The following is a 144,179-nucleotide window of genomic DNA, read 5'->3' on the forward strand; positions in this document are numbered from 1 at the left end:
AAATATTTTGGTGTGTATGTAACATGACAGAATGTGACTTTGCACTGAAAAGCCAAAAAGACACAAAGAGGAAGAAACATCTCATGTCCCCTTCTTCCTCCTCGTCTCCCCCCTCCTCTAATCCTGTCAAGTTTTATTATGCTCAGAAGGCAACCAGGTGAGTCGTAATATTTAACCAATATTGGGGGGAAGGGAGAGGTTTTAATTAATTTCATTACACATTAACAAAGTCCAGCTCATGACTCAGTGGAAGTCTATACAGTCTTTTGCGGACAGATGGGAGCTTACCCTCTCTGTCCTCTGAGCTTCCTGGATGCGGTGGAGATGCATTAACACAGTTTATTAGTGGTTCTGCAGTGCTGCTTAAAGTATAACGCCATTGTAAAACAGCCAGGCAACCCTAGCTTGAAGTTGGCTTGGGCTTGGCCAACTTGTATTGAAGGCACTGGTTTTTTCACTTCTATCCACAGGAGAAAAAAAATTAAAAAAAAAAAAAAAATTGTAAGTATATCCAGAAGCGTATCATCAGAGAAACAGGACAGTGGTGTCCTCTACAATCGGATGTCATCTGATATCATTCAGCAGTGGTCAGAGATGGCATGAACTATGGTTCTGGTACAGAAAAGTAATCAAGCCTAGGTGCTAAAAGGGCTCAGGGCAACTGATATACTTCATAGGTTCACTTCAGGAAAGGAAGAGATCACAGTCAGAGCAGAGGACTGGAGAAGAGATTCTGCCCTCTGAATACACTCTAATTTGCGTCATATTGGACATTCTTACCTAAAGGTGATCTCAGCCCACTGATTCCAGCCTTTGTTCTAACACTGGGTTTTGTTTGGGGTTTTTATCATTTTTTTGGTTGGTTGGTTTGTTCGTTGGTTGGTTGGTTGGTTGGTTGGGGGTTTTCTTCTTTTTTCTTTTCTTTCTAAACTTGTGCAAAAAGAAGAGAAAAATAGCAAAAGATGTATTTCCAGCAAGGTCAACTTGTAATAAGCAGGCCTTACACCTGTACTCCAAGTTTCTCAGAGGTGCCAGGTGAGGGCTAGCTCAGTTTTCCTTTCTCATGATAAGAAATTTTTATACAGAGCATTTGCAGCTGAATCCTAGTTTGCAAGAAGGAATTGCACTGACATTGCAGTGGGATGTAAACAGAAGCAAGGACAGCTCAGAATTCCTTGTGACTAGGCAGAGGGGCTGACATACAAGAAAAGAGTTTTAAGGTGTATGGTCTTTTATTTCAGAAAATATTTGTAGGTAAATGAGCACTAAACTGAAATTCCTGTTACTGTTTCCATATTTTGCCTAATATTCCTCTGTGCTTCGATGTCTTCTGTTGCATGAACACATGAACAAGTCCAAGGCCAGGCTAAGCAATTCTGGAGCTCTGCACTACCTTAGTCAAACTCACTGCACAAAAGACTTCAGGGTCAAGCAATGGAGTCCAGTTTCACAGTCCAATCTCATGTCAGGAGTCATATTAAAATAAATAATGCAAATGAAATGAAATAATGAAATGGAATGGAATGGAAGGGAATGGAATGGAATGGAATGAAATGAATGAAAATAAAATAAAATAAAATATAAAATAAAGTAAAATAAAATAAAATAAAATAAAATAAAATAAAATAAAATAAAATAAAATAATTAAATCCTGCTTAGAGTTTCCTCTCTTACTGTCTTGGTTCTGGACTGGCAGAGAGAGGAGAAAGTGGCACAGCTTCAGACTTGTCCAACCCTTTGACCCCAAACTGCTGCAAAAGCTCTGCTGTTCCTCTCTGAAACACCCACAGGCAGCAGGCAAACTCAGGCAGAAGAGAGAAATGGCAGTATTCATCCACACTGCCAGTTTGGGACTGAACTAGATGGGTGGTGGGCTTCACTTTTCCAGACAGGAAGTTTCTTCTCAACCATTTGGCAGATCAAGCAAGAAGCACTGGAGAGACAGTGCTCAGGGAAATATCTCTGAGGATCAGTGCCTCCTTGGTTAGGAAAACTTGTGCACATAGCATTTTCCAGGGCAGTGTCCTCAGGAGTTACCTAGTCAGCAGTCAAATCCCCTCCCCTGTAGTTCTCCAGGACTGCAATCTGCTCCCTAACCTGTTATTTGGGAAACCTGGAGGCTCTCCTTAAGGAAAAAGGGGATAATGAGGATGAACAAATAAATCCAAAAGCACATTCAAAGAGCAAAATAAAGAGTAGTATTTGTGAAAAATACAGTGACCTCAGCAGTGACCATCTTTATTTATTTTTGTTTTAAACCAGCATTGGGTACCTTCAGTATATCACAGAGCACTAAGGGCAATTGAGTACTTCCCCACTTCACCACCCTGTCGCACAGCCTGCTCCCTCTGTCCTTTGTGCGTATCAGCCAGCTCCTCTGTTTGATTTTCTTACACATCACAGCCCTGTGTGATGCTGCACACAGAACAAACAGCAGCAGTGCACTAAGCCAAACATATCTTGTCAAGTGAGTGCCATTACAATGTAAGGATTGATCTGCTGGCAGAGGTCTTGCATATAAGCAGACATAGAAGCAACAGCCAGGGTTAACAAGTTTCCACATGGATAATTTATTAAGAGCACAATAACAAAAGGACAATCCTGTTGTTGCCTTTTAGATCACAGCTACTGCAGATTTTGGTTGGCCTCAAAACTTCCTGGGATGAGACAAGGAGAGGGTTATATTTATAAAGGCATTCCCCTCAGTCCCTGCTTCTCTTCCAGGCAAGCGCTTCCAGCAGGTAGCTGTCTCTTTGGATATTAATGTTCACATACCCTCATTTTTGTTGTCAGCTGGGGCCTCTAGCAACCTGCCTCTGGTGATAACCTTGTCAGTTCTCCCTGGATAATCTGGGAGGGTCATTTTTTGAATAAGAGCTACAGTGACATCCCCCAACTTTGTGGGAAATGCTTCTGGTGACGCACAAGTGGCATCCTCTTCTCCCCTGACAAATATGTGTGGCACCAACACCAGAATCTTGAGCTTTGAAAAGACACCATCTTCCAGATAAGACATTGAATAATTATTTGTGTTAGCAACAGGTTTCCAAACATGGCAAAAGCAGAGTGGAGTTAGGCACTCGACCAGCCTCTTGTAATTTCATCAGGATGCAAAGCTGGCTTGAGATCTTTGCCACAGATTCGATATCTCTCATGGAGGCTGCCTTTGTTTCTCCCTTTCCAGAGGCAAATGAAATTCACATGATTATTTGACTGAGTTTGCATCAGATGTTGTGTAATGGGCTCATATTGGATATTGACTGTACATTTGAGGAGAGATGGATTGGATTGACATGACGGATCATTTGCAGCCTTATTATCTATGATTCTAGAAGACCCCTCATAGTTAAGTGGAAGACGAATTGACTCAACACTGGGACAACCCAAAAATAGATCATTTTTTAATTATTATGTTTTGGAAATAAAATTAAGATCTTGATTTTTATTTATTTTTTTCTTTTTCTTTTTGAAAAATGCACATCACCTTTGAATTCCACAGTGCCCCACAGCCTTGGGGAAACATTTCCAAATGGATATATTCAGTTTTAAACAAAAACCACAAAATAAAAATGTTGATTGACATTGTCAGAAATGCTACTTCTTAGTAAAGTACAGGATTAATAAACTTTTTCTTTTCCATTTTGCTCCCTTCAGATAGGAAGCCTTCATCTTATTGACATTGTGGTAAAGAACGCAGCATTTATGTGGCACTGAAATTGATGCCGTAAAAAAGGGTGGGAGTAAAGTATTGTACTGCAAGACTTGAACTGGAGAAACAGGCACATTTTGCCATTGGTGGCCAAATCTGTCTGCAATCTTCTTCATCTACCTCTGCACAAACATTCTACGTAGCCAGGCCCTGGGGTCTGTGGGTCAGCATTTGTCATCAGAGCAGGCTTCAAATTAAGGCCAGGTTAAACAGTATTATTCATTGTCATCTAGTTCTGTAAAATACTCAAGACAGAATAAACATCCTTCCCTGTACAACAAAGTGTTTAAACCTGGTTTACAATTTTATAGGTGCTCAAGACTCTTGAAACTGAAAGCACCCCGGAATTTTTTTTTTTTTTTTTTGAGCATAAGTATAAGCTTAGGTACTTCATTGAATAGTCAGTGCAGAAGAATTACCATCATAGCGTAAGGCTTTGTGGAAACATTAAGCAATTGACAGTCATTACTTTGCGAACAAATTGTAGGTCAGTCATGAGGATTAAAGGCTATTTCAGAGATTATTATTTTTCCCCGTATTTATTTATTTTTGTCATTTTTCTGAAAGCTCAAACTAACTAGAGATCATTTAGTCTTCCAGGCCTGGGGGGAAATATTCATAGGACATCCTTTTCAAAATATTAAAAGTAAGATTGCATGAAACCATTTTAATGCAAGGGGAAAATAATCATTTTTGAGAGGAAGTAATGTTGAATGTTGAAAATTATAACAACATTCATTATTCTGTTGGGTTTCAGAATGAGTACCCCCTTTGCACATATTTGCCATTAAGAATGATATAACCATGTTGTTTGTTCTTTAATTAGTTTTCTAAACACATAACAAACTAAACCAAATAAATCAAAATGACCTTTAAATTCCCAGAATTACAGCCTATTTAAATAGCCATAATAAGGTAATAATAACCCAAGCTAATAGTAGTTCTACTTCCCATACTCTAGGACTCATCATGTGATGGGCTACATATTACTAATTTCAGTGTGATTACAAATTATTCCCACAGTTCAGGTTTAATACAGTATTGATATTGTTATTAATATAGATTTATCACTAAAGATACAAAGAAAAGCCAGTCCCACTTAATGTTGGTTGACAAAGTCAAAACAACTAAAATAAAAAATAATAAATAAATTCAAAAAAACCCAACAAAACCAACACCAAAAAAAAAAAAAAAACCCCAAACAAAGGAAGAAAACAACAACCACCACCTTGCAGCTTAATCCACATGGGGAGAAGGAGGTACAAGTGCAAAATAATGATTTAATTTCATTAAAGATGTACTTAATCTGAATTAGAGAACATAAAGGGCAAGAAGAAATACACACAGCAAGGATCTGCTGTTACTGAATTTCTGGAATGAAAACAAGTATTTACTATTCCTGCTAAGCACTTGTGGTTGATGTTACACAATCAACAATTTTTATGGTGTGAATCGAGTAAAATTTAGTGTACTTTTCTAGATTCATATCATCTACTCAAGAGCGGAACTTGATTAATTTGATGCAGAGGTATCTGAAATTATATGGTAACTTATTCTACTAATTATCTGGAAAACCATGGCAGTTCTGCATGCTTTGTGTTTGTTCTGGGTTTGCCTGGCCATTTGTCCAACTAGTTTTGTTACATGCTATATCTACAGCACACACATCTCTGCACTGAAATACAGCAGGCACCACAATCTCTGGAAAATGATGGTTTCGGTTGCTAGATCTCAGCTGAGCACTGTAGCTAGATGTAAAAGCTCGTCTCTCTTCTCCCATTCTAATTTGAAGACAAACAAGTTAATGCAAAGCACAGATGGTTTGAGATAACCTGCTTGACTTTGCTCTGGATCAGAAGATAAATGAACACACATCCATTTACCAAGTGCAGAAAAAATAGTCATTGCACTGATTGTCAGCTCTTACTTCCCCAAATTTCTGCCTATTCCATCAACATTTAATTGATCAGAGAGCAAAGGCTCCTCTGGAGGAAGTGAGTTTCCTGCAATTTCCTTATCCCTGAAGCATCCCAGGGGCAATAACAGATATTGCCTAAGCAAGGGTGAGGAGCTTTAACTACCCTCCAAAGTCAAGTCTAGTGCAACTAACACTGTAAATATCCCTTACTTTACTAAGAGCATTATAGTCAGGTGTGTAAAGGCTGAAACATGTGAACAAGGAGTAACAAATGATCCTGTGTCAGCTCATCTGGGACAACTCACATGTATTTAGCTTGTAGTAAATAGGAGGTAATATGCACTAAGCTTTTAAAAGAAAGAGAATTTACCCTACTTGCCGTATATTCATCCTGGACTAAGTGTCTACATGGATTTGTTATCACAGTTTAGCTCACGTTTTAACTAATTACATAAATAAATGATTTGTGCACCTGGCACACTAGGCCAGATGTTGTTCATATGCATAATAAAGAATCCTGTCTTGCCTCTAGAACTTGCTGTTTAAGCAAACAAGGCAAAGGGTAGTTGTTGTACCCTACTTTGCAACAAGGGGAACAGACATGCCATATGACTCGGAAACTGACTTGTCCCAAGTAACATAACTAATCTGTGGAAAGATGCAAGGCTGAACTCAGATATCAAATGACCTAGCTGTGAAATCATCTTTCTGATCAATGGGTAGCTTTTCCCACCAGAGTAACTGCCTGTAGTATTTTTCTCACACATGTATCCCTGAGCCCATAGAAAGATTTCACTCCTGATACCTCACAAGAGCCCTCTCTGAGATACAGCATTCAAACTCAATTTAGGGATACAGCATTCAATGGGGTTTATGGACCCTCTCTTGCAAATCGTGGCACTTGTGTCAAAGGGGAAGGAAGTTCATTGCTAGCAGTGATCGCAGCACAGCCCTCCTTACAGGTGTGCTCAGCACCTGCCAGGAAAGTGCTTTAGGGACAGCACTCTGAAGTGGTTCTACTCACATTCAGGCCTCTGCTCAAACGTAGAATTCAGAAGAAATCATGGAAAAGGGATCTTGTTTTTATTGTATGTATTAAAAATATCAGCTTTAACATCCTCTGCAAGGATCACCAATGAAGCCTTGTCCATTGAGGAGAATCCAAGAAGCTTGATTCGCAGCCCTTTGTGCTCACTATTTATAAAACAACATGTCCATCAATGTGATTTTTATTTACACTTGTGTAGATCATTAAATAAGAAGAAAAGGCATGGGAGTTATGAGGAATGCCCGGTAATGAACCATGTACCATGTGACCCACAAATTTTACTTAAGGCTGTTTGAATCTTCATCTTATTTTGGAAATAATAATAATAATAATAATAATAATAATAATAATAATAAACAAAAACAAACAAAAACAAACCAAACCAAACAAAAAAAACCCCCAAACACAACAAAAGTGTGGTACTTTTGGCAGAGTTTAAGAGCTATACCAGGAGATGTCTGGGGATACCATGCCAATTAGCTTTGAACTTAAGGGAAACTCTTTGAATTGATGTTGGGCATGCACTGGATTTAAAAGAAATAATGAGAAATATTGAAAGACATTTATTTTTTCTGCTCCTCTCACCACAATGCCACTCTTTTCCTTTATCCCACAGATGACAAGGTCCTAGCAAATACGCATACAATACAGGCCAAGCTGCATGTCATCTTAAACTTTCCACTCCAAAACTACAAATAAAAATACATTCAGATTTCCTATACAAATATCCCATAGGCAAAGTCACGAATGTTGCTGTTACCCTATTCAAAGAGCACTGTAACAAATCTTTAGAAGGGGTGTTTTCCCAGAGGCTTGTTTTTTAGGTTTCCCCTGCCTTAACTGAATGTCTATTTGCATATAGGAAAATGCGCTGATGAATTTTATTCAGTAGAATAAAGAAAAGGAGAAGGGAATTAAATGGAGGGAGACAACATGGCCTAGTGAATAAAGCATCAGACTTGAGGGGTTCAGAAGACCTAGATACTATTCCCAGCTCTTCCCTGCAGTGTGACTTTAGGCAAGTCTCTGAGCAAGCTTTCCCTCGCCACTCTGTTGTCTATTTATATTGTAGACTCTTCAGAGTACGTACCATCCCTTACTGCATGTTTATACTGCCCCAAGTGCAAAGGCGATCTGTTCGCTGTTGGAACATCCTACAGATAATAATTGAAACTAACCTTCAAGTTCCACATGTTGGAGATAATGTTAATCTACCTTTCTGCAGCCAGTGTGACTGCAGAGGGTTCTGGGTTATATGTGGTACCTAGATCATAGAAATAAACAAAACTATCCCCTGGCAGCACAGGATTTAAGTGACATAAGTAATTCCAGTGCAATGCAGGACTGCAAAAACCTAGGTCATAGAGAAAATATCAATATAGGTTTTAATAAGAGTACAAGCACATGGGATTTTATCTAGAGGTAAAATACATATGAGTTCAAAAAAAAAAAAAAAGTTAAATGGAGCAGCCTGGTGTTCAAAAAGCACAGTATGCCTGAAAAACAGGAATGGATTTCTTCTCAGGAAAAGAGTTGGAGGGAAGGAGGGGACCAAGATCCCTTCTGTTAGCACCTCCCTATGTGCTGTGCATGCTTTTGCCTCAGATAAAGCAGTGACAGCTATGTTCACCCTAGTACTTCATCCTTCCCTAAAGCAAATTACCATAGCCAGAGAGTGTGAAATTGTGTATTTTGTCCTCACAGAAAAGGGTGAAAATGAAAGAAGATGGAGCCTGGAAAGAGAGAGCTATCTACATAACTCTAACATCCAGCACTACAAGGACAGGAGGTTAGACTTTTCTGGCACAGCACTTTAAGTTGAAATGTGGGACCTTTCCTACATAGGACACAGTTGCAGATGTTCTCTGCTGAACTCTCAGAGAAGCACAGGGCTTGAACTTCACGCTGCAGCACAGATAGAAAGTTAAGTAATCCTGAAATACTGTCTTAAGGATTTTTCTTTAATGCAGTCACTTCTGACATCTACCTGTGTAGACATTTCTAGTTTTAAATTAAAGGTTAAGACTACATTGTAATTTAAGAACAGATCTAAGCTAATTCTTAATTCAGAGTTCAATCACCATTGACATAGTAATTTTTCTCACCTCAGTAACAGTGGGACACTTCAGTATAAGTTTTGGAAACTGGTGGAATAAATCCTTTTATCTCAAACCCTAAAATCAGACCCAGGCATGTACCATGAACTCTCATCAGAGCAGGCAGGCAGGCATGGAGCTCAACATATGACAGCTTAGCCCTACATCAAGCATCACCATCTTTGCTCTTCCTAGGAGCAATGTGGATTTATCAAGCCCAGGCTGCATATTGGTAACAGCCAGCATGTGTCAGAAAACAAAAGGGTCTTGAGAACCGATATATATAACGCAATGCTAATGCTGTAGGTAGACACAGCCCAGTGGCCTCAGGTACTTATAGTACTTTTACAATAGCATTGTGCTCAGCTCTGGCTAATCATCAAGCATTGACTCTCTTCCCAGATGGATTTTGCAGCCCTTGCTGCAAACGATAAGCATCTGTGGTGGGTGGTCCATGGCCAACAACTAAGCACCCACCCAGATTCTCACTCAGTTCTGTCCCCAGCAGGATGGGGGAGAAAACAGGAGTAGCAAAAGCAAGAAAATTCATGGCTCAAGAGAAGGAAAGAGGGGAAAACCCAAGTGATACAAAGGCAATTACCACCTCCAACGATCAGGCTGATGCCCTGCCAGTCTCCAAGCAACAGCTCACTTGGAAGACAACCCCAACACACAGTCCAGATTTTACTGCTGAGCATGATGTTATAAGGTATGGAATATCCCTTTGGCTAGTTTGGGTCCCTCCCAACTTCTTGCCCACCCCCAGCCTATTCACTACAAAGGGGCACAGTGAGAAACTGAGAAAACCTTGACACAGCAAACGCTGTTCAGCAACAGCTAAAACATTGGTGTGTTACCAACACTGTTTTAGTCACAAATCCAAAACACAGCACTATACAGTCTGGTGTGAAGAAAGTTATTTCCATCCCAGCCAGATCCAGTAAAAAAGCTGAAGTTAAATTTCAGTTTGATGCATTTGCCCTCCTCACCCATTTTCGGCCTGATCCTTCAAATACCTTGCGTTTGAGAGAGAGTCTAATACAATCTTGTGACTAACTCACAGTGAGTTTATTATAATTGTTGAATTTCTTTGAGTTGCCTTTAACACAAGTGTAATTCAGGAAAATACATAAAACAGTGACTTTCACTCTAGGATCTAAGAATGGATTTCAGAGGAGTCAGCAAAGTCTGAGGAAAATAAACTTACATAAACTATACTAAAATCTACCCGTGCATCAAAATAATTTTGGAGTCTGAAAACAGGGAGTGGGAGGGGGAGAAACACTGACTTTAGGAATATTTCAGGATCCTGCTTATAATGAAAACTACTTTGAATTAGGATAAGACTTTCAGTTTAATGTCAGAAAGAAAACAATGAAGAACATTACCAATGCAGGTGCACAAAAACTCCTTACACTCCCAGAGAAATATCTTGTCATAGAATTGTAGAATCACCAAATGGTTTGGGTTGGAAGGGGCCTCAAAGATCATCTAGTTCCAACACCCCTGCCATGGGCAGGGACATCCTCCACTAGACCACGTTGCCCAAAGCCCCATCCAGCCTGGCCTTGAACACTGCCAGGGATGGGGCCTCCACAGCTTCTCTGGGCAACCTGTTCCAGTGCCTCACCACCCTCACAGGGAAGAATTTCTTTCTAACATCTAATCTAAATCTACCTTCCTTCAGCTTAAACCCATTCCCCCTTGTCCTGTCACTACACTCCCTGATAAACAGTCCCTCTCCAGCTTTCCTGTAGGCCCCTTCAGGTACTGGAAGGCCGCAATTAGATCTCCCCAGAGCCTTCTCTTCTCCAGGCTGAACAAGCCCAACTCTCTCAGCCTGTCCTCATAGGAGAGGCGCTCCAGCCCTACAGTCAGCCTTGTGGCCTCCTCTGGACTTGCTCCAACAGCTCAATGTCTCTCCTGTACTGGGGCCCCCAGAGCTGGATGCAGTACTCCAGGTGGGGTCTCACAAGAGCGGAGTAGAGGGGCAGAATCACCTCCCTCGACCTGCTGGTCACACCTCTTTTGATGCAGCCCAGGACACGGTTGGCTTTCTGGGCTGCAAGTGCACACTGCTGGCTCATGTTGAGCTTCTCATCAACCAACATCCCCAAGTCCTTCTCCTTAGGGCTGTTCTCAATTGTCGGCTTCATTTAAAATTATTTCTTTCCATGCTTTGACATATTTGTTTGTCTTTGCAATTTTATTTTTTTTTTAATTTACTTGTTTAAAAGTTTTCTGCCTTCAATAGCAGCTGGAATTCCAAAATGAAATTAAAACCATGTAGGTGCCAATATATATATTCAATAGATATGAGACTAAATTAAACTAATTGACATTTTATTAATATTCTGCTGTTTGTTCCCGCAGAGTTAAAACCATACTTGAGATCCTATTACATGAAGATATACTCTGGACCATCTGGTAGCCAAACATTTCTGATTATAAATAAGTCATTTTTTGTTAATTATTTATTTGGGAGTTTTTGTTTATTATACAAAAATCTGGAAATGGAGAAGAAAAAGGAAAATGTGCTGGGTTTTATATTACATCTTTCATAAACAAAAATATTTTTGAAGAAAAATCTGGTTGATAGGGAGAGACCCTGAATACTCTTTTGAATTACAAAGCAATTTCTGAAGTGATTCTTGTTTGCAGCCCTTTAGGCTTCATTTTGTGTGAACATACAAGCACTTATTCTGAGCACAGAAGACACTCATCAGTAGTAAAAGTTTAGCTGTAATTTTAAACTCTAAAAAGGAAGTAAATTATCTCTTCATCACAGAGAGAACACAACAGGACAGAGACACTGTATGAAAAAGAAAAGGAAGAAGAGAAATCCATGAGATAACAATAGCAAAGTTCTAGGACTATTAGGGAAGGAAAGCTGTAGGCTTTTCATCACCGGAGGTCTTCAAGAAATTATTAACACCTACCAGGAATGATGTGGATAGAATTGATTGTTTCTTAAGGAAGTAGACTTGAGTCCCTAAGGATGGACTACTTGGTTTCTCAACATAGCTTCCAACTGTGTTTTCTGTATCAGAAATTACTCTCCAAACATTATTGATACCTGGTAAAAATTTTAAGTTTAGCCTTCAAGCAAAATTCTTAACACTGTGAGACATAAAAAATCATGAGATTTGACTAGTGATTGGTTTCAAAAGAAATTAGAAAGTAAATATCACATAAATGAAGACCAAAGTTCCTTGGGTTCATTTAAAACCCTAAATTATTTTCTTTGTCTGGTATGCTATATTCCCATCAACTTCAAAAATATCCATGCTGGAGGAATAAAAAAGACTATAATGTACAAGAAACCTTAATAAATTGGTCTTTGAAGCAAAGGGAATCCCCATTTCTGAGCATTTGACAAAAGCTAGACCAACCATAACCATCCAGGTATGGATACTTTGGTTCTAGAGCCTTTTGTTCTAGCTAAATTCCCAACTGACTGAAAAGGGGCCAACATGTTACAGGTTTAAAAAATTGCCTAGTCATTGAAGATACTTTTGAAGGAAAAGCACGAGTTACAATGATAAAACCGAAGAGAACCTTTGTAGGCAGAGACAGAAAAGCTTAGCAGGAGTGCTGTAAGAGCACTAAAGTTTGAAAGATAATATTCCTCTTAGTGAGTAGGAATGGCAAGCAAATACAGAGAAGTAAAACTTCTTTAACAAAGATTTCTATTCACTATTTGGTAAAACAGTGTCAGAGATAATCCATGCTACCACTGACAATCCTCAACCACGTAGACTAGAGGAAAAGAGTATGTGCTAAGTTGCTCCCAGTCCCTTGTCAAGGTGGAATTCTTCCCCAAGGCTGTTGTTCTGGGCTTGTTCCATCTCAGTTTTGAGCTCCCTAGACAAGGGGGATTTCATTGTCTGACTATTTTTAATCCTAATGGAGTTTACTATCAGGAAATTACCCTTTTTACTCCAGATGAAAGGATTTTCTTCCACTTATTTCTCACATTGCTCATAGTTATGAATACAGGTGGCTTCTCTTGCTTCAGCAGGGGTAGCATACAAAATGTGCTGATGGACTGAACAGTGTACAGTAATCTAGATGTACAGACATCTTATTCTGATGTATGACTGAGGTTCCCAAGCAATATTGAAATATAATGCTAATTAGCATTAATAAAACATTTTTTAAAAGTGAATAGAAGTTTTGATTACAGTGGGATATCTTAGAAAACAAGATACCATGATCAGTAAAAAAGCAGAAGAAAAAGAAGTCTGCTTTTCTTTTTTTTTTCTTTTTTTTTTCTTTTTTTTTCTTTTTTTCCCCCCTTTTTTTTCTTTTTTTTTCTTTTTTTGTTACTGTTCAAGTAGTAGCCACTGGATATTGTCAGTCCTGTGTTTGTTAAAAGGAAGAATCATCTTTTTCCATTTTCCTGTGTACACTTACAGACTCAGTTTTATTTCTCTTCCTAGTGTTGTCTAAAATGGTTTATTATTTCCTATGGAGTTTGCAAGTAAATAAAAATTGTGGTGGGGACTGGAATAAAAATGGGACTGCAAACATGGAGCAGTTGAAGGGCAATATGGATTGGTAATGTGAGGATTGGGAAACTTGGCAGAGAGAAATATCTGCCCTCTCCAGGGAGGTGAAAAGGGAATGAGTATTTTCCCTGGGAAGAAGTAAAGGACAAGGGAGGAAAGCAGAAGGGAGAGAACAGAGATTTGAAGTCATCTGAGTGGCAGGCACAGAGCATCCCTGCTTGAAAGGGAAAACAGAAGAAAATGAGATGTGAGAGTAGCAAATAAGGGGCACACGGTGACCCCGATGCAAGGGAGTAAGAAAAGAGTTCCATGTACTAAAAGAGAAAGAGGAGCTGGTGCAGTGCAATGGACTAAGCCAACAGGAGACACACCAGATGCAATGCTGGCTCCAGTGGCAGAAACATCCTGGTGGGCAAAAGTGAGTAGTTATATGAACCATGAAAAGAAAAAAACCCCACAACTAAACAAAGGAAAGCCTGTGGAAATGCTCATTGGTTTGCACCATTGCATGTTCCAAAATTTTTTTAGAGCAGTCTGACAACCCAGCTAACCCATTTCAAGGGGGGGGATGTGTGTGTGTGCGTGTCTGTGTGTGTGTGTAAAATAAGCTGCTAGCTCTTCATTACAGGGGTGCTAGTTTTCATAGCAAAATGTACTAAGCACAGAACTGCAGACAGCCAATATTACACATCTCCCCCAAACAGCATGGGATAAAGTGACCTGCTCTTATTATCCACCAGCCAAGAACACTTTTTAAATAACATTTCCATCTATTACCTCCCACATTTTTTTTCAAATTCTGAACTAGATCTACCAGTCCAGCCAATATCACAGAGAGTTATTGTTTAGGATTTAGGAGTATTATTCTTCTCCCACAGATTGCAGGGCTGGTTCTGCTTCCTCCCTACAGAGCTAAGAAACTAATTTGCATGATGTTGAAAAAGAGAAACCTTTTCTGATGGCTTTTCTCTTGAATGCTTTATGTGTAGAGCTGTGTTCATTCCCTCCATGGAGGTGATTATTCAGGAAATCTGAGCAACTAACTGTGCCTAAGTATTTACATTTCAGTATTTTATCAAATGAACACTTAGTATTATCCACTCACTATAATAGGAGACAACTAAGACTAAGAGAGGCAAATCCACAGAAGACTGAATTTCTTTCTTTAGGACAAAGTCTAACCACTAAAGTGCATAACCAGACATGGGCCAGTTATGTTACACCAGCCTTGGAATAAAAACAAAGCTTACCTTCCTGCTTCCGCACAGCTGAAGGATAATGCTGCTGGCTTTTGGGTCTGGCACAATTGTGAGTGATTCTGCTGCTAACCCAGAGAAAGGAGAAATAGCAGATAGAAATTTGGAACCATTTTTGTTTCACTACATTCATTTTTTGCTGATATGTTAACATTGTGAGCAGCTCACTGCATTACTGGTGTATTTTGGTGTGATCGTGGTTACAGCCAGCCAGGAGGGACTATGTGTCTCTGTTTCTCAAGCACTCTGTGAGGCCAAACACATTTCCATTGCCTGCCTTCGGACATCCAATAGTTCAGCTCACGGATTTCCTTTTATTTGAGTGTCTATTTCCTTCTGTTTGAATGCCAAATATACTGCAGGGCTAGTCTTTGGCTGCAATATGTATTTTAGAATCCCTAATGCTCATTTCTCCTAATCTCATCCTGGTCAACAGGAAGAACTGTGCCTGTCCTTAACAGGTCTGGACTGGTTCAGTGAGTTATTTCATGCTTTCAAAGAGCTGTGTGCATAGTGGATGTCATTACAAAGACTGTATGCTTGATCATACAGAATAGGAAATAGTGACCAGAGCTAGACTGAAAACCTGGCCCTATCACTTCAAAGGAAAGAAGAAGAAAAGAAAAATAAAGTTACCTTCAGAGCAGCTTTTGTACCTGCACACACGAAGGTTAATCAAATCTTATGCTTCAGAGTATATGGTTGATTAGCTTGTGTGTCTGGAAGCACTTCCCCTTATTTGCCATTCTACTCTTACCTGCAGAAAGAACAGAGTTCATGTTGGTTCTAGGATATTTTTGTTATTTTTTCCATTATTCACTCGCCACAGAAACTTTGAAAACTAGTGGTAGTACTGAGAAGTGCTCTGTGCAGAACAGCACTGTTTCTACAGAGAGATTGGGAACCTGCAGAAGTTTTGGTATTTATTAGAAAAAATAAAATTATTTTCTCCTTATTACTGTTAAGTGCCTGCCTTCTTATGAAGCTTTATAACTGAAAATGGATTATCCTTCTATGAACCCTTGAGGTAGAGAAGTTCTCTCCTTCCTTCAGTCTATGGAATGTGAATATTAAGGTATCTTTGCATTGTGATTTATCTCATGGAGAAACTAAACTGAGGCAAGTGTTGTGTGTTTTGTTTTGGTTTGGTTTTTAACCCTCATAGTTAAGCAAGAACAGCCAGAAGGAAGTCTGGGTTCTCAGAACTCCCAGTCCTGGGTCTTCTTCCCTCCCTCCTTCCCCCTCTCTTGTTTCCATGTGAGACCCTCTTCTTTCTGTTAATCTTCAAAGGTAGGTTAACCTACCTATTCTTTTTGATATTAATTTCTTTTCTTTTTAGTTATTTTGACTTGCAGATTCCGTGAGGTACTAACTCTGTCCGTTCAGTATAGCTCTATCAAGTTCATTATCGTTCTGGCAATTTACTCGTGGTGAAGACTTGGCCATGGGGCCTGTAAGATTTTATGATGGCAAGGTCATGGAATTACAGACATTTATAATTTCTTGAAGAGTTTAAGGCACAGGTAATTTGCAATGTAATTATTAGGGATATAAGCACCTGTGTGCATGTCTGGCCTTACTGACTCTCACAGTGGTGAAGCACGTACTCGAGCTGCCCATCACGTCGAACAACACATCATTCAGCACCATGGCTGAGGCGCAATTTGTTGAGAGCACTTCTTCACTCTCCTTCTCATGCCGTGACCTGGCTCCAGCCTATTTCAGGTGGTTCGGGTTTTGAAGGATTTTGGAAAGTGGATTTTTCACTAAAAAATAATATCAAACAGGAGACTGGGTTGTAACATAACCTTAAAAATGAAATGGGTGAAACTCTAACCTTGAATTAAGAGTATGGTGAAAGTGAGGCTTGTACGTCAGAAAATATTAGGCTGTGTGTATTTTGTAGCTGTAGATATCAAACAATCTTGAACTGTACCATGTGTTAATTATTTTGCCCCAATAGTCTTGGAAAGGGAGATGTATTCTGGCTTTCTGAAAACCACTGCGGGAAATACAGGGAGAAGCTTTAGGTAAGATATTTTTTTCCTCAGTCAGATAAACTTCCTTATTAGAGCATCCTGAGGAAAGCAAGTTTTAGGCAATGCCTGGCCCTTGTCATTTGCATCCTATCTGCTTAATAAGAAGTAGCAATCAAATGTCACTTTGTAAAGGCCAAATTTGAATTTACAGGGAATTTTGGCAAAGTATTACTGGATTTGTGCCTTAAACTACTCACCTGAAAGGATCTAAAAAACCCATAGCCTGAAGTGACTTTGCATAAAAATTATACAGGTCTGGTACCTGCTTGATGTGTTGCCATCACACACACACAAAAATAACATTCATTAGCTGAATTGATGAAGTACCTAGCAAAAAACCCCCAAGAAGACAAACAAACAGACAAACAAACAAACAAAACAACCACAAAAACAAATGGGAGGGGGGAACACAAAAAAATTCCCCCAAACCTAACCCAAAAAGCCAATCCTGAAATTGTGAAGATAAGTAGTTAATGAAAAGTAACTACTCAGACTGCAATACATCTGATCTTCCTGGGCTGACCTTACTGCTTTGATAAAAAATATATATGGATCATAGGGCTTTTTCTGGTCATAGATTGTCATGATTTTATGGGTTTACTCTTATACCTGGTGGAAAAGAAAAAACCTAATTCATCTAATTTTTACAGAGAAGCGCAGAGATCCGTTTTAGTTCATTTTCCTTAGTAAAAATGTCAATTGTAATTCTCTCCATTATGAACTATAGGTTTATTTGGAATGAAAAATTGTCCTTAATTAAATTACATTTCCAGGTTTTAATTTGTTTATATTTTTATTGCAGTGAAGAGAGCAGCAGTTCACTCTCAACTTATGTGTCTGCTTGCAACATTTTCTCAGTTACCAGAAAGAAGATGAAATTTGGTGGAGCACAGGCATTTATTTTATGTTATGCCGGATTTTCAGAATAGCTTTTTGTATTTATTTATAATGTTTATCAGCTCTCTAATGCTAATTTAATCTCTTTGAAAAAAAAATGTGTCATCAGGCTTGTAATGAACGATACATTGGGAAATAGGGAATTGATAATTTTTTGCCATTTCAATATGGTCTGAAATTCTAGTTTAGATCTACACTTAGGAATTATTTATATCCTCTTATGTCATATCGATTTAAATAATATTCCACTCATCGAGGCATAAAGAATAATGTTAATATTAAAGTTTCTATTTAAAATTTGCTAATTGCACATGAAGGGGTTATATCTGCTGCATTCAGGGTTTTTTAAATTTAATTTTATTGTATTAGAAAATCTATGAGGTTAAATCTGCAGAAATTATTGCTTTTAAATGTTGTATAATAAGAATCTTGCTGCTGTTATGAGCACTGAAAAATGTGCCTTCATCTAAAATAAGCCTTGTTAAAGCTACAGTTCTGGAACTGCCAGGATTTAATACTAAATTTGGGCCCGATCCAGCTTTACTCATGTAAGTAGCTCCATCTCCTCTGAAGAAATCTGTGCCTGAGCAGGGGTAACTGTAGATCTCTCTGCACAGTTATTGATCCAGGGAAAGGCTGGGAATGGGGAAGAGAAAGCGCTGAATGTACAATCTCCACCTGTTAAGGCACTGGTCCCCAAAAGTATTAGGTCTCCAAGATGCCCCTCTTAGAGGTGATCCTGATCAGGGATGGAATAACAAACTGAAGTCTCTGCCAAGTTATTGAAGGAGGATGAAGGCATATTTTGTCACCTCTCCACACACCTGGATCAAGCGGACAGTACCACAGGCTTGCAAGAGAGGTGAGAATTCAGCAGCTCCACAGAGGAGAGAGGAAACTCTCTGCCCTCTGGCCACTCGCACCTCCTGCTCCGTGCTGCCAAGGGCCAAACTCCGGAAAGCACATTGTCAATAACAACAGTTTGCTTGATTAGACCCCTTAGGGGAAGTCACCAGAAGTGGTTTGCTCCCCTGGGAAAAAAAAAAAAAAAGAAAAAATTAAAGCAAATATGAGCCTATTGACTACTGAAGTCATGTGGAAAACACTCATTGACTTCAGCCTCAGCAGGAAGTGGCCCAATATTACTGTAAAACTTACGGACTTAAGTGAGAGACACTTTGCTTGCTGTAATGCCAAACAACAAATCAAATTATCTTGCTTTTTGCTTTAAGCACAGATACTGAGCCTGATTCTCTTCCCACTTTCATTCAGTGAAATAAATCTGCAGGAAAGCTCTTGATGACAGCAGGATTACATCATCAGTGAACTGATGAGAGCAGAATCAGTCACATTTTTTTTGTGACTAATATTTTAAAAATGCAGAAGTTGAACTATTTCAAATTCACAGTGGACAGGTCTGACTTCTGCCAATGCGTGCTTTTAATTTTTTAGCCCTAGATGAATCTGAACAAGTTTAATCATTTTAGATAGGCAACAGAAAGTTAGGATTCTTATCCTAGTTTGAAGTGCCTGAGTTTGAGCCATCTGGCTGGGAATCTTCCCAGGACAACCTACCACCTTAGATCAGTTTTGTGTCCTAATTGGTGCCACAAAAAGAAGCAAAAATCAATGAAGTTGTCAGTTAATTAACAAACAATTCCTCAGTTTCCAGAGAGGTTTTCTTAAAACATGAATATAATTTCCATACAATATGTACATTTTTGTGTATACATGTGTATGTGCATGTGTACAAACACATATAATTTAAGGTTCTCCTTAATGTTATTGCAATTATTTCCCTCCAATTTTTGGTACTCCTTTGGAAGGAATGCTACTGAGCTCCAACGATGACACTGATAGCTGAGAGGCATTCGTTTCGCACTGGCTAATTAAGCGTGTGAAGGCCACGTAAAGGATTGGTTCTATCAGCACACACTCACCATCAACAGCCTGTCCCCTGCAGGGATAGGAAGAAGACGTTAAATGATCACCTGTCCCAAACACCAAATGACAGTTTCAAGGTAGTAAATGAAGCCTGAGGTTACTGAGAGATAAACTTCATTTTTAGCTTTGCAATCCAAGGAAGAAAGCAGTTGAGGAAAATCACCTTCTAAAAGCTAGGAGAGGTCTAAACAGAGTTTTGCATTGTCCCTTTTTATGTGTTTGCCAGAGATGCTCCTTGGGAGAAATTCTCATTTCGATGAATGTTCAGGCTATGCAAATCTTGAGCTCACAGCTGACACCCCTTGCAAGCCCCGCCTGCCCTCCTCTAGGGATGAATTACCCCTCCGGTACAAATTACACATGCACACCAGATGGGGTGAACTGAATGCTCTAACTAGAAACAGAGGGAGGATGATCTTGTGTTTAATATGAAGGTCAGGGACTCAAGAGACTTTGATTCTATTCCTGGCTCTGCCCCAGACCTTGTATAACTTTGGGTGACTTGTTTAATCGTTCTGCCTTGGTTCTTCTCATCTATAAAATGGGAATGGTAATATTGTACTACGTTGTCAGGGTGTTACAAAACTAAATGACTGCTTATAAGATGTACTGAAATCTATAGCTGAAAGGGAATGCAGACAGGCCATTTGTTACTGCTAATAATCATTTGGTGAAGGAACTTCAACTTTCTTTATGTCTTTTAAATATATATATGTATTCAGGCTTATGAGGTGGTTTTAGGGGTGCTTTGGGGTAATGTCTCTCTAAGAATCTGAAAATGACACAGAAAGTAAAGCCATGAGAATATTTATGTGTATAGGTGCATGGGTGTGCATATAAACATACACAAAGAAATAATAGTGGATTAACTTTAAAAGTGTAGGTGGGGTAGTAAGGAAGGGAGAATTGCTTTGTGGTACTTTGTGAAAGTTATTTGCTGCTTCAAACATTACCAAAAAAAACCCCCAACACAACAAGGAAGAAAAGACTTTATCTTTTGGAATGCTTTATTTGCAATGGTAGTATGCTTTTTGCCTTTTGAAATCTTTATTATGTGTAGCTCAATTCCAGAAAGAAATATCCTACTGATCAAGCAAGGATACACACACACACACACTCTCTCTCTCTCTCTCTTTTTAAGACAGTGTGTCAGCAAAGTATTTGACTGTTTCAGCATATTTATGTCACATTTTATTTCTAGACAGACCCATCGACCAAATTTTTTACTGGTTTCATTCCTTCCCCTGTGTCCAGAATACTGCTTCTGTTGTTGATTTGGGAATTTAAACCCTAAAAATATCTCTCTGCCCTAACGGAAGGAAATGAACAGATTTACTAAATCATAATGATCGTATTCTGGTATCAATGAATGACAGCTCTCTAAACATCTCTCTGGATTACAATGCCACTTTGCCATTATACAGAATCTCTACATCAGAGGATGTCAAAGTGTTTTCTGAAAAGTAATTAATTAGTTAACCCTAACTATCCTGTCTTGTCTCTGCTGGACTCAAAGGAAATTTTTTTCACTGATTTCAATGGCAGCTGGAGGTCGGGCAGTATGATTAGTACTCTTGTAATTTGTCCACTGCCAACTCTCCCTAGAACAAAGAAGCGACACAGCTCGCTCTCTCATAGACTCCACTGTCTAACAGCCTCATCCAGGTAACTTTCTGCATACTGATCTGCTCCTGAATTCAGAAAGACACCTCTGAGGGAGGCTTAGCAGGATCTGGCCCTGCATAATCAAATGCCCTCTCTGATTTGCTCTTGTTGGTAAAGTTTCGATTATCAAATATTCTGATACAAATTCTCGCCTGGATTGAGAAGTGATTTATTTTAATGGAACAGTATCAAGGCCCCCTTTGTTCCTCCCCCCGTACACCTAGGAAAGAAAGGACATCCTTTTTCTCCCTCAATGAGCCTGCAAATCACTATTCCCCCTGGAGTCTGAATATCTATTCAAAAAAAGTAGCTAACTCAGAATCTGTTCTCATCTTCTCGTTCCTATAATTAAAGTTTTAAATCCTCAACTGTAGAGGTCAAATAGCACATGTAGAACATTTGCACTCCAGCTTACTGACTGTCAGCACAGGGCCAAATCCTTAAGTTTTTATGCAGCCAATGGGGTTGACAGAATTTTTCGCAGAGTTAGGGCCAGATTCAGCCTATTCCCATTTTGCAGATCAGTAAACTAAGGCACAGAATGATTAGGTACCTGCCCATGGCATAAGAATTAACTGTCTGGACAGGCCCTTTGAAAGGTTTGGGTGTCAAATCTGGGGTTTCAAATATTAAAATTGCTGTCATTGTTACCAAACTAATGTGTGCAAAGGTAAAACAAGTTGCTTTGTGGTAGCAAAAATCTGTGACTGAAGAGGCCTGGGTTTACTTTGTTGATTCTGCCAAAGATTTTTGATCCTGATGAACCCAGTTATTTGTCTCATGCTTTAGTCTCCCAGTATTCAGCACGGTAAAAAAATAGATCTCCATAACTATTTGCTGAAGACAGGCTCTTCAAGACAAAATGAACTTGCCATGAAGAATGCCATTTATATGTGTGTGCACATATATATATATACACACACACATATATATTTGTATGGCCTCAGAGAGAAATGGAACATACGAGAATTTAAACTCTTGAGCTAGTTCAGCAAGTTGTGCTCATGCCTACCCAGGTATGTAGCCTGCAGATCGTGAGTCCTCCATATGACTGGGAGATGGTAGGGGCTTGTGTGTAAAACTGCTCCTGTACCCACCCACCGCCTACAGCGTAGAGCCAGTCAGTCCTTTGCATCCTCCGCCTGTTGTGTCTGTAGACCATAAAATGTGAAAAAGTTTTTATTCTGTATATTTACAGCACAATGAGAGACAGAGGAGTTCTGAACATTGGGAGCTATTGCATATTGTAAACTGCAGACAAAAAAAGTAGATGGAAATAGAGTGAAGTTTGAACCTGGGTATCAGTATAATGGGATATAACACAGTTGGGCCGTTGTTTAAAACCTCTCTTTTAAACCTAGAAGTTAAAAAATGGAGAATCATAAATAAACCAGATTAAAACTTTTAGGTTAAAGCCCCTACACCACCTCGATCTCATCTCTACTGGCAGTGAGCACAATGTATTTAATTATCGTTGACATATATTAACTTGCTATTAAATGAAATTGGCTTTGAAGTATGTTAGATGATTTGTTTTGTTTTCTTTTCCTCATGGTCTACACTGAGTTTCCAGACTAAACTAAGTGTTCTAAAACCTGACTTTCTACTTGCAGATCCTTGTGGTGAACCAGATGTTGTACCTGTTGCACTATTATCATTAATGTTAGACCCACTCAGCATAATCTGCTAGTTGATGTTGAACCTCACATAATCTTCCCAATGTTTCTTTTGCTGCGCCTCTCTCTCTCTCCCTCTCTCGACTAGGGATATGTTTTCTGGGCTGACAGCCTCTCCCTGATTATTTGCTGGGAACGCTGGTCCAAATTCATTCCACTTGTCTTCATTTGACTACCTAAGGATCTGATTTAGGAATAGCTACTCTGTAGAATCAACTGAAAGGAAGACCGGTAGTCTTGCAGGTGCTCAGGATTTTAAGTGGCCATCACTGTCTTATTATGATTATGCTTGTAACGAAGCTCTCCTGTGAGGAGATATATAACCTTGTATGTGATGAAGACAGGTGATTGCAGCAAGAGACAAAAAATAAACAATATGCCATCACCTCAGCTGAGTAGTATGAGAGTAATTTAACTTTACTCACATGAGAATGCAGACTAATGCATTTTGGGGTTTAGTTTCTTTTGCACTTCATTTTGTGCTTCCATATCATTATTAACAAATACTGATGTGCTTGATCAGCGTAAGACAATCATTATTTAGCAAAATTCTTAAAACAAAACATACCTAGCTTAGGTATGGATGAAATCAGAAATACAATTTCTACAGACTTCTGAGAAATAGGAACAGTCTTCAACAATTGTTCTACCTTTCTTATTGCAGTTTTTTTGAGTGCAGAGATGCAGGCAGGATTGTAGAGACAATCCACAAAAAAACAGCCCAGGATTATACTAAGTCTTACTATTTAAAAAAAAAAAAAAAAAAGGAAGAAAAGACAAATAATCCCCACCACCACCACCACCTTATTGGGAATCAGAACACAAATCTGTAAAGAATAAAAGCTTTTCAGTTCACTGTTAAGTAAAATATGCAATGCCGAAATTCATTATACACATCTTTTTTCAGCCAAGTGATAACACTCGTGTTATACAAACAAGGGAATTTGTAAGGAGGAGGTTTCAGTCAATACAATCAATATCCATAAGTAAAATTTACTTTAGCCATATATTTTATTTTGAATTCATATGGAATAATCTATTTATTTTCACACAGATGCACAACAAACATCATAAATAGGACAATCCTGTCACTTTTCTGCTTTGTAGAGCCCCTGAAAAGGAAAGGAAATTTTGACTCATCACACACCAAAAAAAGCACATCAGGTCATTTTCCATTTCTTCCTCCTGCAGAGCTCAAATGTTGGCACTACTTACAAATGGCCAAAATAAATCTCAAAGGTTTCCCCATAAACAAAAGTCTCAGTTTCTACTACCTGCTTGAGTTCATTGATTAAGCTGTTTTATAAGATAATAAAATAAAACAAAATAAAAATCCACACAGAAAACAACGCCTGCCCTAAGGCATTCCAGTGCTTCACTCTCTCACAGAAGTCCATAAGTCATAATAGAGGTGTGTAAAAGGTGCTGGGCTCAAGCTGCACGAGGATGAGCAAAGACTGGCTGGGGTGACAGAAGGAGAGTGTATGTGGCTCCATCCCAGACAGATCTGCATTGCATTAGGCAGATGCAGGAGTTCCTTGCAGACCATGAGATACACTAACTGGACCACAACCTAGGTTATCATAACTCCCATTGCAGCTGCGTTCAAGTCTGAGCTGCAAGAAAATGTATCTCCATGCCTCCTGTAGAGAGTAATAGCAGAAACACAGATTACATCACCAGAGCAGGCAGCCTATCTACCCTTTGATCTTCTGGTGGCTTCATCATCTGGCAGGTGAATACAACCCGTTGAGGGCAAACAAGTTAAATTCATAAGCCTTTTGGGAAAGTGCCTGCACCTGTAGCAACAGCTGAGTTGGATGAAAATAACAAAATTCCCTCATCAGTTATGTCTAGAGCAAGAAGAGATCTCCACTGAGACAGACTGGATGGACAGTGGCAGTGTCTACATCATGATCTACCTAACCATCCTGCTCAAGGCTGTGTACTGATAGGTATCTCAGGATGGATGCTAACACTCAGGATCTCAACTAAGGCTGCTGGCAACATTTGTGGTTAAATTTCCCATATCAGGGGCCCAATATGATCAGTGTCTAGGATTGCTTAATTTCTCATGCAAATAACTTTTTTCTTCCTTTTTTTTTTTTTATATATATATATATATCTCATTTCATTATCTTTACCCATTGGTCTTTAAATAGCATATAATATCCCATGAATATATGTCAAATGCCACACTGATCTCCAAATTTGACAGAAGATCTCCTTACAAGTCAAAAAAGAAATACATACCTACTTCTCTAAGTATCAAAGCTCAGATGGAGAAACTACAAAAAAGAACATACAGCTAAAATTAAACCCATTTATAGGTAAAGAGTACATCAGAACCTCTTCTAAAAATAATTTCCCAACTGATCACCAAAAAACACTCAGATATTGAAAACGTTCTGACATAAGAGTCTGCTTATATTAATTTTTCATTCAAAAATTATATACCTATATGTAGTATATCTTTCTTAGTTTTAACTTTCATAAATATGCTAGAATTAAAAATAACAAGTAATTCACTTTTTAACTGGGCAAAACATTGTGTCTTAAATTTATTCTTTTTAGATAAAAATGTATGCTCACAATAATATATCTATTTAACCACTTTGTAATAGTTAAAACTGAAAAAAAATTAACATAGTCTTTTCTCTTTCATCCCACCAAGAACTGTAGGATCTCACAACTGTTTACAGCAGGAGAATGTTTTCTACCCAATGTTAGAACTGCAGTACACAGAAATCTGGCAAATTTTCCAAGGTCATTCATGAAATGCAAACACTTTGTTTTCCCATTATCTGTTATGACTTTTGAATTGCTGCAAAAGCACAAAGAAGGAGATAGCACAAGACAAATGATTTTTCTTATTTGCAAAAGGTGTGTGCATATGTTTGTACTTTTATTATCACATAAACCAGTGTAATCAATAAGCTTAAGTATGTATTAGAGCCTGAGACTTCTGCTTACTGAAAAATTTGGTATTACATATTTTATTATCATAACCAATGGCCTGAAATAAGAATAGCACAGCAGTAATATTCTGCCTTTGTATCAGTTAAACTCTGCTATTGCATTAAGTATATTGTAATATTTGACTAAAAAGGAATGCTGGGGGTGGGGATGTGAGAAAAGGAAAGGGAGAGGTTTTTTTCTTGTTTTTTAATCTCCTTGGCAAGGTTTTCACTGGTACTATACTTTACATTTTTAACATTATTACACTTCCAACTGACGAGAGGACTGCTAAGTATTTCTGATCAAATCTTGTTCTCTGATGCTGCTTCTTTTTTATTTGCATACCAACTTTGCCTGGATGGATACATTTGCTATTCTCAGGGTATAAACACAGTCAAGTCCCTGCAGCTCATCAGATAACCGAGCATCAGCTGAGATTCAGTTGTGTTGGATGTGCACATTATAAGCCTCTAACAGATGAGTCATAATGAAAGTTATCTTAAAGCCCTTCATTATCTCACCTTTGCTAGGGACTTACATAAGCAGAGATGCAATGTGTGTTAACTTGTTAAACTTTGGCAACTTGATTATTGGTCTCAGCCTACAAATATATCCATCCCTCTTATACACACCATGCTTGCAGGCAAAACTGCTTCAAGTATGGAAAAGCATATAAATAATTGACAGATATAGGCTTACAAAGTCTCTATACATAAGATTAGACTCAGGTAATAAGCAGGTTGTGGACTTACCCTGTCTGAAATAGAGATTGACTGTGGTGGTGCAGGTCTACCAAAGAACTAAGTCTCAATGCTGTTGTTTTTCTTCCACTGCTCTGGGAAGCTTCTGAAAGGCTCTTAAGCCTCTTAGCTATCCAAATATAAAAAGAAGACAGTCCAAGCAGAAGACATTAAAAGTAATTTTGACAATTAAAGAAGTGAAGGTTACACAGCAATGTGATAGATAATTTCATAGAATCATAGAATGGTTTGGATTGGAAGGGACCTCAAAGATCATCTAGTTCCACCCCCCCGCCATGGGCAGGGACACCCTCCACTAGACCACATTGCCCAAAGCCCCATCCAACCTGGCCTTCAACACTTCCAGGGATGGGGCCTCCACAGCTTCTCTGGGCAACCTGTGCCAGTGCCTCACCACCCTCACAGGGAAGAATTTCTTTCTAACATCTAATCTAAATCTACTCTCTTTTAGCTTAAACCCATTACCCCATGTCCTACTACTCCATGCCCTTGTAAACAGTCCCTCTCCAGCTTTCCTGTAGGCCCCTTTAGGTGCTGGAAGGCTGCTATAAGGCGTTCTCAGAGCCTTCTCTTCTCCAGGCTGAACAAGCCCAACTGTCTCAGCCTGTCTTCATAGGAGAGGTGCTCTAGCCCTCTGATCATCTTTGTGGCCCTCCTCTAGACTCACTTCAACAGCTCAATGTTCTTCTTATGTTAGGGATCCCAGAGCTGGACACAGTACTTCAGGTGGGGTCTCTCAAGAGCAGAGTAGAGGGGCAGAATCACCTCCCTCGACCTGCTGGTCATGCTGGTTTTGATGCAGCCCAGGACACGGTTGGCTTTCTGGGCTGCAAGCACACTCTGCCGGCTCATGTTGAGCTTCTCATCAATCAATACCCCCAAGTCCTTCTCCTCAGGGCTGCTCTCAATCCATTCTCCGCCCAGCCTGTAGCTGTGCTTGGGATTGTGCTGACCCATGTGCATTGTACTTGGCCTTGTTGAACTTCATGCTGTTCGCACGGGCCCACCTCTCCAGCCTGTCAAGGTCCCTCTGGATCGCATCCCTTTCCTCTAGTGTGTCAACTAGCTGTGCACCACACAGCTTGGTGTCATCAGCAGACTTGCTGAGGGTGCACTCGATCCCACTATCCGTGTTGCTGACAAAGATGTTAAACAGTGCCGGTCCCAGTACCAACCCCTGAGGAACGCCACTCGTCACCGTTCTCCACTTGGACATTGAGCCATTGACCACAACTCTTTGAGTGCGACCATCCAGCCAATTCCTTATCCACTGAGTGGTCCATCCATCGAATCCATGTCTCCAATTTAGAGACAAGGATGTTGTATTGTACAGTATCAAATGCCTTGCACAACTCCAGGTGGATGACATCAGTTGCTCTTCCCTTATCCACCAATGCTGTAACCCCATCCTAGAAGGCCACCTGATTTGTCAGGCACAATTTGCCCTTAGCGAAGACACGTGGGCTGTCACCAATCACCTCCTTATTTTCTATGTGCCTTGGCATAGTTTCCAAGAGGATCTGCTCCATGATCTTGTTGGGCATAGTAAGACTGACCAGCCTGTAGTTCCCTTGGTCTTCGTTTTTAACTTTCTTAAAAATGGGGGTTATATTTCCCCTTTTCCAGTCAGTGGGAACTTCATCAGACTGTCAGGACTTCTCAAATATGATGGAGAGTGACTTAGCAACTTCATCCGCCAGTTCCCTCAGGACACACAGATGCATCTCATCAGGTCCCATGGACTTGTGCACCTTCAGGTTCTTAGATGATCTCAAACCTGATCTTCTCCTACAGTGGGTGGTTCTGCATTCTCCCAGTCCCTGCCTTTGCCTTCTGAGACTTGGATGGTGTGGCTAGAGTACTTGCTGGTGAAGACTGAGGCAAAAAAGTTATTGAGTACCTCAGCCTTCTCCTTATCCCAGGTAACCAGGTCTCCCGTTTCCTTCCAGGGAGGGCCCGCATTTTCCCTAGTCTTCCTTTTATCACTGACATGCCTATAGAAGCTTTTCTGATTGCCCTTGACATCCCTGGCCAGATTTATTTCTATCAGGGCTTTAGCTTTCCTAACCTGATCTGTGGATGCTTGGACAGTTTCTCTGTATTCCTCCCAGGCTACCTGCCCTTGCTTCCACCCTCTGTAGGCTTTCTTCTTGTGTTTCAGTTTGCCCAGGAGCTCCTTATTCATCCATGGGGGCCTCCGGGTGTTTTTGCCTCACTTCCTCTTTGTTGGGATCCATCACTCCTGAGCTTGGAGGAGGTGACCCTCGAATATTAGCCAGCTGTCTTGGGCCCCTCTTCCTTCCAGGGCTTTGTCCCATGGCATTCTACCAAGAAGATCCCTGAAGAGGGCAAAGTCTGCTCTGCTGAAGCCCAGGGTAGTGAGCTTGCTGCACGCCCTCCTCGCTGCCCTGAGGATCTTGAACTCCACCATTTCATGGTCAATGCAGCCAAGGCTGCCCTTGAGCTTCAGATTCCCCACTATCTCTTCTCCCAGATGAGAACAAAGTCTAGCATGGCACCTCTCTTCGTGGGCTCCTCTGTCACTTGGAGAAGGAAGTTATCATCAACACAGTCCAGGAACCTCCTGCGTTGCTTATGTCCTATTGTCCAAGTTGTCTATGTGCCTTTTGAAACTTGCATTTAAACTCCTATATTTTCAGATTTTTCTTTGATGTGATTTTATTATAGGAGTTTTGCAGACTTGAAACAGGTGTAAGCTGCAGTGTTTCTGTTAATATGATTTAATGGTAATCTAATTATTGACTGACCAGACTGGCTCATCATCTTCCCCAATTGCAATCACATTTTTTGGGGGATCTTCAGAAATTTTCCCTGCTTTGAGGAGTCATACCAGGGCACCTAGAGCAGGACACAGAACAAACAGCAGGTTTTCAGTGGACATGGGAAATCACATGGCTGTTGTTAATATCATTCTGCAAATACAGACATAGACGTCCTCTTTTTAAGTGACTGACACACAGAAGAATATTTGATCCTTTCATTCAAGCACCTTTCTCTATAATTCAGAAGACTGCAGTATTGGTGGCAAAACATCACAAGGAAAGGTAGGGGGAGCCTTTTCTCTGAAATCTTAGTGGGTGTTTCTGCAACCTAGAGAGAAGAAAGAAAGAGGATGTGTCAAGCACAAGAAAAGAAAAACCAACCAACCAACCAACCAAACAAACGCTTTTTAGGCAAGATAGGAAGGGAAGAGAAGGCAAAGAGGTTTTGAAGAGACACAGAAAAAAGGGAGGAAAGCTGAAGACCAGCTTTTGGGACCAGAATTTTCAGCAGTATGACTCAGCGGCTATACAGGTGTTTCTGTCTCCCTGTTGACTTTAAAAGGAGCTGAAAGGGTCTAATTCAGACTTAGACATTGAACTTACAGCTGCCTAAGTTCAGGCGGATATCTTATGATAAAAGATAGCTTACCACTGTTTTACTGTCAGCGATGCCCTTTTTCTGACGCTGTAAAATAATGTTCTTCGGATTTGAAGGCCCATTATTCCCTGTTGCTTCTGGGACATTCATGTGTGCATCAGAACAATATTCAAATAGGTGTATGTGGAAAGGAATAGGTTCTAAGCATGGGCCATCAGAGTTCAAGGACTAGCATGGAGGCCTTGTCCACTTCGTCCTAGCCAGCCACATCCTTTCTGTCTTCTGTCAGAATTTTGTCCAATGACTTTCAACTCCCAAGTAAGTTTGACCTCATGTACACTTATGAATAAAAATAAAATACTGGGCAAATATTATCTGCTTAGCAAAGTTGACATAATTGGAGCTATGTTGATTTACACCAGAAACTGGGCCATTAAATCTGTGAGAAATGTTAGGGAGGCAAAGGAATGACAAAATCACCAAAAGAAGTTATCTGGCTTTTAAAAGTGAAAGGTATCTCTCTATTATTAATCTTCGTAAGTTATTAAATTAAAATTGATATTTCATGTAGAAAGATCTTAACAAGTCAAAAAGATTAGTATTTGCCTTTAGCTTAACTCTGTACCAACATTTCATAAGGGAAACAACCTTGCTTTATTTCATGGCATTTGCTCTTCTTGAGATCTATGTTATCCAGCAATATTCAGTGAGGAGGAAAGATACTGCAGACCTGGTGTGTCTTTTTTTTTTTTTTTTTTTCTTTTTTTTTTTAATTTAGTTAGCTACCTTCACCTTTTCAACAAATTAGTGCTTTGGAATTTAACCTTTGTCTCTAATCCATCTGAGGCTTCTTCTCATAACTCACTTCTGGAGGAACATTAGTGGATGCAAGTTTTCTCCCAGGGAGGGATAAGCCATCCTTCTATTTTAAATCAAAAACTGTTTTTGCAAATTAGCCAAAGGAGACTGGCTGTAAGTGTCCTGCAAAAATCCTTCAGTACACTCTCTGGATCTTTTGCTCTGCCTCCTTTAAAGTAGGTAGGGTAGAACTGGACCTAAAGGGAAAGGAAATAAAAAAAGAAACAGAATACATATACATTTCAGTCCTTTCAATTGCAACTGAGTTGGACAACTGTCATAGCCCACTCTTTGCTGAAATAATTATTTTTACCTTACAATAAATTGAGCTCGATATAGATAGGAGCAAAATGAATTGACCAATCCAAAATCCAGAGGTGTCCAACTAACTTTTGGCAATAACAAGCAGTTACTCTACTACACGTGGAAATATTTATTGTCATCTATCAGACCCAATGGAACAGAAATTTGTAATTTCTGATTGTACATCCAGAGTAAGCCTATACCGATTGAGTTTAGGGCTTGTTTTCAAAGTCTCAAGCTTCTTCCTGAAAAAAAACAACCCATAGTCTAGCTATGTGTAGGGGGAAAAAAGAATTACAGATAGGACTTGCCCATAATTGGAAGACCAGAGTGTGACAAACTAGGATGTGAGCACCATGCTTGGAACATTTTCAAGTCCTTGTCTGCAAGTCACCATTACTCAACCATCGTTGCCAAGTAAGGATATCTTTCACTGCTACCACCAAGAAAATCTATCAGTTATAAGTCACTTTTAGAAGAGCTGGAGAATCTACAAAAATGAGAGATAAGGATGATAGGATGCCTGGTAGGACTTTTCAGATGAGGAGATGTGAAACCACGTGGGAATCTTCAGGCTAAAGAGTGGACAGATGGAAGGACATATGTTTGTTCTTTATCATTAATGTGCATTCATGAATGTTAACGAAATAGAAATCAGGAAGATCATTCCCCACATGAAAAATAATAAAGGGCACCCAGTAAAATAACCAGGCATCACAAACAACTTTCTCATACAAGATATTTTATTGTGAAACTCATTGTGAAAATGTCATAGTACATCCAAAATTGTAAATTATAAATCAGAAGTAGAAGGGACAAGCTTATGGATGCTAGGTCCCATCATTGACTATGGTCTCATGCAATGTGAGGTTCATGAGGTTTCTACACATTGACAGTGGGAAGCTACAAGAGCATATCAAACGGCAGACCAGTCTGTATGTCTTTGGTTCTTGTATTCTTGCCTGAAGCATCTTATTTCTGTAGGGAAATATGAGCCAATTGTTTGGAAGTGGCACACACAGTACAGCCACTTTCTTTTTACTACTTGCACTGTTAATTAAATAGAGATCTTTAGTATGAAAGACAATCAGATAAGTCCACAGGCGGATCAATATGACACTTTAAGCCAAGCCAAAAATATCTGAACGAAAATGTAATACAGATAAGAAATAAAACGAGTCTAATAAAGTCAGAACTACCAGGAGATATATGGAAATGGAGTGAAACAAATGGCATGAAATTTCTTGATTATTTAGTTCTGTTAATTACAATTTAGACAATGTCCACTATATGCTATTGTGCATAAATTATTTCTTCCATTTGTACATAAAAATGAGAAGTTTGTTACTTTTAGTAACTATATGACACATACAACAACAACAAAAAAAAAAACCCACAAAAAAACAAACCACCAACCAAACCCAACTCCCTTTATTTTTCCTATTTAAATACCATCCTGAATGTGAAACGAAGCCCTTGAAAGTAGGTGAATGTATTTCTGGAGGACAAAGGCTGCTGAAGGATGCCTTTGACAACATCCAAACTCTTTTGTTGATATTTTACAATGGAAATAAATCTTATTCAACCTAACTGCGTATTTGCATAAGTGGAAAATCTGGGGTTTTTTTAATCTGAAGTTAGTGACTGGACTTTCAATTTTGATGGGATATATTCTTTCATACTTTTTTCATTTATTCTAGAGTGAAAGTTAAAACAGATATAGTCTGCCGGATAGGCTGATGACTAGATGAATATTTTAGATAGATGAATTAAAGTATTGGAAGATAGTTACTGGAGATTTTTTTTTTTTTATTTGTTTTAACTCTTTCTCTTTTCTACCCTTCATCAAATATTTTGATCATGATGATGAGAAGTGGAGTTCTGCTAAATTTTAAAAGTGGAAATATATGAAGCCGATACAGAAAAGCAGAAAGCCAACTCCTTAATCATTCTGCAGAACTCTACAAAATATTGTAATTGGAAAGGAAGAGCTAAACACAGTCCCAACTGAAAGGTGCTGGATTTGATTAAATATTTAACAAAAAACCCCTCGTCATTAGAAACCACTGGCAGAGAAATGAGAAGTTGTTTTGCCTTCTGACTTTCAGCTGGTAGTGACCAACTCTGTGAAAAGTGCTTTTCTAACAGCATTAGTTATCAAAATTCTGATTATCACAGTGTCCTAAAAGAAAACTGAATCAGCGCTTCATAGGGAGTAAACGTGAAATTTAATAGTGGTGCTAAAGGTAAAAAGAATATTTGCTTGTAGAGGATACAAAATAGAGAAATCCAGGTAAGGAAATGTAGTGGAAAAACAACCATGTCTAGAAGATAACTTCTTTTCTTATCACTTTCACAGGAGAAGCATAACCAGGGACTTTCTTCCACACTGAAAATTTGTGTGTCTCTATTCCCATTAAGTAACTCTCAGTTTTGAATGAAGATATGATTTGAATCACAGTATGAAATGGGTTCATTTTCTCCAGAAACAGAGACTAAGGAAATTCTTTATTTTATCTACCACATTTACACTTTGAACTGTTTGAAATCCCAGGATTCCCTTCTGTTTCTAACTCACGAGAAATGCAACTTGGTCTTTCTGACCCCTGTTAATTATAAAGGATCTCCTCAAGACCAGATCTAGTCTCTGCAGTACACCATGCATCATGATGCTCCCAAACTTGATCAGCAGCTGTCACAGCCCCATGGAAAATGGAGTACAGTCATTTCTATTTTAAAATGTATGCATATATAAATGATAGTTTAAAGCTCAAATATAATTAGCTGTAACTTCTAAACACTATTCAGTTGCAACTTATAAAAGTTGTTATAACAAGCAAGGGTAGACTTCATCTACAGTTTATTTTTGGTGACTTGGAACTAGCTGTTCTTCAGTTTCAAGTGTCCCTCAACCCTTTTATTTTGTCCTCCTCCTAACAGGTAGTTAAGAAATTGAGGAAGGAAGGAAAGACGGAAATAGGGGAGAAAATTAGATTTAATTTCTTTAACTAACACTCTTCCGCTTTGCATCAACCACTGATGGCCATCCTATGCAGAGTCTTGTAGCAGCTCTAATGGACAGTAGGTTAATATTCAGAATTCTGCTCATTTATTGTGTACTGCTGTTTATCATTTGTCTAATAATAATAAAAATGGAAAGGATGCTTATCATGATGACTGTCAGGAAAAAAAAAGAGAAATTAAGGAGGTGATTAATTTCAAGAGGTTAAACCTGTTCTTACTTTTCTGTGCCTGGGTAAATTTTTCACTTCCATCTTTGCATTGTGCTGGTTAAGCAGAAACTTGATCAGTAAAAAAAAAAAAAAAAAAAAAAAAATAATCATTTCATCATTAAAAAGTATATATAGGTAACTTGAGAATATAGGCATATATTTCAGCTGGCTCAATTTATAGTTGGTGGGAGTATACATGCATTCAGTCCACATTTGCTCCAGTTCCAAGGTACCAATAAAGATAAGTAGTAAATTTTTAATCTGCTGTAATAAACTGTGTTTGAGTATGTATCCATATCCTACTTAGATTTGAGCCCAGGTGTTGGTGTTAGATTACTCAAATACTCAGATGCTCAAAAGAGAACACAGAGATACAAGATGTTCTACAAAGCCCAGAGACTCTTCAGCATATTTCTGAGCATCTTGTCTATGAATCAGCTCTTTATAAACATATATTAATTCCAAGCACACTTGCAATATTATTTTTTCTCCAACACAGTAGAAACCATAGAGGCAGGAATGAGCAGAATCAGACTGATATACTCAGTTTGTTCAGCTGAAAAATAAAAACATAGTTCTTAGCTCTGACACAATGGGATACAAACAGAAGAAAAAGTAGCACAGATGTTAAATTGAAGGCTTGATTATTAAATATGTTTGTCTTCCATTCAGTTACAGATTTTAGGGCCTTAGCAAAGCCACTTTATTTTTCCCCTAATTCATCGGTCCCCAAACTGTGGCCCACAACCTTTGATGGCCCAGGAGCTATGGTCAGGAATCTCTGGTCACAGCACAAAAGTGTCCTGAAGAGCATTCTAAATTGAATGCTAACTTGAATGAAGATAAGCACCCATACTGCTGTATAATAAAACTTACAGTGTCCAAAGTCCTTGTTAACCTATGTTGGAGGTACACAGCAAAGACACTAATGTCCTGCTACTTCAAGGAGGAGTTGACAGTGTAAGTGTATATTTTTGTGCTTACATTCCAGGGCAGATTAGTCTTAATTGCCTCATGCAGTCCTGGTTCCTGGATTCAATCCTGATCAAGTCCTATTTCTATTAAAGGATGTTATATCTTTCCTCTTTGGAAAGAAACTTGGATGACAAGAGAAAAAAAAAAAAATGTAGCAGTTTTTCTGGCCAGGAGCTTTCACAGACCAGGACTAAAGTTCACCCTATGGGAAGAACCCATCTCAAAGACAGACAAAGCCAATAGTATCACATTATGTTGACCTAATTTTCAGAGAAGCTTAGCTTTCATATACATCACCCAAAACAGGATAAGATGTTGGTACATTTCATCTTTAGAATATAAAGATGCATGCAGGGCACAAAACTCCAAATCCTTCCCTTACCACTACATTTTTTTGAGTGTCATTCAAACTCATCCCTGAAGTAAATGTTTGTATGGTGGTTTTGTTCCGTGCAAGCATATTGTACATTAATTTTACTTCATTATCGCACTACAACCTGTACTGACTGTAAAGTCACAGATGCTTGTCTAATCATATCAAAACTTTTTACTGTTCAGATTATGAGTACTTTGCTAGCTTTTAAAATTTCTCCCCACTATCTAAGCCTCCTTTTTTATATAAACTCTGCCATTTTATTGTGTATCGCAGAAATCTTTCTCTAATTTGATGTCTTTTTTTTTTTTTTTTTTCCCCCCCCAGTTTAACTATTGTGGCTAATTATACAGAAGATCCAAATCTGCATGAATTTTGCAGGCTGCTTCTTGCCTCTCCAGTTCTTTAATTTTCTATTATCAGGCAAATTACTCTAGTGTTGATTGTTAGTCCCTTCCCCCCCTGCTTTGGCCTCATATGCAGATTACAATCAGCCAAGGTCCATCCACTGGGTCATTCTATAAATCCTTTCTCAAAGATATTTCTTTATGCTAACTCCTCCTTCAATATGTCCACTGTGCTCCATGCTGCATAAATCATTAACAGTCCTACTTCTTGCACAAGCTAGCATGCAACTTTCTACATATTCTGCAGCTTTAGAGTTGCTCAACGGCCTAAACTGGGGAGACTGGATCTGCTCAGCACAATTTCAATATTTCCATGCATCTGAATTACTCAGCATCTGAATCATAACCATATGATCTTCTATCTTTATAGTTCTATATATTTACATAGGGAGAGATAGATTAGTTTGGTGGAGTGGAAATTTGCTGATCCACAAGACAACAGGAAAGCACTTTATCTTTTGGAGAAGTGATTCAGCCTCTCTAGAAACTCAAGAAAATATTACCACAAATTATTTTACATTTCTTTTTTTTTTTTTTTTTGGGGGGGGGGAAGTAAAATCTTAACAATTCTGCAGTATTAGTATGCCTCAAAAGCCATATGATCTCTCTCCTACACTCTCCCTTTCTCATTACCACTTGGATCATAACTTTGAGTTCTTAAAAGTCATACATAGCAGGAAAGAAGCAACAGTGCCATGAACAACTGAAACAACTTATTCTGGGGGTTATCAATAAGCAAGTGGAGGAGAAGAAGGTTATTGGGAGTGGTCAACAATCTGATAGCCTTCTATGATGGCATGATCAGCTGGGTGGATGAAGGGAGAGCAGTAGATGTTGTATACCTTGACTCCGTCTCCCATAACATCCTTGTTAGCAAGCTTAGGAAGTGTGGGTTGGATGAGTGGACAGTGAGGTGGGCTGAGAACTGACTGACTGGCAGTGCTGAGAGGGTTGTGATAAGCACCACGGAGTCTAGTTGGAGGCCTGTAGCTAGTGGTGTGCCCCAGGGGTCAGTGCTTGGTCTGGTCTTATTCAACATATTCATCAATGACCTGAACGAGGAGACAGCAAATTTGCTGACTATACTAAGCTGGGAGGAGTGGCGGACACACCAGAAGGCTGCGCTGCCATTCAGCGAGATCTGGACAGGCCAGAGAGTTGTGCGGAGAGGAACCATATGAAATTCAATAAGAGCAAGTGTAGGGTCCTGCACGTAGGAAAGAACAACCCCAGGCACCAGTACAGTTTAGGGGTTGACCTGCTGGGAAGCAGCACTTTGGAGAAGAACGTGGGAGTCCTGGTGGACAACAAGCTCTCCGTGAGCCAGCAATGTGCCCTCATGGCCAAGAAGGCCAATGGTCTCCTGGAGTGCATTAAGAAGGCCAGCAGGTCGAGGGAGGTTAACTCTCCCCTCCTACTCTACCCTGGTGAGGCCACATCTGGAGTGCTGTGTCCAGTTCTGGGCTCCCCAGTTCAAGAAAGACAGGGAACTACTGGATAGAGTCCAGGGGAGGGTTACAAAGATGATTAGGGGGCTGGAGCATCTCTCGTATGAAGAAAGGCTGAGAGAGCTGGGTCTGCTTAGTCTGGAGAAGAGAAGACTGAGAGGAGATCTCATCAATGTTACAAGTATCTAAAGGGTGGATGTCTAGAAGAAGGGGCTAGACTCTTCTCAATGGTGTCCAGTGACAGGACAAGGGGCAATGGTCGCAAAATGGAACACAGGAAGTTCCATCTCAATATGAGGAGAAACTTCTTCACTCTGAGGGTGACGGAGCACTGGGACAGGCTGCTCAGAGAGGTTGTGGAGTCTCCTTCTCTGGAGAGATTCAAAACCTGCCTGGACACGATCCTGTGCAACCTGCTCTAGGTGATCCTGCTTTAGCAGGGGAGTTGGACTAGATGATCTCCAGAGGTCCTTTCCAACCCCTACCATTCTGTGAATCTGTGAACAATGTGAGCACTACATAAAGTTTTCCATAAAGTCTCTTCCTTTTGCTGTTACTGAGGTTTCCTACTTATGTCCTGTGGGGTATATTCTTTATAATCAAGGGTTCTCAGTGGAGATCCAGCAAAGGATAAAGCACATCCTAACAGCTATTCCACTCGCTGTTCAGACTGCCCTGGCTTTGATATTAGATTAAAGTTAAAGTAGGTATGCTGTTTTACATGCTTTTGGAAACCTGACTGTCAGCTCCAGTGACGTGCCGAGAGCTGTGTGTGCGTTCATTGTGGGTTTCTTGTCTCCCTGTTTACAACTGATAAAAACAATGGCTGATTCTTTGACAGATGCACCTATCCAGCAGCAATAGGACTGAGGCCTGCAATTAATACTTGCTTAAAAAACCTGAATAGTCATTTTTTCTCATTCCAGTGAGGAAAATTCTCAAACAAATTGTAGCTTCTGGATGAATGCAAGGATCCTTGAAGGCAGACCAGTTGCCTTCAGCCAGTAAATTTTGGACCCACTCATAGCTCAAGTTACTATAAATGATGGGAAAAAAATATATTATGCTGGCATTTTACAGCTAATTCTGGGCTTGGCTATATAAAGTTTTCAAAGGCTGAAACAAACCCACTGTAAAAAGTTAAAATGAGTCTTGCAGTGGTTCATTTTTCTTCCAATGCAAAATATATTATTGTCAAGGAAGCCAAATGTGTTTTGAAGTGCACATGCTATACAAAGCCCTACAGGATGTAACTGCATCACACTGAGAATAATAAGAAGCATGTTATTCCCCCCATAAAGTCCTCACTGAAAGAAAATTGTCCAAAGTGCAGATAATCAATGTGAAGGCATAGTTTACATTGGCTGTTAAACATGTCAAGCTCTATTAAAACTGATGCTTGTTTCCCAAAGTTAATGGAAAAAGCAACTCACAGCGCCATTCTTGAAAGAAGGAAAAAAAAAATAAACAAAGGAAAACATGTATTTAGGCAGGGTCTTTCCAGATCCATCTTGTCTCAGGGAAGTATCAGATTTGCAGGACTCTGTGGGCAGTACTCTCCAGCATGAGGGGATATAGTGGAGGTGCTTTGCCAAGCTGCATTGTTCCAGCAGTGTGCCTGCTTAGTTAAACTTTACTATGTTTCAGTTTTGTATTGCTGAAAGAAAGACAAAAACATCTACTGCTGAGCAAATCTTGTTTGCTGGCGAGCTCATCACTCGAGACTCCTTTGTATTCAATGGAAGGAAATGGGCTCCCCTGGGAGGTGATTTGCTAACTTTGCATTAGGTGTCTGAAATTGCTCGAATGAGTTATGCCATAAAAAATACTATTTATTTCCATTGCTGTCTTTGGATATGAACTGTGATGTCCATGAACAGGCTGGTGCCTGTATTATGCACTTTGAGTCTAGCATCTACACTGGGCTAAAATAAAGAGGCATCGCTGGGCCAAATCTCCGTCTGGGGCAAGCTGGATTTTTCACAAACTGCAGTGAATACCACTGCTTTTTAGCAGAGGAGAATCTGTCCCATTTTTGTCAAAGTCAATGGCTTTACTTCTCCACTTCTCTTATTTTTAACAGTGGAGATGGTTTGAAATGTAAAGATACTGTTTGGCCTATGTTTGTTTAAAGAGCACTCCAAACTGTTTTCAAAGGAGAGTTGCCAGTTTATGGATGGAATATTAACTCCTGTTTCTGCACTCAGTGTAACATACAAGCGTGTGTCTTCCTCTTTGCTAGATATGTGGAAGTTTGGCTTCCCAGATCCGCAGCCAGATATTGGAGAGACTTAACATGTAGCTCTGCTTTTGAACATTCGAGGTTCTTGCTCTTCCAGATGTGCCTGTTTCATTCTCTATGGCACTGACAATGATGCTGACCGCCTGAGCAACACAAAGGCACGTCATTCCTTGCCACAGCTTTTTGAGTGCTAAATGCCAACAAGGTACACATTTTCAAGGGAGACTGGGAAAGTTCCTGGCAGAGAAATCCTTCTCTGACCACTGAATACTGAGACGCTGCCCCAGTTCAGGAATCTCTTGAGCTCAAAGTGGTAAGGATCTCAGAAAGGACTTAAAGACACTTTACTTCATCTACCTGTCCTGATCTTTTAGCCTCCACGAGACATTTGCTTTACACCTCTGTCAGAGACAGGAGACTGAGCTGGGCAGACCTCTAGTCTGATTTATTTTAGCTACCCTGATGTTCATAAGTATTCAGGTCACAGGTTGTGTTTGTGTGTAAGCACCGACAAACATGACTATTGTCTTTGCAGTCTGGAGAGAACATCTCTAGACTTTTTGAGCTGCTTTGTCTTTTTAAAAAAGGTTATAATTCTGGGAACATACAGAGTGTCTATATCTACTGAATTCTGACACTGCAGAAATAATAATAAAAAAAAATTTGGTTGATAGTACAAGAGTCATCTGTATGCTATCAGCTTCAAATCTTAATCAGAAGATTAAACTTAGCTATCCTGATATAAAAGTGGTGTAATTCCATTTAACCAGTTTCTCCTCTCAATTACACTGATTCAAAGCTGGTGAGTTGGACTATTTTATCACCGCAGTTTTATACTACAGAATTAAACTAACTGTGAAAAAAATACAGACAATATCTCAGTTAATATTCAGTCAGGAAGGATGGATTTTTGAAGAAATTTAAAGCAGTATTTCTGCATGGCAAAAATATGTTCAAGGGTGGTTACATGCATAGGGATTCACAAACATAGACAGAATGGAGGACGGGAAAGAAAAAAAGAAAAATTCAGGTTCAGGAGTTATCACCAATTACATGTATTTGATGGAAAAATAATACCTGAACATTGCTTTAAGATTGCATTTTCACTATCAGTATCACTAGTGGATCTTCAAGGCCACTGGATTAAAGGGTATAAATTTGCATTTCTACACAATCTGGATAGAAAAATGATCCTCTCTGACACTGAGGGTTCAAGAATCAGAACTCTGGATGACGTGAGTCCATGAAGATCCACTGAAATCAAAGAGGCTTCTCTGACTACCTCTGAATGAGATTTCTTTCAGCAGTGTTAAAAATTGGATTAATCTATACATTGATCTTAAATAGCAAATTTCAAATAATTCTATGGGAATATATTTCACCAGAGTGGTGTGAAATTTGGCTTATGAAGGGGATTTTAGTGTGTTCAGAGCACCAGGAAACTAGAATTACTGGATCCTCAGGGGTCTATTCAATGTCATGTTTCTGCAGAAATGAAACGTAAGAATGTATGTAAAGCAATTCATCTAAGGTACCTATCCATATATCTATGACTATCCCCTTTTCTCTCTGAAAAAAAAAAAAAAAAAAAAATCAAATCAATAGCAATGTTTCAACAACAAAACAGACTGTATGTTTATATGAGCAATACAAAGGAAGATTTACCTCAGATTCTTTCTCCCATCATCATTTCCGTGTCTCTGATTCCCCCCACCTTCTCAGCCTTATTTCAGTTTCCAAAAAGCCCAGCTTCTCCTGACTTCCATCTCCCTGCCTCACTGTTGCTGATGTTATTTTAAAACTTATGTACAAAAAGTCCTCTATACAGCTTTTCTTTTGTTGTCGGCGTTTTGTTTGTTTGTTTTTAATAATAAAGCAGAAGTTATATATTTGTAAATATGGTACTTTTGCTGAGAAACATTGAGTATTTTCTTACTAACTCAAAGCAGTTCTTTGAACTGAAAATAATACCTTGGCACCAGAAATCATAGGATTAAAGTTCATTGTGGAACATGCCGAAGTATTCAGACTGTTCCAATAGCTGTTATTGGGAAAGAAACCCTTCTTTGGACATATAAAAGAAGATAATATCCTGGTACCTCTACCCACACTGTCTCCTTTTCTCCTGTCATTATGTTCATTCAGATATGGATCTGTCTTTGACTGCAGGATTTTTGCAATAGCCTCTATCAAGCAGAAGTGCATCAAATACCATGTTTATTTATTTATTTATTCAGGGTTTCCAAATGCCTTGGGTTTTTATGGGGCTTTGATTCAATCCATACCATCTTAAGTTTGCTTTTTATTTGCTCTAGTCTTTCTGTATCTGACTGCACTGGTGAGGGAGGGAAGTTGTGGTGTGCAAAGCATGCAATATAGTTAGTGGTAAATTACAGAATAGTAGACTTCACCTATATGCAACAGGATTGAGGTCATTGTGGTGACTTCACTGCTTCCCAGTGTTTGTTTGTTTGCTTTTTTTCTGCCTCCTGAAGTACTCCAGGTGACTTGACTTTCACTACCACTGGCTAACAGCCAATTCTGGAGAAATAAACCCCAGATGGGGAGATGTTCAATATTGATTATACTCGAACCGAGACCTGAATCAGATTCTTGCATATAGTTACTATGAAATGTAGTAACTATTCCCTGTTTTAGCAACATTTCTTTGATAAGTGAGGAATCACTTAATCAAAAATGAGTCTGAACTATCCATAACTCTCCTTCTAATTCATAGAGAAAATAACGTATTTTTACTTTGAGATTTTAAGAAGGGTAAAAAGGAAGACCCAGGGAACTACAGGCCGGTCAGTGTCACCTCTGTGCCTGACAAGATTATGGAGCAGACCCTCCTGGAGACTATGCTCAGGCACATGGAAAACAAGGAGGTGATTGGTGACAGGCAACATGGCTTCACTACGGGCAAATCATATCTGACAGATTTGGTGGCCTTCTATGATGGGGTTATAGCACTGGTGGATAAGGGAAGGGCCACTGACGTCATCTATCTGGACTTGTGCAAGGCATCTGACACTGTCCTGCATGATATCCTTGTCTCTAAATTGGAGAGACATGGATTCGATGGATGGACCACTCAGTGGATAAGGAATTGGCTGGATGGTCACACTCAAAGAGTTGTTGTCAATGGCTCAATGTCCAAGTGGATATGAGTGACGAGTGGTGTTCCTCAGGGGTCGGTACTGGGACCAGCACTGTTTAACATCTTTGTTGGTGACATGGACAATGGGATCGAGTGCACCCTCAGCAGGTTTGCCAACGACACCAAGCTGTGTGGTGTGGTCGACATGCTGGAGGGAAGGGATGCCATCCAGAGGGACCTTGACAGGCTGGAGAGGTGGGCCCACGTGAACCACATGAAGTTCAACAAGGCCAAGTGCAAGGTCCTGCATGTGGGTTGGCGCAATCCCAAGCACGACTATAGGCTGGGTGAGGAATGGATTGAAAGCAGCCCTGAGGAGAAGGACTTGGGGGTGTTGGTTGATGAAAAGCTCAACGTGAGCCAGCAGTGTGCGCTTGCAGCCCAGAAAGCCAACCGTGTCCTGGGCTGCATCAAAAGAGGTGTGACCAGCAGGTCGAGGGATGTGATCCTGCCTCTCTACTCTGCTCTTGTGAGACCCCACCTGGAGTACTGCATCCAGCTCTGGGGTCCCCAGTACAGGAGAGACATGGAGCTGTTGGAGCGAGTCCAGAGGAGGGCCACGAAGCTGATCAGAGGGCTGGAGCACCTCTCCTGTGAGGACAGGCTGAGAGAGTTGGGCTTGTTCAGCCTGGAGAAAAGGCAGCTCCGGGGAGATCTAATTGCGGCCTTCCAGTACCTGAAGGGGCCTACAGGAAAGCTGGAGAGGGACTGTTTATCAGGGAGTGTAGTGACAGGACAAGGGGTAATGGGTTTAAGCAGAAGGAGGGTCGATTTAGATTAGATGTTAGAAAGAAATTCTTTACTGTGAGGGTGGTGAGGTACTGGAACAGGTTGCCCAGAGAAGCTGTGGATGCCCCATCCCTGGAAGTGTTCAAGGCCAGGTTGGATGGGGCTTTGGGGAACATGGTCTGGTGGAGGGTGTCCCTGCCCATGGCGGGGAGGGGTTGGAACTAGATGATCTTCAAGGATCCTTCCAACCCAACCCATTCTATGATTCTATGATTCTATGATTCTATGATTATGTAGACCTATATAAATTGCCTGTTATTGGATGACACTTAGGCACATGATAACTGAGGGAAATATACCTTCTAAGAACTAATTTTCATTTTCTCCAGAATCCTCCATCCAACACAATCCATAAACTGACAACTAGGGTCTTCGTGATGGTCCACTTGACTTCTATGGCAGTGAGCATGACATTTTCTTTCAGTATTTCTCTTGCCTCCAAACACTTTAAGCTCAGGGATTTCCTGAGCAAGAAGCAGTTTTCAGGTACTTATTAAACCATGTGCTTTTTATTTTTTTTTTCATTTTCCTTTTTCTTCTTTTTTTCTATTTTTATTTTTTCTTTTTTTTCTTTTTTTTATTTCTCTTGTCTCTTTTTCTTGTTCTCCTTTTCTTTTCTTTTCTTTTCTTTTCTTTTCTTTTCTTTTCTTTTCTTTTCTTTTCTTTTCTTTTCTTTTCTTTTCTTTTCTTTTCTTTTCTTTTCTTTTCTTTTCTTTTTTTCTTTTCTTTTCTTTTCTTCTTTTCTTTTCTTTTCTTTTTTCTTTTCTTTTCTTTTCTTTTCTTTTCTTTTCTTTTCTTTTCTTTTCTTTTCTTTTCTTTTCTTTTTTCTTTTCTTTTCTTTTCTTTTCTTTTCTTTTCTTTTCTTTTCTTTTTTTTTTTTCTTTTCTTTTCTTTTCTTTTCTTTTCTTTTCTTTTCTTTTCTTTTCTTTTCTTTTCTTTTCTTTTCTTTTCTTTTCTTTTCTTTTCTTTTCTTTTCTTTTCTTTCCCTTCTTTTCCTTCCCTTTCCTTTTCCTTCCCCTCCGTTGCCTTGCCTTGCCTTGCCTTGCCTTTCCCTTGCCTTTCCCTTGCCTTGCCTTGCCTTGCCTTGCCTTTCCCTTGCCTTTCCCTTGCCTTGCCTTCCCTTGCCTTCCTTTCCCTTCCCTTTCCCTTCCTTTTTGCTTTTGCTTTTTTGCTTTTTTCTTTTTTCTTTTTCTGTAAACCTGTCCAATTTTCCACGTAAACTCACATCAGGTTTTGTCATCCAAAGAGGAGAGAAATGTGTTGTAAATCAAATGATGCGTCCCTTAACTCTGACAGTAAGACCATCATGTAAAGCCCTGATTCTTTGCCTCAGTGGCATGAATTACAACTGCTCTGGTTTGGTTAGAGGATATTTCAGACCAAATGCAATGCACCTCTCCAGACACATCTCACCACCTACATTAGATGAAGTCCTCTAACACCTGCCTCTTTGTCTCTAATGTCCCTTATTCTTCTCAGAAGTATGAAAGGAGATTATTCATTGTGCCAAATATTCATTTAGCAAGAAAACACCTATTAGCTAATGCTTTTACAGCAATTTTGTATTGTGTCATTCCACCAAACCCAGTACAGTTATTTCATTTTATACTTGCTGAGTGTTCATCTGTATTCTAATCAGGAGACAGTTAAATCTACTCACTTATATCCATGCTGGTGTCTCAGGACCCAGAAGGTGAAAATCTACCTGGGTCCTCAACAGTGTGAAGCAGCCACGCACTGCTGAGGAAGCCAAACACAAAGAGTGTTGTATCATCTTATGTCCATTACACCAGTGGTTTAACACTACAAAATAAACCTTCAAAGGTAATGAAAAGCATTAGTCTGATTATAGAAATTCATTCTGGTGTCTATATTCAGTAGGAAGCATCCAGTAGCCAAGAATACTGGAGACAGGGACAAATTCAGCCCACTTGAAACATCTTTATCTAAAATTTTAGGTTGTTTGACTTTCCCACCCTGAGTAGAGGTTGCTTTTATGAACCACAGCCAGTGAACTGAATTTAGTTTCAGGTTCTGTTGACTCAATGTGAACTACATACAAAAATACTTTTGGAAAAAATGGATATACATAGTAAATGGGCCATGTCTTTAATTACTTTTTTTTTTTTTCGCAAACCAAAGGAAATATTGTTTTTACAAACAAAATTTAAGTCTAAGTGGTCTCACTGCAAAATTACTTGTGCTACTCTGAGATGCATCAATCCATGTATGATCACTGTGATTAGATTCCATACAGCCAAATAAATCTGTAAAATTAAAAATGGGAACAGCCTTTGAAAAAAGATTTTTTTAAAAAAAGTTTGTAAACAAGCATCCCCTTGAACTGAAAACAAATAAGTAAAAGTTACATCTGATATTATGATTTTAATCTTGTTTGAGCCTATCATTGAAACTTCACTGCTTCTTCCTTCTAGTATACCATTAAACTCTTTCCAGCTCAGTTCACATTTCTGTTGTCCACAATCAATTCTTTGTCTCCTTAAATCTTCCTTTAAAATTTGCATGCAGCTGTTGTTCAGTCTTCATTTTATTAAGCTGATACATATTGACTTGTTATCACAGAGACAATAGCAATAAGATCTTATGCAGAGTTCTTGGACATTTCATGATAACATCTATTAGAAAAAATGAAAGTTTTAGTCTTAAAGTAGGAAGAGATTTTTTTCTCTCCGGTATTGCAGCATCTCTAATTTGTCCATGTGGTTACTTAATTTCTTCTAAGGAAATCTGAAAAAAAAACAAACCCAAAACTCTCCAACCAAAAAAACCCCACAACTTTCAGTGTGGTCTATTTTTGTTTATAAATGCAAATAATTAGATTGTCTATTATTTCTTTTGTTCTGCTTTGCCTTGCTCTCTTGACCTGGATTGCTGTGGCACAGGCTGCAGGAACAAGGCCCTGGCTTCCATTTGTCTGCAACTATGATTGACTTTGAACACCATGGGTTTAAAATAGAAAGAAATTATGGTCAGTTTGAGGCAGTAGAAGTCTTTCTTGCACAAGACATGGGTCCACTCAAGACAAATGAACATTTTGGAAAATCAGCTTCAGCAATCTCCCCCCCCTCACCCCCAGTTGTGTTGAAAGGTGCATTTAAATTTTCAGACTGTTCTAAAATAACTCATACTATGTCTGCCTAATTTACTTCCTTCCACACACAAACAGACACACAGACACAAACATATAACTTTTTCTTTTCTTTTTTTTTTTTTTTTTTTTTTGTGCTCAGAGAAAACAAACCAGTGTAAGCTGTAATAGAACTGCTAATGAGCTGATGTTATCTACCAACCTATTTAAAATTCTGGTATCTTTCTGTTTTGCATTTGGCGGGGTTGTAATTTTAATTTTCAAGTGCAGCCTCATTTCTTCTCCCTAGTCTTCAGCTTTCCCATACCACCGTATGCAGTCCACACACCCACATATGGACACAAATCGCAGTGCCCTGACTGGAAAGAATAATTTATGCTTCAGTGCTCTGTCTTGAGTAGCTTCCATTTGATGGTACCTGGTGTATATGTTTCAAGGGACAGAGACTATAATATCCTCTAGAATCCTAGATATGACGGGGGTGTCAAAAACCAAGAGATTTGCTGAGGTGGATGTTGTAAGGATATGTTATGTGGAGGAAGACATTGTGAAGGGGATGGAGAAATAATTCCTCTATTGCACTTTGTGAAAATATATACATTTTTATAAAACATTTGGTATAAAGGTTATTGACACAGGTGACCTATGTCATAATCTGGACAATGAACTCATCATAGTATTGATTTAATAATTCTTAGTTAAATATCTAAAAGGTATCATACACTGATAGATTGGAATAAAATTCACAGTCCTACTGGTTATTCCATTGTTAATGTCTTAAGAACATAGAAATAAGTAAGCTACAAAGAACTACAGGGTATGTCAGGATCATAGCAATCAAATATTTAATATTTAAGGCACATTGAATCAGTTCATCTGTTCCAATGGCAATCTCATCCATTTTTTGAATGATTATTCAGTGCATTTGCTTTCATATTGCTTTTCCTAATCTAGTTTTAAATGTCTGAACAATGAAACATCTGCTGGAGAATATCCCAACATTCCCTGGGAGAATCATGCAAGCCAACCAAATATTTCCACAGTATATGTTTCAGCTGATCACTTCCTCTATGTAATGCTCTGTGTCTTCCACCATGACTACACTCCTTTACCTACCTTAATCTTTTTTACTTTTTTGACATTGCCCTTGTTTGGCCAAAACCTGTGTTCTTTAGCAGTATGGGTAAGCATTTTCTGTAAAGGTTTCCTTCTGGTTTTGGATTTGTGGAAAATATTTAGAATTTTCTACAATTTCTAATGCTTATAGTTCTCAAAAAAAAAAAAAAAAAGAAAAAAGGGAAACATTTCCTCTAAACAAAACACTATTAGAAAGACTTTATCCTGTTAAAGGTCTTAGAACAATAGGAACAGAGTAAACTTCTTTCCACCTAACCAAGGGATAAAGAAAAGAGAATTCTCCTTGTGAAGAACATGGGGTAAGGTTGTTGTCTGCTTTTATTTCCTTTCCTGTTCTTATATTATTTTAGCAGAAATGCATGTTCTTATGAGAGAAATGTTGCTCCTACACACACTCATTCCATCATATCCTGAGTGAGATTTAATTCACAGACTGGTGGGATTCAAATCACAGACTGAAAAATCTAAATCTAGATATTTAGATGTAAAGGTATACCTCTGAACTAGGTTTCTCAACCCCTATTACAGTCAAAAGAATCAGAGATTTGACTGAGCAGTTTAGAAGAGGTGTCTAATGCCATTCCATATGCTCTAGATAATTGCTTCTGGCTTCCAAATTCCAGTCCAGAGGGGTACAGGCATTGTGTAGTCCTGCCAGACCCATGTGGATGTTTCATGCTGTCTCATTATCTCAAATGATAGTAGGTGTTTCATTTTAGACAGCTGAATCAAACTTCTAGTTTACAAACATAATAAACCCTACAGAGCTATTTAGCTTACAAAATTTAGATATGTGTTTTAGGACTAAGTACATAGCTTTCTGGACAATCTGTATTTAGATCAACACCTGTTGACTACTATGGCAACTGAGACATGTACATGTGGACAGCTTAACACCGATGTCTTCATCATTTCTGTGGCCCTTTGCTCGACTTGATCCAGTATGCCCATACTTCTCGTACTGCAGAGCCCAGAAATGGACACAATACTTCAGACGTCTCACCAGAGGGGAAGGATCACCTCCCTCGATCTGCTGGCAATGTTCTTCCTAATATAGCCAAGGATGTTGTTGGCCACCTTTGCTGCAAGGGCACATTGCTGGCTCATAATCAATTTCTTGACCACCGAGACCTCTAGGTCCTTCTCTATCGGAGTTGCTTTCCAGCCAATTGGCCCCCGGCGCATACTGGTACCTGGTGTTATTTTCCCCCAAGTGCAAGACTTTACGTTTTCCTTTGATGAACTATTAATGTTGTCTCATGATGCGTTCTTCATATTCTGGAAATACTTACTTGTCTGGACTTCAAGGTGACTATCTTCCTAACTTGAATACCTTTGTGAACAGCCTACTTTTCATCAAGCTCGTTTAAGAGACCACAGTTCTCTCACTGCATGTGCCCAGGCATGTACCAGTCTGGCAGACTCTTTATCTTTTTCCTACTTCACAGAAGGAATATCCCTTTCATAAGTCCTTTGAAAAGTTTGATGTGTTAAAAGTACTCCTGTAGAGTCTATTGAATGCTAAAAGAATCAAATTTCTCAAAGTGTTCAATTACAGTTAGAGAATGCCAGTTTTATAGCAGCGTAATGACCCAGAGAAATCATTCAAGATATAGGAGACTGTGATAAAGTTTCTTCTTCACCTAGAAGCTCCCTCTTTCCAGGAAAGTGCTCCAGATGCTCTCACTTCAGGGCTCTGCATTCCACAGGGTGGCCTGATGGGGAAAAGCTGGTTGATCTTGCACCAAGTTACAGAGATTTTTCACCCTTTATAAGCTCTAGTCTGTTCATTCTCTGCCTTGGGAACAGCAAAAACTATTGAATAATGATGCATGCATTTTCTGTGTTCTGAACTCTGCATGTCCTCATCAATTGTTTTCTTATGACAATCCACAGGTGTAGTAGGTAGCCTGTTAATGTCTTGTCTTTTCTCCCTTTATTTTCCCCTCATTCACTCTCATCTGCTGCTGCTGCCTCTGCACATGCTTGTCTCCTTCTCCTTGTCTCCTCTCAAGGCATTAGAGACAAGAAAGTCTCAGATTTATAACTGTGTGATACCTACTCTACCACCATGTCAATTTAATTTGAACCAATTTGACAACCCTGATACCAACGCAGGATTGGAGACCACAATGATAGTACAACATCCGTCTCTTGTTAAGCTTCCTGCACCTGCTATTGCTTCTCTCTGTAATTGCCCTAGATCAAGAGACCGATTGTAAACGCGTTAAGTTTTGCTGACAACACAAAGCTGGGGAGACGCAAGAACTCAGGCTTAAGAGGCAAGGAAAATTCAACAAGATTTGCTGGGCTTTGAGCTGTTATGCAGCAAATGAAATTCAGTATTGACAAACACACATTAATGTAATTGGCCAGGGGTAGTGTGGGACTAAAAGAGAAAAACTGCTGACTAGGAAAAGGAACGGTTTTAAAGGGATGTTTATATAACGTTCATCTCAAGAGCCTGCACCAAAACCGCTGCGCAAGTGCAGAGAAAGTCTTTGAATGTGGAATATCTCTTTTCCTGCCTGAGAGTTCTACATATTCCCCATTTCTGAAGTATTTCACAGCATTTCAGTCAGTGAAGTTGTTGCCTGAATGGGAAACTGGGACCGCATCACCCAAATCTTATAAAAACTCAAAGAATGTTTGCAACAGGTAACTTTGGTCACTTGCAACCTAAGCAGCAATGCTTTCTTTGAGATTTATGTTTATCAAATCAACATCCATAATGGCAAGGAATTATTAGATACTCTGTCAAGCAGCAAAACCACTAAATATTTTTCTTTTTGATAGAGTAACCCCCATACCCTTGACTGTGCTATTACCTGAGTGGGTGGTTTGTGTGTATCTTTGAGCTGGGTTATTTGAGGACTACTCTATCACAAATAAATAAGGATGTGATTCATCTTCCCTAACTTCAGTTGTCTAAAATTTAGACGCCTAAGTCTGATCTCATCACATAAGGCTTCCTTCATGAGAGTCTAGAATAGAGAGAGATATACATTTCCAGAGATTGATTCATATTAAGGTATCTTTAATATATATCTTAAAGTGAGCCAATCCCTCCTAGAAGCATTTATTGATCAGTTCATCTACATTCGGACAAACGAGTCCCACCTAGGAATCCAAACTGTTCCATGAGAAACACAGCTTTTTAATTATTTCTTTTTACAACCCTTCTCTTCTTTCCCAGCCTTCATTCACAGCAAATTGCCATTCTTCTAACATGTATGTGTCAGGCGAATTTCAGTGCCATGAATCCCTTGGACTGAAAACATGAAGCCATGCATATCACCTAAAATTTAAAAGGACCTCTTTTCAGTTGTAGACTGCAGCTCATAAGGATCAATGGCTCTCACTCTCTTTTTGAACTGGATCATTTTTCTTGCCATTTTGAAAACTTCAGATTTTTGACAGTACTTTGCTACAGTATCACAATCCCTGTCCTGCAGCTGTTTTTAATTTCTTTTCTAGTCCAGTGGTCTCTGCATAAATCTTCTCCTGCTTGCTCACATGGGTGTGTTGAGTTCACTCTATATTTCGCGAAGGGCTTGTCTGTTTACTGCAATATTTCATACTTGCTTGCAATGATGGTCATGCTCTCCTTTTTATGTGTGTTTGCAGCATTGGTCCTGAGGTTCACACGTTATTTCATTTCCCTCAGAGGCCTTGAACCAGGGCATGAATATGAAATGAAAAAGACGTGATTATTTTAGCATGAGTGCAGCACAGGAATACGAGAAAATGTTGCAAAGTGCAAAAATAAGGTGCAATCCTGCGGGCTATGAATGAAATTTCTCCAAACAGGGAAGGTTTTTGTTCTTTAAAATCAAATCTCAGTGACTGAATTTGGGCCATCATTGAAAGTCAGCTGTTACTTCATCATGTTCACATGCTCAGAGTATAGCTCTGTTTTACACTTTCTTGGTACTCAGGCTCGCACCCTGGACCATACTCATCAATTATTCACACTGATGATGATTTCATTCACATCTAGAATGAGCTAGGAAGTCAGCCAGATAGGAAAATTCAGGCACAAGAACGAACCCAGATGCTGAGTACCTGGATGCAAACTCTTCTCCCTGTTGGAAGTATGGACATGACTGATGAGAACCAAGTTAGTCTGCAGATCAGGCTCAAGCCTAGAACTAGCACTGCAGTAGGATAAGCATAATGGAACCTGGTGCATCTGTCCACTAACATTAACATCATGGCCTTAATACTCTTGCACTTCAAACCTTTTCTATGAAGTGGGGACAAAGTATGGACAAGAGGGCTTGAAATGGCCTGGAATTTCTATCATATGAATAAGGGAGCACATAAGGATGATGTTAATGAAGGGAAAGTAGAGAAAAGTTTTATCCCTCTCGTCACTGCTCAAAATTGCTCCATCATGGTAATACTTGTTTCAGACCTTGATGTTTTGTAAGGCCATGTTTAAGTGTGTGCAGAATAAGTTTCTGCTTACTTCAGGGAAAAGTTAAAGGTGAAAAAAGAGTAATTTTAATAAGCATGAAACAGTCATTATTCACTAATGGTCATTTTTTACTGAAAACACTAGTAACTTTTCAAGGCTGCAGATATTGTCATTTTCCTGGCGGTTTAGATGGGAACGATGAAGTTATCAGGGGAGGTAACAAAATATACTACTATGTGACTCTAGCAATTAGACTCAAGACTGATGGGTTGGTATAATTTGATGGTAAATTCTTATATCATAATCTTTTTGAGGACTCTAATCCTAACTCTGGTAGGTTTTTTTAACGCAATCATGATACATTGGGAGAATAACTGAAATGCAAACATAAAATAGAGTATTACAAGGATTCTGCATGCTTGCATGGTATCTTCTGTTTGATATTCTCAAATTCTTTTGCAAAAACAAACTTCAAAATCTCCACTCACTCCTAATCTATTAATCAGTGCTTTTGCTCCACTTATTTATTAATTTGATCAGTTTTGGTTTCAGAATAAATAGCAACAGCACAGGCAAGAGTTTAGTACAGGAAATGCACTCCTTGGAAGACATTAGCAAGCTGTGAAAATCAACTTTTTGGCCTGGAGTAAGAGTTTACTTTTCTAATTCTCATTTTATATCACGGAAGGAGGTGAGGCAACATTTCCCCCAGAACAGAAGAAGATAATTTATCAGCTGGATTCCTACCGACTCCTCAAACAGCCTATTGTGACCTTTGGTTATTAAACCTTTTGACTGTTAGTTAATTTCAGCAGTGGGGAGGCTATTAGCTGACCGGCTAGATTCCCTGCCCAGCATCTGCTAACCAATGACCTGTGATCTTGGCAATAAAACTGAAATTACATCTGGACAATAAATATATTTTGGCTTCTAACACAATGAGAGGTCCCATCCTACCTCGATTTCTTGATTTTTTTAAAGGTATGCCAGAAGACATTTTGCTGTGTCCTAATGAAATAACCTGATCTTGGCCTTTATCCATCCATGAAATCTCTTTTTAGAAAGGCAAATGATGCCAGGGATTTGTGGCAGTCTTGGGGATAGAAAGGAAGGAGATGGGTAGAGATAAATAGCAGCAGCAACACAATGTGCAAGTCAAAAGAATAAAAAATATAATTTCAATCTTGTTACCAAAAGAAGAAAACTTAGTTTTGGAAACAGCATGTGTTTATCAACAATCATTTTAATGATTATGCCCTGAATGTGCAATTGTGTATAAAAAAGTGGGTGTAGCTTGGTCATCAGAAGGGACTTATACCATCTGTTCTATACTGAAAGAATAGTCCTTTAGCAGTAGAACTAGAAATTATTCCAGTAAAATGTAAGAAACTCATAAACTGTGATATCGCTTCTAGCAATGCTGGTGGCTATCAGGAAGGAGAATAGGGGGTGAGATACAGCTACTTCCTAGGTCTGGTGCAGGAGCATTCTTGTAGGAAGAACAATTCAAGTGGTTGCTCAGATGGTTTTGGTTTTAAGATGAAAATGCTTATTCAGCAGTCTGACATGTTCATAGATCTGTAGTGAGAGCTCAAAAGTTTAAAGAAATCTACAGAAGTGTAGTGATCCAAATCCTTTTGAAATCCAATGTGATTTAGCAGCACATTTTCTTTAAACCTCTTCTCACATGCTTAACTACTATAAAATGTGTACACAATTATCTCTAATTATTCAAAACCGAGAAGCAACATTATTTGGTATTCTTGGGATGACCAAAACACTTCAAAGAAGCTTTTTATATATTTATTTTTTTTTTAGAAAACTATTTTTTCAAATAATTTCTCTATGTAACTCTACTGTTGCTGCTATGCTTGACTTTATTATATTTTTATGGGTGATCCTCTTCCTCATCACAAATGCTCCTCTGGAGGATTGAAAGCAAATTATATGTAGATTTCAAAGATTACTACCAAAACAGCTCAATTTCATAGAAAATGGAAGGTTGGGGGTTATTTTAACAAAAAAAAAATATTTTTAAGTGAAAAGGCTTACTTCAATTATATTTTTTTTCAAAAGTTACACCCTCAAACAACCAACATAATCAGAAAGACCTAAAAGAGAATAAATATAGACTCAACTGAAATAGTCTTTCTTTCTCTTTTTGCTTTGTAAGAAAAATGAGATATGCACACAAAAGATATTTAAGCCAACTAAACTAAGTATTCAGTTCTTCCTGTAATTAGATAGTAATTTTTTTCCTATCTCTTAATTTTGTATGGTTAATTTGTATTACTAGTTCAAAATCAAAACTCAAAACTTGAATTTTGAGACAGCTAAGAACCCTACATTAAAAACAAACAAAAAGCTTTAAAATTTCAAGGATCTCATGTATCTATGTATTTGTTCAACCATCTCAGGTAAACCAAACTCTTCTAATACTCGTTCACAAAGCAAATGCCACAGAGCAATTGAGCAGCTCAAGACATTAAGTCAGGGCCCTGCAAAATAAGTCTGACTTTAGAAAACGAAAAAATAAAAGTGATTGCAGGTTGCCATGCTACATTTAATAATCAGTTCTTAAAGCTCTGCGGTCTGGTTCCTCCTGTCTAATCTGTCAAAGTTCTCCTGGCATTTAGAGAGCACAGATGGAGATAGCCTTCAGTCTAACGACTTTGTGGTTAAATTTAGAGGTAATGTATTTTCTTTTCATTATACGAAGCAAGATTGGATTCAAACACTGTAAATATAATAGCGACAGGCATGGGCACTGTAGTCCAAAGTTTTTATAATCTTTCACTCTTAAAAACTTAATGAGCTGGGGAAAGAAACAACAACAAACCAAACCAAACCAACCAACCAACCAACCAACCAAAAAAAAAAACCAAAAAACCCACAAAGAAAAAAGAGGGGAAAAATATTTTACAATGCTTTCTGTATGTACTTTATGATTCATATATGCCAATACTGTGGTTTAAAATCGAGAGCTCAGTTATAAGTAGCAGGCTCTGAAAGAGGAGTAAGCCTTCACTGAGTCTCAACATATCAGAGAAATGCATGAGGCCATGCTATATAGTTCTTTGTCCGTGGTATGTGCACAGCTATACATCTTTCACTGAGACCTTCTTGTGGTATGTTTAAACTGTGATTATTCAGCTGGCTTCATTAGAGTTGACTCCTGTGTGTGACAGCAGGATGAAGCTGTAACCTAAATTCAGCCCATGTAAGTTTAAGCTTTTAGAGACATGTTCTAAGATAAAAGCCCGATCAACTGAAATTCTTTCAATCCACACTGGAGGAAGGCTGGCTGCTCAACCAGTTCAGCCAACCTAAGATCTCTGTGATGCAGCAAGAGTGCAGATTTGTCTCTCTATAAAGAGAGCCAAGATTGCTGGCACTTTTGATTACAGTGTTTCAGGTAGGCAGACGGATATCTCAAGTTAGGGGAGATGATTTTGGGCCCCAGTATAAAGCAAAGCAAAGCAAAACAAAGCAAAACAAAATCTCCAAAACTAGGAGTTGGATTCCATCTATTTTATTTCCCATGGAGAACTTTTCCCCTCCCATTCTTCCTCTGGTTTGTACTTTGTAGACTTTCCCCTAAGTTCAAGGTTGGTGATGTAATTGTGACTGAAGGAAAATGCAGCATTTAGCTTCTCTTTAGGGGCTTTTTTGGTAACACACTGCATTACATTTCTTGTTTGTCATTACATCCTGCCAGATTTTTGGCACCATTTTTTTTTCTTCAAATTTACTAGTATGCATTATTCATGGGGGGGGGGGGGGGGAAGGGAGGGAAGATAAGAAATAAAAAAAAAATGAGAGAGAAAAAAAAGAGAGAGAAAAAAAAAAAGGAAGAATAATTTGCATTTCCTGATTGGAAGCCAGGGATTATTCATCATTGCCCTGTACATCTCTTATAAAGATGATAAATGAATGTATATTAACTGAACCCTAAAACAAAATAATGTGTTTTTCTAAAAGTTTTGCAGAGCTGCATTTCCATTGTAATTAGTTTACTTTTTTTAATCAAGTGCTGTTAAACCACCATCAAAATGAAAGCTGAATTTTGAACTGCTTAGCACAGGTGGGGAAAGTAACGGACTATTCAGTGGGTTTTTTTCTTCCACTTTTAGTACTACAGAAAATAAACAAATTTAGCCTCTACCTTTCAAATTAAAATTAAAAAAACCCCAAAAACCAAAAAAACACAAAGTAAAAAACCCCACAAACACACAAACCCCAAAAACCACCCAAACCCAACACAGATAAAACAATACAAACCAAAGACAAGAACAACAACAACAGCTTATTCAACGAAATAAAAAGCTTTGCTGATGAAGTGTTGTGACAAAATTGCTTATTGTGGGACAAGTGGATGACTGCAGTGGCTAGAAACTTGCTACACAGATTTCCCTCACAGAGGACTTAATGACCATTTATAGTCCTCAGAACAGAAATGACAAAGAGATTGGTCTTTTCATCTTTTTTTTCTTTTTTTTCTTTTTTTTTTCTTTTTCTTTTTTTTTTCTGCCTTGATTTACTGAACCTGGTCAAGGTTTAAACAAGATACTGGCCTCCAGCATAGGTAGGAACCCACAATGCTCTTTTTCCCTCCCTCAGCTGTGCCTCTCCTGCCATGCTGCATAGCTGTTTTGCTCTAGCTAAACAGGAAACTACCCCATATAGGATGTGATCTTTCAGTAAAGCCAAGCCCCTTTGTGGCGGTGAAATTGTAATGAGACAGTTGGACCAAGTGAGAGCCCTGGGGCAAAAAAAAAAAAAAAAAAGATTTTGTGTGTAAACGGTTTTAAGAAATGTGGCCAATTTAAAAAAAAAATAAAAATTCCCATGTAAAATTTAGTGTTCCCTAAATAAACCCATTTTCAGCAAACCACAACTAAAGACATCAAAGAAACTAATCAAAACAGACCCACTGAAATTTCTTCAGTTTATATTTTCTGGAAGTACTCTCTCATCTGTCTTCATACTCCCTTTTCCCGCCCCCCCCCCCAAATCTTCCCTCTTCTTACCTTCTTTTTTCTGTAACATTTCTTTTTAAAAAATGGGGAAAGTAAAGGAGAATATCTAGTTTTAAAATGTCTTAATAACTGATTTTTCTTCCAAAATGAAAAATATTTTTACTCTAAAAACCAAGAGCCAGAATTTTCATTAATAATATTTGTCAGTCAGGACAGAGCCTGAATTACTTCTTTTCAGATCATTATGTCAAACTGCTGTCATTTATTTTTCTCACCATGATACAGCAATTGTTGAGAAATTTCAGTGTCATTGAAAGAATTTTCCTGTTTTCATGGTTTTGCAAAGAATAAAAAAAGAGACTCAAAGACTGGGTTCCCAACACCCAGAGGGAGAAATCTCAGTTGCTGTAAATGGTTCCCTGGAGAAGCTCAACTCAGTGCTCTCACAAAGCAAGACATTTGCAGACTATTATTTCCATTAAACACCAAAGTAACTGCCTGCAAACTTGTTCAGTTATTTGTTTTTACTGGCCTGTAAAAGCATAAAATATAAATACATAAATAAATATTTATAATGCATGGATAACAGTGCTAACACATGCCATAAGCCATGCCAGGAAAAAGGAAATAAATCAAGCTTCATGGGTGAGAGATGTCACTTGGCTTGATTTGTAATAAACAACTTCACTTATCGTTATGCAGATTATTACTACATATTGTTTTGTATCACAATTTTACTCAGCCCTTTTCATTCTGCTAGCCACTCTACAAGGGACAATCATAACCTTTAAGGACTAGATTCATGCCATCCTAATTCAGGCACTTAACTGAAGCACCTAAATTAGGCTTTCTCTGTGGTCATCGCAAGTCATTTAAAAAAGCCAAAGGCAACTATGTTCCCAGACCTCAGCCAAATTTGAACCTCAGTCAAATCTGCAGTTAAAGCCTTACTGTTTAGATGGACAAGATGGCCAAAGTAAGGCAAATACAGACTTGGTCAGCATGAAGGTAAGACAGGAACTATCCCCTTGTCATGATAATGCCAGAACTAACACCTCTGCAATTATTCAGAAATCCAACTAGTGTGGATAGTTCATATAGACCAGAAGACCAACGCAAACAGTTGAGTTTATTGAGATGGGAATGAGCATGTTCTCCTATCTTGTTTGTGACAACTAGACAACATGTCCCCATGACCAAAGTAACTTTAACAAAATGAAACTTTTCTAAGTATACAAATGGAATTTTCTAATTATAACCCCTCATTTGAATCTATTTGGACCCTCCTGAAGCAAAGACTTCTGTATTGCTTGAATTTTTCATTTCTCCAGCAACTCAATTTAAGATTATTTCCTCTTTTCTAGATTCTCCTTCAAATGTGAAGTCTTCTGTGTAAGAAACTGCAGTCACAATCCTGCTAAGGAAATACCTAGCCAAGAGAAACCCAGAATAACATCCCATGCTGCTTTTAAGGGGTAACAGGCTGGGCTGCAATAAGAAGGGAATAGCAGCTCAAGAAATGTGATATTGAGCTTGCCATTTTGAAAGGACTCTCTCTGGAGAACACCTAAGGACACTCTGTGGACTAACATTTGCAAAGTCATGGTTCAGAGGAATGCTCAGAGGAAAGCGACTACTAAACCATTGAGCTCTGATGCCAACTTATTGTGTGATCTCCAGTATTCTCCTCCCCTGTTGGGTTTATTTCATGTCTTTTCTCTTCTCTTCCTAATTCCCTAGGGCTCAGTTTGCAGAATACATCTTCTCCTATATCTGTAGTCAAGGAGAGGGCAAGGACCGGAAGTCATTTCTTCTTTCTCTCAACCTTTCAGCCAGGAAAACCTGAGTCCAGCCCTGGATTGTGATCAGTATGCCTGACACTCACTGCAGTTTAGCCTTTGCATAGAGTCATGTTTGCAAGAGGTGGATGCGCTATTTTCCTGCAGGGGCGTTTCCAATGATTGATTCCTTCATGTGTGTCACATTAGGTAATATAGCCTGAGTACTTTTATTATTACTTCCATGGGAAAACATCAGCTGATTTATCTGACTAAAATTTGAGGTGACAGCCATAAATAAAACAAAATATTCAGTAAAGTCTCATTAATTTGGACACTTGTTTCTTGTGTTCATTTTAAAGCATTTCTTGACATTGTGTAATGTCATTGCAAGTAACACGTGAGCTTTGAAACAATTTTTTTAGTACTGCTTAGTTCAGAATAATTTACTTTGTCCCATAGCTAGCAAGTTTCTTCCAGTATTATTCCACACAACTTGCAGAGGTCTCTAAGCATCATCTGTGGTCATTAGGTCATTTCTTCCACAGCTTTTCTGGTAGTTACTCACAAACTGATAATTGCTACCAAATAGATGCACTGCAGTGCCGGGCTGTCATTCGTTTGTACTTCCCTTCGGCTTATAGCCCTGTGGTCCTCTCTCGGGCTCTGTCTACATGCCAGTATGCTGTAATGATAAATAACAGTATCGACCTATAGGTATGCATAAAACATTAGATGGATCGTATGTTTTCCGGACTGCTCAACTTTCATGAACTGCATTTCAAGTTGCTCTGACCAGGTGCCTTAGCTCTGACACCATAGGTTTGGACTGGTTAGAGAACTACCATGCACAGACGTAGCTCAGCAAAACCAAATACATATATATTCTCTCTCATTTCAGCACATCATAAACTGGGCAGTTTTTTCAATTAATTTCTTGGACAGCAGTTAGAAAACTGAATTACAAACTTTAAAAACCAATGTATTTTGACGTGGTAGGTTTTGTGGGGTGTTGGTTTTGGTTTTTGTCTTGCCTTTTTTTTTCTTTCTGATGTCATTAAACAGGTATAGTGAGAACATTTAAGTTTATAATGGAAGAGCTTAATTTTAAATCTTTTAAACTTGTATAAACATATATATGTTTTAAAGGATCAAAGAGTTTGGTTTAGTTTTACTTTTCAAAATGCATACATGATTTAGTAGTCTAAATTTAATTTTCAGTGGTAGCCTTATAATCAGAAGTCTAAATCTCTTGTATTTCAATTAAAATGAGACTTTTAAGCATGAAAGACACAAATTAAAATTAAATTGGCCCCTAAATCCTTTAAGTATTTGACTTTTTAAACATATAACTTCTTTGCCTTTAAAAAGTGTTTGTTTTATCTCAGGCATGTATGGATTTGTGTGTGTGCATGTGTGTGTGTGTGTATGTATGACATATATATATACGTAAGATTGTGTGTGTGTGTGTATAAATTTATTATAGGGAAAAATATTTTTCATTTATTTGTTTTTGAGGGAAACAGCATGTTAAGTTATGCTTTAGTTTTGCAAATGGTGGTAAATGTAATATAGAAAAAATGTCAATTTATTTTTGTCTAGTTGCAACTCAAATTAATTCCTCTCATGTACGATGCAAAAATCATTCAAAATTTAATGATTCAGTATCAAGCCCTTATTTCTTCCCAGAACGTTGCTACTGATGCTAATGAAATGAAAGGAAAAGAAATAATAAAATGAAATTAAATAGGTGACAAGTCTTTAGATGAAATAACTGCCAAACAAGCAGAATAATTTATGTTAGAGGGGTGGGAGGTCATCTGGCCCAACCCTTCACTCACAGCAGGACCTTAACATAATAAGAGTTCAATATAACATGAGGTCAGTAACATAATTTTGTATTAATTCCTTTTGAAAAATAAATTAGATGGGTCTAGGAAAGAGATCTGGACAGAACAAATCTTGCATTTGCAACCACAGATAGCTAAACTTAGTCCTAAATTGACATAATAAACATTCAAAAATTAACCAAAAATCTTATTTGTACAGTTTTCTATCTTAAACAAATCATTAGATTAAAAACTTATAGTCAATTCCCATGGCAAAAACATTGTTAAGAGATAATTAAGGTGGAGAACAGACACACAATTTCTTATTTAAAATTTCAAGACCAACCCCAGCGATATCTTCCTTGGGTATGGATTGAAAAGGCTTTGTTCATTACAAATTCATTAAGGAACTCTCATTCAGCTATTCATTCTTTGGAGATGTATTCCCTGCCCCTCATGCAGTAAAGGAATTAAACCTTCGTACATTTTTACAACTCTGGAAGTATTTTGTGGGTAATCTGAGCCCTTCTCCTCTAATCAAAGGAAATTTTTTCAGTTTTTGTTTCCCTGAAACCAGGAAAATTGTGTAGCTCATGTTGAATTTGGAATTCATTCAAATACCACCTTATTCCCCTCTGTAGCCTCCTTGCTAATCAGAAATAATACATGACTTCTTTTCAGCTGAAGAATCCATCATTATATATATATATCTTCAAGCCTAAATGAATGAAGAGACTTATGCCTCATATTAGTATATTAGGTAAATAGGAACAAATGTTGTTTTTTAGCTTTGTTGTTTTCCTTCTCTTCCTCTCTCTCTTTTACTGCCAAAGCCCCAGTAGAGTATGAATGCAAAATATCAGCCCATCTTCTAATATATGCAGCATAATCTTCTTAAAATGAGTTTTCACTTCAAGGAACAGAAGGGCTTAGAGATGAGCAGCATGGCTTTTTTGTATTTGGCATCTCATTATACTTAGTACCATTTTTTTTTCTTCTTAGAACAATTGAATATCCTTAGTGAAGGAAAATTCTCCCTATATATTAATAGTGGTTTGGTTTGGTTTGGTTTGGTTTGGTTTGGTTTGGTTTGGTTTGTTGGAAATGGGGAAGGAAGTGAGAGGCAGAGTAAGGCTTTTTGTTCATTCATGGGGAAGGGGAAGATGGTTTCAGATTTCACATTCCTTCCTTCCAGCATAATATTTGCCTATTAGTGGGCATCCCACCCCAAATAATTCTATTTACACATTAACAAATGGACATTTCCATGAATTCAGGGTGTGAAAATAGGGAAGTAAAAATATTTTGCAGTAATTTATTTTTTTAAGGGAAGAGGCCTGAAAAGGACAGATATATAAAGAACTGAGAAAATCACAGTATGTTTGAGTATAGATTTAATTCATCATGGCTTCCTGGCCAAAATCAAACACAGCATCAGTTTAGAATCCAACAACTTCCCTTGGGAATCCTCAGCTGAGTTCTTTACTGATTAAAGCCAATGAAGCTGGACCAGCAGACAATTTGCCCAAATACCTATTTGCATGGATAGTTTGTACTACATTAGTGCCTAGTGGAAATTCAGCAATTTAACATGTTTCTTACATGTTTAATTATTTCTTTTAAATAGGCTGGTTGGAGAAGGTAGGAAGTGTACTCATGTCCAGCATGATATTGTTTGATTGCAGCCACAGAAGTTGTCTCATTTTCTGTTCTGTTTCTGATAAAGGTGGCATGAAGACAGAATGCTGAAAAACTTTAACACCAAAATCTTTTAAAAATAAGATGGCATTGCAAAGAATGGGAGCACTGACATACTTGTAGAGATCAGCACAGAAAGATCTCCTTAGCAACGGAGATTTAACTGGTGGAACACTCTATTTTTGTGCTTAATCCCTTCAACCCAATGCATAGCCTTCCTGTACTTTGGAGAACTGCAAGCTGTGTGAGACCTACTGCCATAAACCACCACCAGATGCTAGGTTATGCTAGGTTCCAGTTCAGCTCGGCCTGATTCAAACAGGCAGCTAGCCAAAAATGGCCTCAGCTTCATTTCAAAGCCTGAACTGCTGGACTCACTGGTCTTGGCACACACTTTACAGTAGTCAGCTAGCGCATGCTCAGATGGTAATGGAAACCATCTCTGAACTAACTAGTTTCTGTTTAGTTGTTGTTTCTTCCCATCCACAACTGCCTGTGTTCATGTTTCCAAAATACAGACATCTATCAAGTTTGTTAAACTAAACCCCATTTACCGAGGCAGCTTCCAAAAGAACATCACCTCCCGTGAATGATTCTTTAGTCTTAGTTTTGATTCACCACTGAAGGACGCATAAATTCGCCAGTGATTATAAACATGGCATGCTTCTTTTATAGGGGTTGAGATTCAATTCACAGCTTAAAACAAATTAAGACACCTCATAAGTGCCTACATGTGAGCAAGAGTTTTCAGCAGATCTCTAAACAGTACATTCAGTGGAGTTTCCTTCAGCTTTTAAAACACAGGACATCATAGAAACAACTATGCTGTCCTAAGGCACCCTTATCTGGTCTCCACCTAATGGTCTGGAAAGCCCAGGGTATGCCATAGTCCCACATCATATCTACCAGTCCCATGCGGATAGCTCTGATACCCTAACACATCTCAAATACTACTGGATACACAGCTGTAGTTAAATGTAATCGATGTTTCTATTGACTAGACTTTCCAGGGACTGTAACAAAAGCTGAGACAACTACCTTCCATGAAGACAACTGAGCTTGAATGTCTTAGTCCAGAAGCCCAATCTCACTCTAAAGAACAATTGGGTTTTTTCCCCAATGGAAGATAAACCTTATTTGAGAAAGAAATTTTAATTTTTCCTTCCAATTGTTGCACTATTTACAAAGCCAGACCAACAATGCACCAGTTTCGCATTTCTCCATCTTGTGTGCTAAATAAAGACCATCAGAAACAAACTGCAGTGCTGCAGTAAGAGATTGTTGTATCTGATTTAATCCAGTCCGCTGCGGGAGCCCATTTCCATCACGTGCCATTCAGTGGGACATGGCCCATTATATGTTGCATGGGGCAGAAAGGGAGAGCTCAACTTCTCCTTCACTGGGGAGTGGAAGAAGGCTGCAGAGGTGGATTTCTGTAGTACACGGTAAAGAAGATAATGTTTTAAAAATATCCCTCTATCTCCAAGAATTCTCTGCATGCAGCAGAAAGGAGGAAATTACACCCAGGAGCTGACAGTTGGATTGCAGTAAAAACTCCAGTAATGATGCCCTGTCCATGGAGGCTTTACCAGCCTTTGCTGTAATTGAATGTTCTGACCTTCTCAAGCCCCATTCTATAAAATAAATAAAAACCAAAATAAATAAATAATCATTCCATTTTGACTTTAAGAACATACTGAAAAAATATATCAGTTAAAATAAAAAAGGCATCATTTAAAGAACACAGTAATTGGAGAATGTTTCTCTCTTGCCAGTCAAAATAAGCTGCATGAAAATAAGAGATAGAAACACTTTTCCTGCAATTAGTTTCAAAAATATTTAGTCTCCAGCCAAACTGAATGCTCTGTTTTGATTAAGGCAAAGTGGTTCCTTTTGTGTTTAACTTTTCTCTTTCAGTGAATAACACACACACACACACACACACAACCATTAAAAGAACACAAAAACTTTAATGTCATTTTTTGAGCTTATTGAAACACTTCAGCATCACATCCTTCTGTAAGTTTTGATAGCAACAGAAATTTTGTGCAAGAAAAATGCCCAGTATTAATTTTTAGAGTATATGTGCATAGATATAAAAACATTCTCTTTTTAATGAAAGACAGAATTCAACCTATGTTGATATCAGCGGAGATGTACCACTGTTTGCAAAGATACCAAGTTACTCCAGGGTAGAGCTACTCAAGCTGTTGATAGACTTAGCTGTAGTGAGCCTGTTTGCACCTTAGTCTCTAGATGCACCATGCAGTTTTAGAGGCCAGAAATGGCATTTAATCTGACAAATGGGACCTTCTAGAGAGTTTAATTGCCATCCAGTGATGCCTCTCTCTCCATTTGTTGAACAGGTAGTCTAGAACAACTTTCTCCTAACATAGGCGCTGCAGTTACAGGTGTAAAAAGCTTTGGTGGATCAAATCGTCTCTAGAGTGGGTTTAGGCAATCAACTCAGTTCATTCCTGCATTACCAGGGTCCTCATCCTATGTGTATGCCAGCTTGCTCTTTAGTTTCTCTTCAGAGTTAAATTTGCTTATAGGACTAGCAAAGGTGAGTGGCAGAGTCAACAGCATGTGCTCAACATCACCCACCCCACTTGGCCTGGGAAGTCAGCCACTCTGTCTCTAGTTTAAAAACAAAGAGAATGTTAATGAAGTCTATTTTCTTAATTTATCCTTAAGTAATGAGCTGTGGTCTTGGGCCTGAAGACTGTACTGAGGAAAGTGAACTGCCGTTTTGGTTCCAAAACCTCCTTAATGGTTCCAAAGATCTGTGCAGCTGTGAGAATATCAATTCACTTTTTGTACATTTTTTAATTTTTCCTACCTTTTTCTCTCTTTTTTTTTTCTTTTTTTTCTTCCCCCCCCCCCCCCCCGCCCTATGCAGACTGTAAAGTTTTCGGGATGAGTACTATATTTTTATGTGTCCTAGACAATGTAACATAATGGAGCCTCTGGGGCTTACAGTAGAATGAACAATAATTGCTTTAATTCATTGTGCAAATAGAAAAGAGCTTCTCAAAATGGCTGTCAGAATAGGATGAAGTCTATTATGCATATTTATTTCTGCTAAGATTTGTAAATATTTTAATAGGCTTGGGTTTTATCTGGGCAATATTTAGTTATCAATTACTATAGTTCATGTGCAAAATAATGTCCACGATATATGTGTAGGGCAGTATTAGACCCTCTTATGAACAATGCAAGCAAAGCAGTTAGAAAAAAGGATAAACAGGAGTAAGGGCTATTTTGTTTTTATTTTTATGTACTATATGTGATATCATTTCTCCATTTATATAGTTTACAAATAGGACTGCGTCCTAAAATTAACCTTATTTTAGAAACACTGCTATTGGAAGATGAACAAATTGGTTTGGCTAATAACAAAAATAATTCCTACTGCCTCTGTTCAGACAAATATGTTTAAAAACATTTGTTTTCTTTTTGATTTGTTATTTTCAAAGTGTGTTTATTTTGTTGTTCTTGCCTGAAACTGCTCTTAAAAAAAGTTAATTAAAAACTGGAAAATAAAAATGAAAACATGTCTAAAGAAAAAAAAAAGGTAACAAAAATATCTGTTCCATCTCTCTAAAAAAACCAGTCCAAATTGTAACTAGAACTGGAGGGGATTTTTAAAAGTATTAATCGTAATGTCATTCAAACTTCAACAGGTATATATGTAATATTAATACTAAAATTTAGAGCCTCTTTGCTTCTAATTCAACCTCAGCATTTACTTTTTCTGGTTTATAAGTTATATAAGTAATTCACCTCATTATAAGAATTATATTTATTTTAAAATTTACATATTTTACAAAGAATTTAAAGGATTTTTTCACAATATTTTAAGATCATGTAGGCATCCAAAAGCTATTTCATCATAATATGTACACCATGTGTTAAAACTGTCCAATTTATTCAGTGTTCATCAAAGGAAAATTAAATATTACTTTAGGAAGTGATGTAGTTATATTAAGGTGGTTTTTGAACATTGCAAATTTCTCTTCAGAATTTTATAGCAATTTCATCTATTTAATTTTAAGAATAAATTATATGCATTAAATAGCATTTATGTGTATTTAAAAATTTTATTACAATTATTTTTGATAAATACACCAGATTGAAATGGTAAAAAACTAAGTTCCAGAAAGCAATGGATACAGAAGGGTGAAGTAGCTTTTTTGCCTTTTTTTTTTTTTTTCCCAATTAAAACAAAATGTTTTGACAGGTTAAAATGAAACATTGAATCACAACTTTGATTTCAAATGAAATGTTTCATTGTGAAAAGTTGATGTGAAGCATAATTTTTGTATCAAATTGGCATTGTAAATTGGAATGCCAATCAAATTCTACTTTAATTCAAATGACAATTCAAAAGGAAAGGGTTAGGTGTGAACTGAGATTTTAAATGAAATATTTTACTCTGTTCCAAACTATTGTTTTCCAAAATCAGAAAGATCATCAAAATGGACAGTGCCTATATACAAGTTTGAATATAATGAAAACTCATTTTTCAAAGGAAAAACATACAAGCAAACAAACATTTTTCATCAGAACATTTTATCTCTAGCTTGATTCCTTACATATCCATCTTGGATGTGTCTGTACAAGGCTCTCTGGAGCAGAGATGCATTTTTACCAGAGTTTGTATGATAATAACACTCCAGAGCACTCCGTTTCATAAACAGCTGCCTCATTAAGGTGATTGTTCTTAGAATGTCACAAACAGACTCAGACACCTTAATACCAGGAGGAAGAAGAAAGAAAAGAAAAGAAAAGAAAAGAAAAGAAAAGAAAAGAAAAGAAAAGAAAAGAAAAGAAAAGAAAAGAAAAGAAAAGAAAAGAAAAGAAAAGAAAAGAAAAGAAAAGAAAAGAAAAGAAAAGAAAAGAAAAGAAAAGAAAAGAAAAGAAAAGAAAAGAAAAGAAAAGAAAAGAAAAGAAAAGAAAAGAAAAGAAAAGAAAAGAAAAGAAAAGAAAAGAAAAGAAAAGAAAAGAAAAGAAAAGAAAAGAAAAGAAAAGAAAAGAAAAGAAAAGAAAAGAAAGAAAGAAAAAAGTGTAAAATAAGCAATTAACAAAAAATGCTAGAAATTGTTCAGGTATTGAAAAAAAAAGGAGGCTATTGTAATAAAAATTTGCAATTATACAAACAAAAAATTATTAGACTGATCTTAAGTGACTATAAAGTGCTCATACAGAGGAAGGAATATTTGAGCTGCATTTCAGTTCTCATTATTTAGGTAGAATGGTTTGGGAAATTCCGGAAACATCATTGCCTATTAAACAAAAACTTGAACGGCATTTGTAAATGGACTCTTCCTCTTCTGATTAGAATGTATCAAGAAGGAAAAGGAAATAGTGGCAGACTAGATCATATTTGGGAGCTACTGTGTGCTGCTATTCTAGGGTGTTTTCATCTGTTCTACACCTTCGAACATGTAAGAGCTGTTTCCTGTGGGAATGCTCACAGTCAGCCATACTGCTGCTTTTTTTAAAGAAGTTACATATATCGTCAGAAATATTTGTACTTTCCTAAATCTCTCTCTGGTTGAATATCATTCTAAATTCCAGAGATGTTGTGAATGAAGCTTAAAAAATAAAAAGTAAAATATAAAATAAAATACCAGCTCTCTCTGCTATAACATTACAGATAGTATTTAGTCAATCTTTTCTTTCTCTAAGTGCTACGATGGTATGATAATTAGGAAATCTAGTATAATGAAGAAGAAAATGTGATCAGTAAAGGCTGATATTTTTGTCTATAGCACACATGGACATTTTTCTAATGTGCAGTGCTCTATTTATATACCATCCAGTTACGTCTAAGACTATTAGACCCAATTAAAGAGAATATTTCTTCGCCTAAGAGGAACATAGTTTCAAAGAGTACTCTCTTCACATCAACTTAAATTTGTACTGCTTTCAAATAATATTATGGGGGGAAATGCAGGGGAAATGACTTGCCCATAACTAGCTCTGTTACAAAATGAGTCAGGTATGTGGTGGTGAAGATTAATGCCTAAATGGAGGAATAAGGCAGACAACCTCTTTCATTGACAGCTGAGAATTTAATAACTATAAGTCCATTTTCCCAGGCAACCAATAAAAGCAGTGTTAGACGTAAAAGATTCCTTGCTGTGTAGGGATCCACCTGGAAATCAGCATAGAACTTGCAGCTTTTGAATTTATTTTTAAAGCTGTTTTTCCTTTTTCCTAGGGCCATTTCTGGACATGATTACCAATGTGTAAATCAAGAATTAGTTCTGGGTTTTTTTCCCCTCCACTTTCTTCTTTGCTTTGTTGTTGTTGTTGTTGTTGTTTGAATTGATAGATAAGGATTTCCTCTCCAAGCATGTCTATACTGTATTCTAATGGGGCAACCCACTCATAGACCATACTCACTATACAGGAGAAAGCTAACCACATCAAGGGCGTGTGTGGCTATGGTGTACCCTCTTGCACCCCTGCAGGGAAACCTCTGCACTTGATTACCTCTCTGAAATGTTCATAGAATCATAGAATGGTTTGGGTTGGAAGGGACCTTAAAGATCATCTAGTTCCAACCCCCCTGCTGCGGGCAGGGACACCCTCCACTAGACCACATTGCCCAAAGCCCCATCCAACCTGGCCTTGAACACTTCCAGGGATGGGGCATCCACAACCTCTCTGGGCAACCTGTTCCAGTACCTCACCACTCCAACAGTAAAGAATTTCTTGGTGTTTGTACACCAATGCACGCAGCATGAGGAGTAAACAGGAATAAACAGGAAGAACTAGAGGTCTGTGTGCAGTTGCAAGGCCATGATCTCATTGCAATTACAGCGACATGGTGGGATAGTTCACATGACTGGAATGTTGTTGTGGATGGCTACCTATTTTTTAGGAAAGATAAGCCAGCAAGGCAAGGTGGTGGAGTTGCTCTTTCTGTGAGAGAGCAACTGGAATGTATCGAGATCCATCTAGGTATGGATAAAGAATGAGTTGAGAGCTTATGGGTTAGAAATAAGGCACATGCTAATATGGGTGACACTACAGGCCACGTGATCACGAAGAGGAAGTCAATGAGGCCACCTGATCAGGAAGAGGAAGTCAGTAAGGGTTTCTACACATAGGTGGAAGTACCCAGCCAGATCAGAGGCCCAGGTCCTCATGGGGGACTTCAAACACCCTGATATTTGCTGGAAAGGCAACACAGACAGGCACGCGCACTCCAGGATGTTTCTGCAGAGCATTGATGATAACTTTCTGACACAGCTGGTGGAGGAGCCCACGAGGAGAGGGATGCTGCTGGACCTTGTACTGACAAAGAGGGATTGGTTGGGGATGTGAAGGTTGGGGGCATCCTTGGCTGCAGGGACCATGAGATAGTGAAGTTCAGGATGCTGTGTGGAAGGAGCAGGGCAGTAAGTGGGATTGCAACCCTGGACTTCAGGAGAGCCAACTTTGGCCTCTTCAAAGACCTGCTTGAGAGAATCCCATGGGTTAGGGCTCTGGAAGGTAAGGGGGCCCAAGAAAGCTGGTCAGTATTGACGCACCACTTCCTCCAAGCTCAAGATCAGTGCATCCCTGGGGGTAAGAAATCAAGCAAAGGAGGCAGGAGACCTGCATGGATGATCAAGGAGCTCCTGGAAAAACTCAAATGGCAGAATGGAGTTTACCAAATGTGGAAAAAGGCAGTGGCCACTTGGGAGGAATATAGGAATGTAGTCAGAGAATGTAGGGATGCAAGGAGGAAAGCTAAAGCCCACTTGGAAGTAAAACTGGCAAGGGATGTCCAGGACAACAAGAAGGGCTTTTTCAAATACATCAGCAGCAAAAGGAAGACTAGGAAAAACATGCACTGCTGCTGAATGAGGTGGGTACTCTGGTGATGGAGGATACAGAGAAGGAGGAGTTACTGAATGCCTTCTTTGCTTTGGTCTTTACTGCTAAGGCCCGCCCTCAGGAATCCCAGACCCTGGAGGTAGGAGAGAAAGTCTTGCGAAAGAAAGACCTTCCCTTGGTCAAACAGGATTGGGTTAGAGAACATCTACATATTCAACATCCACAAATCTATGGGCCCTGATGGGATGTGCCCAGAAGTGCTCAGGGAGCTGGCACGTGTTATTGCTAAGCCGCTCTCAATCATCTTTGAAAGGTCATGGAGAACAGGAGGGGTGCCTGAGGAAAGCCAATGTCACTCTGGTCATCAAGAAGGGCAATAAGCAGGACCCAGGAAGCTACAGGCTAGTTAGCTTCACCTCCATGCCTGGAAAGGTGATGGAACAACTCATTCTGGGGGTCATTAATAAGCATGTGGAGGAAAAGAAGGTTATCGGGGGTGGTCAACATGGATTCACCAGAGGGAAATCATGCCTGACCAGTCTGATAGTCTTCTGTGATGACAGGACTGGCTGGGAGGTTGAGGGGGGACCAGCGGATGTTGTCTGCCTTGACTTCAGCAAGGCTTTTGACACCATTTCCCATAACATCCTCACAAGCAAGCTTAGGAAGTGTGGGTTAGATGAGTGGACGGTGACATGGATTGAGACCTGGCTGAATGGCAGAGCTCAGAGGGTTGTGATAAGTGGCAGAGAGTCTAGTTGGAGGCCTGTAGCTAGTGGTGTGCCCCAGGTGGCAGTATGGGGTTCAGCCTGGTTCCACGTATTCATCAACGACCTGGATGAAGGGACAGAGTGTACCCTCAGCAAGTTTGCTGACAATACAGAACTGGGAGGAGTGGCTGACACACCAGAAGGCTGCGCTGCCATTCAGCGAGATCTGGACAGGCCAGAGAGCTGTGCGGAGAGGAACCATATGAAATTCAATAAGAGCAAGTGTAGGGTCCTAACCCTACAGGTAAGGGATTGCCCTGCTGGGAAGCAGCTCTGCAGAGAAGGGCCTGGACAACAAGCTCTCCATGAGTCAGCAATGTGCCCTCATGACAAGGAAGGCCAATGGTCTCCTGGGGTGCATTAAGAAGATCATGGCCAGCAGGTCAAGGGAGGATCTTCTCCCCCTCTAGTCTGCTCTGGTGAGGCCACATCTGGAGTGCTGTGTCCAGTTCTGGGCTCCCCAGTTCAAGAAAGACAGGGAACTACTGGAGAGAGTCCAGTGGAGGGCTACAAAGATGATGAGGGGACTGGAGCATCTCTCGTATGAGGGAAGGCTGAGAGAGCTGGGTCTGTTTAGCCTGGAGAAGAAGAGAAGACCGAGAAAGGATCTTATTAATATTTATAAATATCTAAAGGGTGGGTGTCAAGAGGATGGGGCCAGACTCTTTTCAGTGGTGCTCAGTGACAGGACAAAGGGCAATGGTCACAAACTGGAACACAGGAAGTTCCATCTGAATATAAGGAGAAACTTCTTCACTTTGAGGGTGATAAAGCACTGGGACAGGCTGCCCAGGTTGTGGAGACTCCTTCTCTGGAGATATTCAAAACCTGCCTGGGCACGATCCTGTGCAACCTGCTCTAGGTGATCCTGCTTTAGCAGGGAGGTTGGACTAGATGATCTCCAGAGGTCCCTTCCATTCTGTGATTCTGTAATTCTGTGCTTCTGAGATAGATGGGTTTAAACTACATAATTCAGGCAGTAATGATAATACAGTCACATAGCCATGGAGGTGCTTGGCCTAAATACATTTATCTTCACTTGAGTCCTGGCTGCATTTTTACAGTCTGCACTGAAACCTTGGCTCCTATGGGTTACTCTTTCAAAGTAATTAATTGAGAAGTGACTATGTCTATGTAATCTTCCACTGCAACTTAACTGGGCTGTTGTTGAAGATGAGTGTTTTCAGTGCACTGAATTTGGCCTCCATTTATTTCCAAAAACCCTCTATTCTCAGCTGTGAGAGGACTAGAGAAGAAATACCACACCATGAAAGAGAGGAATCCATTAATCACCTTGTACTGATAGTTACCAAGAAGAAAATGCATCTAAGGCAGTCTCTTACACATGTTGGAAACAATGAAAGCGAGAAGGCAAAGAGAAATAGAACAACTTAGAGTGTTAGTAAAAAGAGACACAAGCAACTTTTAAAGTATTATTGGAGAGACACTACTTTTAAATACTAAAATATTAAAATTGATTGAGGTTGTGAAATAAGTGTATTACTTAGTCCTCCGTGCATTAAAATTAATTTTTCATCTTCTTATCTAAGCAGCTTCCCTATTGGCTTTTGCTGAGCATTCTTAATATTTTATATGCTTAAGGGAAAAAAGCTGCACTTTGACATCTGAACATTCCTGAGAATGTTTAACTTTATTTTTTCTCCTCTCCCTTGCAAAGGACTTTCAAATCATGCATGAACAAAGGGAAAGAGGAAAAAATAAGCATAGTTTTTCTGCACTATTCTGGGCTTTATTTTCCATATGATTGTGTATGCAGGTGCTAAGAGCTCTGCTCTTTTCTACGTTATTATTTTTCTCTTCTTTGTTTCCCACTATTTGACTCATGTGGCTTGCATCATGCAGTAGCCCCAGCAATGTTGAGAACATCAATAATTTGATTGTAACTGAACAATAATAAACGATGAAGCAACTTCATCTGAGCTGGAAGATCTGGCCTTAACCTCTCTCTATTTACAGCTCTGGAAGGCTTGTATTCAGGAGAATTTAAATCAGCAGAGACATGCCAGTCCTCATGTACTGCAGTGCTGACATAAACGTAGCAAAACTGCAGCTATTAGGAGATAAGTTCTTATTTTGTACCCCCACAAACAAAAGGTTTTAATATATCATCATTGGTGCTAAAAGCAGCATAGGCAAATGGCCCTGGATAAGGCAAACAAGTGCTTAAATCACTGCAGCTTGGTCTCTGCCAGGAAATTAAATATGTAAAACCTTCAATATTATGGTCCTTATATTCACATGCTGAGGCTGTATCATTTGATACAGCAGGGTTTTATGCCCTAAGGGCCACTCAAGGCATTGCAGTTCTTCCAAAGAAGCTATAATTTTGTACCTTTCAGCATAAAGTTATATGCAGATCTGTGTATTCTCCTGAAATTCTGTGTATTCTCCTGTACCAGTGCCAGTGCCTTGATCCTTGCCTTTGGACTGTTGTGGGTGAATCCTCATGTGGATACAGATAACTAGAACTAGACTCAGAGACATATGTGCATACTCCTTCCTACAAGTGTTAGAGGTCTTGACTTGGCTGTCACAGCATTGCTGAAGAAAAGGTTTGAAATTACATTGTCTGCTCCCTTCCCAGGGAAATAATAAAAAAAAATAAGAAAAGAAAAAATGAAGATTCACCTTACCCATTGGTTCCTTCATCGGCAGTAATTCTCCCTTGTAAGCACTCAATACTGTGTGCAAAATCCAAAGTGGCTTGGAAGCTGTGGCAGGGTGAACTGAGGTTAGGAAAGCTAAGTTAGTTTTAATAGACCAAAGTTTATATGAATAAAGGCTTGAATTCTTCTCACCTGATTTTAAGTGTATAACTGAGTCTTTTAGGTAGGAAAATGGACATCCTAAGCTCGCTCTGTAACTGATGGAGAGAGATGGACATACCCATATCTTTGGAGCCATAGGCCACTGCTTAAAGGGAGGTGAAGTCAGCTTGCTATCCTATGTGTCTTCTTTGTTCTCTAATTACTGCACAAGACTTGCACAGGTACCCTTGTCCCACTTGCTTCCTTGCCCCACTGTCCCCGTGTCAAAATGTAACTGTGCCTCAGGCTGTTGCAGGAACTGACATACAGATGAGTCCTTGACCATTTTGTCAGTTTTTTCTCCTTGGCCAACAGTCAACAGTGGAGATCTTTTTGTGTGGGGGTTTTGGTTTACCTGCAGTAATGGGTGTCAGTAGGTGGAGTAATTTATACAACAGTTACAGGATTGCAGGATTTCTTGGAGGGATGGGACTCCTCTAGTTCATTTTTAGATACGCCCAGATGATGTCTGAGCAAATTTTATTCCCATTATTGACTGTTCAGACTTAGATTGCTTGTATATTCTTCTTTATCTGGCAGCAGTCAAAGTTGAGATTTTGCTAAAAAAAAGGACACTATACTATATTCAATCCCTGTTTAAGATTAAATGGTACCTGAATTTGGTTTTGAAAACCACAGCTGATGTATAGAAAAGGAGTATCATTACAACTCAGAGCAAAGCTGTGCATATAATGTGAAATCTACTGAAGTACTGTAAAATCTACTGAAATCATGTTGCACATAAGGTCTCTAAATCTACCCTCATGAGCTCAAACAACTCACAAAAATTAAAAAAATGTACTTTTTTATCCTAGCCAGTAACAGATTCCTACTGTTCTATATTGCCTATGCACACATGAAGAGGAGGAATGGTTTAACTATGCTCCTAAAATGTGTCTCTCAGACCTTGGCTCAAGTGCAGTACTTATATATAGCTCTAATCTCTTGATTTGTCCAGCTAAGTTACCAAGCTAGATTCCTTGTGATCCCTTTATAGTGAATTAAAAATTTTCAATTTAGAGAGACCAGAGATCCAGAAAGGATCTAGTTTAAATTCTGACTGTAAACTTGTCTCCAAACAAATGTGTCTCTCACCAATGGCCACAGAATAGACTAAGAAGATTAATTTTCCTCATTTGTGGATAAAGGATAAAAACTCAAGGCTGGTGGAAAATGAAGGTTTTCCTTCCTTCTTCTAGTTCTCTGAGCTCTGTGAAGTCAGTAGCCTGCCTTACTCCAGCTTCTGTTTATATTTTGTCTTCCTTTTCTTTCAGTGGCTTTTAAGTTACACATTTTGACTCAATTCACAGAATCACAGAATGGTGGGGGTTGGAAGGGACCTCTGGAGATCATCTAGACCACCCCCCCTGCTGAAGGAGGATCACCTACAGCAGGTTGCACAGGATCACATCCAGGCAGGTTTTGAATCTCTCCAGAGAAGGAGACTCCACAACCTCTCTGGGCAGCCTGTCCCAGTGCTTGGTCACCCTCAGGGTGAAGAAGTTTTTCCTCATGTTCAGATGGAATGTCCTGTGTTCCAGTTTGTGACCATTGCCCCTTGTCCTGTCACTGAGCACCACTGAGAAGAGTCTGGCCTCATCCTCTTGACAGTCGTCCTTTAGATATTTATAAGTGTTGATAAGATCTTCCCTCAGTCTGGGACTGTAGAATTGTGTAAGTTGTTAAGATGATCTCCATTTATTCCCAAATAAATCCTGAAATTACAGCATGAAATGTAGAAGGGATAGAAGCCTCAGTGAGCTCGTCATCCATAACAAACTGATACCAGCCACATGCCTCCAACTATGGATACTTGATGGGTAAAGTCATTTTTCCCCAGAGTCTTCCTGGGCTACATTGACTGTATCACTTTCAATATCTCTTCTTTGGTTACAGGCGACTCAAGAGAGTTCTCTCTCTAAGTTGCCTAGCTTTGTCAATTCCAATTTATCTAGATATTCTTTTACCTTTTTCCTCAACAAGAAAGGTTTGTGATCAATAGTAAGCCTCATAAAAGCCCTAGAAGGTATTACTAACCCTTCTTTCTTGCGTTACCAATTCCCCCCTTGGGTCTACAGAGGAGTGCAATCAAACAGCTTGACTGGTTGGCAGGTGCCATCTATACCCACCATTTATTTGGCATTCTCATTTCCCTCCTAGCAGTGGCTTTGTATAATGTAGGCTTCCTTTTTTGTTTCTTCCCTTCCCCGCATCCTCTTTATGTTTTTGGGAAAATTAAAAGGTCTCTCTTGGTGTCAGGGGGAACAGGCCAGTGGCATTTTAACCCTTGGAGAATACCTTTGTCTTTTTATTCCTACATAAATTCATATATGAAGTTTGCCTTATGCACCCATTTGGTTTCAAAAACTGTTTTCTTTTTGTTCCTTTTACACTGAAATACTCAAAAAAACCTATGGAGAATCAACAGATAAATTATCCCCTTGAATTCTGTCTGAGTTTGGAATTGCTATGGCTAGCAAATCTTTTCATTAGCCACATTTATGTTCAGTGCTCCCCAGTGCATTCAGTCATTCAAAAAGTTCCAATTTTGGATCAGTTGTAATAAGAATAAGCCAGGAAAATCAAAAAGATGAACTCCCTGTGGTATACACTAGCTTTCACGCACACAAATTCAATTCAGCAGCTCAAACACTGTTCTGCAAAATTTGGTGCTCCAGAAGATATATGCAGGTTAAATGAAGTTTACACTTCTTAAACATATGATCTTTGGTTGTTATTTTGGCATTAGTGAATGGTTTACTTTAGATGACAATACCAGCATGCCAGAAAATCCCCTTTCTACATTATGGCCTGAGACAGCTAAAAATCTAAGTTTGGAGTAGAGCCAAAAAAAACATTTTGGACTGTTTTTCCTCTGGCAGAAAACAAATAAATTAAGTTCTTTCAGATCAAGATGTCATAAAACTATTGGGATTTGACCAAAATTTAGTTAATTTAACTTCTCAAAAGTGAACTAAATAAAAAAAGAATGAGAAGTTTGTTTTGAAGTGAAGGGAGATGAACCAAGTATTACCCCCCTTGTCTTCAGCCAGGAAAAAGAAAAAAAAAATAAAGTGGAATTTCTACTTCAAACCTACTTCCTATGCACATGCACATTATGCTCCCACTCCTGTCCTCATTTCATATAAGGCAAACATTTAAGGCAACAAAATATGTTGTGCTGTTACTACTGCAGAGGTATAATTGTGAGGCTAGGAGAGCAATGGGAAACAGATGGGGCTACCACCCACTGTGGTTCGGAGATCCAGTTGCTGGATTTCCTTTGGGAGATGTGTAGTACTCAACCACGTATGAGGCAGCAAAGGAAATGCTAGTGAGAGGGAGCCGCTGTCCAGCACTGGTTGTTAGATTATTTAGTCTTTGCACATCTAAAATGGAAAATGTAAACTGTTTTCTTTCTGCTAGCCTTAACCACTGATCAATACCGACAGCTTCTTATAAACAATGTAGTCGTCGAAGAAATGCAATCTTCCTTCTCCTAGAGCAGTTGCATCTTAGGAAGAAAAAAGAAAAAAGAGTGAAGGTATGTGTGTATGCATGAGTGTGTAAAACAGAGAGAGACATTCATTGTGTTCCACTCATCCAAGGATTCAGGTTATATTAATTTTCCACCATAAAACTGGGGATAATAAGCCTATTTGTTCTTTCTCTGGTCATTGGTGATCAGTGCAATAAGTTGAGATCTTCTTCTGCCTCTTTTCCTGTGACTGATGGGTCTGATCCTTTTAGATGCTGGCTCTCCTCCAGTCAGAAATGATGGTCCTTTCAATCTCCAGTGAAGTTCTTCATGCTTGGAGTGCTTGACTCTTGTTTATCAGCTTCTGCTTTATTACTGTCTCTGGGAATGGAGCCTGAGAAGAAGTAAGTGCTGACATCTTCACCAGCAAGACATAGATAGGCTAAAAGCCATCAGTGACAGTATACATGTAAACATATGTACATACATTTGTCCATGCAAAATGAGGTCTTTTGAATTTGTCCTTTTAGGAAAAATCTTTGGAAAAGGAGATAGACAAGGTTTCTGTATGAGAAAGAATGCCCAGTAAGTTCAGCCCCTGAGTTACTTAGGCTAGCTCTGTATTAATGAACTGCACAAAGTGTAGTACTGCCTCATGATTGCCCATTCAGGTCAGCTGTCAGCATGCTCCCTGGTACTGGGCCCATGAGACCTACTGCTCTTCCAGACAGTGCTTGGGAGCATGTCAGGGAGACCACGACAGTAACTGGTACTAATAGCACAGATAAAACTTAGAAACCTGAACCTCTGCTGCATCTAGCTCTTCGTCGTATGGATATCTTGGAGCTTCATTTTTTTCAATGTGTTTTCCTGACTCTAGACCTGACAAACTGTTTTAGCCAAAGTTCCCAAATGACTTCAGCAAGTATTCCCAGCAGTCTGCAGCTAAAGCTATCAATTTCAGGCTGTGGCTATCCAGAAAGCATAAGATGCTTTCAGGAGCTCTGTAGCCATTTAAAGCATTTGTACGTGTCTGGGTATTTTAGATGAAAGGTGAAAACTCTGGAATGTTACTGGGCAAACATTCTTGAACAGAAGACAGACAGACAGACAAACACATCAGTTTCTGGGACAGCCCTGAGTAAAACAACTGATAAATGACTTAAAGTTTTTGTAGTCTTCAGAAAAACATGGACTGTGGTAAAGGTGGTTGTTGAAGAAGTCTTTCACTGAATTCACAAAGTATGCTAGCGTTCATGCCACTTTGTTGCTGCTGTTTCAACTGAGATGAATCATTGGTTATTTTGCACAAATGTAGTTACACACCTTATAGAAGAGTTAAGAATTAGGAATCCATTTTCAAGTTCTATATTGATTCTTCTTGTGTTAACTATACTATTAAGTAAGATTAAAATTATAAACCAAATGAGTGTCACTTTTTGCTTTAGGAGTTAAAAGTGGAGCATAGAAATCTGATATCTAGAGATGATTATTTCTTTCCACCAACTATAGTAAAAGCCAGAGGGCAAGAGTGTTGATAATTTAGGTAGCTCAGTTAGCTGCCAGAAGTCAGAAGGAAGGAATTGTTATTCAGCTATGACTAGAGTCTGCTAGGAAAAGAGCATCTAATACCTTTCAGGGTCACTGTCATAAGTCCTGTGAAGGGAGATGAAGCCAAGGAAGTTGGGTTTCTTCACTCCAAGCCACTTTTACTGCTCCCCAATGGGAAAAGAAACAACCTTTGCATGCCACTGAAGAGCTGGAGGCTAATTTTTTTTTTTTTCTGTTTTTTACCCTCCAGTTAAGGCACAAATGAAATATCTGGAGTAACTGGTTCTGTTATCAGTGGAAAATTTCAGTAACTGGTAAGCTGTCCAGTGAAACATGAATTTGCTACAGGGAAAAGCTGCCTATCACTAACTGGCTATAGCTGTCACTCAACAAAAATCTTCTAGAAAGATCCCAGTGAACTCTGAGAATAGAATAATCTTATCATTTTGATTTTTTTAGGTTATTTCCTCCCCTCAAATTTCACTCAAGTCTGAAATCTGAAATATATTCTTCCTCCTCAAACAAAAGATAACCAGAGCAGATGCATTAAGGGCAAGAAGGATGGTATTCTCAGAAGTTAACACTGCATCTTCACTGACTGAACTGTGCATATCCATTGGGATATCTGGTAGTCTGAATACTTACGATGATATAGGTTGCAGTTTTTGGACATGTCACAGAAAATGCAGTTCCAAATTGGGGTTTCTCCAAATAAGATCACATTGTTTCCAATCCAGATGTTACTCATTGGCCTTTTGAGCTTCAGTAGTCACATTTAGACAAAAAGTTCTGTCTCCAAATTCAGAGATAAAAGTGGCAAGAAAAAAATCCATCTTGAGGACCCTATCGGGGTTTAGGCAGGATCTAAACATTGGGAAGCATCACAAAATAGATGACTTGTGTGAGGTGTGGCAAACAAGACTACCTAAGGCCATGAGGCTCAAACCAGAAAAGACAGCTATTGGTCTTTTAGGATCCAGCAAAAACTAAAGACTTCTGCATACCTAAGTTTCACCTGGGAGATACCTCTTGGTGTTAGTACACTTTAGATATGCAAGTGTCTGAAAACGAGTGGCAAATAGACTGGGGAGAGGCGTGGTAATGCAACATGAGATTGTGATTTACAGGAAAATATTTTTTTTTTTTCCCCCCAATTGGAAGATGCCTATTTGACATTTGTGATTTGATCTTAATTTATTGTGACAGTGAGAAGTGGAGATAGCAGCAAAACATTTTGGTTTGTTCGCTACCTAATGAAAAATACAATTAAGTATAAAGCTGGTTCATTGTATTTTTGGATAAACCAGGACTCACTCTTCCTTGCTTCCTTCCTTCCTTCCTTCCTTCCTTCCTTCCTTCCTTCCTTCCTTCCTTCCTTCCCTGATAATTTAAAGAGCAATAATATAGGTGATTAACCCAAGTATTCTTCAAATTGTTGAAGATGCTGTGAAAAAAAGTATGAACCAGGGGAATCTTTACTGTTAGGTAAGCTTCTCTGGAAAAATGGGCATTCTTGGATTCAAAAGTGTATTTATTCATTGAATAAAATCATCAGTATGTCTGTCTTTGCTGAGAGCCTTCAAATAACATCAGTGGACCCCCCCATTTATGTTCTTATTAGTGTTACTCAGTGACAATGAAAGAAAACTTTAGTTTCTTTCAGATTTTTGAAAGTGAAATGCAACCTACAGATTTTATCCTTCTGCCCTATTGTCATTGGATGAAACTTACTGATAGCTTGAGGATTTGGGACTATGGCTGTCCTCCAGAGAGACACCAAGTTGAGTGAAGATGGTGGCATGTCTGATATGTAACCTCAGGTCTCATCAATTTTATCATTAAATTTCAGAATTGATCAATCATACCTAACTAGGTTGGGAATGGGAGGAACAGACTGAAAGAGGGTTTGCATACTGCTCTTTTAGACCTGTTGGAAGTAGTTCTCTAACATATGATATAGGTTCCCAAGTGTCTTTATGAGTCAGGGTCTCAACTGAGCACTGAAGTATTCATGCTACAGAGCAGAGTACTGAGGTCTGCTGCAGCTGTTCACATGGATTTCTATGGCAATCCCAAATTTGTTACACCATTTCTAAAATTTAAGGATTGCGTCTGGAAAAACATGCTCAAGGAACTTATCTAGGACATCGTCCTCTTAAAAGTTAACTTTACTGTGTCCAATGAATGAAATACTGAACAGCAGGTATATTATTTTTAAAAGGGATATAAAACAATAGCGAAGCACTGCCTGATTATATTACAGTATCTATCTTCTCATGTATCAGCAAAAACTAGCACTGAAGTATACCTAATTATCATATTTACAGTGGTACAGGTAGTAAAACAGTTATGTTTTGCATTGCTCAGGATGTTCAGGGCTGAAATAGATAAACTATGTGGGAGATTAGTAATAGGTAATTATTCTCTACTTACATATTCAGCTTCATATTTCTAAATTAAGGTAAGTGGAAAAAGCTTATAAAATATTCAGGGCTCTTTTATCTTTCCTCCTCCCTCTTATTAGAAACTGTGCATGAATTTGCATAGAATAAACTGAGCCCATAAATCATAGCAGAAACTGCAAGAACGCTCTTTGTAAGTTATAATTTAAGGTTAACTGTAGCACATTTTGCTTACTGTATTATTAATGACTTTAGTTCACTCATGACAAGATTACATATTAAAAATTGTTGGTAGACAAAACTCCAGTTCATAATCAATTTGCTTCCTAACCTTAGAAAGCCACTCACTGTGTGTTTTCATGCTTCCAAAGAAGACACCATCAGGAAGAAAGTTGAACAGGCAATATTTTACATTGGCCCCGTTCTTCAATACCACTGTGACATCTGGTCAAGATGTTTAGGTGCAAGGCCTTGTGTGGAGTCTGAACTGTACCCACGTGCCACACAGCAGACTGGAAACTTGACCTGTTCTCTTTGGTGGTCTGGAACTTACAGCCATACGTACGAGGTAAAATGTCAGCAGAAACACCTGGAGAACTTCATAACAGAAACTGTGATACCTGCACAATACTTGCATGATTCACTATAGTGAATTAGTATCCTTGTATGACTCTGAACTCTGTTATACATTTGCTGACAGTCAATGTTAAAGGGAATCCAAATTTGCTGGGCACTGGGACTGCCATGGGAGGCTGTGATTCCTCCTCAGCCTGCTACAGGCAGGGTGCTGCAGTCTCTAGACCCTCAGTTCAGTCAGAAGCAAGGATGAGCGTGCATGTGATCAAAAACAAGCTAATCAACACAAACATAAGGAGAGCACCTTTACAGATACCACATATAGACAAACAGCACCCACACAAACAACAATAGTACAAATGGCTTATTCCAATTTGTGCTTGCTGGCTAACCAGGCTCAATGTTTGCTATCAGATTTTCACAGATTCACAGATTCACAGAATGGTAAGGGTTGGGAGGAACCTCTGGAGATCATCTAGTCCAACCTCCCTGCTAAAGAAAGATCACCTAGAGCAGGTTGCACAGGATTGCGTCCAGGCGGGGTTTGAATATCTCCAGAGAAGGAGACTCCACAATTCTGCACCCATGCCCACTGAAACACAAAGAGACATCTGCCATTGCTGTGGGAGAGACCTGTGGTACCTCCAGTAGCTGACTGTCAGACCCCTGGTTGCTCTGGTAGCTGGTTCCCAGAACTCTTACTATTCTAGCTACTTCACCTGGAGTTTCATTGTCCTCACACACAGAGAACAGTGAGCACTCTCACTGGGGAAAACAGGTAGTCATAGAATTGGGTAAGAAAATATTAAGAATACCAGACTGGTTATCAGGCAGAGTGATTGGTTGACGAGCACACTGATCTTCACCTTCTTTACACAACATCTTTTATCCCCATCTTCTCAATTTTCTGTGTTTTCTCCGATTCACCTTGCTCATTCCCTTTGCCTACCTGTTGCCCTTTCTCTAAACATCCCACAATAAGTTTTGCACGACACTACAAGCCTTTTCAAATATCCCACGGTAAATATGTTCTTTCCCCTGAAACTCATGTTAATAATGTTTCCCTCTTCTTACCAGTTGCTGCTGGTTCTGGCTGAACTTCCTCAAGTCTTCAAGTAGTCTCTTCAATAGTCCATCAGTCAGTGGTGGCCTGAGAGCTGTGGTTGTTGATAGTGCCTCCTTTAATTCCTGTTTGTTAGGATTTGTGTGTCTGGGTGCTTAATGTGCTACTTCTCTTTCTCATCCTAATCTTCTATGCCTAACAGACATTAACCAGATATTCTCAGAAACCATGTTTTACATTCCATATATTGTCTCCCTATGATATGTTCTGTCTGTCAAGGGAAATCACTGGTACCTAGACAATATTTAGTTCATTCTAGTATTCACTACTATCCTACCGTTAAATGTCATTCTGAACCTGTTGGGTTCAACACTTCTTATGCTTGAACATTATTAATAACTGTCAGACATTCAGAAGATTTGGACCATCGGCTGCACATATGTCTAACTTTGAAGCCTATGTAAGGATGATTTTCCTTTCTACATATTGTAGAATCATGTTAAAGGAATTCTGTAACATTAATTTGGTAATTTAGTACATCATCATAGGTGGTTCTTTTGGCTTTCATTAACTGGTTACCTTGCTTACAGCTTATGTTTCTAAACATCTTGGATTTAACTTTCAATAAGTCAAAGGAATAGTTTCCAATGTCTAGATCCAAGTCCTAGCACATAGTCTTCCAGAATCCACAATGGAATAGCAGGCTACCAGGCAGACTAAAAGAAAAAATCCAACAATCACAGACAAAGAGTTTACTATGTATGATCTTTTTGTTCTTATTTAGAACTAACTTTCAGATAACAAGATCTGTGCCATTGCACACTTTGCCTCACTTTTTTTACATATATATATTTATTATTATTATTATTTGCTATACCTTCATAAGCAAATGATGTCCAGTGACTTAATACGTCAGTCATGAGAATAGTCTAAACAGGTTTTAGCAATGCAAGAATGAGTCCTTGATAATGTCCAGAACAGCTTCCTGACATCAATCAAAATACTATTTTCTCCTTTGAATTTTACAGGAACTATCTAGTTCATTTGATAAACCTGAAAGAAAAGGATATATCCCAGTTTCCCTTTGCAAATACCCAAATCTTTTGCTTGCCTAATTTAGCTTAAACATAATAACAGAATATTATCTTCTTTGGAAAATACATACTCTAATAATGATTTACTTGATACTTTTTTTTTTTTTTTAAATCCATTTTTTCTATATAGAATACTTATCCAGGAACAGACCCGGGGGGGGGGGGGGGGGGAAGAATGAGAGTTTAAGATTTAAGGAACAGTTAGGATTCAGATGAAATTTCTTGGTTAAGTACATTTTTGAAACCAAATGTTTCAAATGTCCCATTTTGATGTTGCCAAACTGAAAAAAATTCTTTGTTCCAGATAAGAAATTGCTTTTATTCAAAAATTAAGTGAAGTATTACAGAAAAGACCTGAAGGTCAAGACTAAGCATTAATGTTTAAATAGTTTGATAGACACAAGACCTTTTTCTCTGCACATTTTAAATTAGGAAAAGAGCTCTCACAATGCTGACTTCTTAGTATTACTCAGGACAGGATATGTTTCGTTATTTTTCATAGAATCATAGAATCATAGAATAGTTTGAGCTGGAAGGGACCTCAAAGACCATCTAGTTCCAAACCCCCCTGCCATGGGCAGGGACACCCTCCACTAGACTACGTTGCCCAAAGCCCCATCCAACCTGGCCTTGAACACTTCCAGGGATGGGGCCTCCACAGCTTCTCTGGGCAACCTGTGCCAGTGCCTCACCACCCTCACAGGGAAGAATTTCTTTCTAACACCTAATCTAAATCGACCCTCCTTCAGCTTAAACCCATTCCCCCTTGTCCTGTCACTACACTCCCTGATAAACAGTCCCTCTCCAGCTTTCCTGTAGGCCCCTTCAGGTACTGGTAAGCCACAATTAGATCTCCCTGGAGCCTTCTCTTCTCCAGGCTGAACAACCCCAACTCTCTCAGCCTGTCCTCACAGGAGAGGTGCTCCAGCATTTCATTTTTTCTAGAATACAAAAAAATGTGGATCATCTCTTGTTTACCTAGACTAATCTTTCCTTCTGAAAATTTGTATATTTTGATTGTTTTAGTTTCTCAGTGGCTTTAATCACATATTCCTGCAATTTTTTCTATGTCTTTCTCATGTAAGGAAAGCACAGAGTAACCTATCCAAGTCAGGTGTCTTCAAAATTCTTATTCCTTTATGCTGAACGTAGGATTTTAGGTCATACACTGTAGTCTCAAGAAAATAAAGAAATAACTGAAAGCTTTCATCAATTACACAGAAAAAAATAATATCACCTCCCACTAAAATAAAAATCATCACTGACCTGCAGACAAGTTGTTTAATGTTTGTCACACAGAAAATGGACATCAAAGAATCAATTACACTGCAAGTAGATTGGAAATTGTAATATCTTTAATGTCTACATTCCAGAAAAAAAAAATAGTCTCGTGAATAAGATAAGTGTCCTTCATACTGCACAAATAGAGTTGCAAGACTTTTTTTTTTTAAGTCTCTTTTCTTTCAGAAGACAGATTTATTTTACAGACGTGTGCTTGTGTTACTTAATAAGAAACCATATTTTTATATGGATTTTTTTCACACCAAAAGGGTGATGAGAGGGGATATTCAATAACATTCTGATGGTAAATCATCATTGCTCTTGTAAGGTGACACATTGTTTTACTTGTTCTTGATTAGCCCTTGTTGTATCTCACATTAACGGTAACCTCTTTTGCAATCACAGCTCTGTAGAGTCAAGCCAGGTAAAGAATCTTTCGTATTACTAATTAGAATGGGGTAGCTTGTAAAATATTCCAGCTCTAATAGACAGGCAATCACTGGTGCATTTTGAACTACACATTAATCCCTGAATGTGGTAGGTTCTTTACAGGCAGATACTGGTCTTTGAGGTAGAATTTGAACAAAATTAGCATAAAATGAGAATAAAGCAAACTGCATTCTTTCATACAAAGTGTTAACTATTAGTGTAAAGTGAGAAAGGATTGCATTTATACTGGAATGTGCACATAAGAGTAATGGTGATTTATGTCAAATAAAAATACAGAAATTGGTAGAAATTTGGTTTCCAGCCCTATTTAGTAAATTGCTCCATAAACTGAACTCACCTGCATCTGCGGCAAGATGACAAGATTATTCCAGAACCAAATACATTGCCAAAGCTTTCTTAGTACTATGAAGAATGAAGGACTTCTTTCTTTATTCCCCTTTCCTGCCCTTAGAAAAATTCCCACCTAGGCCAAAATTTTCAATATTTTAATTTACAATCCAAAAGCGATACTGTATTGGATTTTTCTATGATCTTGCTGTTCTTTCAAATAAAAATAATTGTGGGAATATTTTTAACTGAAAAATGTTGATAAGATAATAATAAAAAAATGTTTCTAATGTACAAATAATATTTTGAAGCAGGTCTATCCAGAACTTCTTCAGTTCTCTATCTTCCTCACTATAGTCACTGTGATTAATTGTGTAATAATAATGCATGATAATATAAGCACAAATCATACGGTGAATAATAAAGATGCTGTATTATTGGATAGTTTAGCTGAAGGCTTACAGTCAGGGGAAGAAAAAAGAGGCGTATTTTCTTTTCTTACTTTATTAAAGTGTTCAAAGATTGAGGTTCTGGACTCAGATCTGGAGAGACAGACATGGAGAGTGAGCTGGCAGAGCTTCAGCAGTCGAAAAAGGCCACATTGTTTTATTCTTGCATTAATAATTAAAAGGTACAAGTGGACCTGAGAGTTAATAAGCTGAGGAAACTTTGGAACTAGGCATTACTAAATGGATTAGTTAATATAAGAAATATTTCAACCTTTCCTCCAGCACTGAATGTAACTTGTAATCAATCTTTTGATTATGAAGTGTGTCTCCCAACTATTCTCATGAATATGGGCATCTGTGTGTTTTAGTCTATCAGGAAAAAGCAATACTTATATAAGGTAACACAGTCAATTGTCGGGAGTCTTACCAAGAAGAATGGCACGTTGACAGTCACACTTTGTGAAAGGTCCATGATGGGACACCAGTGGGCTATACACATATCAGCAGTTTCCCTATATATGAGGAATATTTATTAAATCTATATTTCATGTACATACACTCGCCTCCTTGTTTGTTGTAGTGAATTTATGAGTGATGGCTTATTCAGTCTGGAGAATTTAGGCTTTGGAAAGGAAAATCAGCTGAAAAACCTCTTTAGCATTACAGGAAAATATAAATTTAGGACTCTCAGAGCCATTGCAGTGGTATATATCCTGCCCTTGGTCTTCTTTGCTCAGGTGAATTTACTGTGGCCCATTACATGACAGTCGCACCAACTATATTACAGTAGCTCACCATTAAATAACAAAGATATGATTGGTAGTGTACTTTACATTCTCAAGGCAGTTTTCTAACCCCCTAAGTGGGTAATTGTCAGTTATTGCTTTTAAACTGTGAGCCTTCAAGGACTTTATTAAAAGTTTCCAAGATCTAAAAGATTACTAAGGTAACAGCAATATATACAGGAGTGGTATATACACCATTCTAGTACAGGGATGTACTAAAGCCAGAAAAAGGTTTGCAACATGTGTCAGGCTTTTAATAGGGTCATATATGTGCCTCTCTTCCCTCACTAGATTCCTCCAAAAATATTGACAACCAGCAAGTAATAAGATCTATTCTTCAGCAGCTGTTTTGAACTGAACATACGTATAGTTGATTGGAACACAAGACACCTCAACACAAGAAGTGAAGAGGGCAATTTGTCAGATAACTTTATCCTAAGAAGGTAAATTGTCAATGATATGGCCACAAATATTGTAAACAAAGATGAGTGCCCATATCCAGGAACACCTGATGTCGCAAACTGGCTCCAGGGCCATTTACTAGTCTTAACCCACTGTGTGATCTCCAAATCCATTGAGTGAGGGTATTTTACAGCAGTCATAAAGGAGTTCCTCTATTTTTCTTTTTTGTTGTTGTTGTTTTACTTTTCATTTCAGATATTAATAAAAATATATTTTCTCAGTTTCTGTTTCATTTCTCTTTCATTCCTCCTAACGTGTAATTGTTTCTGTGATAGAAACCATTCTCTTTGCAACCCCATTGTGTTCCCTTTTCTGTCTTTTGCAATATTTTACTAGTGGATCTCTTAGACTTTGCAACTCTTTTTTGCAAAATACCTTTCCAAACCATGGTCCCTTACAAGAGCATAGCTGACATTCTGTTGTAGGTGTTAGCCATTCAGGTGTTCAACGAAACCAGAAGGGCATAACCTGCTGCTGTAAATTCAGCTACTTAGATCAAAGGAGATTTCATATTGACTCTTCATGTCAAGACTACTCTGAGCTATCCCTCTCCGTGTCTTAACTCACTCATTTGAATAAAACGAGCTGCTCTTCCTTCAATCCTTTCATTATTTGTTGGACTTTTCTGGAAATATGTGTTAAATTCTAATTATCCATGTTTATGTTTTTCTTCTCCCAGATGTAATGAGAAGAGGGGGTCATCTTGATTCTTTTTTTTTTTTTTTTTTTTTTTTCTAAGAAATGGTCTCTGGTGTATTATATAAATTATTATTCCTCAACTGTAAGAAACTATCACCACCATATGAATATGTGGAACTCATTTACATCTCAATTGTGGGCAGAGATTGCATCAGGGAGATATGCACAGTCATAAAACAACAAAATCATAGATGTTGGAAGTGACTTGATCAGGTCAACTCAAAGCAAGTCCAACTGAACCAGAGTATTCAAGGCATTGTTTGTCAAAAAGTGTTGAGTATCAACAAGGGTGGAACCCTGTGGGCATCTCTTATAGGGGGAAAACAAATTATCCTTACATCTAGTCGGAATTTCCCATGCTCCAGCTTGTGTCCATTGTCTCTCATCCTTCCATTGTGCACCTCCAGGAAGAGTCTGGCTCCATTTTCTCTACAGCCTCCTACTAGGTAGTTGTAGACAACCTAGTCTATAGTTCTCCCCTTAGCCTTCTCTTAGTGCTGGAAAAATGCAGTTCTTCCAGCCTCCCATCCTCATAAGGTGACTATTCGTCAGTAAAATTAGAATAGGCACAATGGGAGGGAGCCAGCAAGAGAGGTAGGAGAAAGGCTATTTTTTCTGAAATCCAGGTTTCTTTCATGTAAGAAGAGGTGATGACATATATCATTTGGGTTGTAGAGTTGTAATCAATACTTGACTATGTAAGAATGTGACAAGGGGCAAATGCAATTATTTTGAAGTACTATATAACAATTTTGAACAGTATAATGACTTGTTTCACTATTGCAATATCTTCTGTACTGGAAATTTTTATTCAAAAGAACTGTTTTGGCATGGTGAGATCATATAATTTTAGATATGTATTGAGAAACTGTGGCTTCAGAATGCCCACTTACAGAAACTATCCTTTACAGACTTGCAAAGAACATGCTCCATTTGAGAAGAAAAGCAGGCCTACAGAATTGATAGAGAATTAATTTCTCTCTGAAAAATCACTATATTATTCTGTTACAAGTCCAGACTTTGCCAATGTTTCTTTGGAAAATCTTCTAGAGGAAGATATTTGTGTATAGTTATTTTAAAAGTTATTTGTCTGTGTGCTGAAAGAATAAAAGAGAGGATGAAGAGATGAGGTGAGTATTATCATGTAGGCAACCGAGAAACAATGATTCAGTATTTCTCACAATGTAAAAATGAAAAAATAATTATGAAGTCAACTGAAAACAAATTAAAAAAGCATGTCATTACAGTGTAAAATTCATTGCTATATCTGCTGTGGGAGCTAAACCCAAAAAAGTATGGAAAAAATTGGTGAAGGATAGAGACATTAGTGGCTATTGAGTTAGTCAACTTGGGAAGATTGTCAGAAGAATGATAGAAGCTGAAGCATTATAGTAGCAAAATAATAGTTTTGTACTTGCCCTGTATTTTATGCTCTTCCTGTTGATACTGTTTCTTCTGGTAATTTTCATAGACCAGATACCAGACTAAAAGGGACCTTGATTTCACACAGGGGTGATAATTATTCCAGAGATATCATTGAACGATTGCCATCTCCAGACTTTGCTGAGGCAATGTGGCCCTAGTTTGCAGTCTGTGGCCGTGCAGGCAAAGGACTACTATTTGTTCTTCTGCAGGCTGCTCAGGATGCTGAGACGTGGCTATGAACAGCAGTGCATATTGGCAGGAGGCACTGCACAACACAAGTATTCCACTGTCACTTACAGACTCAGACAAGCATACGCCTTATTCTCTCCCAGTGTTGTAGACATCAAATTCAGGGAATGCTTGTTTATAGTGCCCTTAGGTGATGGTGAAAAACAAACTAGATTATCTTTAAGGTCCCTTCCAGCCCAAACCGTTCTATGATTCTATGATCTGTGTGTCCAGGTAAATACACAAAAAACCCCAAAAATGCAGGCCTCACCTTATTAAGGATGAGCTTGTTGACATTAGAAAATCATGGCTTCTTTTACTCATTTACCTCATACATGCAACTAACAGGTTGGTGTGTATTTTGCACAGCCATCCTAAGCCTCATGCATATATAAAACCCTTATACCTGGAGAGCCTAATGAAAGCATGCAGAAAGTGGTGGAGAGTCATGATTTGATCCCTAATAGCCACCACAACTAAATCTGGCCTCAGTTCTCTTCATAGTAGCCAACATCAAGATAAGTACTAGCTGACTTTGAGTGCTACTGGTTTCCTATCTAAAATATGGATCTTTAAAAAAGAAAATTAACCTTGCCAAGCATCATTACATGACAGAGTTACCAAGAAACCCTCCAGAGTTCAACATTCATGATTTATGAATCTAGCTGAGTTCAGACACCTGGAAAATAAAAGGCATTGTGGTGAGGTCTTGTACAGGTTGCTAGTACATTAGTTATAATATTGTTGTCATTGAGAACCACATATGTAGTTATGATGTGGAAATTATATTATTTCTACCAACCAATTTAATTCAAATCCTATGTACCAATAAAACTTCATAAATTATATCATAGATAAAGGTGGGAAAAAATTCTGATGTAACTCTTTGGCTAGCAAAGATTGCCTATAAACATAGGAAATTTAATTTGTCAACAATCCAGAAGTCTATGAAATCCAGAATACTGGTTCATTTCTATTCACTTTAATTTCTCATATCATTGTTATCACAGCTGTATCTAAGAACCTTCCAGTAAAACATTAAGTAAATTTTGTCACCTTCATTTTCTCATTTTTATATCTGTGCAATGTTTATGGTAAATTATATGGTAGATCTTGATCTGAGAAGTTGTAGACAACCACATCAAGGAGTAGGCTCACAACTAAACAGGCTGGACAAGTGTGTGATAGTGCTCCTGCTTATATCATGACCCTGACTTAAATGAAAACTGTCTTTTGCAGGTAACAACTGAAACCTTAGATTTTGTCTGTACACTATTTACCATATTACAGAAAGCCAGGCTGTATGGCAGGTCATGTTTCTGGGCAGGCATGCTTCAGATAAATGGGCAATGCAGTCTCCTAAACATTAGTATTGTCATTCCCAGGTACATAATAGTGTTATTTATAATATATTTAAGAAAGAGAAGATTTTTAACTTCTAGAACTGGATATAGTTTTTTAAACAAGCAAACAGATGGGAAAAAGTTTTTAATAAATGCTAGAAAGAAACCAAAATTTGCATATCTGAAGGATCTAGCAGAAATGCTGAACTATTGACTTACCTTACCTGACTGTTTGCCAAAGGGGACTTTCCTGGAACACTTCTCTCTTCAAAATATTTTCTTCTGATACGTACATGTGTTCTAGCATTCAGTCATCAGAGTAGCCACATTTCAAACAGTGACCACAATGAACTCCAGTAGAGAAAAAATGCTCGTCAGCTTTTACAGGTCACTTCAGTACTCTAAGGTCTGTGGAAGATCAAAATGGATAATGAGAAAACTGTATTATTAAAAAAAAAAAAAAAAGATTTTTTTAACAGAGAAAAATAAGAATAAGAATTTTCTGAATGTTCAGAAGTTAGGTATGGATATTATTAGAAACTTTTTTTTAAGTTCTTTGTCCACTTACATTTGAAATACTGAGGCATTCATTAAAATAATATTCTACCATCTCTTCTGTGAAAATATAGAAAAATTATTATGCCACATATAAACCTCACTGACATTTTTCATTATATTTAGTTTCAGTTTACATTGATCAATTTTGTACTCATCTTCACTTTCCCTATAGCTTTTCAGCCTTTCTCTATGGTGATGCTTTCAGTCTTTCCTCAGCAGCTTAACCTGAAACCCTTGCTGATAAAGAAATGTTGCTGTTGATTTCTCTGGTTGAGAAGGATTTGTGCAAATCTATATAAGTACCCTTTTTTACTATGCAGAAATTTTAGAAATTGCACAATACATAAATTTGGAAATTTTACTCACTTACAGACTGGCTGCTGCTGTGTTTTCAATATACAGGTCACGAGTTGCCAGCAAACTCCACAGAATTACTGAGTACTCAAGCCTTTGAGTCTCATCAGAGCACACAGGCACATAAGTGATCATTGTTGCTTTAAAGAGTTGATCACAAAACATTGCACAGATGATTCATATTTTTGCGAAAGCAGCACATTCATTGATTATCCATCATTTGCATCACAATCATGGGCTAATTTCACAACTCTATCCACCTTTGATTTTTAGTTTAATATTTTGCACCAGATATTTAAGTTCTGGGAATATTATCTGGGAGATGAATTTGCTTTACGAACAATTACTATATTAAAAAAAAAAAAAAAGGAGTTGATGATAATAACTTCTGATTTTCTGAAACGTTTTTTTATCCTTTTCTTGCATTTGTGTAAACCAATAGGCGCTGTGAATGCCTGCAGTGTGTAAAACCATGCTGCAGCAAAATTCATGTTCAGGGGACTCATAGTTCATTAGAGATTGTGTGCTACAGGCCTCCTTGTGTGCTCAGTCTGCAGATGCTCTGAGCCTATTCCAGCCTTAACAAAAGAACCCGGGAACTTGTGTTCAAGCCATAACAGTTTAAACTTTCAGCTTGACTATATCTAGTTCAAGCCCTAAATGTCAGCCAAGATGGTAGCTATTACATAAGTGGGGATTGAAACAAAGACCTTTTAGAATCAAAAGCATAGGCTTTACAATTCTGAATAAATCAAGCTTTTTAGCAGAACCTTGAATATATGTAATTATACGGTGATCCATATAATTATTTGGCACCATTCTACAGGCGAGAATTGCATTCCCAGTTGCAAGTTTGTCCTTTTATAACAAAGGGGAGATGAAACTTAAAAAAAACAACTCTACATTTTTTCTTTTCTTCATTAAAGCTATAGCTTTGGATATATCTTTCCACTTTTTCTACAAATTATTCCTTAAGAGTTTTCAGTCTTTTCAGAAAACTTTATTCCCATTCAATATGAAAAATTTTGTCCACACATTTTCCATTCCAAATGCTATTGTCTAGCACTTAACTAATTTTACCTGAAAAAATACAATTCAAGGTTAGAAATATAGCATTAAAAGACTGGGACTTTGCACTGTGATAGGTTTCTTGCACAAAAGAGATCAGCTTTTAATAGAACAAGACTCTGGATGAGATGATCCCTATAAGCTAGGTATTAACAGAGCAACATGAGCCGATGCAGGCTGATTCATTTCCAATCAAATTACAAATCCCAGTCTAGGTTTGTAACTAAAGTTCAATTAATTAGCTGACTTGGTCCATGCAAGCATGTCCAACTTGGATCTCCATACATTTAGGACAGGAAGAGTCGGGATGAATGAGTCTTTCACAATTTCCTTTCTGATGTAAAAAAAATATATACTTTTTTTATAATTATGGGGTTTTGTCTCTACCATAGAGACTAATTTAATTCTATATGAGTAATTTTGGGTACCATCACCATCCATATATGTGGGCAGTTTTTCCTATGTAGTATTCTGCTCAGATCTAACTCAAATTTCTGTACATATATAGACATATTAAGAGGGATAAAGACTCTGTGAATTTCCTCATAACTCTGGATTTGATGATTTCCTTAAAATATGTATCAAAGAAAATTTTCTTTGTATTAAAAAAAAAAAAAAGGCAAAAAAAAACCCCAACCAAACTATGGTTCTCCCCTTTATAGGAGAGAAAAATTTGTTCAGACCTGTGCACTCCTTAAACTGAAATGTTCCACCAAAGCTCAACACCAAGTTCTAGTTTGTTTGCTAGTGGCAACATATTTGTTGACCTTTTAAATTTCAAAATGAGATGACCTAAACCAGTAGATGAACAAATGAATAAAACTCTTTCCTATCCCTTTTTACAGAACAAACAAGACAGATTAGCTCGATAATAGAATGCCTGCTTTCAGCAGCTTTGCATGCATTTCAACATCAGCCCCTCCCTTAAACAACTCTATAAATTCCAAAATGCCTGTCATCACCTGTCCTCATATCTCCATCACATCAAGGACTCTTGAATATCTACTGCAAGGTGGAAGAAGAGATTTCTGAAGAGCCATAGCTATTCACACTTTTCTCCCAGCTTGATCCCAGTTCTCTGTAGTTACTTCTTCATTGCTAGGAAACATCATGAGTTACAAATTGAGAGAAATGTTTACTCAGTTCTAATCATGAGTGTGGGTCAATGACTGAGGTCCCCAAATAAATCAATAGCACTGGAATAGGCAAGCACCCCCTTCTGGGCCGCACACACTTCAGGACAGTGAAAGCAAGGATGAAGGAGCCCCTATTGGTTACCTTTCCAGCATGAAAAATCAAATGCAATTTGTCCATATTAGTAGGCTTAGTCTCTGTCTGATTATCTGGTGCCACAAAGATGTGACCCATGCCTATGCCTCTGATTTTTAATAAACACATTTTCTGGGTCCAATAGTTTGGCAATTTGTACAGAAAATTAAATGTAATTGCCCTGAATGCCACTGGTTTCTCAGATAGTTCAAAACAATGCCAGGCAGCTCAGCAAATAACTGTAGCATCTCTGCAAATGAATCAGGCTGGAGACCAGGTTTCCTTGCTGGAGCCCTCTGCTGCCTACTTCACATCCAGACTCTCCACCACCTCCAAATTCCATAGCCTCCTACTCTTCAACCTTCCTCCACATTCTTCTTCCCTATCCTATTATTTCCTTTCTCCCTTCCTATTCTTCCTTTGAAATGTTTGGTATAAAGGGTATGATGCAATGATAAATGGGCTTGTTTTTCACACTGAAGTCAAGGAGAACAGTGCAGACTCTCCAACAAGAAGCTTTGCCATGAAGGCCAACACCTGCTTTCTCAGATCTGTACCTATCCCCCCGGGCCTCTCCCCTAGCCTTTCCAGAGGTGCCAGTGGATTTACTATAACTATGACTTTTAGTGATCTGTCCTGAAAGACTAATAGAGAAATGGCAGTTGTGCTTTTTTTGCTGTTTGTCATTTGGCAGTCTCCTCCTCCCAGCAAGGGACCCAGATGGCTGCTGCCTGTTCCACTTAGCTTGGATAGCCAGTATGAGCCATTAGGGGTCTTAAACAGACTCCTTGTAGGCTGCATTCAGCCCCATCCCTAAATAAAATTTTAAGATATTATATAGAAAGGCATCCCAAGTTCACGTGGGACATTTGTGATCCTGTTATCCTACTCCTGTCTCTAGTCTTTTTCTTCCCTTTGTCCTCTCTCCCCACCTCCCTTTTTTTCCCTTTCTGTTCCTTTCAGTTCCTCTTCTTTCTCTCATCTGCTCCTGGCTTTCATTTTTGGGTTTCCCCTTCACCAGCAGGGATAACTCCCAACCCCCTCCAAGAGCAATGCACTGCTGTGTAACATGGGGTTTATTTCTCTGGGCAGTGTTGTAGCAGCTTTTTGCAGCAGTTTAAAGAGAAATTACAACAATGATATAAACATTAAGATTAAAAAATAAAAAGAGCTTCTCATGGAACAGGCATCATTTAATTTGAAACAATAATAGGGGTAAAGTCTCCTTAAAGTGGTGCTTCATGGAATAGGAACCCCACATTGCCATAGAGCTGAGTAGATGGGGAAGAAATAAAAAAAAGGCATTCCACCCTTTTTTTAGTTTGTTTGTTTTGTTTTGTTTTGTTTTTCCTATAATTACCAATAACCCACTATTAGGCTTCAAGGACAAAAAATAACTCTTAGACTGTCTAGATACCAGATCAGAACTAGTCTTTTTCCCCCTGGCAGCAGTTTGGAAAGATGACTCCTGAAGTCTATAAATGTCAGAACACTCATTCCCATGGAGAAGTCCAGGCAGGTGGTATCTGCCCTGTGATTATTTCTCTCCTTTTTTTTTAACCTGGTTTCTATACCATCCCCAAATGTTAGATGGTACAGTGGAATATCTGTATTTTTGGGAGAGAAGGAGAAGGGAGTCAGAAGGGGTTAACTCTATCTACGCTGGTGCAAGGATTGCCAACTTCTGTGTTTAAACTCTAATTTCCAAATGGTTGCTGTGTGAGTTTTGTGATGTGTAGAGGCCCCAGGTGGGAGACAGGTCCCCATGTGCGAGGTGCTGTACAAACACATTAAATTCCCTGACTTGAAGATCTTACAGCGTAAGTAGAGAAGACCAGGGAGAGGCTGGAGGGTAGAGGCAGAATGAGCACAATCTTTGTTTTACAGCAAACAGCTAAATTAAATGGTGTCCCCAGAGGACTGAAAGAAATCTGAGGTAGAAATGGACATTGAACATCGATTACCTGAACCTCAGTGTTTTGCTCATAAAGCAGTTTAGTCTTCAGGCAAAATCTGGCCTCAGGTTTGATCTTTCAATAACATTCTTTACTTTCTTATCATTTTCAGAAGCAATGGGCTTTCACACTGATGCATTGTAAGGTAGACCAGGCACAAAGGAAGAGCAATTCGCTGCCCATTCATATGCAGCTGTCTCTTGTGCAGAGCACAGCAGGTGTATAACAGCTACCCAGCCTTACTACAGAGAATAAAGAAGACAGTGTTTAGCAGATACCTGGGCAGAATGACTAGCAGGTGGGGTCTAACCTTCATTCTTGAACGGAGTGTTATCAGATTTTTAATGATCACAGAGTAGGCAAAGGACATACACAGATTCCCTCTCTCTTTTTCTCTGTGTGCATCTGCGTGTGGGTATAAGATCGTGTCTGTCTCTTGCAGCTGGGCCATGCCTAGGAGAGTAGAATAAGTGATCTGCTAATAGAGGATAGTAAAAAGCTCCTGAAGATCAAAAGATAACAGTCTGTGCCTTTTCTTTCTTTTTTTTTTTTTTAAGGCAAAAAAATGGGGTTCCATTTTCAGCTTTGCCATTGAAGATGGGTGATTTGTCTCATAATTGTGTTCACTGACTGCAGCAGATGGATTCATTACTAGGGCTGGTCAGAAATCTTTCAACACAATGTGTTTTTGTGTGTATGTGTGAAAATGATGAATCATCAAAACTGAAACTTTTCATGAAGATATGGCAGTGTAGAGGAAACTTTTGTCACAGAAGTTTTCTTAGCTCCCCACTGGGACTTGTGATTAAAGTCAGAGAAAGCAAAAGCTTCTTATCTTGGGGTAGCCCAGAAGATAGGATATGTGGGCACTGAGATTTTGAGTTTCTTTTCTGCTTATTCTGCACTGTTTCCTTTCTGAATTGTGTTAGTTACTTTACTGTCAAGTTATTCAGCACATTTCCTTATATATGTGTGTGTATGTAGAGAAATGTAAACAGAGTAGAAGAGCTTTAACAAGAGGAATTGAGAGAAAGATGATGGCATGCTAAACACTGTTAAGTGAATGCAGGTCATGTCCCCTATGAAAGCCACCATATGCCTTTTTGGAGTCAGAAAAGCATTTGCGATCTCTAGAGGGAACAGCTTGCTCATTACGGGCCTTTCCACCCAAATCCACCAGATCCCATTCCTTTTGTTTCAAGAGAAATCACCAAAATAATCCAGAGGGACAAATGCTCAAGGAAAAGTCTTGAAGGGAAAGTCACTTAGCTCATGACCATAGCTGAAGAGTAACATTTTATAAGGAAAGGAGGTCATGAGCCTAGTTATCTGCTCATGTTTATACCCCGTAAAGCCTTTTCCCCTCTGAGTGTTTGTTTAACTTGTATATAAACTATTGCTGATTGTACTGCTACCTTTGGGATCCAATCTTATGCATGACTTACCCTGTGCATAAAGAAGTTTGTCTTGGACCTCCCTAGCAAATGTTCAGTCTAGGCTCTAATCAGCACAGAGACAGACACTTCCAACAGGAGCTACAGCCAGCAAGAGGCCTATTTAGAAGACAGGCAGGACACCAAACGCCTTGTTTAAATAGGGCAAGGCAGCTTGCTAATGGGCAGGAATTTGGCCCTGAGGTTTCAGCATATGACACTCACGTAAATGACAATCCCACTGTAGCACTGGGAGGAGGAAATCAGTAAGACTGTCCAATGAGAGGGAACAATAATAGGGAACAAATAAAGGACCACTGAGAAGTAAAGCATTAGACTGGGATTTATGTGGAGCAGAGCAGAAAGGAAGATAAGGGAAATGTCAAAACGTTTTTCCTAATAGCATGGGAGTCAATAAAAAGGCATCTCAGTAATGGAATAAGAGCAAGAAGACCTAGATGAAGTTGGCAGCAAAGGTGAGATAAATCTCACCAAAGCAAAACCACAAATAGTCCCAAATTACTACAAAGGTCCATTCTGTCTATTAGCAGTCCTACCTCTTCCTTTGAGGTTTTCTTCCATGCTAGTCCTGCTGCAGTTGAAAATTTTCCATTTCTAAACTCTTTCTCTCCTTCTGTCTTGAATTGCTTCTCATTTAGAAATATTTTCTCTTTAAGGAAAAGTAACCCTGAAATATATAGTCAGGAAACCTTGCAGGACACCTGACTGATACTATTTCTTTTCTGGACAATTCATAACATGCAAATTCTACCAAGCTTATTGTCTAAGTTGATTAACACACTGCAGTCCACAAAGGTCCTCATGTCTGTAACATTATCAAATGTGAATAAAATCATTCTAATAATTGTTAACTTGAATTGCAAATAAGATTTGCCTGCCATCCAGTTAACTTCTGCTCCTTCCAACTTGTTTGTTGAAACACTGAAGAAAAGTATATTCACTGCATCATGAAAGTTATAGGTCTAATTTTTAGGTCATTTTTGCCAACTTTTCCAACCTTTTTAATTCAAAGTGTGTGAGACAGCTGATGCAGAGTTGCTACAATGGTTTTCATCTTACAAAGAAATAAGAACTAGGCTAAACTGTGTATGTTTCGTTGTTTCCTCATAGCACCTTGTTTTGTTTTCTTGCTTACATGCGTGTACATGTTGATATAATGCAATGCTAAAAAATGTGAGGTTTTCATGGCCCATCCTTTTGATGTTTTATGAATCAGCTCTGCTCAGGAAGAGAAACGCTGACTTACTGTTGTTCTTTATCCTTTACCATAAAGTCAGTGCAGGATTCCCCACCTCCACTTCTCCCCCAAGGTATATTTTTACAGCTATGTCCAAATTTAAATGTCACAAGGTATTTGGCTTTCATCCGTGTTATCTTTGTGCCATCCCCTTTATAGTTAAGGGTGCCATCAGAAGCCTGATTCTCTTCCATCATTTTATGTATTTATTTTGGCAGAAACTTATTAGTATACTCTGTCAGGACAAAACTTTGCCCTATTTGATCACTCCTTATTTGCATTTTTAATAGTCCCCATTAGACAGACTCTGAACTAATTAGCCAAGCATCTGTAATAGAAAACTCCTGTTTCCTATTTTCAGAACTAAGAAACTAATAGCTAAAGCACTACTAGAACAATTAAGTAATAAGAAAAATACTGTGTTAAGATTGGCAATAGAGCAGCTGCCATAAATCACCACAATAATGACTTGCAGCTCAAAATGCTTAAGTAGATAAAAAATTAATCGACACACTATTTCTGTGGTGTACAAAATAGAGATGTCCCAGATTAAAAAAAAAAAAAAAAAAAAAAAAAGAAGAAGAAATGTGTATATAATGTATATGAAGTTATTCCAGGTTTTTTGGGTTTAGTTTTTCTGGGGTTTGGTTTTGGTTTTGGTGGGTTTTTTTAAGTCTTTAATGTGACAAAAACTGTTCTGAGGACAAATAAACCCAAATTCCAGCTACCAGGTTTTCACTGTATTTACATAACTTATAAATGTATTGGTTAAATATCAGTGAAAAATTATGAAATGTAGGCTTCTTAGCCTAATCTTTTAAACCTTTGAAGTGCTTTGTTCCCTTTGATTTCAACAGACTTTTGGTACCTAAGTCATTTCAAAGTCATGGATCTTAGGACTGTGATTCAGTTGCCCAAACACTGATCTCTTGCTTTAGAAATCATAAGTTACACCACCTCCATCCACATACTGCTGCAAAATGGGTTAAAAGATATTAGACTTCCATATTCGGGCAACTCAGTTTTGCCCAAAGTTACTTCTATTCCTTTTCAGAACTTTATTGAGCAGTTACTTTTATTTTTTTTTTATCATCTAGAATGACAGAAGTTTTCAAAAAAGTTGAGGTTTAAGTATTGGCCAGCACAGGCTTTTGTAAACATATCCATTCTAAGACACTACTTCAGTAGGACTATCATTAGAATGGAGAAATTCCAAATAATGAATTGAACGATTAATGATGGCAAGTAGCCACATTGAAAGTCAAAGTAATTTTGATGGGAGTCTTCAATTTTATTTTTTTTCCCCCCACTGGCCTTTCAAAATTCCCAAACAGTGAAAAATTAACAAAAATAAAATCAACAGATGGTCTAAATTCCCAGTCAGTTTGGGAAAACATTAACAGTTGAAATGGGTTCTTCTAGATATAAAGGTTTCCCTAGGAGTAATTTCCATAGGAGAATTAACGTAACAAGCTACCACTGGCAAATATGAATGAAAAATGGCCTTCTTTGAAACTCTTTGGAAAAGAAATAATTTTTCATTTTTCAATCCAGCCCTGGCAAAAGGACTGTTGGTATTTTAATGTATTTGCTTTTTCTTACTATCTTTATGTTCTCCAAAATCCATTCCCACTACTCAACAAAGTCACACATTTACTTTATAATATTAAAATTTAAATCAAAGTTCATACTTTTAAGTTTTTAGAAAATAAATTGAAAAAATATTAAAAAATATGTCCTCTGCAAAAATAAGTGGAACAAAATACTATTTTCTAAAAATCTATAACAAGCTTTTAGTTTTTATTTTTAACTTCTACTAACTGAATTATTGATTTACTCAAGCCATCTAAGATTAGATTTTTGTACAATGGGAATGGTAAAATTTAGTTCCTGAAAAGACATAATATCTTGCTTTACTTATGTCCATTGCTACTTTGAATTTAGTTAACATTGTAATGAAACTAGTAATATGCTTAAAGCTATGGAACTAAATAATGATATATTTATAAAAATAATGGAACTACCTAATTACTTAATGCTAAGAATATGTACAAGTGTTTTAAAAATGTGGTCCTATTATCTAGCTAACACCAGCAAGAGATATAATATCTTTAAATACCTTTTACTCTAGAAATAGTATCATCATATTAACTACATGCCTGTATTAACTTGCCATTAAAAAGTACCTTAGGACTTATTTTGCACCTAAGTTTTCTTTAATTTGTTTTGTTTTTCTTCCTTGGTCTCTTTGTAAATTACAACATTCTTCGAAAGAAGCAAGCATGAAAAATCCTTTAAAGAAATTCAGGTTTCAGGGTACATAATAACATAGCTAATCCCCTGATCTTCAAAAACATTCCCTGCAGGATTGAACACAGCTTTGTGCTACAAAAAAAAGAAGACAGATTTTTTGTTGTTGTTTTTTATTTGTTTGTAATTAAGAAAGATTTTTGTTTCCGATCAAGCTATAAAATATTCTGCCCGTTCTAAAAATCATATTGGAGAAATAATACACTTCAGTCCTGATTTATAACTCTCTGCCGCGCCAGGACTTCACCCTTGCATATGTATTGGTGCTTTATACACAAAACTTTCCTGTTGGTCTCTGTCTTAGTCTGGCCCTTGTCTCCTCATACACTGTGCTCTTGATACACCTCTGTGCTGGCCTTCAGCATATAGCTATTCCGAGACTGCTTTTGGGTACCTCAGCAGCAACCTGAAGCAAACTCTGCCTGCCCGTGCCAGCCACTGTGGCATTGAAATGAGCATAAATAGGGAAGTACTAAAGTCATCCTGAAGAATAACTAGAGCCAGAATTTGAGCTTGGGTTTAGAGATGGAAGGCTGGTGAACTAGCACATTGTGCTTGCCCATTACACCGCCTGCTAGGAGACAATAACTTTCCCAAAACTTGTCTGATGCAGCCAAAAAAACAATGACACAGAATCAGTCGTGTTTGTTTCTTATCAGCAGGGATCCTATTGCTGCAAGCTCCACAGTGTTTTGGACTCTAGCTTTACTCATCAAACCATTCCTCTTGCTCCACTCGCCAAGTAGCTTACAGAAGGCAATTAACTATTGCATAGGCATTTGACTGTAAACAATTACGGAACTCAATGTCCTGTAGCTTGGAGGGGGGAAAAAAGCCTCCTACGCTGGCTGAGCTGATAATCAGTGACTTTGACAGTGGAAAACTCTGGCTCTGAAAGACAAATGAGGCTGTTTGAACAATTACCCCATCACCATATTCCACCACAAACTGTCTTCAATTGGGAGATTATTTCTTTTACAGGGTCTGGCAGTCAACAAGATCCAAATGCCAGAAAAGAACTGGCACAGACTTTTCACTGTTCAGCTTGACCACTGCAGTCTAAGCAAATGCAAAAAAGCATGTCGTGCTGTGTGCTTTTTTGAAGCTGATGATGAGAGCTGAACCACGGTGGGAGGCAAGCAAATGAGCGATGCGGCATTATTCAGACAGCCCATGTGCTTGAATTGTACAACACAGTGTACCGAAGATGAGATCCATCCAGGCAGTTAAGCTTTGGGCAACACGGAAGCTTCATATCAAGAAACAGGAGTCCTAAAAAGCAGACCAGCAATCTGCGGAGTTTTGATAACAGCACAAAGTTTATGCTGATACCTTTATGGGGGAAAGTGATGATGCATCATTTGATGCAAGATATTCAGGCAAAACTTAAAAATCTCTCCATTAAATGTCATGATGCCTTTGGAGCCCACACCAGAGGTTTCTTTGCTGTGACAAGAAGTGATCTCTTGGGTCAGACCAGCTGCATTATTTAGTTTCTTTCAAAAACGTAACATTCTTTATAGTTACCAGATATGAGTTTGTATAGGTATTGCTTATTGCATTTCAAAATGTTATTCTTATCATTTGGCCACAAATATCCATCTTTCACTTAAACTAAGTGATCAAGTGTAATCTCTGGGGAGAAAAGGAAGCTCTGTCATTTTAGTGGTGAAAAATCTTGTCTTCCTTTTACTTAGAAATCATAAATCAAACCTTAGTACTGGGTAGATGGTGTTATCCCTTCCTTCAGATGAATAGAAGAATCTAGAGATGGTATCTCAGACTTTCATGTAGGTCCAGATTTACCTTTAACCACCTGAATTTCCACATCTAATACGGTAATCTAAATTCTTTCTGTAAAGAAACACTTCCACAGGGTGATCCATCCCATCCTAAGATAGGTATGTACCTAAAATAGAACAAATCACCTTTTTATATATAATCTGTGAAGGAATCTAAAAGTAAATGAATAAAGAGGCTAGATGCCTAAAGCTGAGGGGAGGCAAATATCCTCCATAGTGGTTAATACAAAGTCCAGTGAGATCACTGAACAAATAAACATTAAAACCAGGGGCCTGTGGCTTGGCAGAAAGTTAAGCCAATGCTAGTGCCTGAACAGAAGCTCAGGATGAGATATTGACTCTTGATGAGATCTGAGTGCCCCAGAAGTCAGTGACAGTCTACCATTTACTTCAGCGAGGACAGGTTTTCATGCTGACCCGTCATCTTCTAGACTAAATCCGTTAAAAGCTAGACAGATATGCACACCGAATCACCACGGTTAGGGAGGGGGTTCTCCTTAGGATCAGAATGTGGGGTCATCTGGGAGCAGGGGCAGGAATCAGCACAGTGAAGAGATCTGGGCAGGAGCAGGACATGATGTGGGACATAGAGGGTGGGCTGCAAAGACAGTGACCCAAATTGTGTGGGGAAGCACTCTGACCTAGCCATGGGTTTCCCCAGCCTCTCTCGACTCCTGCCCCGCACACTACTGGGTGCCTGTGTCATACACATCCTTGCCTGTTGTGAAACATGCCCCTTCAATGCCCCATTCCTCTCCAGAGCCACCAAGTGTCCTTCTCAGAGCTCCAGCCCTGCCTGTCACCCAGCAAGATAGGGACAAAGCAAGTTCTTTTGGGGAAAATCCCTCAAGAGCACTTTCCCAGGCGCCTGAAAGGTGCTCATTGGTTGTGCCACTTTCTTTCCCCACTCCAGTGTGCGTGCTGTGTCACCAGACACATCAAGACCCAGATATTTGTGGGCAGAAAAGACAGGAAGACTGCCTCCGTACCTGTAAGAATTGCCTGGTGAGCTTCCCTATGGCTGCCTCCAGCTTTACCCCGGAACACAACCCAGGCTGCTGGGCTCTCCAACCCCAGCCTGGTAGGGCCAGGGTATAGTACTACCCTGAATCCTGTGGGAAATCACATCCCAAGAGTTCCGCTAGACAATGGAGACATTGACACTAAAATGAGCAGGAAAAGAGGTGGAAATAGCAACATTCCTTAGAGGGAGAAAGTTGTTGATGACGATTTATTTGTATTTTCTGAAATCAGTAGCAGGTTAAGGGAAAGACTGGGATTTCTGGATGACCAGAGAGAAAATGGTTGTGAAGAGGGAAAGCCATCCTTTTTGAGGAGCTGGTAGGAAAATACCGTCTGCTTGGTTCTGGATGACTGTGACTTTTTCATGGGCTGAGGGGAGGCTGAAGGAAAAAGTGTGATGCACTGTAAGTCTAATGGAGCAATAATAAAAGCAGGAAGAAACATGATGTCTTCATTAATCCTTTAATAAGTTTCACCTAGTACACCTGATAACATTAAGTAGCTGCCAATAAGATGTGAATTAGCATCCACATCAGTGGAAACCATAGTATCTCCTTCAAGTGCTCTCTGGTCAAAACGGAAGCAGCAGCATGCATATCATTTTCAGAAAGCTGTAAATCTGTTAAAGCAGCTGCACAAGGCAGGCCTGGTACTTGGAGGTAATTCCTGGTTTGGATCACTGTGAATCCGTAGTCACTAGCTCCTAATTGATTTAGCCCTGCAATCGTGTTGTGATAAGGGAAGATATCATCATTAAAATATTGAATATTAGAGAGATACTATGTAAGTCTACATGGATATTTAAAACTGAATCTACAGTTGCCTCCAGAATATTGAAGCCACATGAACTACTCTTCCTAGTCCTGTAGTCAGGGCTTGCCGTTTCCCAACCAAATTGCAATCAAACCAATCTTACTCACGTTGCAGTTCTTATTTGTGAAGTGGGACATTTATGGAAAGTATTCAATAGTTGGGTTTTTTTAAAGCTATTTTTATTAGCTTTTTTTTTTTTAGATAGATTGGAAAGCAGAGAAGGGATATAGGATGAGAGGAAATTAGGAGTAGAAAAATATGTTATTGTTGATGAAGGGCTCTCTGATTTGAAAGGTTATTGTGAATATGAAGGTCACAAGCACAGTTTAGATAGGGGAGGACTAGGGGTGCTGGTAAGGGCCCACGGCCTACTGCTCAGAGACGTGCTGGATGCACTGCAGCACACTCAAAGCCTGGAGGAGATGAGCCAGGGTCTCCAGACACAACAGGAACCAACGGGGAAACACTGGGAAGATACATCAAAAGAATTCCAGCCATTCCATCCAATAAGTCAGCCTCATTGGCGGCACAACTGAAATACCTCTACATGAACACATGTAGCATAGGGAATAAACAAGAGGAGTTGGACACATGTGCACATCTGCAAGGCTGTGACCTTATTGGCATTACAGAGACGTGGTGGGATAGTTTCTATGACTGGAGTGTTGGGATGGAAGGGTACAGGCTCTTTAGGAAGGACAGGCAGGGCAGACGAGGAGGGGGCATCGCCCTCTATGTCAATGACCAGCTGGAGTGCATGGAGCTCCACCTGGGGATGGATGAGGAGCCGACCGAGAGCCTATGGGTCAGGATTAAATGGAGCACTGGGGCAGGGGATGTCATAGTGGGGGTCTGCTACAGGCCACCTGACCAGGGAGACCGAGCAAATGAAGCCCTCCATAGGCAGATAGGAGCAGCCTCACATTCACAAGCCCTGGTCCTTACGGGGGACTTCAACCACCCCAGCATCTGTTGGAGGGACAACGCAGCAGAGCACAAGCAATACAGGAAGTTCCTGGAATGTGTTGATGACAACTTTCTCCTCCAAGTGATAGAGGAGCCCACGAGGAGAGGTGTCATGCTGGACCTTATTCTCACCAATAAGGAGGGCCTGGTAGGGGACGTCAAGCTCAAGGGCAGCCTTGGCTGCAGCAACAATGAAATGGTGGAGTTCAAGATCCTCAGGGCAGTGAGGAGGGCACACAGCAAGCTCACTACCCTGGACTTCAGCAGAGCAGACTTTGGCCTCTTCAGGGATCTTCTTGGTAGAATACCATGTGACAAAGCCCTGGAAGGAAGAGGGGCCCAAGACAGCTGGCTAATATTCAAGCATCACCTCCTCCAAACTTGAGTGGTGCCCCCAACAAAGAAGAAGTGAGGCAAAAACACCCGGAGACCCCCATGGATGAACAAGGAGCTCCTGGGCAAACTGAAACACAAGAAGAAAGCCTATGGAGGGTGGAAGCAAGGGCAGGCAGCCTGGGAGAAATACTGAGAAACTGTCCAAGCAGCCAGGGATCAGGTTAGGAAAGCCAAAGCCCTGAGAGAATTAAATCTGGCCAGGGATGTTAAGGACAACAAGAAAGGCTTCTATAGGTATGTCAGTGATAAAAGGAGGACGAGGGAAGATGTGGGTCCCCTCTGGAATGAAACGGGTGACAAGGTTACACAGGATATAGAGAAGGCTGAGATATTCAATGACTTCTTTGCCTCAGTCTTCACTGGCAAATGCTTGAGCCACACTGCCCAGGTCACAGAAGGCAAAGACAGGGACTGGGAGAATGCAGAACCGCCCACTGTAGGAGGAGATCAGGTTCGAGAATATCTAAGGAACCTGAAGGTGCACAAATCCACAGGATCTGATGAGATACATCCGCGGGTCTTGAGGGAACTGGCGGATGAAGTGGCCAGGCCACTCACCATCATATTTGAGAAGTCCTGGCAGTCTGGCAAAGTTCCCACTGACTGGAAAAGGGGAAACATAACCCCCATTTTTAAGAAGGGTAAAAAGGAAGACTCAGGGAAATACAGGCCAGTCAGCCTCACCTCTGTGCCTGGCAAGATTATGGAGCAGACCCTCCTGGAGACTATGCTCAGGCACATGGAAAATATGGAGGAGATTGGTGACAACCAACATGGCTTCACTAAGGGCAAATCATATCTGACAGATTTGGTGGCCTTCTATGATGGGGTTACAGCATTGGTGGATAAGGGAAAGGCAACTGGTATCATCTACCTGGACTTGTGCAAGGCATTTGACACTGTCCCGCATGAAATCCTTGTCTCTAAATTGGAGAGAGATGGATTTGATGGATGGACCACTCAGTGGATAAGGAATTGGCTGGATGGTCACACTCGAAGAGTTGTGGTCAACGGCTCAATGTCCAAGTGGAGATCAGTGACAAGTGGTGTTCCTCAGGGGTCGGTACTGTGACCAGCACTGTTCAACGTCTTTGTCGGTGACATGGACAGTGGGATCGAGGGCACCCTCAGCAAGTTTGCTGATGACACCAAGCTGTGTGGTGTGGTCGACACGCTGGAGGGAAGGGATGCCATCCAGAGGGACCTTGACAGGCTGGAGAGGTGGGCCCATGCGAACCGCATGAAGTTCAACAAGGCCAAGTGCAAGGTCCCAAGCACAACTACAGGCTGGGCAAGGAATGGATTGAGAGCAGCCCCAAGGAGAAGAACTTGGGGTGTTGGTTGATGAGAAGCTCAACATGAGCCAGCAGTGTGCACTTGCAGCCCAGAAAGCCAACCGTGTCCTTGGCTGCATCAAAAGCAGTGTGACCAGCAGGTCGAGGGAGGTGATCCTGCCCCTCTGCTCTGCTCTCATGAGACCCCCACCTGGAGTACTGCATCCAGCTCAGGGGGCCCCAGTACAGGAGAGACATGGAGCTGTTGGAGCGAGTCCAGAGGAGGCCACGAAGCTGATCAGAGGGCTGGAGCACCTCTCCTATGAGGACAGGCTGAGAGAGTTGGGGTTGTTCAGCCTGGAGAAGAGAAGGCTCCGGGGAGATCTAATTGCGGCTTTCCAGTGCATAAAGGGGCCTACAGGAAAGCTGGAGAGGAACTGTTTATCAGGGAGTGTAGTGACAGGACAAGAGGTAATGGGTTTAAGCTGAAGGAGGGTCAATTTAGATTAGATATTAGAAGGAAATTCTTTACTGTTAGAGTGGTGAGGCACTGGAACAGGTTGCCCAGAGAGGTTGTGGATGCCCCGCCCCTGGAAGTGTTCAAGGCCAGGTTGGATGGGGCTTTGGGCAACGTGGTCTAGTGGAGGGTGTCCCTGCCCGCAGCAGGGGGGTTGGAACTAGATGATCTTTGAGGTCCCTTCCAGCCCAAACCATTCTATGATTCTAAATATGGGAATATGACCAGCATAGTCAGAAGTGAAGCAGAGTTTCCAAGATCATCATGGATGGCTCGTGAAGATAAAGTTGAACCTATAGTTTAGATGTTCAGGAGGAATGATTTTAGGACCATACTAAGGTCACCTTTAATTCCTGGTGTAAAATTAAGCAAAGGACTTTATCAAGTTCATATAACAAGTTCTTGAAATAAAATCCTTGCTCAGATCCTGATCTAGCAGAAAATTACATAGAACAGAATTACACTCACCTCAGTCAGCTGCATTTCTGCCCCAAGATCAGAATATCAAAGTTATATTTACTGGATGGAAAATTCTATCTTGAGAAACTGTGATCTTGTAAAAGACTTGAAGGAGAAAATGAGAATCTCATCAGCAGAAATGGGATCCAATGAGATGTTATGTTGCAGAGGACTAATGTGATCCTTAAACACATTAATGAAAATATATGAAATAGGAGAAAGAAATCTTTTTATTAGTTTGTATTTGGCATTGGTATGACCATTATAGGAAAACTGTCCAGTCTTGGTACCTGCAGCTCAGAAAAGATATTGAAAAAGATTGGAAAGGGTTCAGAATAATTCCGTAGGAATTATTACAGGTTTGAAAACACTGTGCAATGAAGTACTCCATGCTCTATTTAATTTTTCAAATGGAAGATAAAGGCATAACCAGACATGGACTATAAATATCCACTGAAGGAATAAAAATGTGATAATAGAAGTTTCTTCAGTCTTAGAAGGAAAAACTTGAAAAGATCCAGGGGTCAAAAATTGAAACTTGGCAAACTGGTTCTGCAAAGAAATATCCATTTTTAGCAAAAAGGATAGAAATCAGTAGAATGACTGCTCAAGAAATATAGTAGGTTTTTCATCATCTGGCACTTTTAAATAAGGAAATAAAGTTTTTGTTTCTTTATAGAATGTACTGTACAACCATATTTCCTAGAATTAAAACTGGGATTTTTTTATGGAAGTCATCTCTTGATCTGAAGTGCAGTTAAAAGTTCAAATACAATTAACTTATTTTAATCAACTGCAATTTGGGCATTTTGTCTAAGATGGTTATGTAAAAAGAGTTTTCTGCGTATTCGGTAGGGAAAGACTAACACCTTCACATGGCTATTCACTCCACTTTTCTTAGACATGGATCTTAGGTGGGATGAATCATCCTTTGAATCTTCCTGTTTCTGTTGATTGTACAGGAAGGTTAAGGGTAAGATTTGCCTGAACAAACATGGCTATCTACAGTTAGTCTTACCCTTAGTCCATCTCGTAGTCAAAACCAGAAATTAGTATTTCTAGGGCATAAGTCAGCTCATCCTAAGGTGAACTTCTAAGTAGGGCCAAGGAATGATTCCCTAAAAATTCCTGTTTATTGTACTGGATTGCAAGTCCTATTATCCCATTTGCAGATGTTGTAGTCTTTTGAAACTGTATGAGATGAATCCCATACTAAATTAATACAATGATTTCTCATGGCCTTTAGGCTAACAGGAAATTCTATGAATAATTAAGCATTCAGATATCACATTGATAGTCAATTTTACAATATCTGGAAGATTCCTAGCTGGAACTGAAAGAAAAAGAGTTGGTCTGTCTCCCTCATTTAAATTTTGCTGAGTAACCGACATTTTCCTGCAGCAGTTCTATTTTGTCATTGAGTGGAGCTTTATTTTAAAGGACCAGGTCATGACTTTGGGTTATATTACTTTATAGTAGGCAATCTCCGTTCTACCCAGAATGCTTTATGTGTCTGAGGTCAGACTCGTAGACACCTCATTAGCATCTCCTTAATTTAAAGATGCAAAAATCCCATAGGAAAGGTGAGACTCAGCATGGGTGAAAAGTGGGAAATCAGGAAACTTAATAAAGATTTAGCAATCATGTTACTGTCTCAGGCCTTGCATTCTATTACCCTAACAGCTGCCTTTGGTACCATAACTTATATACCTATTTTGACTAAAAGGAACCGCATGATGAGTTGTGAGGCTTATAAAAATCTAGTCAACATTAGAGGAAGTGTCTGAATGATAGACAGAGAGACAAAGTGTAATCTCCATGATTCCCTGATGAAACATACACTGAGGCTTAACCTAATCCCTGAAGGAATGACAGCAAAAATAAGGTGAAAGACCACTTAGCCTTCTCCCATACTAATCCTGGTTAGAGCAGCTTATTCTTTTTTATACTTGTAGAGACATTTCTAGCACCGTGGAAAAACAAAATTGTACTGGCCATACCTTTTCTTCAGCATAATTTCACTGTGATAGCATCCTAGCTACCTACACATTTGTCACATGCCAGAGTTGAAAGATTTCTGATCCTACTGTAAGATTTGGTAGTGGTAAGTCAAGAAGATAAGCCAGGCATGAAAATTAACCCTGGATAGAATGATTTTAAGTTGATTCTATTAAAAATAAGTGAAAGGATGAAAGTAGGTTTATAACTAAGGTTTTCAGTGATAAAGGACAAAAGAAAATTAGACAGAGAAGTCAGCTGAGTGGAACAGATCCAGAATGTGAATATAAACAAGGCCTATATCTTTTCCTTTTCCAGCATAGGAAAACTACTGAAAAGCTCTATCTCAAGCAAAAGTTAAACTTGAATAAATTGTTGCTACACTATACTGAATGAAAAAGGATAACAGAAAAATCAGTAAGGAAAGAAGAACCACTAATAACCAACAGAAGAAAAAAAAAAAAAGCATAGATAGAGCAAAATTGTGTTGGACATCAAAAAGCTAATAAGAGAAGTATTCTTGAAGGTGTTCAAGACTCATTAGGAAAAGAATGATATGTATGAAGTGAAAGAGATAAAGATTAAGGCAAAAAATTATCAGGCTTCAATAGTAAATATATACTTTACTTTTCAAGGGACAATTGAGGAAAAGAAGTAGAATAAATATAAAACCAGAATTGTTCAAATGTATTTCAGCCATACATTTTACCAATTCAACCTAACTCTGTGGAGAGAATATATTTCCTGATTTCAAAAATAATGAAATGGCAGAGGATAAAACCCAAACAAACAAACACAGAAAAACACTTCAATAAATTCCAGCTGGCATCAGTACAAAAATTTGGGGAAAAGAGGACAATCAACTATATGCATCTGAATTTTCAAAATCTTGTGATGGATTTAAGTTTGGTTATGATTGACATGAGGCCTGACAGGAGTAATTTTAAAATGAATGATTTGCTTGTTTGTCAGTGAAAATCCATAAAAGAACTTTCAGTATTTACATCATCTCTTGAAGTCTGACAACCATCTTTTTTAACTGTATATTTGCCAGGTACCTCCTTGTAGTGAAACTTTATCGAAAAAAAATCTGTTTTAAATTGAAAAGTTCATTAACAATGGATCCTAGGATGCTTGTCATTTAGAGATTCAACTTTACACTGTTTGATGAGAAGCAGTAATCTACGCAGGATACTTTTGAATCTTTTGCATGTGTTGAATACTGACAAAATAACAAAGTTGAAACTGCCTTGGTCAAACAATGCAATATATTTCTGTTAATAAATGCATATGAATTAATTATATTGTCATAACTCCATAATCCATTATTCCTCACAGGCCAAAATAAATAAGACATATCATAGCATGCCCTTTTTTGTGAGAAGAACCAGTGCATCATGGCATTCATGTGATCACAAGAATGTCTTCAGACTGGGGACAGAATAGAAAAGACTGAGAATACACAGCATCCAAACAACAATGCCCACAGGAATTAAAATAATGTTACAGAATTGGGTTGTTTAAGGTTAGGAGTAAAACATACCTCAATGAATAGCTGACATTTTTCACGTAAAATATTCACTCCTATGAAAAATTTTGTATAATCAAGATATTTGCAAGGAAATTTTTCAGCTGAAGCAGTTCATTATTCTCTCTTCAAACAAGAAATCAATATGATTTTAGAAGTGAAAATAAAACAAAAAGCTCATCCCACCCTACAGGAGATGCTTAAGACTGATAAAATAAGTCACTTCCCAAAATCTGTATCTCAGTCATTAACTGCATTTAAAATCTAGAAGACTGGTGTGGACTACATATTAAACCTCTAGACAGGTAAAGACAGTTGAGCTGAATGCTCCTCATCTTTTGATACTGAGCAGTAAATCTATAATTTTTTTTTTTTAAAAAGTTAAAATTAAATAATTATGGAAACTGCTGAAGTCACAAGGAAACTAAACAAATTATTTTATCCACTCGGTGGATAAGGAATTGGCTGGATGGTCGCACTCAAAGAGTTGTGGTCAACGGCTCAATGTCCAAGTGGAGATCAGTGATGAGTGGTGTTCCTCAGGGGTCGGTACTGGGACCAGCACTGTTCAACGTCTTTGTCGGTGACATGGACAGTGGGATCGAGGGCACCCTCAGCAAGTTTGCTAATGACACCAAGCTGTGTGGTGTGGTCGACACGCTGGAGGGAAGGGATGCCATCCAGAGGGACCTTGACAGGCTGGAGAGGTGGGCCCATGCGAACTGCATGAAGTTCAACAAGGCCAAGTGCAAGGTCCTGCATGTGAGTCAGTGCAATCCCAAGCACAACTACAGGCTGGGCAAGGAATGGATTGAGAGCAGCCCTGAGGAGAAGGACTTGGGGTGTTGGTTGATGAGAAGCTCAACATGAGCTGGCAGTGTGCACTTGCAGCCCAGAAAGCCAACCGTGTCCTTGGCTGCATCAAAAGCAGTGTGACCAGCAGGTCAAGGGCGGTGATCCTGCCCCTCTGCTCTGCTCTCGTGAGACCCCACCTGCAGTACTGCATCCAGCTCAGGGGGCCCCAGTACAGGAGAGACATGGAGCTGTTGGAGCAACTCCAGAGGAGGCCATGAAGCTGATCAGAGGGCTGGAGCATCTCTCCTGTGAGGACAGGCTGAGAGAGTTGGCATTGTTCAGCCTGGAGAAGGCTCTGAGGAGGCCTTATAGCAGCCTTCCAGTACCTGAGGGGGCCTACAGGAAAGCTGGAGAGGGACTGTTTATGAGGGAGTGTAGTGACAGGACAAGGGGGAATGGGTTTAAGCTGAAGGAGGGTTAATTTAGCTTAGATGTTAGAAAGAAATTCTTTCCTGTGAGGGTGGTGAGGCACTGGAACAGGTTGCCCAGAGAGGTTGTGGATGCCCCATCCCTGGAAGTGTTCAAGGCCAGGTTGGATGGGGCTTTGGGCAACGTGGTCTAGTGGAGGATGTCCCTGCCCATGGCAGGGGGGGTTGGAACTAGATGATCTTCAAGGTCCTTTCCAACCCTAACCATTCTATGATTCTATGATTCTATGATTTTGAAAAGCATTATGTTATTGCTGCTTCAAAGATATTCAGCCCTTGAAAAGTTCTACATTTATACATTGTGATGCCATAATAGTATGAATAGAGTGACTTTTTGGTGCCCTGTGCTTCCTACTGCAGAAAATCTAAAGATCTTAGAGATTTCCGCAGTAAAATGTATGTGCTGAAAAATTCTTCCACATTTACTTCGTTAGGTATCAACAACATACAGAAGCATGTATGTAAATTTGAAGTACACAGAAGTTTCACAAACTTAAGATAGAGTTTACTATCCTACTGACTGGTACCTTAGGTATCAGTCTTAGAAGCTAAAATTCTGTGAAGCAAACTTAGTAGGTGTTAGACTTGTTACGTACTTCCCAAAATCCACCTCTGAAGACAGCCTTACTGCAAGGCTCACTGCTGTTATTCAATACAACATCAAAAATAAGGCATCTACATGAGTTGTAACACACTTTGCTATTTGCCTCTGTTTTCCCATGGTAATTCCCACTAGATCAGAGTCCAGAACTGAGATGGCAGTGAGAACATCAACACAGGTAAGATACCTACTCATTGACAGTCAGGGTATTTGTGGATACCACAAAATAATGTGGATGAAATGGTGATCTAAATCGTGGTAGCTGTATATAGGATTGCTGGCACTGGTAAGAGTGGACTGGTGTGGAACCACAGAGCACAACTATGTGGTATTGGTTAGGAAGGACTTCTGGTAGTCCCTTGCTCCAACACCCTGCTCAAAGCCGAACCAACTTAGATCAGGTTGCTCAGCGTCTGGTCTAGCAAAGAATATCTACAAGGATGGAGATTCCAAAACCTCTTTGAGCTTCCAGTGTGAAACTATAGCAGGGCAGGGGAGGGAAATTAAGAAAATTAATAGAAAAAAAATGCTTAATGAAGAACAAGGCCATTAGAAGCAAATCAAAAAGTGCATGAAGGAAAAAGGCATATCTAGCTTTAGTTATGTCACTCTTACTGGCTCTTGGGTGGCTGAATGGTTATAGTAGATCTTGATTGCATTATGATCTTTGGTTTAATATGCCATTTTATTTGAATTGCAGCGTGCAAGGACTACTTCAAATGTCTAGAGATTCACCCCCCAGAGTAGACCTATCAGTTTTGTCTCACTGTTTATGTGCACTGTAATCAAAATGGGTGACTGTTTTGACACCAGCACTTATAGTGGTGTACTGAGTCTGGCAGGAATAGAATTTAACTTTCTTCATAGGAGTCCATATGATGCTCTGTTGTGGATTTGTGACCAAAATGGTGTTGATAATGCAGCAATGATTTGCCTGTTGGTGAACAGTGCTTACACAGCATCAAGGCTTTCTAACAAGTAGGCTAGGGGTTGACAAGAAGTTGGGAGGGGACACTAGCAGGACATCTGACCTGAATTGACGAAAGAGATATTCCATACCATGCAATTTCTTGCTCCACAATTAAAAATTGAATTCGGGAGGGATGTGTCTTCCAAGGTAGCTGTTGCATTGAGACTGGCAGGGAATCAATCTGATTGTGGGAGGTGGTGATTGATTTTCTTTTGCATCACTTGTGGTTGGGTTTTATTCCCCTCTTTTCTTCACTTATTAGAGTGTCTTCATCTCAATCCATGAGTTTTCTCACTCTTGCTCTTCCTGTTTTCTTCCCTGTCCCACTGCAAGAGTTGGAGTGAGTAAGCAGCTGTGTGGGTACTTAGTTGCTATCTGGGTTCAAATCACCTCAGATGTCCAGAAAATAGGACAAAACAACAGCATGAAAAAATATCTTTTTTTTTTCTTCTATGTAAATATTTCTGAATAATCATAGCCTGACTTCTCCAGCTGAGTTTTACCACTCCCTCCATAAAATATTATTTCTTTTCCTTCACAGACACAGACCTTATTATGTTTAAGATGTCAAACACAGGCATACTCTATTCTATTATGATGTGTACCATTTGAGTTTATACATTTACTTCTTTGTGTCTAAGCCTTGCACAGCAATTTCTTTACAGGAGAAAAAGTGAAAAGCTGGTGTTTTATATGAAAGAGACAGGTAGTGTTTCACTCAAGGGAACACCTCCTCTAACAATTATAATTTATAAAACAAAATATCCTGAGTATGACACTAGTCAATTTAGTCTGATATAAAACAGGGTGTATGTTTTCTTTCATTTATATTTTTACGATATGTAATGTCTTTATAATTTCCACCACTCACATCAAAGCTGCCAACTGCTGAGTGTCTAAATAAGTAGCATGTGAAGAAAATGAATGAATTGCTAAATGTCCCATTACGTCCATGGAGAATACCCTTGCATTTGGAGTCAGGAATCTTAAAATTGAGACAACAAATGAATGGTTTTCATTCCACTGGAGTGAGGGTTTTGGCAGTGGCAATTCTATTATGCTCTGTGTCTGAATGGAAGGAGAAAAACAGAGACGAGAGGAATGAATAAAATACCAAATGTATACAAACCTGTTGCAATATGTCAACTCCAGGACTGAATGACAATTACTTCAAGAGAAAGAGAGAAAAATAAATCTGGTAGAACTTGATGCATCTAGAGGCATATTATCTAAGAGGGCTGAAATTATTTTGGATATACTGGGGTGCAGATAGGAATGGGGAGATGGGAAGATGACAATTTTTACCTTTTCTCATGTCTAAACCAGAAATATCTATTTCTTAATGCTTACCCACACGGCTGGATTCCTAGGCACTTAAGCTATGACTGTTAAATGAAATAATGCCCAGAAGGACTCTTGAGCATGTCTGACCATATTAGTGAAATATAAGGACTCTGTCTCTGGTCCAGTTTTTGTTCATAACAGCTAACACACTGCCAACACTTGGAAGCATTTTAGGCGTCAGAACTACCCACACCAATAACTACTCCAGGTGCACTCACCTTTTTTTGAAGCTTAGAGAATTCACCAGCAGAGACACAAATATATTTTGCTGCTTGACCCCAATGACCAGAAATGTTCCTGGTCCCATTTAATTTCTCAGTATAGATATATCCTTAATGATTGTCATAAATTAGACACTAAGAATAAAGTAAAATTGCCTAGACGTAATTATCTAGTGTCATTTGAGATGCCCTTGGGTGTCCCTTTTGGTTGCCATTCCAAAAGAACAGAAGGATTTTACCCACCTATAAATTGTGTCACATCTGCCAAGCCCATGCAAAGGTTTTAGATACACTGCAGCATCTCAAATGACATTACACACTTAAATGTGTAGCCAGCTAGACTGAGTATTAAGGGTGGGTTTCAGGTCCAGATTCAGAAACCTACATATGGTAAAGATGGTATGTTGGTTCTCATTGCAGTCAATGGAAATTCAGTCAATGCACTGAAAAAATCTAGAAAGCCGCTTGGCTGAAAAAAATAATGTGTGGCTGTCTTTTAGAATAATGTGTCCATATTGACCATAATCCCCTTTGACTATAATGGGATTGCAGATAGTCAACTCACATATGACACCTGCAATGCAGACACCTACCTTTAAGTGATGGAATCCTATGTGGCTAACACCATCTTGGCTCACCCTGTAGTCCTGTCAGTACTAATCAAGGGCCAGGCTGGTAGTGGAAGAAATAGTTTGTCTAGCAAGAAAGCACCACCAGAATTCCACAAAGAAGGAAACCTGACTTACCTAAGCTCTCAAAACTCTCACATCTTATGCCCTAGTTCAAAAGACTTTCCTCCCAATGAGAAGAAGTCAGCACTGAGCTATCAAACTGTGATTTAAATGATTTAGTCCTGTTACACAGTATCACTGTTCGGATGAATGCTACCAAAAAAAGGCAAGAGGAAAGAACTGGTTTTTCTCCTAGGACATAGGTAAGTGAGTATCTTACCTGGAAACCTGGGGAAAACCCCTGAACATATTATGTTATACTAAGTAGCTATCCAAAGGGTGAAAAAAAAAAATCAAGTCTTAAATTATAATTCATGAAGTAAAACCAGGATGTCATCTTGTGTTAGGATGCTCTGGTTTATTATGTCTTATACAGTGTATCTTAATGTGAATTGACACAAGAAAATACTCATTGATTTATGTCACTAATTTTAGGACATGATTTTTTTTTTTATTTGCTGTTGCTCTTGTTTTTACTATTATTGTTACTGTTATTGTTATATTATCCTTGATCTATTACTGCTTTTTTTCACATCAAGATTTGACAGGTGGATAATGAATATTGTCTATTGTGCCATTACTATGATTAGAAGTGGATAGCATTTGTTCTGCTATTGACTCATTTCTGCTATTGACAAGCTAATTCTGAATTTTTTTTAGCTTATCAAGATCTATTGTCAGCTGAATAGTATGCGTCTTGTGGTTAGCAAGCCAATCTTTTAGTAAAACTGTGGGATCCAGCCCATTAGTTCATCAGTCAATGCATATGGTACTTTTTATTCTATGCAATTATTTACCTTAACTTTCTAAGTCATCAGTTGCGATCAAGGATGAGTGAGCCCCGTACAAAGAAAACATCTTGGAATAATCATGTGGTCCTCAACTAACCGGTAGTCTGCATAGTTCAAGGTGAAATCCCTCACCATATCGCTATTTTTAGCCATCTGTTAATTACCTAATGCAGGCTAATATTCTGGATTCCCTCTAGAGTAGCTCCAGAAAGCATTTCTTCCCACTTGTAACAGACAGTTGTCTTTTGCTGATGTGACCTAACTTCTGTAGCTGTCTGTGTTTCTCCACTGAATGCAGAAAGAGCCTGTATAAACATTTAGAGTGATTGAATACATGAGATCATACGAGAATTCAGGTTGGAAGGGATCTCAAGTGGCCATCTTGTCCAAATTCTTGTTCAAAGTAAAGTCAGACCAGGTTTCTTAGGCCTTCCATGAAAATCTTTGAGGACAAGGACTGCACAGCCTCTCTGCACAACCTGTTGGGCTGCTTGGAACAGGAAGAGTTGGCTGAGGTAAATCCTGTATCAGTGATCCCAATCCCATACTAAGAATGCATAAATGAATAGCAGTCAATTTAGGATTTAAAGTCCAACCTCAGGACTACTGGCAATGTCATATGGTATGACAGATATGTGGGAAGTATCCCTTTACATCTATATCTAAATGTGTTATTGACCATTTCTAAAATGAAGAAATTTTAGCGAGCTACTCAAGGTTTTTTGGGTGGGTTTTTTTGGTTTTTTTAGTATCAGCTGTGATAACATACGATATACTACTGCTGAAGTTCCAGCTTCTGTGTAAAGCACATTTAGGGCAAAAAAAGTCTTATTAAAGTACATAGTAAAATATATAGTGAGCCTAGAGTTTTCAGTTTACAGGGCAAATTATTGTCCCTGTACATGAAAAAGTAACCTCCAGTGGGCAATAATGCCTGAAGCTGAATTATATCCACTTTTTCATCCCATAAGTCAATAGCTTTCCACTATAAACATCAACCCTAGTCAATATGATATGCTGCATACTGATATATTGACTAATGGTACTATTAAAAGCTCACAAAATGTCAGCAGCTGGGAATTTCTCATGCATATACTTCTGCATTTCAGTAAATAAGGGTGCTCTGTGTAACTTATAAATCCAGGCCCAGTTGGGAACAGAATTTGTAATGCTCCCCTTTTTGTCTCCTAAAGGATGCAAAAGTTCTCCCATGCCTCCGCTCCTCCATTTTTTTTTTTCTTCTTTTTGTAAAATAGACTTTCTCCTTCTGTAAAAGTAGTCATCCAGAAAATTCCCTATTGCAAGGTAACCATAAGAGGTAACATATAATTATTCTTTTTCTTCTTCATATATGCCATAGAGTGAGGTTTTTCTTTTTTTGTTTTACAGTGAAGACACTGACTCATATCTCCTTTGCCGACAGAGTTTCTCTGAAGAATTAATTTAGATGGCAGGTAAATGAAAAGTAACCTCCTAAGTTTTCAATATGTTTTTGTTTAAGCAATAATGATCAAGACCAAAGCTAACTCCTGGGGATAAGTGAAGAGCTGGGAGGAGCTTGTGGCCTGGTGAACACCTAGAGACCATTATCACCAACCAGTGAATATTAATTCTAAATAGATGCCTTATCTCAACATGATCTCTTCTGTCTAAGGCAGAACAGAGACAAAGCAGCTTTTCTTTATCATCAAATCATTTACATTTAGTTTGATCTGAACATTTCTAGAGAAATAAAATGTTTTGGACATTTTTGTTTGGTTGGTTTTTTTGTTTGTTTGTTTGTTTGTTTTGTTGTTTTTTTTTAAGGTTTACCAAACTAAGAAAAGGTATGGCTGCATAGAAGCCAATTGAATTGACCAGAGAATTCATATACGTATGTGAATCAGGTGTTTCCAGCTCTTAGTGCACTTTTGGAATGCAAGTGTCTTCTTTGCACCTATAATTGTATTAACAGCATGCGTAAATTAGGAATGAAGATGCACACGCATTTGTGAACCTGGCCTGAAGTGCCTGACAGTTTGTCAATCACTACTTCAACATTTTGCAGTCTTGTTAGTCAGACAGATCATTTGAATTTTGGTCAGCTATACAGATGTCACTTTCTATCCCACTAGTGGCTGTTCACCATGCGTGTCATATGACATCATTTGTTGACAGTCTGAAAAGTCCTTCGGGATTAAGAACAGCAACCAAAGGAAAAGTGATGTTGGTTTTATTATTAGTCAGATGTGCTTTTCAGGAGAAATAACTAAAAGGTGTAAACCAATAACAACATTCTTATGAAAAAAAAAATTAGTTCATTTCTCATTTTTTAGAGTATATTCTTTTCTCCAATTATGTCTAATGCAGGTTGGAGAACATTTCTCTGTGTGTTTTTAGCTCTGTCACTTTTCCTGCAAGCAGGTTATTTTTCCCTTTCATGGAAAGCATCTTTTGTTAATAGCATTTATTTATGAAAGTACAAGATTTAAATGCAAAAAAAAGGACCTAAGAGCATGTGCCATTTCAGAAACCAACATACACCATGTCTATTCCGACAAACCTGTGTTAGAAGAACTTTATTTTGTGCTTCTTGTGCATTGACAAATTAACTTTAACAGACACCCAAGAGGGAATAGAAGTTCACCACAGAAGTTTTAAACTGGATGATCACTGTCTTGGAATGTTTAACAGAAATAGCAGCAGTCAGGGAAAAAAGGTTTTATCCCTATGACACATTCAGCATTTTTGACACCCCACTTGCTGAGCATGGTTCAGCATGGGAATGCATAACCATGGAGGATTTTGGGAAATACTGTCCATTGTCAGTACTCAGCTGGCAAAGAATAATGGAAAGGTGAAGAATATGAACTATAAATCCTACTAGGTGATCTGCAGATTGTTTATTAATTCAAATTCTTGCAGGTTTAGCTGAACATTTTTTAAGCATTAATTTTTGCTTTTTTGTTTCAATTTGAAATGTATCTTTTTCCTTTCTGAAAAATTACCATGTTTATGAAAAGAGAATCATCTCAATTTCTTTTAAAAAAACAGCTTAATTAGAAATACAGTTTTATATCAAAAGGAGATTACATAGAAATTTTTCAGTCTAACCTATAAATAGCCATGATTTATCCTGATGCATTTAACCTCACCTTATTAGTTGAGAAAATAGGTATAATGATAATTATTGCTATTCTCATAGGAGCTGTGAGCATGAATGGACATTCTTTAAGTACGCTGAGATGTGACATGACAGATAATGGATATGTCCAAAGTATCCTTGCTTTGGGTTATACCTGCCAAAGGCAAATGCAGCTATGGGAATTATTATATACACTATCTCATTTTGGTATCAAACTTTTCTTATCAGCACGGTTTATAAAATAATTATCATAGACTTTAATTTTATTACCCAAGAAATATATTAAAAATGTAGATCTTTTATAATTCCTTCAATTAACAGTAGACACTTCTTGATTACTTTCTAATTAAATCATTTCACTCCAAGACTTGGTAATTACAACAAGAAGTTATTAAAATTAGAAAACATTTGCTAACTCAGTACTTTTGATTATTAAGCCTTTATCGCTTAATATCACCAAACAGTCTATGAAGATATATGAGGTTGGAAACTGATTTTAATGTATTCAGCTATGATAATTAACCACAGGTGTTCCAAACAATGTAATGCCTCTTTCCTGTCACATAGTTTTCTATGAAATCTATTGTTCCTGTCATCGAACGGATTTTTCGTCTTATTAAGGTATCTTCCTATCGACAATATATTATTGTTCCTACTACAAGGAAGAATACTCTTGATACCACTCGATTCGTCTGGAAGAAATAACGATGAATAACATAATCTATATTAATGGGTCTATATAAAGGAGAAGATACTTTATATGTACTTACATAGAGTATCTAAGTATGGTGTGTCCCTACATGTACATGAAAAGGAGTCAAGCAGAGTCAACGAAAATGTGCTTAACAGCAATAAGAGAGAATTTTGGTCAAGGACGGTATCACAGAAAATTCTGTATTGAAGTAGAAGTACTGTCTAGTATTCAGTGTGCTCAGAGAACAGAAGGGCCAGAGTTTTCCAAAACCTCACAGCAAAAAGAAAGGGAAAGAAAGAAACCTATAAAATAAACTGCTAGCATGCAATTTAACAATCTCTCGATTTGGGCTGAGGAGCTGAGGTGACCTGTTTCAAATGGGAGTCTCCACTAACAAATGGGGTGAAATCTTGGCACTACAACAATTTATAAAATTTCCTACTGGAAACAGAGGAGCCAGGTTAACATCTTGGTTTTTTAAGGTTACTGCCATCTTTCTAGATAAATTCTACTTAAACTGAGTTTCTAACGAGAGGACTCTTATTTTGACCATCACTCAAGTTGTTTTCAATTAGATACATACACTGTCAAGCTGGTTTTCTGATGGAAACATCATATGGAGGAGTGAGTCACACATAGATACTTAGATTTGGATTAATCCTGCTACTTTGTGAAGCATTTGAGAGTTTTTAAGTTGGAATATAGTTGCCTTCAGCTCCCTGTCTGGTCAATGAAGAGAGATAAGTCCCTCCACTGGTAACTGAGATCAGAGGAAGGCTGAATTAACCCCCAGAGAGATTAAACTCATGCTTTTAACATCATGGAGTATTTTGTATGATCATATCGAGTCAGGTACTTCGGGAACAATGAATGTAGGCCTTTGTGAGTGTGCTCCTCAGTGTTTGGTTAAACAGCATGGACACGTCCTTCATTTTTACAGGTTTGTGGGTTTGTGGGGTTTTTTTGGTTGGTTGGTTGGTTGGTTTTTTCCACCCATGGACAATGAAAACTGTAATCTGGTCATGTTCAAAATGAAGATTCCTGGAGGATCTCATCCAGCTCATCTTTCCCTTTCTATCATCCATTGCCTGAAAAAGAAAAAAGTCCCAGAAATTAAGGAACAGCAAATTTGGAAACAGTAATTTATTTATTATTCTTTTTTTAAAAAAGGGAATTTCATAGATACTTTTGTTTGCTAGAATTTTGTTGCAAACCTCTGAGTAAATACAATCTGAATCAATTCAGCTTTTCAAAACTATCTGAGAATCTTAGAGTCATTGATTTAACTTCCTAACATTCAGAGGATTCTGGCAAGTATTATCTGTCTTTTCTTGTGGACCTCAACAAAGAGTCGTAAGGCTTAATTAATGTGGATCATTTTAAGAACCTTAGATTAAAAGTGATAGGCAAGTGCAAAAGCATTACCATTAATGTTTATGTCCAATACTCGGCAAGCTTGCCAGATGGATTTATTTATTTGTTTGTTTTTATAGGAAATTAGTCACAGTAAAGAAAGTAAATAAATGCTAGCATTATGGTGTATTTCTATATGTCACAGATTTCACATCATTTCACGTGGTGATCAGAATACCTAAATGACCTGACCATTCCAGTCATCTTTACAGTCCCACCTATTTCTGGATTCTTCTGCCCCTGCAACATGAGTCTGCAAATATGGCTGACTAGTTTCTTTTGTTTATTGTCCAGTATTAATTCCAGATCATTTATAAGCTATTCTGCAGCAAAGCTTTGATAACTTCAGCAGAGCTATGTGATACTCTGGCCAAGGAAGTAACTGGCTATTTCTGACAGCTACTTATGAGAAAATTCTACCTGAAAATTCAGAAGGTATTTGGTAGTTCTGAAAGAAGTTATGGACTCCTACTTGAAGGTGAATCTTCGCTTGCCTACACATGGTCATCCAGGACTTCCTCATGCTTTCCTCTTAGCTGAAATTTGTTGTGGGAGACAGAACTGGATAATCACCCTCACTTTTAGTATGATCCAGAAATCCCATTGTGTTCCATGGGCCAGATCTCTACAGCTACTTCATGAGAACAGCTTCTGGATCAGCCAGTAAACACCAGATCTTGCGTCCTACCTGTCATCTCTCTGGTCGGACTATCTCACTACTACTAGGTAACCTCTGTGGGAATGACTTGAGTGGGCCATGATTGTACTGATATGCACCTTTGTCTTGCAGACAAATGCCTCCATTGATTTCAGCATAGCCAGAAATTTTGGAAGGTCTTGCTGGACACCCATGTTCATAGTACCTGTTTGAATTACGGCTTTGTAGTTTCACCAGAACATTGAGATTTCAGTCCAGGAAGAAGTACTAGGCACTGATGAGATGTTTTTTATGTGCCACTGAACTCATAGCATCTCTTAACACTGAATTAAAAAAATTCTAAGGGAAAAAAAAACAACCCTGAAAAACAACCCAGAACTAGAAAAGGGGGAGAATTGGGTGCTTATGTGTGTGACATCCATTCTCAATATACACAAAAGTATATGTTACCCTTATTTCTAAGATAGCAGTGCCCTTAAAGATCTACAGTGTAAACTAAATTTTCCTCATTTTCTCCCTCCCATAACAGTATCTTGCTTAAAAGTGTCAAAACCCTGCTGAGTTGCACTTAATGCCTCTCACCTGTCTATAAAATACACTGCCCTGATCACCATTTTTTTGCAGCCAGATGCTCCCTTGTGTGATTATTGGAGCTGATAGGAAATTTTTCAGCATTTGTTGTCATTGCTGTCAGAAAAGACTGATTCATTGAAATGTAAACTTTTCACAGGAACTCCGCATATTTAGTGAATCTTAGCTATGTCAGGAAAGAGTCCCAGCTGCCCCATAAAATTCAATATCCTAATAATGATGGGATACTTAGGTTCAAATGCCCGCTCTTGTTATTTCCCACCATGGACTTTTTCTCCCACATCAGAGGAGGACTTCACACACAGTATGCTGCACGGTTAGGTCCTTCTAGTCAAGTGTGCTTTAGAAACCGAAAATACTCATCAGGTAGGATGGTTGATTGCTTCCTATCCAGGTCTTGCCATGAGTGACTCTCAGGACAGAACTTCTAAACCTTTTATATTTTGCAGTTATTTTTTTCTGATATGACATGCTGAAAAAAGGAACAGTAAGTAAAATCATGGGCTAGATCCTGACCTCGGGCTATATCTTTATCAGCACTAGTAAAATCAATAAAATTTCTCCAAATTTACACAAATATATTTGACAACAGAACTGAACCTCTTATCTCTCATGTATCATCAGTTTCAGCACCCCTCAAAGTGCTAATGCCACCACACTGCTACTGAGGCTAGATCGCCAAGGTGAAATTAATTTCCTCATGATTTATTATGTGATCCCTGCTAAAATACAGTTCTCTGATAAAGGAACGAAGCTTCCTTTCAGAGCCACAGATGTCAGCTGTGGTGCTATGGCCTCCAGACTTTCATCAGTCTAAATTATTTGATACAATTTAATTAGTCCAATCAAAAGGCCCAGCAGTTCTTATACCTCTGCTCAGGAAAGAGGAGAGGAAAAAAAATCAGTGCTTTGTTTACTTACAGTGTTGCTCCTGACGCATGAAGACACACCAAAATAACTGCTGTTTATTTTACAAGATGGAAAAAATATTGAACGCCCTCTGGTCATAGAAGCCATTTTCTTTTGGGATTACAAGTGCAGAGATGAATTAGGTACACTTAGGATCAATATCTGTTTCTCTTCTCAGCTCAAGATGGGATTTGTCAAAATTTGAGAGCAGCTTCTATTGAGTGTCAGCTACAAATCCTTCCAGCACTGAGTCATATACTCATTGAAAGTTGAAATATAAATGGCAAAGGGCTTTTTCAGCTACAATATCCGAGGTCAGAATGGTAGATCACCTTTCTTCCTTCTTTTTAATGAGCTTTGGTTTGATGAAGTGACCTTGCAGGTCTGGAATCTAAGGACGTAAAGGGTCTTTACAAGCTCTGGCTATGTCAGGTTCTGTGTAGCGCAGCTCTGGGAAGCAGAAAGTGCGACGCAGTACAATGGAGGTTTCAGGACCTGGTCATTAGCATTGATAAGTGAAAGATACAGCACATAGTGAGAAGATTTTAATTGAATCTTGAATGTGGTCTGAATACAAAGAGAGGAATTAGCTATGGCTACCAGGTTTCAGCATGGTCAACAAGTGTTAATCAGCTGCATGCCGTTCCTAGACATTGCATATGAAAAATGATGGTGTGTTGCACTGTTGAGAATGTTAATGTCTTTCGGAATATCCTTATCATTAGATGAGTTGGGGTCCTAGTCCACAGTCCAGAAATCCAGGAATCTTGAGAGCAGATCATGCTCCATCACCTGTTTGGAAACTGAAACAATCTCTGAAGACAGAACCAGGATGGAGAATCAAAGAGGCTCGTCCTTCAAGACTGAATTTTTATGTGTAGTTTTGAAAAAAAATATATTTTCTAGAAGAACAAAACACTCCCAGATTCCAGCTGACCATGACCATGGTCTTGCCATTTGGCTTCTTGGCCAGGGTAAAAGCAGTAAAAACAAGTAATTATCATCTAGACCTAAGATTTTTTAAAATATATATATAAAATATTACTCAGTTTAGGAGTTTTAAAGGTTTCCAATTATTTTACTTTCTTTGAGATGTAGGTTTAGTACTGGCTTTATACGAATGTCTTCTGGTTTCAAATATCTTAGTTTGAGGGCATTCAGATGCTGTAGTGAGGGTGATTGTGCAAAAGAATAGATGGATAGATGACAGACAGACAGTTTAAGGGCACATGTGACCATCAGGTTATGTAGTCTGATGTTCTGTATAACACCATAAAATTCACCCAGTTCTGCCTGCAGATGAAAAGACAGAAAGATACTTCCCTGTAGAGCACTTTGCATGATTGAAGCAAATGCTGAATTACCTTTTCCATTTAGGAAGATAGGATTAATATCTGGGCTATCTGTGTGTCATGAGGGACTCAATTTTCAAAGGAGGCTAAATTTTCAGCAAGTGTTCTAGGCTGGTGCACGTCTAATTGGCAAAAACATTGAGTCTGTGTCTTATGTATGCTTTTTTACCTTAAATAAATTAAGTAGGGAATTTGGATTAAAGGAGTTGACTCTTTTTATTAAGTGGAAAAAATACTGTATAATTAATATTGAAGCCACTAACAAAACAAAACTAGGCTTTTCATCCTTAAAACTTCACTGTCTGGAAAAATTAGCCTACTGTCCCTCTTTCTCTCTCTTTCTTTTTTTCCAATCTCCCTTTTTTTTTTTTTTTTTTTAATTATAACTTCCTGAAGCACTTGATAATACCCTTTAATCTCCTTTAATAACTACCCTATCCTAGATTTTTCTAAGCATCCTTTTGCACAGCATCCACAAATCCAAGAATGTATTTCTCTTAAGGTTGACTGACTGACTAATCTCTGAGCTCTGCCAGTTTACTGATCCATGGCTTGTTCCTGCAGTTCCTTGGGTTCAGTGTAGACTGAAGGGTGGGAGGGGAATGGAGAAAAGCAGTTATTCTCTCCTGTAGAGACGCCACCTGTACTCAGTTTATCTGACTCAGCCTCGTGAGTTGACAATAGTACTTTAAGGAGTCCACTCAACTGAAAGGCAGGCTGACCTTGTAATGCCCAGAGATAGCAGAGTCATTTTTGCATCTCTATAAAGGTGTAGAGTAAGACAATGGAGGCAGAATGATGAAATAAGTGACTTTATGGCCGTGGAGTCCTCTGACTGCAATTTATCTCCTTACATTTCAACAGGTGCTTGAAGAAAGAAAGAATTGATATTTTTCATTGTTTTCTGTCTTAACTCATCAGATAATATTCAGGTAACATTACTTAAACAGCCCTGAAACATCATTCCTGATGACTTTCACTCTGTCAGATTACTCATGTTAGTTATGATGTGTCTGCATATGCAATGAGTAAGATACACAGTACTGGTTTTATTATATTCTGACTCTACATTTTGTTCATCAAGATGCATCCATATCTATTGTTGGTCATATTTCATTATTCCCTTATCATTTACATTTCTCATATTGTTGTCTTGGTGTTTTTGTGAGAGAGACATCTTCCAGCAAGGACCTCACTGAGTTTTCCTCATCCATTTCTAATTACTTTGCTTACTAGGTAGAATCTGCTTATGAAATAAGCTAAAGCAGGACTCTACCAAAAATGATCCATATACAAACTTCTGTCCATAGCTGTACCAGAGTTATTAGTTGCCAGTAAACCTGTAATCTAAAACATTTTTGATCTGATTCAATACTGAGTTCTGCCTGGAAAACGCAGCAGTAAAATGGTAGCTTATTGAATGTAAGTAGTTAATACCTGCAATAAAGGTTGCTTTGCAAAAATGTAAATTACAGGTGGCTCAAGACAGTAGAGAAGCAGGCATGCTAAAATCAAGATATATAGCCAGAAAATACTATATATGCAGATGGTCCAAATAATTCTTAAATTTCTTGCTTATGATCTCTGATAAAAAGAGCTTTATTTAAAGCATTGAATGACTAGGAGGAGAACACATCATAAAGAAGTAGGAGAGGATATCTGAGCTGACAAATCCTGTCCTCTGATACCAAATGTAATTACACCTTATAATCCAATCCATACATTTATCAGGTCCCATTTAAAAATTAGTCCATTTTCCACCCCTTTTCCTTCTACTATTAACATACTATTCCAGAACAGTTTTGGTTTTTTTTTTTCTTGTTAGAATATTTTAATAGCCAGATGAAAAGTATCTATGGTCAATAGAAATTATTATTATTATTATTATTATTATTATTATTATTATTATTGTTATTTTCCTAAGCAAACGAAATATGATGCTTTGTTTAGTCAGGAGTTTCAAATTTTGCTGTAGCCATAACAGTCAGTTGACATTTACCTATTGAAATGTAAATAAATAAATAAATATGTACACAAGACAGAAAAACAACAACAAAAGAACAACAAAACAACCTGATCCTATATTGTCTCAAAAAATTACAATAGTTGTGGGCAGAATATGAGGTTTATAAATTACAACTACGGCCATGTTTCATTTCATTCTCTGCCAGATTGCTTGTCTAGTTAAGTCAAATTATATTTGGCACTAGGATATTCAACGCCTGTACTTTTCATTATATATTATGAAGTTAAGTTAGTTGCCAAAGAATTAAGAATTTTTTTTTCTGTAGTCCTTAAAATATTAAAAGAATGTCCAAAATGGGCTTATTATCAGAAAATTACATCCAGATCCATAGGTGCAAGGTGAAAGGTAAACCTCATGAGAATGTGAACATTCATCTAGTAAACAGACAAAGTTAGCAGTCTTGGTAATCAGAACCAAAAATGAAGAAAGAAAAAAATTGCTCTCAGACCAAATGGAATAGGTACATCTCAAGTATTTGACCAGCCCCAACACAGCCTCAGGAACGTTAGAAATTATAGTTCTGGCTCCAAATACACCTGGCTTGAGCTATATTCAGATTTTTAAAACAGTGAGTTCGAGCTGATCACACCGCTGACAAAGATATTTAATGGAGATGCCAAATTAGGAGGTTCCATATTAGGAACTTCATCAGGTTAGCTTTTCTCTGTAGTGAATGGAAGAGGAAAAGCAAATCTGTGGACTCACTGAGCACTGCTGAGATTTGAGGCACCTGCAGCTGGTGGATATTTTTTTTATTAATTTTGGCCAGAACAGGAAATAAAGGCAACTATTCTTCTAATTTGACCACCTAAAATTAAGTGAGAGGAAACCAAATAATACAGGGGTTATTAGTTTAGCTTTTTTTTTTTTTTTTTGGAGGGGGGGAATATTATTTTTAAAAGGATGTGAGATATACATATGTCCAAAAGTTTAAGGGCAAAAATGTCTCGGGGAGACCTTACAGCAGCCTTCTAGTACCTAAAGGGGTCTTACAGAAAAGCTGGAGAGGGACTGTTTATCGGGGAGTGTAGTGACAGGACAAGGGGGAATGGGTTTAAACTAAATGAGGATAGATATAGATTACATATAAGGTCTAGTGGAGGGTGTCCCTGCCCATGGCAGGGGGGTTGGAACTAGATGGGCTGTGAGGTCCCAAACCATTCTGTGATTCATTCTATGATTCTAAAATAACCCCACAGAATACAAACTTATGAATAAATAGAGACCCTTTCCCTTTTCCTTTTCAATACCAACTGATCTCCAGCAAAACTGGGGTTCCTAATTTAGAAAAAAATGCGTCCATATGTAGCTGAAAATTTGTATTAGAAGTGTACAGGGATAATGATGATTTCAATTTTGTGTCAAAGCATTCTGCTTCTGATCATGGACTGAAAGTCAAAAAAAAACCCCACACAAAACACCAAAACAAAACCAAACAACAACAAGAACAAAAAAAAAAAAGCAAAAAACCCCACCAAACAAACCACAAAGCATTCCAGGTCCTTGAAAAAATTCAGAAGTCTACAAAAGGTCAAGTCAAACTGACATTAATTTCCAGATATAGTCTGGAAATTCAGGGAACCAGGCATAGAGGAATAGGATTTTCAGAGGAAGAGATAAACTAAATCAAACAAACAAACACCACCCCACCCCCCACCCCCCCCAATATCTTAAACAAAATCCTGAAGGTTGATTAAAGAATAATGCAGTACAACTAACAGATGAAGAATTCATATGCAACAGCTTCATGACTTTTGTGAAGTGATTGATTGTATAGATAATTAATGACAAAGAAAACTGATGTTCAGATTCAAAACCTAAGCTTTTACCTTGAAGATTACTCAAAAGTGACCAGTCTTACAGAGGAAAAAATCTTACCTCATTTATGTATACTTGAGAGTTACATTTCAAGGAATGATTTTGGACATATACATATGTGAACCACAGTATGAACAAAGGTTCAGTGTCAAAGAAACACCATTTCAAACCAGAAAATTTAAAAAAAAAAAAAGCAAAAAAACCCCACAAACCCGTAGTATGAAGAAAAATGCTTTTTTTTTTTTTTTTTTTACTAATTGTAAACTATCTTAATAAAAATGTCTAACAAACTAACTTAAAATATTTGTAACTGTTGCTAGTACAAGATTATCTTGGAGAAGTCAAAAGATGGTTTGGTTTTAAGCATGCTTTCTGGTCACAGTCCACAGAAGTTTTCTAGCCCATGTCTCAGTTCTGCAAAACTTCTCAGTTCTGAATGTTCCTATCTTCAAAAGCAGTCACCTTGGTTTACATTATTATGACAAAACCAAGCAGATCATATACTGCCTGTTGTTTTACTAACACTTTCCTAATCTATCGTCCATATTGTTGGCTTCAGTTTTAATATTTTCTAATATTGAATAATTGAATATTACTAACTACAGTAAATGGCTTAAAACAAAATAGCATATCAATAATAGAGATGGGGGTTCCTTTAAAAAGTGTTAAGTCTAGCATAAAACAATAGCATTTGAGAAACTGAGAAATTATGTGAGGCAAAAGTCTGAATTAAAATTTTACATAGGGGGAGGGCATGGGATCCACTGACTTGCATCCTAGACTAAAAGAAAAGAGACAGATTTATTTCCTTACTTTTATTGTTGGGTGGTAATGGACAAGCTGCTTCAGCAGCTCAGTTCTCTCTATGTTTGACTATACTCGGACTGGCATTCTTCAAGAACATGCATCAATTCTGTATCTGTACAATGGCACCCAGAAACCAGTCAGGGGCTTTTAGAAATGACTGAAATATAGATAATAAGAAAAAAAGGAGACTTACATCTCAGCTGTAGTGGAGTGGGTTTAGTGTTCTGCAATGCTTGGCTGCCTTATTATTAATTAACAAACAGCAGCACTATGTTCCTTCTTTCTTTTCCCCTCCTTGATATGAGTTGCAGCATGAAGGCAGCTCCTACCAATACCACTTTTTAATTTCATGGTATAAATTGGGGTTTTTACGCTAGTTAGCAATAAATAAACAAAGACTTTCTGAATGATTGAAATGGAATTTCTGAAGGAAAGAGCAACAAATAATTAGACTTCTATATCACTAATTATTATTGGTGGTTTGAACAAAATTATGTTTCTGGCCTATAGAATTTCTAATCAGTAAAGTCAGAGCATCATAATATGATCTCTTCAAACAGATTTATTTTTCAGATGACTGGTTCCTAATGCCATTTTGGCATTGCACAATTCTGCTATTGGTTATATTTGTCTCCTGCCTTTAAATATATTGTTTACTACTACTACCAATTATTATTTGTAGCATGGTAATGACTAGAAACCATAGTTGTGGGTTAAGGCTGCAGTGCGCCAGGAATTAATACTAAAGTGGAGTCAAAGCCTGTCCCTGATGCAGACATTGCAATTTAAGAAAATTACATAACTTTTAGATATACTACAAGCTCTCATGTCTAGCTGTGCTCACCTATTGCACTTCTTCCATTTATTTGTAAATGTCTATGGAAAATAATCAAAGCAAGAAGCTTGGGCTTGGGGGCATTTTTGCACTCAACAACAAAGTAAAGAAATTGCATCTGAGAGGTCTCTAGTATGGTTAATGATGTAAGCCTGGTTTAATCATGGTTAAATTTAGACCGTTAAGGCATCTAATTTAGAAGCCTGGTTACCACAGGTGATGAATCAACCTTGAGGAGTGTTCATGAACTGTTAGGTCTTTTCTAAATGTGAGTGATTCAGCGTTTAAGGAGCATGTAGCATTCTCACTTATGTCTTTCACTTAGATGTAAACATGGAAAAATTTCAGAGATTTGTATCAAAATCATCCTTCATATTAAAGACTAATGAAATTTATAAAGGTCAGTCAAAAAGCTAAATGTGGTTTGTCTCCCTTGATAATGTGGTTCAGCCCATTTTAGTTGCAACTGAAACTCAAAGTTTTCTACCTGGAAACTCAAACTTTTTTCCTTGATTCTGCAGAAACAGAAAGCTATATATCTTGAGTCTGGGCCTTTGTTATGAATGTGGAGGTCAGTGCAACCTGAGATCATTAAGACAAATAAATATGAAAATGGGACGGTTAGATAATAAATTTTGAGATGGTGAATGATGATATACCTTAGCATGACAAAGACAAATATCTTAAATGTAGGCCTTACGTACTTAGACATTTATAGAAATTGCAAAGGTCCCTTTTTTTCACCTCCATTCAGGACTGTTAAAGAAAGGGAGAGCAAACACCAAGTTAAAGTGAAGTGATGAGTGAGAGATAGGTGGCAAGACATGGGCATGTTAGCAGGCTGTGTCCTTTCAATAGCATGTAATGAAGCTCTGGTGCTCCTCACTGAAAGATGGTACAAAGGCAAAAGGATGACACAGATTGAAAGACTCATTAGGCTAATTATCAAAAAAATTCATTAAAAGCTATCAGCTAAAAGCCATGTCAGTGGATGAGGAATTCCCTCAAAATTTTGGAGACTAGGAGACTTTTGAAGAAGTTTTGCTACATGCTGGCAGACTATTTGAGAGAGTGTGAAACATAGTTGTCCTATTCCTATGTTCTTCCTGGGGCATTTGCCTTTGGTCACTCTCAGAGACAACATACTGGCCAAGCTGGATACTGGTTCAGTCCAGTCCTGTTACTTCCATGTTTCTGTGGTTTGGTCTAAAGGTGCTGACTAGACAACATGTGGCTCCATGGGGTGGAAGAATGGAGCAAAAGAAGGCTGAATGCACATGGAGTCATGAACAAACCCTTTTAACAAGAGGTGCTAGTAAGGAAGTGGAGATGGGGCTGCATGGGAGTGCACTGGTATGCCCCAGCACCCATGATGGAAGAAATAGCACAGAGGGCTTCATGTCTCAAAACCTGTGGCATGGAGGTCCCACCAGGTGGAAAAGCCAGCACTTGCACTAATGCAGTGGGTGCTGTAAATACAGATTGCAAACTCAGAAACCTTTCTGAAGAGCCTCCTCAGAACGGAAGCAAATGCTGCTAGTCCATTCCCATACAAATGACTGTACCTGGCTGGGCTACAGTATACTAAACAACTACAGAAAGCAACAAATCACCAGTCTGTTTGTGACAGGCCATCCCAGCTAAATCAAGTTGTCATTTATTTTTGACTTGCTCTTGCCCCAGGATCAGTAGCTTTTTCTTTCAGGTTGAGAACGGAGCAATTTGAAAGTGCAAAAGCGTATTAGAAAAAATGGCATGAAGGGTTAGTTATAGCAGTGACGGTTGCACTTTGTCATCTGTAGTTAACCCTTTTGCCCCAGGGCTTCGGAGACTTTCTGTATGGTTCACAGGTCACTCAAAAGCTTTGCTGCAAGTAAGCGTTTAAAGGTGAAACATGGGAGCAACGCTGCCATGAAGACATGGGCGTGCAAGTGTGTGGCAGAGGGGGGCTGTTAATCCAGACAATATTTTAAATGCGAAACAGCTTCCCAGAAAAAAAGCAAAGCAAATTTGCTTCTTGTGTTTGGTAGCAACAAAATGCGAAACGGTTAGGAAAAATAGACGCTTTCAAACGGTATGTTTCAGTTAGCTTCCCTGCTCTTCATAGTATCCTACAAACCAGAGAGCTCTGCTGAATCCTGAAATCAGCTGTATCAGGGGTTATGATTCAAAAACCCCACAAAAATTATTTGTATGAAGTACTCCCCATTTCTTCAGAGACAAGAGGAGGCAAGAGGAAGTGAAATGAATTGCTCTGTTAGAAAATCCAACAACTCTTTTATTCATCCAGACTCAAATCCAGAAAACCAGTGTCTGACATCTGTGTGTAAAGCCAAGTGTTTAAGGGAAATCCCTTAAAGGGAAAGTCACTGAAACTGTGGCTGTACTATTTTTGATTTAAACTAGGCTTTCTGCAGAAGACACTGTTTATCTGTTCAATTTCTTGTTCGGCTAACTGCTTTTCTCAATACTTTGTAGCTTGAATATATTTGCCTCATATGAATGGCAATATTAGGGGAAGGATTTCCATCATTTTCTCATCACTGTACTAAAGGATGGCCAGCCAGACATGCTTGTGCATTTGGATGGTTGTGGGTGAAAAGCAGGATTTAGGAAGGAATGAGGTCTTTTCTTTGTGTGATCTGTTAGCCACTGGGCTGGCATAGATACATATAGCTGTAATGCAAGCCTTGAGGAAAAAAAAAATAAAACAGAGGCAGCTTTTGTGCATTTGTTCAGACCTGTCAAGATGATATGTGTATCTGAGATGCATATTAAGACTGAATAAAGCAGTTCCAACTATTACACTATTTGTTTATTCAAACATTTCTGCAAATGCACATGTCAGAAGGGCTTACCTTAACAGTGCTAGTATGCTATTCCCTGTTAAGGGATGCAGCCATTCCAAAAGACTGCATGGCAGTAATCACTAACAGTGTCAGAATAATTACAAATTTTCCAATGATCAGTGTTGTAGGCTTTTGTGCTTTTTTCTTTTTCTCTGGCTTCTTTGGTCTGCATAAACATGTGCAATTCTGCCTCTTACTTTTCTAGCCTGGGATATTGGTAATGTCTTGGATATCCTAATCTGAAGAATTAAAACATTTTCCTTTCTCATACCATTCCCATGAGATCATGAATGCCTATATTGTGACAGTCCAAGTGTCTATACTGTTCCGTTTATGGTTTCTCTACAAGTTTGCTATAGCTTTTCTCATCCCTTTAAACTTAGATTTTCAAAAGTTCCTGAGGCATCTTGACTTTACTTTCAAAATAAAACAAGGTTGACAGATTTGGACTCATCTCTGATATTGTGAGGAAGCAATAGGAGATAGAAAAGAACCTCTGACAATTCAGAACAAAGACATTTTTGTTGCAAGCTTGGTAATGGTGTGAGCTCAACTTTAGTCTCTGCAGAATTGTTAAATGTAAAAAGCAACTTACCTAAATGGGCAGTGAATGAGGGAAGCTGGATGCACTGTACAAGCAAGGTGAAAACTATCAATCATCATCTATTACTTCACTCTTGGTATTTGAGCAGTGTTTCAGATGTTCTGAAGAGATTAGCTCAGAATAAGCAAATGCCAAAGTGGAAACTGTCTACACATATCCATCCAGTGTGTCACCCGAGTTAATCACACTGTGCTTTATAGACTGACCAGTTCAGTCCCAGCTCTATCAGGGATCTCTCAGACATAAATTTATCAAGGTAGATGAATCTGACATGTCTTAGTGGGAAGTTCCATATTCTTCAAGCAAGTTGTCATGCAGATACAGAATGAAGATATCTGACTTGGAGATTTGACCTTCTAAACAGGCAAAGTAAATGAGAAGCTATGAAGATTTTCTGCAATCATTCCCCAGATTATGTCTTGATTTCTAATACTTCATGGATCACAGATTGAGAAGGACGGAGCTAGCTTAACATGATAGCTATCATCTATAAGCTAAACATGGTCCATGAGTCCATTCTCTGAATTTCACACATGATTAGAGGGGATATCCTCAGGCCATAAAGTCAATTCCCAGTCATTTTGCAAAACACCTTTAGTAAACAATTCCTCATTCCTCATTATAGCTCCTCCTATTGTAGTTTTGAAGAATATTTTCCTATAGCAAGTGGGACATCCCTTCAGGATAAATCATTGCAAAGTTCCAGCTCAACACAAAAGGTTCTCACCCCACCCAGTTCCAAAGAGCTGAAATGATACCTGGTTGCCCTGAGCTCTTCCAAAGCAATGCTCCTTTGGATCTCTGATTCAGTGAGGAAGGTTGGCCACTGTAATCACCTAAATATAAAACCGAGACAGCGTGAAAACTATGAGTTCTCTTTTCCTGAGGAAGGTGCAATCGGCACATAGTAGGCAGAGGAGTCACGAAAAGTCAAAGGCAAATGTGACTTGCTAGGGCATGTTTTCTCATGCTGAAGAGATGCCACATACAAGCAATCACAGTGACAACTCTTAGCAGGGAAAATGTCAGTGACTAAACAGAATCCCCAGGAGTGCAAGAGAAACCCTCAGGGCTCAGGTGAGATTCACTTCTCATTCTGAAATAGAAGAGAAAACAGCAACAGTAGAAGAGAGACCATCAATTGAAGCAGATGTCCTGAAAATAGTCCTGGAGGTAAAAAGCAAGGGCGATGGCTGCGGAAGCTAAGACCTGAGAGGGTACCAGGGACAGAAGAGTCACCACATGATAGTAGAATTAATAAATAGTAGGCAGCATCTGAGCACTAGCAGAAGAGGTGTAAGAGAAGCTGAAGTGAGGTAGATTTAGCTGAAGTACTCAAAAGAAAGAAAAAAAAATCATAGAAAGCAGCCATGAAAAAGGAGATTTTCTTCCTCAGAAAGAATAGAAGGTATTCTGAGGTGTAGAAGATGGAGAAACTGAACCAGAAGAGCAACAAAACAAAAAAGCAGCACTGAAAAAGTAGGGCCAAGCCTGCACAGGCAACTACTTCAGGGAATTGTTCATGTTCTTCTTTTTCTCCAAATAATCATAACAACCATACTCATGATGTGAAGCATGAGTTCATAATTACTATCCAGCAACTTCTATAAAGTAATATGTGACAGCTAGCAGAACCCCCAAGCTGTATTTTAGCAACACATCATTTGAGTCTTCCAGCCTTTATCAAACTTCCTTTGCAAATGACTATGGCATCATTCATTCCTTTAAAAGAGGGGGAAGTGGAACCATGAGAAGGAGGAAAACAGCTTGCACAGAGTCAGAAGTTTTAGGGTAAAGACAGGAGAAAAAAAAAAAAAGATTATTGAAGACCATTATCTGCAGAAAACCTATATGCATCTCACAAGAAGCAGCAAAGAACAGAATACAAAGAGGAAAAATGTATTCTTTAAAATATTGCTCACAGCCTATCCTTGGTTATGGGTTAATAGTTTGTCAGTATTTCCTCACAGTGGGGTTTGTTATCTGAGCCTTTAAAATATAGAGTTTTGAAAAGCTAAGGGCAAGCAATGGTGACACAAGCATAGCTGTGAAATGTAACTGGAGATGTGAGGCCATGATGAGGCCAGTCTCTGTCTGGATATTCAGTGCAGTGAAAAATAATTTAGTGACTTTGGCTTCTATTTCAAATGAGTCTTACTGAATGTTGACACTTGACAATCACTCTGCATGATTTCTGCAATGCACCATTATGTGAAATATCACATCTCATTACCTTCTTCCCAGCCATAGAATCATACAATCATACAATCATACAGTCATATAGGCTGGACAGGACTTTTAAGATCACGGCCAATCATTAACCTAGCACTGCCAAGTCCATCACTAAACCATGTCCCTAAACACCACATCTACACATTTTTTAAATACTTCCAGGGATGGTGACTCAACTACTTTGCTGGGCAGCCTGTTCCAATGGTTGATAACCCTTCTGGTGAAGAATTTTTTCCTAATACCCTGGCACAACTTGAGGCCATTTCCTCTTGTCCTATCACTTCTTACTTGGGAGAGGAGACCAACCCCCACCTGGCTACAGCCTCCTTTCAGGTAGTTGTAGAGAGCAATCAGGTCTCCCCTCAGCCTCCTTTTCTCCAGGCTAAACACCCCCAGTTCCCTCAGCCACTCCTCATCAGACTTGTGCTCCAGACCCTTCACCACTTCATTGCCCTTCTCTGGACACTCTCCAGCACCTCAGTGTTCTTCTTGTAGTGAGGGGCCCAAAACTGAACACAGAACTCGAGGTGCGGCCTCACCAGTGCAAGGTACAGGGGGACGATCACTTCCCTGGTCCTGCTGGCCACACTATGTCTGATACAAGCCAGGATGCTCTTGGCCTTCTTGGCCACCTGGGCACCCTGCTGGCTCATATCCAGCCAGCTGTCAACCAGCACCCCCAGGTCCTTTTCTGTCGGGCAGCTTTCCAGCCACTCTTCCCCAAGCCTGTAGCGTTGCATGGGGTGGTTGTGAGCCAAGTGCAGGACCCAGCACTGAGCCTTGTTGAACCTCATAGTTGGCTTCAGCCCATCGATCCAGCCTGTCCAGGTGCTTCTGTAGAGCCTTCCTACCCTTAAGCAGATCAACGCTCCTGCCCAACTTGGTGTCAGCTTCAAACTTATCGAGGGTGCACTTGATCCCCTCAATCAGATCATTGATAAAGATTCTAAAGAGAACTGGCCCCAGTACTGAGCCCTGGGGAGCACCACTTGTCACCAGCCACCAATTGGATTTGACTCTGTTCATCACAACTCTTTGGGCCCAGCCATTCAGCCAGTGTTTTACCCAGCGAAGCATGCACCCCTCCAAGCCATAAGCCGCCGGTTTCTCTAGGAGAATGCTGTGGGAAATGGTGTCAAAGGCTTTACTAAAGTCCAGGTAGACAGCATCCACAACCTTTCCATCATCCACTAAGTGGGTCACCTGGTCGTAGAAGGAGATCAGGTTAATCAAGCAGGACCTGCCTTTCATGAACCCATGCTGACTGGGCTTGATCCCCTGGTTGTCCTGTATGTGCCACGTGATGACATGCAAGATGATCTGCTCCATAAACTTTCCTGGCGCTGAGGTCAAACTGACAGGTCTGTGGTTGCCTGGATCCTCCTTACAGCCCTTCCTGTGGATGGGCATCACATTGGCTAACCTCCAGTCAACTGGGACTTCCCCAGTTAGTCAGGACTGATGATAAATGATGGAAAGTGGCTTGGTGAGCACTTCCACCAGCTCCCTCAGTTCCCTTGGATGGATCCCATCTGTCCCCATAGACCTGTGTGTGTGTCTAAGTGGTGTAGCAGGTCACTAACCATTTCCTCTTGGACTACGGGGGCTTCATGCTGCTCCCCATCCCTGTCTTCCAGCTCAGGGGGCTGGGTACCTGAAGAACAACTGGTTTTACTATTAAAGACTGAGACACAGAAAGCATTAAGTACCTCAGACTTTTCCTCATCCTTTGGCACTATGTTCCCCCCCCCAGACACATTCAGTAAAGGATGGAGATTCTCCTTAGCCTGCCTTTTGTTTCTCATGTAGGTATAGAAACATTTTTTTATTGTCTTTTACAGCAGTAGCTTGATTAAGTTCTATTTGGACTTTGGCTTTTCTAATTTTCTCCCTACTCACTTGTAGTCCTCATGAGTGGCCTGCCCCTTGTGCCAAATGTTAAAAACTCTCCTCTTTTTCCTGAGTTCCAGCCAAAGCTCTCTGTTCAACCAGGCCAGTCTTATTCCCTGCTGGCTCATCATTTGGCATATGGGGAGGGCCTGCTCCTGGGCCTTTAACATTTGCTTCTTGAAGAATGCCCAGCATTCCTGGGCTCCTTTACCCCTCAGGACTGCCTCCCAAGGGACTCTGTCAACCAGGCTCCTAAACAGACCAAAGTCTGCCCTCCAGAAGTCCCAAGGTGGCAGTTCTGCTGACCCTCCTCCTTACTTCTCCAAGAATCAAAAACTCATTTCAAGATTGCTGTGTCCAGGGTGGTCTCCAACCATCACATCACCCACAAGTCCTTCTCTGTTCGCAAACAACAGGTGCAGCAGCTGCCTTCCCTAGTTGGCTTGCCCACCATCTGTGTCAGGAAGTTATCTTCCACACACTCCAGGAACCTCCTGGACTGTTTCTTCTCTGCTGTATTGTATTTCCAGCAGACAGCTGGTAAGTTGAAGTCCCCTGTGAGAACAAGGGGTAGTGGTTGTGAGATTTCTCCCAGCTGCTTATAGAATTTATGATACCTGCCTTCTTGGCCTTCCCTCTGATTCTAACCCATAAACACTCAATGCTGTTGGCACCATTGTCAAGCTCTAGGCAATCAAAACACTCCCTGACATGCAGGGCTACCCCACCACCTCTCTTTCTTTGCCTATTATTATAGAATCATAGAATGGTTTGGGTTGGAGGGGACCATAAAGATCACCTAGTTCCAACCCCTCTGCCTTATGCCTTGTTTCAGCTGTCGAGGTGGTACGTAGAGGGGAAATAAGTCATTCCTGTAATTGAGTATATTCATCCAGAGAAGCTTCAAGAGGACAGGGTAGCCTTGGCAGAAAACCATTTAGAGGAAGTCTTGAGACAGGCAGGCTCTAGAGATGAACAGGGAAGGTAGACAGAGGGATGCCTGAGAAGGAATGGAAAGACTTTCCTGAGGATCCTGATACAACTACATAGAGTTTGTTGAAACCCAAGAAGCCACAAACAATTGAACAATTGAAAATAAGGTTTCCATCCTTCTTGAGAGGAAGTACTCATCCTGTGAATAAACAGATTTGCTGACATACTGTTTTTTAAGCTGCCTCACATTAAGATTTCTTCTTATAAAATGTATGTGACTTTAGTATGCATCCAGCTAAAACTTAAATCATAATTGAAAAGCCTTTGTGTATTTCTTTACTCTCTTTAAGAAAATAATGAGGATGGATTCACTCCCAGACTTTGAATGAATCAAGGTGTCACAACTTTTTTTTTATTAGTTCAGAATCATGGCTACCCCGTCTGTCCCAGTTTAGATAAGAAGAACCCAGAGAGACAGGAACCTCTCACTCAATCATGTGCTTCAGGAATCTTTTCTCATGTTTAGATAGGAAATGTTTAGGCAGGAAATTCCCCCTTTTCTGGGAGGAAATAGAAACATCCTACATTTCTCAATGAAATCTCTTGGTTAGTTTCAGAGAGTAGTGATGTTTGAAGGACAGATTTCACTCATACATTCAAATATTTACAGATTCCTGTGAATACGAGAAAATCAGAGTGTTTCCAGAGTCCATACACACATAAGGATCCCTACTTCTTTGGGAAATGTAGTCATTATATAGAACTGCCATAGCATATAGAATGTGACAATGGTTCTAGCTGAAACCAAGCCAGAATTTATTTATAATTTTTTAAATCTGTGACAACTGTGAATATATGAAAAAGCAATCTTACCCCAAATAAGGAAAATGGGATTTTTAAAAACTGATGCTCAAAAAATTTGATTGAGTCTAGGTTTGTCCTTTCAATTATTTTTCAATTAATTTTTAAGATATGTTCTAATGTATTAACTTACATCCTGAAAGGCAAACCACTTAAACCAGATCCTGTAAGTTGGGATTTTTGTTTCATTTTGGCTTTTGTTTGTTTAGTTGGTTGGTTGGTTTGAAAAGCAATATATAATGTTTTAGCAGTTATGCATATTCCTCCATTTCAGTTTTCAAGCTGAGAGGCTTTTACGTTTGGAATGAATGCTTTTTTATGGACAGCTGTCCTGGTTTTGGCTGAGATAGAGTTAATTTTCTGTCTAGTAGCTGGTTTAGTGCTGTGTTTTGGATTTAGTATGAGAATAATGTTGATAACACACTGATGTTGTTAGTTGCGGCTAGGTAGTTGTAGTGCCTACACTAAGTCAAGGACTTTTCAGCTTCTCACACCCTACCCGGTGCACAAGAAGCTGGGAGAGCACAGCCAGGAAAGCTGACCCAGACTGGCCAAAGGGACATTCCTTGCCATAGAACGTCATGCTCCGTATATAATCCAGGAAGCTAGCTGGGAGGCAGTATCACTGCTTGGAAGCAGACTGACTGGACATCAGATTGTTTGGGTTTTTTTTTTCCTTTCACATGTGGTGAGCAATTGCATTTGTGCATCACTTGTATTATTGTTATTATTGTTGTTGTTATTGTTGTTGTTACTATTGTTATTATTGTTGTTATTATTGTCTTCCTTTATTATCCTATTAAACTCTCTTTATCTCAACCCACGAGGATTTTTTTCCATTCTAGTCCCCATCCCATTGGCTAGGGAGGGATGAGTGAGCGGCTGCAGGTGCTTAGTCACTAGCTGGGATTAAACAACAACTTTAGTTATGACAAACTGATGTTTCCTGAAAACAACATTTTAAAATTTACAATTCTCTGAGCCTTCCTTCTAACGGACAACTTTCAAGACTCTATTAATAAAGTTAACTAGCTTTTGTTATTATTTTTATAGCTAAGAATATCAGAATATTTATTTTCTAATATACAATTACTTTAGAGAGGCACAATATTTTGTGACTGTATTTCCAAATTTAAGCAATGCAAGTGATTAAACAAGATTGTTTTCAAACTGATGGAAGGTGAGCAAAGATCTTCAGGACAGAATTAGCCAACTGACATGGTTGGCACTTTTTTCAGTAAATTTCTCTCAAAGGGAAAACACTGATTTGTCCAAAATAAACTTCCTATGGAAATGTATCACTTTGACAGAACTTCAGGCTGGTCCGGGATAGGATCTGCAGCAGTGAGTGGCAGCTCCTTGCATAGATGGTACAATGCATCACTCTTCTGAAGTTGATAAAATCAGTCTCAAGTCCCTGATCTGTCAGATGCCAACACAGACAGGAATGTGGCTCCCTTTCTTCTGAGACAGATAAGCTACCTATTACACATACAGTATCTTTGCCACAATAAGTAAAAATGTATTCTGAAGTCTCAAAGGATAAGAGATACAGCTGGGATGTATCAGACAGTGAGCTGGATGCCCCACCGCACAGTCCACGGGCATCTAGTCTGTGCTAGTTCCCTAGGCTCCCTCCAGCATCAAGAGGAGAGTACCTGTAGCACAAGTGGGCACCTCTCAGGGTTCAGCAATCCCACCTAATAGAGGTGACTAAAAGTGCTAGCCTACTTGAGAAGAGATGTTTCATTTAGCTAGTCATAGTTGAGATTAATCCCATCCTGTTTTCTCTATTCTGAAGTCACCCCAAACCCTTGGTTGGAGGTTCAGAAGATTATGGGAAGTTTTCTTCTTATCATGTATCACCTCATTTTCCAGCAGCAGTGAATATGCAGAAAGGCTTAGCACACCAGAAAGTGCAACTCGGTGTCTCTTGCTCCTCAGCACCCATCATGTTGCCCTGTGAGATATAAATGTGACCTTATTTTGAAAGGAAAATCCTTCCTATCTGCTTTGC

This window comes from Grus americana, chromosome Z (genome assembly GCF_028858705.1).
Source record: "Grus americana isolate bGruAme1 chromosome Z, bGruAme1.mat, whole genome shotgun sequence".
Taxonomy (NCBI): domain Eukaryota; kingdom Metazoa; phylum Chordata; class Aves; order Gruiformes; family Gruidae; genus Grus; species Grus americana.